This window comes from Prunus dulcis, chromosome 7 (assembly GCF_902201215.1).
Source record: "Prunus dulcis chromosome 7, ALMONDv2, whole genome shotgun sequence".
NCBI lineage: Eukaryota > Viridiplantae > Streptophyta > Magnoliopsida > Rosales > Rosaceae > Prunus > Prunus dulcis.
Window position 1 is genome coordinate 7,292,138 of NC_047656.1, and position 122,159 is coordinate 7,414,296.

General features: G+C 38.7%; 8 protein-coding genes and 1 pseudogene across 20 annotated transcripts; 6 read left to right on the forward strand and 3 right to left on the reverse strand.

Annotated features, from left to right (window-relative positions):
- Nucleotides 1-2,106: 2,106 nt before the first annotated feature.
- LOC117636167 (peptide chain release factor PrfB3, chloroplastic) lies at nt 2,107-7,190 on the forward strand. 2 transcript variants are annotated; one of them, XM_034370656.1, is made up of 7 exons: nt 2,374-2,481; nt 3,586-3,642; nt 3,802-4,019; nt 4,212-4,409; nt 5,214-5,423; nt 6,530-6,707; nt 6,891-7,190. In XM_034370656.1, exons 3-7 carry the CDS (start codon nt 3,852-3,854, stop codon nt 7,163-7,165), a joined length of 1,029 nt encoding a protein of 342 aa, XP_034226547.1. In that variant the 5' UTR covers nt 2,374-2,481; nt 3,586-3,642; nt 3,802-3,851; the 3' UTR covers nt 7,166-7,190. The 2 variants fall into 2 exon arrangements, with proteins under 2 accessions (XP_034226546.1, XP_034226547.1); XM_034370655.1 differs by lacking the exon at nt 3,586-3,642 and having other exon boundaries at nt 2,107-2,481.
- Nucleotides 7,191-10,554: 3,364 nt separating this feature from the next.
- Nucleotides 10,555-19,980, forward strand: LOC117634805 (folylpolyglutamate synthase). 9 transcript variants are annotated; one of them, XM_034369031.1, is made up of 16 exons: nt 10,555-10,653; nt 11,307-11,469; nt 11,757-11,968; nt 12,159-12,224; nt 12,665-12,774; nt 12,972-13,032; nt 13,744-13,827; nt 14,387-14,443; nt 14,637-14,697; nt 14,971-15,017; nt 15,166-15,243; nt 16,089-16,586; nt 16,771-16,849; nt 17,782-17,937; nt 18,921-19,123; nt 19,513-19,980. In XM_034369031.1, exons 1-16 carry the CDS (start codon nt 10,633-10,635, stop codon nt 19,570-19,572), a joined length of 1,956 nt encoding a protein of 651 aa, XP_034224922.1. In that variant the 5' UTR covers nt 10,555-10,632; the 3' UTR covers nt 19,573-19,980. The 9 variants fall into 9 exon arrangements, with proteins under 9 accessions (XP_034224922.1, XP_034224926.1, XP_034224923.1 ...); XM_034369035.1 differs by lacking the exon at nt 18,921-19,123; XM_034369032.1 differs by lacking the exon at nt 13,744-13,827.
- Nucleotides 19,981-41,803: 21,823 nt separating this feature from the next.
- On the forward strand, nt 41,804-47,601 carry LOC117636018 (glycosyltransferase-like At3g57200). The gene is made up of 11 exons (XM_034370443.1): nt 41,804-42,421; nt 42,782-42,931; nt 43,070-43,122; nt 44,034-44,142; nt 44,234-44,368; nt 44,967-45,011; nt 45,385-45,572; nt 45,842-45,983; nt 46,316-46,362; nt 46,656-46,743; nt 46,869-47,601. Exons 1-11 carry the CDS (start codon nt 42,044-42,046, stop codon nt 47,169-47,171), a joined length of 1,638 nt encoding a protein of 545 aa, XP_034226334.1. The 5' UTR covers nt 41,804-42,043; the 3' UTR covers nt 47,172-47,601.
- Nucleotides 47,602-60,746: 13,145 nt separating this feature from the next.
- On the forward strand, nt 60,747-67,462 carry LOC117635173 (DNA-(apurinic or apyrimidinic site) lyase, chloroplastic). Of its 4 annotated transcripts, none has more exons than XM_034369518.1 (12): nt 60,747-60,832; nt 62,036-62,228; nt 62,348-62,448; nt 62,641-62,720; nt 62,862-63,110; nt 63,220-63,527; nt 64,155-64,265; nt 64,793-64,930; nt 65,011-65,058; nt 65,534-65,614; nt 66,626-66,785; nt 67,067-67,462. In XM_034369518.1, the coding sequence occupies exons 1-12, from the start codon at nt 60,762-60,764 to the stop codon at nt 67,186-67,188; spliced, it is 1,662 nt and encodes a 553-aa protein (XP_034225409.1). In that variant the 5' UTR covers nt 60,747-60,761; the 3' UTR covers nt 67,189-67,462. The 4 variants fall into 4 exon arrangements, with proteins under 4 accessions (XP_034225409.1, XP_034225410.1, XP_034225412.1 ...); XM_034369519.1 differs by having other exon boundaries at nt 60,747-60,820; XM_034369521.1 differs by lacking the exon at nt 60,747-60,832 and adding an exon at nt 61,818-61,911 and having other exon boundaries at nt 62,044-62,228.
- A 5,111-nt stretch (nt 67,463-72,573) lies between these two features.
- LOC117635292 lies at nt 72,574-75,398 on the forward strand. The gene is made up of 4 exons (XM_034369636.1): nt 72,574-73,139; nt 73,304-73,433; nt 73,548-74,398; nt 74,714-75,398. The coding sequence occupies exons 1-4, from the start codon at nt 72,574-72,576 to the stop codon at nt 75,396-75,398; spliced, it is 2,232 nt and encodes a 743-aa protein (XP_034225527.1).
- A 7,627-nt stretch (nt 75,399-83,025) lies between these two features.
- Nucleotides 83,026-89,291, forward strand: LOC117633767 (UDP-N-acetylglucosamine--dolichyl-phosphate N-acetylglucosaminephosphotransferase). The gene is made up of 11 exons (XM_034367527.1): nt 83,026-83,450; nt 84,222-84,309; nt 85,590-85,681; nt 85,796-85,914; nt 85,994-86,109; nt 86,191-86,318; nt 86,413-86,499; nt 87,663-87,723; nt 87,846-87,886; nt 87,979-88,099; nt 88,795-89,291. Exons 1-11 carry the CDS (start codon nt 83,092-83,094, stop codon nt 88,852-88,854), a joined length of 1,272 nt encoding a protein of 423 aa, XP_034223418.1. The 5' UTR covers nt 83,026-83,091; the 3' UTR covers nt 88,855-89,291.
- Nucleotides 89,292-89,379: 88 nt separating this feature from the next.
- Nucleotides 89,380-90,352, reverse strand: LOC117633768 (annotated as a pseudogene).
- A 629-nt stretch (nt 90,353-90,981) lies between these two features.
- On the reverse strand, nt 90,982-95,026 carry LOC117633766 (U4/U6 small nuclear ribonucleoprotein PRP4-like protein). The gene is made up of 5 exons (XM_034367526.1): nt 93,960-95,026; nt 93,199-93,652; nt 92,904-93,101; nt 92,706-92,787; nt 90,982-91,536 (listed from the first exon to the last, which is right to left on the reverse strand). Exons 1-5 carry the CDS (start codon nt 94,718-94,720, stop codon nt 91,442-91,444), a joined length of 1,590 nt encoding a protein of 529 aa, XP_034223417.1. The 5' UTR covers nt 94,721-95,026; the 3' UTR covers nt 90,982-91,441.
- Nucleotides 95,027-96,139: 1,113 nt separating this feature from the next.
- LOC117636113 lies at nt 96,140-99,303 on the reverse strand. The gene is made up of 2 exons (XM_034370576.1): nt 98,867-99,303; nt 96,140-97,302 (listed from the first exon to the last, which is right to left on the reverse strand). The coding sequence occupies exons 1-2, from the start codon at nt 98,952-98,954 to the stop codon at nt 96,545-96,547; spliced, it is 846 nt and encodes a 281-aa protein (XP_034226467.1). The 5' UTR covers nt 98,955-99,303; the 3' UTR covers nt 96,140-96,544.
- Nucleotides 99,304-122,159: the final 22,856 nt, after the last annotated feature.

Consider the following 122,159-nt stretch of genomic DNA (forward strand, 5'->3'; position numbering starts at 1 on the left):
GCATCATCAATTCGTGATCCCACAATTCTCATGTGCATGCGCATGCATAATTTATGAGCATCTTAGTGGTTTAGGGTACTAATCCCTCTTCAAGGGCTTCCATTATCACTTATAGGACAAACATCTCTTTTAAGATGAATATTTTAGAAACTGTGGATCATAACCTCCTATAGACCATTATTTTCAGTAGGGCTGATTTTTCAAATAATCTCCATTTCTTGGGAGTTAAGTTTTTAGAACCTATAAATTTGTCATGCTTTAGGTATGCAATATATCAGTTATTGATAGTTACTTATTGTCATGTTCATGGATTGTGATACAAGAAAAACAATCCATGCTAGCATATGTATAACTTATATATGCATTATCTTAATGAGACAAAAGTGGATTGATTCAGCTCTTTTCACGATGTTCTTCAGGAACTGCCATATCTCCCCTTAACGGCGGGAAAATTGTCTAATCAATGGGACAATCCTTAAAACATGCAGTAAAGTGCAGGCACAACCAAAACCAACTTAGATTTTGAATTTGAATTGATAATTCATCGCGTACATTATGTTTGTGCAATAAGCACATAAACATCCAAAAATACATAAATGTAGTTGAATGCCAGTAATGAAATGTACGAGGGGATTGTTGTTCGTTGGAAATATGCCACAACCGAACTAATAATGTAATATATAAAATGGCATGGGCTTCAACTACTTTAATGATTGTGTAATACAACATACAAAAGAAAGTATGAAGTTTATCCAATAAACGTCTCTAGCTGACAATATTGGGGATAATGCAAAAACATTTATTTAGAATCAAAGAACTTTAGATTCTGATTCGATAAAGGAACTTCAGGTCCTATTTTAGTTATATGATGAGGATCGAGGAACTTCAGGCTCTGATCTCTTCTAAAAAACATGCTTAATAAACAAACTAATTAATTAATGTATGATTAGATATGAGAAACATGTCAAGTGTGAAAAGAAAAAAAAAATGTAGCTGTATGAAAGAAGAAAAGAAAAAATGTCAATAAATTATTCCTTATACATTATGCATATTCGTTTTTGTTTTCAAATAGCTACAGTAAACATTTATGCAAGTATATTAGGCGTATGCATGCATTACAATTGTTTTGAGGATATGAATGCATGTTATTACGCTCGGATAAAATGTATACTAATTAACTATGTTTATGCATACCAAATAACTATGTGGTTATTATGGTTATCAGACCAAGATATCAAAAGAAAATTAAAAAAAAATAAAAGAATCATAAGCATCATGAAGTCATGCGGGTGAGTACATGAAAACTCTAAATCACGTGATGACTATAGTTTAGATAGAAAAAGAAAATTCATATAAAGAAATAATATAAAGAGCAACATCGTGTTGATAATGTTTTATAAAACTAGGGGGAATTGTAGAGAGCAATAAGAGAAAGAGAAAGACAGAGAATTTGTTCTATGAACTTGTATATCATTCAGCTTTAATATCTACTATTTATAGGCTTCGGAATAGACAAACATTCATCACCCATTATTGGTAGGTTACAAACACATAATTACAACCCATAAATGTACTAAATACAATCCTTAGTGCATAGGTTATAATGATATTATAATGTGTTTTATGGTTAGTATGATGAGTGATATTATGGTGGTCATCCATAATTAGTAGATTTATAACAATATTCGAAAGTCAAGTGCTTTTTTATTTTTATTTTTATTTTTTTATACAAGTGATATTGAGGAAATTAAACTTAAAAAAACCTATGGTGTAATGATAAATGCTCTTAACCATTTGAGCTACAAAATACAATTCTTACTTTCGAAGTTTAAGTTTTTATATGAAGTCGAATGGCCAAATTTCCCTCATTGTCGATGCCGTAAAACATACATCATTGTACATAAACAATGCTACAGACATTAACTTATTACATTAATATATTGATATTAAGAGATGTTGAAATTTTTTATTTGTTGTAAATAAATAAAGTCTCAAGTAAGACCAAGAAAAAAGAAAATAAAGAAGAAATGTGGACATGACAACTGACGTCAGCTAGGATCCCTAGAATTAGTAACATACACTCACTCTGCTGGGAGATATAAACATGAGTAACGGTCCAGAGGATAAGACCCGAGAGAGAGAGAGAGAGAGAGAGAGAGAGAGAGAGAAATGAGAGCTGAGCTGAGTTCCATACGTGGATGTCCAGTGCCCACCAGTCTCAGCTGCTCTTTCATCCCAAACTTTCATTTCTCTACTTTCTAAAAACAGAGTTTGTTTAATTGCTCTTGTTTCCTCTTTTATTTCTAATTATGAGAAGCATGGCCGCAGAATTCGCATTTGTCAGAAATGGTAGCACCGCCACTACCACTACCGCTGCCGCTGCCTTGTTCAGCTCAAATTGGAAAGCTTCCGAAAGAAAGAGTCATCAGTCTCTACACACTTCTTTCATGGATGACAAGAACAGGGTCTACAAACAACTGGGTCTGCTCTCTCTCTCTCTCTCTCTCTCTCTCTCTCTCTCTCTCCATATATATACTTTGTATGTCTATGTATCTGTTACAATTATGTCACTTTTGGTAAAGTTACTGGTGCCATGTTCTGTATTGGGCCTACCCAATTGAAACTTAAACAATTTTGTGCTGAAATAACTTTGTATTTATTGGAATCTATTGCAATATTTAAATTCTGGAAATGGGTATGTGTATGGTTTAAATGTGATAGGGGGCAAGTTCAGGCTGAAGTACAGTCTGTTTGAGCATTTTCAAGTTTATGTCTTGGTCTTAAGTGAAGTACTATAAGGTTTTGAATCGCTGTGTATCTTTTGTAATTCTTTGAACTCTTGTGTTTAAGAAGCTTGGACTATGCTTGGAAGGTAAATGTGTCAATGCCCAGAAACAAAGGGCATGAAAAACTCTACTTCATCAAATGAGCTATGATAAGGGCATGAAATATTCTATAGAAGATCAATTAGAGCTGAACTGAATCAAATGGAAGGTTTAATAAGTATTTATCAAAAACTTATGCTAGGACCAGTGGGGCTTCTAGCTCTAGTAGTACAACACTTATCTCCTACACCCACAACAAGGGCTTGACCCCGAACCAAAGCAAGATGTTAGGACCTGTCCTTGGGGGAAAAGGAAACGGAATGTTAAGGAAGGAGATTCACAAAGGTTTTGTTTATTCCTTTATCATTCTCCTTTAATTTCTCAGCTACATAATGTTTTTTTTTTTTGTGGGTAAAGAAGGGCTCTTGTTGCATCACATGTTTGATGCTTAAACTTTGTGATAAGAGATGGTTGTTGTTTAGAGGGTGAATAAGGGTCAGTGATGCCAATGTCCTGGCTCTATGTCATATCTCCACATAAATGTTGGATGGCTGATGAGGTTGCAATACAATCTCATTGAGTGTGAGTTTATTTTATTCTGGCTGCAGAAGTTTCAGCACTTAACTTATGCCGCAAAAAAAAAGCTGAAGGTTTGGTATATGAATCCGATAGTGTCGTGCTGAAATTTATGCACTAGGTGTTCAGTTTTAAAATCTGTAAATGGAATACCATATTAAATCCATTCGCTTTTCGCTTGTAGTTGTGGGACATACAAAACCCTTCAGCTGTGACTGATGGGAAGAAGGATGAAACTCATGTATGTTTTCGTTTCACAAAAAAAGCTGAATTAATTCTGTTTTGGCAAACCAGTGAACTGATCAGGAATTAATAATTATTTATGCTCCAGAGTATGAATCACTGCTACATTGTTTGATTATTACATTGGATCCAAAATGACAGTCTGAATCTTGTTTAGGATTATTTTCTTTGAGAAAGAAGATTGAAGATACAGTTCTCCGAGCTGAGATGTTGGCCCCATTGGCATTGAAACTTGAAGAAGCAAGAAGAAATAAGCAGGAACAACAGATACGTGACTATAACCTTTGGGATGACACAGCTAAGTCCAGTGAGATTCTTGCCAAGTTAGCTGACAGTGCCAAAGTGGTTGATGCTCTTAAAGACTTGACATATAAGGTGACACCTTAAAATACATGGTGTATTTAAGTTATCAACTGGTTTTCCATTATTCATTATTGAGATGTACGTAGACACAAGGCTACATTGCACTTCATGTGGTACCTGCAGTATCTTAGATAATATTTCTACCTTCCTCAGATGAATATGAGGATCTGGCATTTATGACTACATCTGCTTATCGCTCTGCAGGCTGAAGAAGCAAAGCTGATAACGCAGTTAGCGGAGATAGATGCTATACATTATGGGCTTTTTAGGCAAGCATATGTTGCATCTCTAGATGTAAGCAAGCTTTTGGATCAGTATGAGATGTCCAAGCTTCTCAAGGGACCATATGACATGGAGGGAGCATGTCTAGTTATCAAAGCTGGAGGTGAAGGCTACCCTGAGGTTTGATAATCTACCTTTGCTCTTGGTACTATGGGATTGCATATGGTTGAAACTGTTAGTGTATGTTAACTTAAATTTTTCATGTTACTAGAATGCAGTAGGCAGAACGGAAACAGGAGCTTGATACGCCAGAAACCTTAAGGATCTGGTATAATGAGAAAAAGACAGAAAAAGAAAAAAGAAAAAAAAGAAGAAGAGTTTTGACAATTGCTTACCTACGAGTTTGAATGCTCTACGGTGCTATATCTAAACACAGTGTTTTTCTACCCTGTACTCTCCTTAAAACTTTAATAAGTTATCGATTTCTTGAAAACAGTGAAACAGGGAATATGGGATGTTCCTTTTCCAAATCAACTGAGTAAGTGTTTCCAAATGTAATTGTACCGAATGTGGGCAATTCAATGTTTGTCACATTTTGCTCGAGTAATGGGGGACTGAAGTTCCTAATCTGAACCAGGTTGCACCTGAGAACAGAAAGCTTTAGCAACACAAATTGATTAAACGAAGCCTTGCTCACGTCTACATGTAAGAAACATAAAAGTGAGATTTTGAAGTGTGTATGGACTGATGAATTACTGAAAATGGAACTATTGGTCAAATTTATTTTTTATTTAGAGAAGACTCGTTTCTTTTCTAAATCTGTCAAATCGCCCAATCTTAGAAACAAGATTCCTCTGAGATTGACAGACTTACATGCAATCTATACTCTCTCTCTCTCTCTCTCTCTCTCTCTCCCCCCCCATCCTCTTATATATACACATTTCTATTTATCTGTGACTTGATTTTGGAATTTCTGTAATTCAGGTATGGGTAAAACAACTACTAAGCATGTATACCAAATGGGCCAAAAAGCTAGGTTATAAAGGGAGGGTCATTGAGAAGCGTCCTTCCACAAATGGTGGCATCAAGTCAGCAACTATTGAGTTTGAATTTGAGTTTGCTTATGGCTATCTTTCCGGAGAGACAGGTGTTCACAACATTATAAGTTCGCAAAATGGATCTGCCTTGCATTTGGTAAAACTTTCTTTCTGTTCTGACCGTAAACCCTGATCTCAGTATTGCAATCATTAAGTTTTTTACCACTATGGTACTCAAGTAAGTGCACTTTTAGTATATTCCTCCCAGGAGGCACAAAGTTAGAATTTAGTAAACAAAATAAATCCTGCAATATAGTCAATGCTAACCATATATCTAATGCTCATGCGCTTGGTTTACCTTGGTCAGTTCATTGTTGCATTATATTAGGTCGCACTGGGAACTGCAAACTAGAGACTTTATGACACAATAAACCACTTTTTCTCAACCTTACAGATTCAGTGCTGCAGACCTCTGGACAATACGTTGTTAGTTAGTAGTAGACTAGTAGTACAGACCAAATTAAGGGAAGGAACATTCTCTCAGTTGTTGAAAGAATATGCTTTGATCGACTTTAAGATAAAGTTTGTAGAAGCTTATGAATAATTTGGCAGACATCATCAGTTGAGGCTAACCTTGAATCCTTGATGTCCAAATCTAGAATTCAGCTTGAGGGCCTTCATCCTTTTCTGTCCCTGTCATTTGAGTACTTTTCTATCTACTAGCCTGTTTGAACAATTCAAAAGAAACACCAACACCAGCATCACTTTTAATTTAGAATTCAATGTGACATGACTATCTAAACCATTATACATATCTCTATTCACTTGTCTTATGACATGTAACGTGTAACTTAATCGTAAAATTGATAATTCTGTTGGTATACTATCTTTTCCAAAAGTTTTAACTTTTAGCTGTTAGGTGAAGAGGCACAACTTAGTTGTATTAGGCACTTAGCCCAATCAATATAGGACTACTGCTCAACACTCCTCATATCGAACCCCTCTTTTGAGTGGTCAGACATGATTACTGGTGGCCTCTTCTTTGAACGACCAGAGTGGTCCCTACTAAGGCTATCAGTATGTGGTGGCTTTGATACTATATTCAATTAGTATGTTACCTAAAAGTTAGGTGGAGAGTCAATTGGGTAAAAGATACCTAGCTCAACCACAACTAGTGATTAGCAATGTTCATTTCATTAGTTATATATCTCGTAAGAATCTGGACCAGTAATTTTACAGTTTGGAAATCTGAGTATCTTGCAGGCTAGCTCAGCAAGTGTGGATGTTTTTCCTTTGTTTCTTGGAAAAGCTCATGACCTACAAATTGATGAGGAGGATTTAGTCGTCACATTGCCATCAATGCTTGAAGAAGAGCAGGGCCAAACTGGACCTTCAGTTTCCGTCCAGCATATACCCACGAGCGTAACTGCGCAATCATCAGGTGCTTCGTGGTTTATTAGAAGCCCTTACATACTTTATAGCTTAAAATGAGCTCTTTATGATCTAATCATATTTCTAGATGACCAGTGACAACAACATTATTTGCATTTTGTACTTTAAAATCCATAATATATATATATATTTTCTCTTGCAAATCCTTTGTAAATATTATCATTATATGCAGGTGAGAGGAGCCACTTTGCAAATAAGATCAAGGCCATTAACCGGTTGAAAGGCAAGCTTCTCATCCTTGCACTGGAACAAGGAGTTACTAAGGTTAGTGATATCAAGAAAGATGACATTGTCAATCTGTGGCAGAAAGAGACTCGAACGTACATGTATCATCCACACAAACTAGTGAAGGATGTAAAAACCGGCATCCAACTGCCTGACCTAATGTCTGTTTTGAATGGAAATCTTGAACCTCTTATTGTTGCTCATATTAATTCAAGACAATAAAGTTACATGGTTTGGAGTTCTCTGACTTCTTTTTGTGCAATGATCAAACTGCTACCTTTTTGGGTTAAAAATTTCAACTTCATTCACATCTTGCTTATACCTATAAAAAAAATTACATATTGTTTTGTCATTGTATTAGTCTCCATAACCAACAAAGTAGTTGATTAGAACAATGTAATGAAAGTTTCTCATTTATGTTGTCAATTCATGTTCTCAGGATGCTTTATTTTTGGCTGAATCGAAGTTCTGAGAGCCTTTTAACATCACAAATTAACTAGCGTCCTCCTTTGAGTCTAGCTACCATGAGGCAGGGGTATCCTGTTAGTAGGCATGAGTGCAACCGTGCAAGCCCAACAGCCGATCAAATGATACAAAAATATACCAGTAAATCATAGGATTTATCTTTAAATGTTCCTTTGAAAACCCAATGGGTGGCAAGGAACCTCATACCCTTTATTTACAATCAATACTACTTAATTATCTGTATTTTTTGGTAAAATGGAGGGCCAAATTATTTGTACAAAAGCGTTGAAGTTGCTAATCAGTTAGTAAGTTAAAACGCTACCTCCACAATGTAATTTCATAATTCGAACTGTATAATTTTTAGAACCTCATTCAAACTTTATCCTAACAAACTTTTATTCAAATCAAAGATCATTTGCTTATTTACTGAAAATATGGTGCGTGTCTATTTATTTGGTCATTGTTACATAATTAAACGCTTTTCGATTTGAGTGAATTTTTGCAAGGATGATATCTCAATAATGACCTAAGAAGTAAACATTTCCGATTATAGGATAGATTGTGATGTGAGCTGAAATTAGGTTAGCGTCATACTAGCTTACTAACTAGGGTTACTATTTTATGTAAATGATTATTGTACTTAATTTATTTACTTGATATGAATTGTACTTAATTATACTGGTATGGACTCCAAAGGGTTTTTAATTACAATGATCCCTGATTTTTACCCAATTTTCATTATGGTCCTCAAATTTGGTTTTAAATTACAAGCGTCCTTCAATTGTGCATGTGGTAATTTGGTCATTCTGTCATATTCCATCAATATGATCGTCAATTTGAGGGAATAAAATCGTAAATTCATATACAAATCACCCATAAGACAACCTACTCGCCGTATGCTATTGCATTCCCTCCATAACCTGCCAACAATTTTGGTAAATTGGTATAGAGAGGGCAATTAGTGCTTCAATTGGAAGGAATTGTAACATGTTATGCAAGGGAATACAAAGGTTTGTTCGTGAATTGACGCTTCTATCTATCAAATTGACTGATACATTGACAAAAATTTGAAGGAATAACTAAATTGTTACCAGCGACACAATTGAAGGACGCTAGAAATTAAAAATCGAATTATCGTAGTTAATAACCTGTTGACTTTTGTTAGGAGACAAGTAAAAAATTAGTAATAAAAATTAGTTTAACGAAAACCAAACTTTTAGTAATTAGGATATGATATATTGATTATTTTACTTTTGGATTAGCTGAATTAGTTTTATATTTTTGTTTGTTTAGGAAAAAAAAACACACACACACAAACACGCACACATTTCTAAGATTTAAAAAAGCCTCTTGATGATTGAAAAACGCTCTCTACCTTGGGAGAAATTATACAATCTTAGCGGATATGTTCGCTGACTTAATTGAAATTCCTCTTATGTTCTCCTTTGTTTTTTCCTTTCTTTAAATTTAATTGAAATTACCCTTTGCCCCAATTACTTGGGTGCTTGTAGTGAAAAATAATGAATTTTGGTTTTTGTTTTTTGTTTTGAATAAAGGGGATTACTTTGAGGATCTTTGCTTCAGACAATGTCAGTCCATGGTGTTTTCTTATTGCTTGGGAGTTTTACACTAAACATGGTTAGATGGGTGTTTTAGGTTCAAACAATAGGTGATCGATTTTAAGTGGGATTTATTGAATAATAAACAACCTACAAATGTTTTTAATAGAAAAGTTGATATAAATTCAAATTCCCTGAGAAGTTAGGTTCAAATTTCGGATTTGGTGACTTTGATCCAAGTCTTTTGACTTTTGTGCCACATAGGATTACATTCCTTTTTAAATTTTTTTGATATAATATTTTGATATTTTTATTTTGAAAATCAATTTTTATTCCAATGTTGCCCCTTATGACTTGAATTGAGTAATAGTCATTATGTCATATTGCCTATTGCATTGCATAGGCACAGTCCCGATCTCTTGGACTACAAAGGGCTAAGAGATTTGTGGTCACTCACTGTTGGATGTAAATTCAACAGTTCACTTACTCTTGCACTCTTTTTAAGAAATTTTTTTGAACCGTTGGATTAATATATGTTTTTTCATATTTTCAACAACATGTAATAGTATTTTATGTACATTTTTTTGTAGGTTTTTTTTTATAGGTAACATACAATTTTATTTTGTCTATTTTTGTATTTAACTTATATGTAGTCTTCTAATTTATGTTCCTAACTTACAGATAACATGATTTATCACTAAGTTTTTTTCGTTGCTAATACTAACACTATTTACGTGTATGTTAGGTGCATAATTTAATATGAGTGCTTGTCTGATAGATTTGTATAATATGTGGGTCTTTAGTTTTTTATTGATTAAATTGTATTTTATCAATATATTAAGAATATTATCAAAGAAAGAATTCAAAATTTAAATTCTGGAATTCAATTACAAGGAAATAATGCATTAAATTTAAATTTTCAATATGTTTACCTTATTTACCTCAAGGGGTAAAATCGACACAATAAAAAAAATAATAAATATCAAAGGACCTACGTTGAAAACAAAAACGCGCGGACTAAATTCAATAACAACTAATCGTTTTGAACCTAGATCTAAGAAACCCAACTTTTAATAATTTTTTGGTGTTTAAGAAATTATAATTATCAATAGAAGAACAATACCCAGTGGATTGAATGGAAAAACAGCCGTTGCCATGGCTTCAGAGACAGAACCAAAGACGAAAACATATATTTGAGAAGTGAGAAGGAGGAAGGCTGCGGTATTTGGTAAAGTTTAGCCCGTACAATTTTCTGGCAGGGATGATGGATGACGTTAACGCCAATATCAAACGGACGTTTAGTTCTGTCTCGCCATAGTTGTAGTTATCCAGGTGCCGTCATCTCATTGGTCCATACTACCACCTGTCAAATGCCACGTGGTAGTACAGTACCACACCAAATGTCGTCTAGGGTCTCACGCGTGGCTCTCCTCCTACCCCTCGGCTAGCTAAATTTACTTTACAATAATTATGGGGTATGAATTATAATAAATCAAACCTGTGGGATTCGATTGTGATTAAACCAAAATTCATGGAGTGAAACTGAAATTCTCCCTATATAAATTGATAATAGATTGAACTCACAAACTCACAAACGCACAAACGCGAGGACGCAGACACATCACTCCATGAGAAGAGCGGCACTGAATCTCCAACTCAAGCACCATGCCTCCGCTTACTTCCTCTGTCAGTCTCTTTCTCTCTCTCTAAATGCAAACACATACAGAACGGTCATGTTCATGTTCATATGGAAACTTCTTTCTCTGCCTTTTTATGCTTTTGTGGAAGAAAAAGAAGCATAAATTTTGTAGAATAGGATAAGAACAAGGAGAATCTGTTATCTTCTTCTGTTCCGTAGCATAAATTTTCCTTCTAATCTTCTTGTGCCCATGTACCCCTGAAACATTCGTAGAGAAAGATTATGATGAAAGACTTTGGAGAGACATCTTTTCTTATGGGTGATGAATTGAATTGTTATTAATTTTTCAGAATCAGCACAAAAGGATAAGATTATTTGACTAGCTTTCTCTCATATGCATGTGTCAACCAATTTTTATTTTTAAAATAAAGTATATCGTTGTTTTTTTTGTTTTTACGCTGATGAAAATGAGGAAAACGAAAAAAACGAGAAATATATCCAGCTGAATTGGGTGTAGGTGACAATTGTGTGTCACCATGGCTTGGGTTAGATATGGGAAAATACTTTTCCTCACCCTGCCATTACAGACAGCCTAAAGTGTTCCATGATCTCAATTTTGTTATCAGAGCATGGCATTTAAAAAAAACTTAAAAAATAAAATAAAATCTTTTAGTAAACTTAAAAGTTATTGTGTTTGCAGGTTGATGCTCTCCCGATGAATGTCTATACAAACACCCTCCTGAAGTGTGAGAGATTTGAAGTTTCACACTTCCATGACCGAAGTGTTCGCTTGTTTACTAATAAAACATGGAGATCAAATAATGTGCCGGCTTTTAGAGGCACAAGTCATCTTAATAGACGTGGTAAGTTCATTTCCCTGCAAATGGATGTTCAGAGTTTCTCATGATAAATGTAATCTCTTATTGATGTTTTTGACAAGTTGCTTTGAAGCACTGTAATTTGGGGCCTCCTTAAGGAAATAAGATCATGTGAGATTATGCCAATCTATGGGTGAAATCTAGGACTTGGACTCTGTTGTTTTGTCATTCTTTAAAAAATTATCTACCTAGTTGTTTTAGAAGTCATCTTTGTGCATGGTGGAAGAGATTAACCATGAGTTTTTGAACTTTTTTCCTGGCTTAATTTTTAGGTTATAGATCTACAAAGATATCATCTCAAGTTATGGAACAAATGCAAAGCAATGTGTTTGTCAAAGAGTACTCAGAGGACTTACCTGTTACATCTTCATATGAATCGGCCATGGAAGCACTTTCCTCCTTGATTACACGTAAAAAACGTGGAGAGAGATCATCTGTAGGTGGTAAATATGGGAAGTTGGAAAGGATGTCGATATATCTCAAGGTAATGTACTGACACAGTACAATGAGACCAGCATGCTCTGAGTAGTTATTGTTGAAATTAAACTTACTTGATTGTGAATGTTGTGGTGACTATCTAGTTTGATTTGTACCTTTGTAGTAACATATATTGTTTTTTAAATTTTGATTTAGTGTTTGTAGATTGAAATGCAGAATGCTTGGTTTCGTTACAGATACTAGGCTTGGAGGAAAAGATAGGAGGACTCAAAATTATTCATGTGGCTGGAACAAAGGGCAAGGTGCTTTCCCTTTAAACTATAAACTCCATATCCTCTATAAATCAGACTAAAGCTTTCAAACGATTAACAACATCTTTTGAAATATCATTATGATATCCAACCCTAGTAGTGTCGATAAGGTCATAGCTGATAAGGTCCGTAAATAAGAACATGTTTTTTAACTTGTTAAATGAGATATTAACTGATCCAATGATTGAAAACATATTTTTATTAAAGTGTCTGATTAGATGTGTTACTTGACAAGGATTCAAAGTGTCTGAGATGATACAAATGGGAAAGATATTAGAAGTTTAGTATTCTTATTAATCTTACATTTGTCTAAGGGTTATTGCATGACACATAATAGTCAGAGAACACATTTCTGCAATCCCTCTCTCTCTCTCTCTCTCTCTCTCTCTCGCTCAATCTTTCTGTTTTTCTTTTGGGCTTTCACATTTAAGGGTTCAACATGCACATTCTGTGAGGCTATTTTGCGGGAGTGTGGTTTTCGAACGGGACTGTTCACTTCTCCTCACCTGATAGATGTGAGAGAAAGATTTCGGATCAATGGGTTAGTATTTTAACATAAAAATGAACTATATTGCTTATCTTTTGTTTGGATACGTTCGCCATCTCTCTCTCTCTCTCTCTCTCTCTCTCTCTCTCCCCATTGCCTGTAATAGGTAACTTATGTGTACAAAATTAATCTTACATTTGACTGTCAATATAACTTTCGGGTCTGAGCTTGACTTTAAATTGCATGTGTAGGTTGGACATAACTGAAGATAGATTTCTACTGTATTTTTGGAATTGCTGGAATCAACTGGAGGTATTACTCCCATATAAATATTAGAATTCCATCTCTGGAATACTTTTAAGATATAGTTGTTCCAAATTGTAAAAGTTCTTATTGAAATCTCATACCCCAGCATGATTCATGAGCACCTTCACGAACGGATGTATAGTTGTTCCATATTGTATGCAATTAATGATGATCACAAAATAATCATTGTTCCATATTGTAAAAGAGTTTCTATTCGAGTCTCATACCTCAAGCGGGTTCATCAGCACCATGCATGGCATTTCAGTAGTGCTCCTGTACCTGCTGTTAGATGTGGCATCAATTCGAATTGTACCGGTCATATTCATCAAAACTCAAGATGTTTTGGGCTTTCACTAGACTGAGAGCTTTGGTATGCATTATTTTTGCTTCAAATTCTTGGAGAAAAATCCCTATGTATATGTATTTGGACTTTTCAGTTTCAAGAGCATCAGAACAAATTCATAAAAGCTTAAAATTTATACGAATCATGGCTATCATATTCCAAATTGGGAAGACTTTAGAATCTTCAAGAGTACGTGTGAGCTTGATTTTTAAATTATGATTTAATAGGTTGCATGTGCATAAGATGGTCTTTAGTAATTTTGATTACTGCTTGATAACTTACCAAATAACAACTTATGGTACTGATGCTTTATCCGTGTTAAGCGCCCAAGTTGTAAAACACAGCTTTTTGATTGTTGAAGCTTGAATTTGCAGGAAAGGGTTACAGAGGACCTGCCAATGCCTCCACTATTTCAGTTCCTCACTTTATTAGCTCTCAAAATATTTGTTTGTGAACAGGTTAGTCATAGAACCTTAATTGCATATAAAGCTTCCCATTTTGGAATTACACAGATAGCTGCAGCAAGGAGTTCCTTTTGGTTTTTTGGTTACTCATCTATTTTTTCCCTTGTGTATTGTATGTATTTTTAATGATTCTCGCTACTGAAAACTGTTAGAGTCTGATGATTGGGTCATTTTATCCCTGCTTTCGTTTGGAATTTTCTGTTCTACTGTCAGTGTAGTCATCACTCTCCCAAATGTGACGTCAGGAAATGTTCTGAAGCCTGCTTATTAGCTAGTTCCCTAATCTCCTTACCATCCCTGCATTCCCTCCCTTATTGAGGTCTTCGAGCAGTGTTCCCATATGTCTATATTAGGACTTTTCTTGTTCTGTATCAATTAACTGGATTAGTGTGTTCTATGGTTAGCTTGATATGCACTGTTTCACTAACATAGTATTAAAGCCTATTCCCGGTGTTTGAATCTTGGAAACCCTATTTTTGGTATCTAAGTTTTGTTTTCCTTGGATTTTTTCTTTTTCCTGATGTATTTTGATTGAGAACAGTACTTTTGATAGGTTGACGTTGCTATTATTGAAGTTGGTCTTGGGGGAAGAAGAGATTCAACAAATGTGGTATGCTGTATGGAACTACATAAAATTCTTGAAGTCTATTCAAATTTCAAAACTGTTTTATTTTTCTTGTTGAAGCCTATGATTAGATTATAATAAAGTGAAACTTGAGCATTCTCTTAACTTTTTTGCTGAAAGAACTGTATATATGATAAACGATGGAAATACTTATTGATGTTAGTGGTAAATCGTGCAGATAAAAGAACCTATTGTTTGTGGCATTACATCTCTGGGGATGGACCACGTGGAGGCATTGGGTGAGTCTTTTTCACTCCTCAACTTCTTTTTTCATATTTTGTTTACTGAGAGTACAATTACCTTCGTACTTTTTTATTTTGGTGGTGAAACAATCATCTTCATACTTAACATAGGGAACATTTATAATTTTGCAATTATATGAATTCTATCCTGTTTCTGAGACTAGTTATCAGTAATCAGGTATTATTCTTTTGTATTTTCCTCCATTTTAGCATTATTGTGAGCGATGGGGATATTTGGATGCTAAATTAGGTAACTATAATATTATGCAGGAAATACCCTTGGGCAGATAGCTTCTCATAAGGCCGGAATATTCAAGGTATAAATCTCCCACACAAGCAATTCAAACTAGCATGGATATGCTTTCTTTGATTATGAGTTATTTATTGCATATTTCTGTTTTGATTATTCAAATTGGCAGTTTTCATATTTTCTGAATTGGGTTGATGTCTTCCCTGCTACTGAAGCCTCATATTCCTGCATTCGTGGTAGCTCAACTTTCTGAAGCAATGGATGTAATCCAGGAGGTGGCTCGTGGACTAGCGGTAAGTCATCTCTCCTAATTCCATTGTGTAGAGGTCATAATTTGAATGTATGCATAATACATATCACACACTTGCATGTGCACATATGTATACTTTTGTTCCCTGTCAATAGTTTTCTGGTCAAATTACTTCTTACCTTTTCCATGGGCCCTAAAAGAAATTTTTTTCTGTCATTGTGATCCACCATTTTCTTCTGATCATTGATGATTTACCTCCAAAAGCTTTTTGGCCTGGTTTTATGGGCAAGCACCACAATTATAGAATGAAGTTATGAGTTTTATTATATATATATATATATATATATTATTCCTTCTTTAGTTTTTTGCACATATTTTGGATAATGATCAGGAACAAATGCAGTATCTGAATTTTTTCGTCACTCTAGTTTTCATGTGATCAAGTATGATAGTCGACAGTAGACACTAAAGCTTTCATATGATCTCGTCAAGTGTTTTAATACATTGAAGTAAATAAATGATAATTGCATAAATGCAGTTCTTGATGGATATAAATGTTCTTGTTATCCTAAAATTGAGATGAAAAAAGGTCTTGACATGGTAAAAACCTGGGTATACAAATTTGGTAATGTTTGTTTTATTTTATTCAAAGATGACATGTTATGTGGTGTAGATGGAAGCCTGTATGTTAAACAAGCTTGTAGTAGACGTCAATTTGTTGGTAATCCTTCAGTGTTCAGCTAGGCCTAACCAAAATATCATTGTTCTGCTAGATATTTTTATAGGTTAATAACTGTAGGTTCATTACATACACGTTCCCAGACAGAAGAATTTATGGATTGTTAGCTGCATGTTCTTCGCCTTTTGATCTGTATTTACCAATTGCAGGTTCCGTTGGAAGTAGTGGCACCACTTGACTGTGAGAAGATGGATGGTTTAAAACTTAGCTTGTCTGGTGACCACCAGTTCATCAATGCTGGTCTTGCTGTTTCTCTTTCTAAATGTTGGCTTCAAAGAACGGGGAATTGGGAAAAACTTTTTGGAAAACAAGCTAACCTGGAAAGCAATTTACCAGGGGCATTTCGTAGAGGTCTTTCAACAGCACATCTTTCTGGGAGAGCTCAGATTGTTTATGATACTTCTCTGAAGTCTTGCAATTCATCAAAAGTGTCTGAAAGTTCTTGTGGAGATCTAATTTTCTACTTGGATGGAGCTCACAGTCCTGAGAGCATGGAGGTTTGTGGAAGATGGTTCTCTAGTGCAGTAAAGGGAAAACAGAAGGCATCATCTTGTTTTACGGTTGAAAACATGGTGCAGGTTTGGGGGAATGGTCAACTCCAATATGGAACAGAAAAAAGGGATAAGTCTTACAAAATATCAAAGCAGGTAAAACCAATACAGATTGCTATTTACTTTAAGTGATAGATGTCTTGAGATATCTATGGACAGCTCTTAGTGACCTGAATGTCTCAGTTAATGGCTTATCATATCAACTGAATGATTCTCATGTACAGTTCGTTTATGTCTGATATAATAATTGGTCCTTGTATGTAATCTTTATGCCTTGTAGATTCTTTTATTCAATTGCATGGAGGTTAGAGACCCTCAAGTATTGCTTCCAAAGCTTGTAAGCACGTGTGCTTCTTCAGGTATTGCTGATTCACATACAGTTAATTAGTCAATTCCACCTCTTTGTTTTCCTCATTTCTTAAAAACTACTTGTTTTCTTCAAGAAGCTTTGAGATATTGGTGTCAAATTTTATCTCTTCCTCTAAAAAGGGAAGGTTCTGTGAACTTGTGGGCGGGGAGTTGGGGATGGGGCAGCGGTAGCCAGCTATCTTTGTCAGCAGAAAAGAAAGATGCAATTGTCACTTTCCTTTTTAGACCTTATATGTGATATCAGTATTCTATAAAACCGTACTAACGTATAAGCTCAATGCAATACAACAAAAACTCATTGTTAGTATAAATTTGAGAATATATTGCCAGTATTCTCTACTACTAATTGTATGGCGTCAAGATTAGTTAGGTGGTCTGTTGAAACTTTGAGCATAGCATCCTGTAAATGTAGTTTGTCTTTTTCTTTTTTCGCTGCTATTTTTTTTCCTAAGGATATATATGTATTGCCCCCTTCCATTGAGGGATTATTTGAGGGATGCCTTTTAGGGTACCCTACGAATTTTTTTTCAACTATCCAAACCGTCTATTTTTCAAGTCTTCATTCATAGATCATCCTTAAAAAAAAAAATCATACATATTGAAAATCATTAAGGCATCTAATTGAGACCAACAGAATCAATGAACACAGTGCTTCAAGAAAGTACTTAAATTTCAATAATTTAATTGAATGGTCAAATGATATTGGATTCAAGTGATTTTTTTGTAGAGATGATATTTGAATGAATATCTACAAAATAGACGGTTTGGATTAGTGAAATACAATGCGGAGTGGGCCCTACAAGGGTGTCCCTCAAATAGGCTTATTTGAGGGATCCCTCAACGGAAGCTCTCTGTATATGTATATTTCTATGGTTATGAGAGTTGAAACTGTTGCCTCATGATTTGTCAAAATATTTCTCAGGTACTCATTTCTCAAAGGCCCTTTTTGTCCCAAGTATGTCAACTTATAACAGAGTTACTTCTGCTGCCTCAGTCATTCCTGCCGATAACTTTAGCAGGGACCTGTCTTGGCAGTTCAGCCTCCAGAGACACTGGGAGAAGATGATCCATGGGAAGGGTATATACTTTGGTTTCCTTGAAAGCTTCAATTGCATTTTAATTGGTTATTTTGCAGTGTTTGCTTATTTACACACCTGATAATAATGATAAGGTATATATGTATATATTACATGCACGTATGTATTTATGTTAGACACATGCAGGCACAGACACATTTTCCTGACCATTAATTTAAAAAATAAAATAAAATAGAAAGGTCAATCAAAACATTTCATGGCTCTTATGAGGCCCATGAAACTGAGATTATGGCAGTGGTGGAATGTTTGTGATTTGCACCTGATCTTGGTCTTTGAGAGGTGGTGTTGGAAATGGATGCTAAGGTTGAAATTGCAAGTATTACATCACTGTAATGAGTTTACTGGACCTGATGGTGTCTTGGTTGAGGAGGTTAAATATCTGCTTCACCAATTTCAGAAAGCTTTGTGTTGCTGGGAGCTTGCAGCTGCAACCATGTTGCTCACGCTCTGGCCCAGTTTGCTTTAAGTTGTAAGGATTTCGTTTCTTGGGTTGAAGATACTCCTCTTTGGCTGCATCCTCTTCTCTCCCATGATATCAACTAGGGTTTCCTTTTTAATGAAATGTTCATCCTGAAAAAAGAAAAAAGAAAAAAAAAAGAGTAGAAAGATCAACCAAACACATACAGTTGCCTGGGGGAAAAAAGACAGCCAACAAAGAAATCTGCGTAACTCATTAGTGGGGGTTAGGTTTAGTTTAATGCTGTCCGAAAATCAGCTCCTTTAAGCTGTCATCATTAGCAATCCTTCATCTGATCAGATAGTTTTTGTCAAAATAGTGGCTGTGGCCTTAAAACTGTGCTATGGGGTCCTGATGTTGGGTACCTAAGAGGTGACCCGAACCATCCTCTCTGACCAAATTGTCTATCAGTATTTTGTATGCGTTCAATTTATGCATGCAGTTGAGAGTGATGTTTTGATTATTTCTTGAACAACAATCTGTCCAACACAATGTTTTTGTGCTCAGATACAGAAGTCGATACTGTTATTGACACGGAACCAAAAATGGATGCTGCAAAATTTTTGCCTTACGAGTTTCTTTATGAGGATGCTTCTCATTGCAGTCCTGTTGAAAATCATTTTGCTTGTAGTGCAGTAATCCCTTCACTGCCATTGGCTATAGATTGGCTCAGGGATTGTGTAATAAGAAACCCTTCTGTTAGAATCCAGGTAAAATTACTGGCTACAAACTTGTTCTTTCATTGATTTTGGAAAGTTCTACTATTTAACTTCATATAGATATATCAGCAGACCATCCAATTAATTTAGAATTTAAAAAGATCTAAATAGTGATTCATGTATTTCAGTACTCCATTTATCTTGATGTGTGGTTTAAAGGTCGTTTATTGTCTTTTTGGCTGGTAATAACTACATGATTGCCATACAAGTTTACTTTAAACTTATATCATGATTTCCAGCGTATACCAATTGAAACCCCTGAAAATTTTGCCCTATATTATCTGATTTCAATTTTTTTCCTGTAAAATTATGTTTTTGGGGGAAAAGTCTGGATCTTTGTACACATTCATACGTCTAAAATGCTTATTGTGGATCTGCAGGTTCTTGTAACCGGGTCATTGCATTTGGTTGGAGATGTACTAAAGCTGTTGAAGAGATGATATGTATATAAATTAGGCTGCCAATACATCTCGACCAACACTTTCTTAAACTCGTTCATGTTGCTTTTTTCTCGCAATGTTGAAGGAACAAGGCTCATCAGGTCACTTCAAGCCTGGCTTAACTATTTTTCACTAACTTAGATTAATTGTTTGTATTATTCCGTCATGTTGTACCATAAAGAAAAGTGTTCCATCCTTCATTTTGCAATTCCTTTGTCAAGGAATGTCTTGTTTGGCAACGCCATAATGTATCGAACAGTATATGTTCTAATGCGGGCTTTATTATTTCGATCAGATTTTATAGTACTATGTTGTCTATTGGTTTGTACCCAAATAAGATCATACAAGTACAAACATATAGGTGGTACTATGTTTGATGCTAGATTGAATGTAATGTGTTTAATTTGATATAATTTTACTTTATTTTGATAATATAAATTAGCACAATTTTATATGGTTAGTTTGATCTCCGTCAGAAATGAGCTAGATTGTAGTTGTTTCCTTGTAAAAATGGAAGTATGGATGGTGAATCAGAAGAGAATAAGTAGATGTGGCATAATGAGGAGAAACAGTAACTTGAATTATCATGCTGTTTATTGTAACATCCCGTCACGGATTTTAACTTCATTTTTGGAGTTTTAGAAGGAATCATTAGGGGTTGTTTGGTACAGCGGACAGTTATGGATTGGACTAAATCTTGGGACTGTCATGGATCAATTCGGATTGGCTTAAGTTGGATTAAATAACGACCTACGTTTGGTGCTGCGTCGGACTAAGAAACTAAATTGTCCATTGTAAAAATAGTAAAGACTTATGTTTGGTGATGTATTGGACTAAAAAATAATTTTTTAAATATTTTTAAATTTAAATTTAATTAGAGAAGAGTCACTCTCTTTTGTTCTCTCTCCCTTCGAATCTCACGCCCACAACCCACTTTTTCTCCAATTTCTCCTTCTTTCTTCTCTTTTTTCCCTTTCTTTTTTCCCCCTTTTCTTCTTCCGAGTTCACTTTTCTCTCCCTCTATCTTTCTTTTCCTTTTTCCTCTTTTACTTCTTCCGTGCCATTTCCCTCATCTCTCTCTTTGTCTCTTTAGATATACTTGAGAAGGCATGAAAAGTAGAACAAGGTCACTAGAGCCCAACAAAAGCTTGGGACCAAAAACAGCTTGAGCCGCAAGATATAAAAGAAGGAGCAAACAAAGTTGGAAAGGTGGGAGGGATACATCAACAAAATCATCTTAATTTTCTTCCTTTTCTCTCTTCTTCTTCCTATCTCTCGCCTTTCTCTTGTTTTCTTCCCTTCGTTTCTTCGATTTTTTTTTCCTGCGTTTCTCTATTTTTCTCTAGTTTGGATCTACTAGGAATTGAGTTTTTGAGTTTATGGTTCCATCTTCATATGAAAAGAAAAGAAAAATATTTTTTTAAGGGGAGATTGCCACTGTGTGGTTCCATTGGGTTTGAATTGGCGGTGGTGGTTAGTCGAATTGGTGGTGGTTGATTTTCTCCCAGACAGTGCTGGTTTCAGCCTTGCTGTTTTGCAAGCTTGCTATTTTGCGAGCCATATTTCAGCATCGTTGTATTGGGCCAGCGAGTGAGGGTTTTTTTGGCACTGTTGGACTCTATAATCTCATTTTAGTTGTCCCCCCTTATTACCAAACATGGGTTTCAGATGTTATTTAACCTAATCCAATCTAGTGAGGCATACCAAACACAGCATGAGGGTTTTAAAGTGGTTTAGGGGCCACTTTTTGTTCGAGACTAGTTTTGAAAAAATTTCTTCACTCCATTGCATGGAAATTGTTCTCATGAGTCGTAGACACATATTACGAGTAAATCAAACTTTAACGAATGGTCAACAGAAATGTAGTAGCACAACCGTAATTTTCGTAACATAAGATTTTTTTTAAAAACTCATGGCAACTTTCTCTCTATTCACTTTTTCTTCTCATTCCTCTCTCCCCGATTCTCTCTCCTCTCTCACGAAAAAAAGGTGCACAACGCCTGAGGAAAATTCCCGATGCCGTCCGGTGGCGACAAACAACAAGGCCGACGAACCTTTTCCCCACCACCACTGCTCCGATTAGCCGCTGTAATCGCTGAATTTTTACACAACTGACGCCTCTCCTCCCTCAACATTTCCCCTAAGTTAGTCGACGTCGTTAGTGGCTGTCATCACCGCCGCGAGCCCAATAAGCTTTGGCCAAAACCTTTACGTGTTTGGCTATATTCAAGCCAATTCGGCCGAGGTACAAGAGTAAAAGTTGTTTCCCTTGAAGTGCTTGTGTGAGTGGTATATTGGGTTGCCGACTATTTGGACTTTTTCCGACGGCAAACTTCAAAAGCCTTAGCCTTTGACGACGCATGAGCACCCTAGTGGCGGCCCACTTTGCTTTGTAATTGCCCCTTCCTGAGTGGCCTTCATATGTTTGTGTGTACTTGTATTTAGTATACATGTGCCCGACCATGATTACCCTAGCCACCTACCTGATTTTTCTACACAGGTGGTTGGCCAGTTTTCTCCATCCCTGGTTACCTTCAGATGCTTGCATGCCCATATTTAGTATACAGGTGTCTGCCCAGTATTTTCCCATCCACTTGCCCAATTTGTCTACAGAGGTAGTTGGCCAGTTTCCTCCTTCCCCGGTTGACTTTAGATGTTTGCATGTACCTGTATTTAGTATATAGGTGTCTGGCTAGGATTTCCCTAGCCATCAACTCGATTTGTCTACATAGGTGGTTGGCCATTTTTCTCCTTCCTCAGTTGTCTTCAGATGTTTGCATGTACCTGTGTTTATTATATAGGTGTCTGACCAAGAGACTTGCATGTACTTGCAACAAGAATACTCTGTAGGTGTCTGGCCATGAATTATTTACATGTACCTGTGTTTAGTATACAGGTGTCCGGCTAGGATTTCGCCAGCCACCTGCCCGATTTGTTTACACAGGTGTTTGGCCTATTTCCCTCTTCCTCAGTTGCCTTTAGATGTTTGCATGTACCTATGTTTAATATACATGTGTTCGGCCAAGATTTCCCCAACCACCTGCCTAATCCTATATGGGTTGTGAAGTGCATAGTTTCCAAATAAGAGGTTGGGTGTTATGTATGTATGACACTGGTTTTTAAGAATATTATTGTTTTACTTTGAGCTCGTGTTCTACCTATTGAGTATTGCGACAGTTCTATTTTAACTTATATTGAGGTAAATGTTTTCTTGTGCTCAAGAATGTTTTAAATATTTTTCAGCCTATCGATTGATTAGAGGATTGGTTTGAGTTTAAAAAAGGTTTGCTTCTAATTTCATTTTCTATTATACTTAAGATAAAATCAAAGTTTCTATCTTTTGTTGGATACGAGATGTTGGGTTATTGTTTAAGAACTACATGTGGCTTGATCCCTTGAAAATTGTACGTTGGCAACCTAGAGTCAACCTAGGTTGAGCCATGAGGTTAGGCTTTTAGTAGTATGTTCAATTTTGTCAGAATGGATCTTGATAACTTATCTATATTGTTCTTGGGGTTTGAGACCCGATTCAGTTTGATGAGTGATTTATGCGTTATAAGGGGTTTTGATGCTCATTAAAACTTTTGTTAATTGGTGTGGTTTATGTATTGTGCTTGCTGAATGGTTGAGAGATTTAATTGTGTTTTCTTTACAAGTGTAATTTTGGGTTTAGAGCCAATTTCAGGGGAAACTCTGCTTGTTTTTTTTGGTAGAAGTCAATTCTAAGGTTGTTTTAGTATTAGAGCAAGGATATTTTAGTAATTTGGGCAGACACCTAGCATGTGTCTGACATGTACACAGTTTGTCACGGATTCCAAGGGGGGGTTGGGGGCGGTTCCTGTCATGTATGGTGTACCACATTAGTAGTTTAGGGTTAAAATGTTGGATATGATTTCAAATGTTTGTCTGTACCTGTGTTTAGTATACAGGTGTCCGGCCATGATTTCCCCAACCACCTGCTTTACTTTTCTACACAAGTGGTTGGCCAATTTCCCCTTCCCTAGTTGTCTTTAGATGTGTGCATGTACATGTGTTTAGTATACAGGTGTCTGCCCAGGATTTCTGCAACCACCTGCCTGATTTGTCTACCCAAGTGGTCAATAGTGGAGTTAGAAAATTCATCAAGGAGGGTCAACCTCAAAAAATAAAATCATCGCATAACAAGATAAATTTATCTAATAATACAATGTCTTTAGTAATAATAACTCATATGTCATTCTAATACATTCACAATCGTCCTCGACAAGTTTTCATATCTTGAAATCTTTCCAAAATCACTTCATTATCTATAATATCAAATGTATCTTTTTCAATATATATGATCAAGCTGTCATTCATCCATATATCTCCCATTCGGTTGCGCAGATCACTTTTCAATATATTGATATTAGAAAATGTTCTTTCCACAGAGGCAGTTGCAACTGGTAGGATTAGTGTCAGTGTCACGAGCAAGTAAACCAATAGGTATACCCTTTTTTTTTTCTTTTTTTTTGTCTTAGCCAACTTTTCTCCAAGATAACTAATTCCTTTCAACCCCGAAAATGCACTATTAGATTTCATATCAAATATGTAAGTCTCAAGTTCATCCTCAAGTGCTAAGATATCATTCTCTGAAAAGTCCTTTAGATAAAATTGAGCAAGGCAAATCAATTTTTGTTTGTTAAAAGCAGAGAATGAATCAAGTGGACTTAAACATGCCATACAAAAAAGCAACTCAGTATTAGTCTCTGTATTAATTCTTGGAATTGCATATCTATGACATCATAAAATAAATCGACTTGATAGTAATGCAAATTTGTGAGTTTTGGAGCTCTGCGTCGTGACCGGCCTGAAGGTAGATAAATATCATCCATGTTAGGAACATCAATATAATATTTTTCACAAAAAACAACAATTTGATTGAGTAAAGAATCCCATCCACTATCTCTCATCTCTTGTAATTGTTGTTTACTGAGTGTAACAAAGTTCATGGCGTTTACAATATCTTGATCTCTCCTTTGTAATGCTTGTCATAACCGATGAGTAATTCCCAACAAATTTTTCCTAAGATGTAGACTGAATGGAAAATCAAATGATTCCAGCCAATCTAATAACTTGGTTGCCTCATGTTTTTGATCGATTTTCAATGCATTCACCATAAGTTCCTCAAGCAATTTAATTATAGATGGAAATAAATTGATGATACTTATCAAAGTACCATAATGAGAGCTCCATCTTGTTTCACCCGCTCGTTTAACAGTGATTTCTTGATTTAAGCCCCTCCCACTTGAAACTCTCCACTATCAAGTGCTTCAATGACCTTGCTAGCTTGTTTCTCTCGAAGAAAATCACGATGTTTAGAGGAGCCTCCAACAACATTCACCAAATTAGAAACCAAAGTGAAAAGATCATCGATTTTGATACAATTCTTTGCTAGAGACACAAGAGCTAATTGAAGTTGATGAGAAAAACAATGAACATAATAAGCACACTCATTTTCCTTCAAAATATAAGTTTTAAGACCACTGAATTCTCCCTGCATATTACCGACACCATCATAGCCTCAGCCATGCAACTTAGATATGTTCAATTTATTTCTCGAAAAGAAATTATCAATTGCCTTCTTAAGTGACAAAGTAGCTGACAGGACCCGATCCCAATTCCACTTTGGAATTCGAACCAAGCCTTGTACGTGTCCGACACCTGGCAACTGTCGGGCACAAATGACAATTTTACCCTTCCTGCTACAGTTACTCTTAAAAAAAATTTTTGGACTCCTACCGAAAATTCGGCAGAGTCTCCCCTGTATTTTGACCAAACCCAAATTCTTCCACCTGTTAAACAAGCAAATAACTTTTCACCAACTGCCAGATTACATCCAAACAACCATTCACCAGTTCAGGTTTCTCACTAAAATTAGATATCAGAGCATTTTCTAAAGTTTACAGGGTTTCAAGGACTTTTTCCACAAAACTCTACATTACTTGGTGGCGCGGAAGCTAGGAATGGCCCGGTGGTGGATCATGCGCACTTCTAAGGCCTGGGGGCGAAAAACAAGTTAAAAAATGTGAGTGGACCAAACATAAGGTTCTTGAAAACAGTTTACAATCATAATAACCCCCATGGTAAAAATAACTTGGTAAGTAAAGCTAGAGTTCAACTGTGTTTAATATAAGGTATTCATCTAAATATATATATATATACATATATAATCGTATGTATTTAAATTCGTAAAACTGAACAATTATATGGAGATATAAAACATGCACGAATAATGAGAAAACTGATATAAAATGATTGAAATCAATAGCTGCATAAAAGTGCTCAAATTCCTTTAAAACTACCACCTAATTATACCCTTGTTAATCCGTCAATTCCCCTGGCAGGTCTCGGGTAACACGCAGTCTATCCGAGCCGTAAACTGGCAGGATACAGGAGACTATGGTCAGCCTGATCCGCCGGCAGGTCTCGATGACACCAAGTCAACTCAAGCCGCTCTGGCAAGATACAGGAGACCGTAGTCAGCCTGATCCGCAATCCTGGCAGGTCTCGGGGACACGAAGTCAGCCGAGCCGCAAATCCTGGCAGGTCTCGGAACACCAAGTCTGCCGAGCCGCAAATCCTGGCACTCACGGTCCGAGCGTCCCCGAAACTCGTGAGGCAAAGTCAAGTGCATTGACATAAACTGAAATCGGACTGGATGTCCGTAGACATCGGTCCAACTGTGGGTAATCACCAAAGAAAATGGGTACGAGGTGGTTTTAAAATAAATTCCTTTAGAAAAATCTGATTAATGACTGAAATCTCAAATTATGCTGCTATCTCATCTGATTCAAACATCAAACTCTATTTCTATAACATTATTTGCATGTGTAAGTAAGCAGCACAGAATTAGAGAACTATTACTGTACTAATCATGCTCAAAAACATAATAAAACTTATTCAAGATCAAATAATGAAATTTATTCAGATAAACTCATTTATAAAAACTTATTGATATAAAATCAATATGAAATAATTTATGTAAACTTATTTATATAAATAATTTATATAACTCATTTATATAAAATTATTCATGAAAGAAAGTTCACTCACTGCTGGTCCGAGCTAGCTGGACCTCTTGAAGGTCTCTCCTCCTGTGGTTCTGTCGGGCCTCTGGTGCTTGATTACCAATAAAGATTAAATTAATAAAACTGCTCGATAAAAAAATTAAATTAAACACCCTGCCCCCGGCTCCTAGAAATGTGTGCACTCATTTTAAAGTCAATCCTAGGCCCACTTTAGCCTTTCAAACAATTAGAACAGTCTTGAAAGTCCCGAAGTTTTACTGAGCGATAAACTGCCAGACCGGCCGATCCGGGACCCCGTGAGGTCCACGATCTCCTATGGCCAATCTGGGCTTCTCTAAAGGTTTCTCATGGAGAAAGAACCATGTTCTGCGAATTTGGTCCGAAACGGACGGTCGGATTAGCCAAAATCGCGTTATCGCTTAAACTTCAAACCCTAGCCCCAGGGTTCGCGATTTCGGAGTATCCGGGACTCCGATTCGCAATCCGTCGAATCCTACACGATCCTGAAATCATGTAGTACGACATATCCAAAATTAAGTGCGATCCAACGACTCGACGACACTGCACCCAAGGATCGCGCAATATGGAAAATCCGTTCAGGGCTCAAACGGACTCCAAATCAAGATCCGCGAAATCCTACGTGCTCGTGACAACACGAGGATCTCAAAACTGCACAGATTCACTTCACCACCCTCACCCACACACCGCCACACGCGGGGGCAAATTGGGTGTCCAAAGCGATTACGGGCATACCCCGAAAAGTGGCCGGAAATGGCCGATCACCGCGGCCGAAGTTCGGCCGATTTTCAAGTTGAAAATCGAGTGTTCTAGAGCCAAAATCGATCAAAACCCATACATCCATTAGTTAGAACACGAAAAATAGCTGAGAAACCATACCTTACTAGATCGATTTGGTGGAGAATTGAGGGATAACGAAGAGCTGAAAGTTCGAACTGAAAATCGGCAGAAAATAGCAGATTTCGGCGAGCTCCGGCCACTGCAAGGGTGGCGACGGCTCGGGGAAGGACGGCGGGTGAGTGGCGGTTCTTTTGGTACCAACGGCGGAGATCGGCTCAGCCTGTGGTGGCCGGGGTGACGTCTAGAGCGAGCGGAGGTCGGGCGGCTGGCGCGATCGGGAGGAGAGAGAGAGAGGAGAGAAAAATGAGGAGAGAGAAGGGAGGAAGAGATAAAAATCTGACTTTTTTCCAAATTACCGTTTTGCCCTTCGCGGTATTTTGACCGTATTTTCCTCGTTACAACTCCGATTCGAGTCTACTCCGTGTCTACGGACTCGTTTCGCCGTGCTCTACGAGGCGACCCAAGCGGAATTGCCAAATTCTTTCTCGATCGAAAAGTCAACTTTTTTCTTATTAAATAATGCGAGGGCAAAATCGTCTTTTTGCTAGAATAAAGAAATCCTAATTTTTAGATATTTTGTTACTTTTTTAGATATTTTATTTTGGGTTATTACAGCAGCAGTATCATTAACATGCTCAACACCAACAAATCGCTCAATTACATGTCCCTTGCATACATATCGCAATACAATGGCCATATGTTCTTTTCTAGATATGTCACAAGACTCGTCAATAAGAATTGAAAATAATGAGTTACCAACACCGCTAATAATTTTATTTAACGTTTCAATTGCGGCAACATTCACAATATCCTTTTGTATATCAGGTGATGTTAACTTAAGATTTGCAGGAGCATTTTTCAATACAACTTTCTTCACTTCCTCATTTCTATTAGAATACCAGTGCAAAAGTTCAAGAAAGTTACCCTTATTATTTGAATCATCAGATTCATCATGACCACGAAATGCAATCACTTGTCGTAGAAGATACGAATATAGTCAATTGACGCATTTAACCGAATACGATAATCACTTCGAACTTGATGTGACTGTTTGAAAAAGAAGTCTCAACATGTTGCCTCTCATTTAATAGAGCTTCACACATTCGCCTGGCATGGTTGTGCGCACTATTAGTGCCTCCAACATGAATTTTTAGCTTTTCTTTCTTCTTCTAATTTTTAAACCCTTCACCCACAAAGGAATCACCACCAGCTTGTTCTCCATTATTTGGTTTCAAGAGATAACAATATGGACAATATGCAACATTTTTCTCAATACTATACTCCAACCAACTAGCATATTCATCAAACCAAGCAGGGGTAAACCTTTGAATTGTATTACTAAAATTCGTTTGAGGAAAATTGTGTTTTTTAGGTTGGCAAGGACCTCTTTGTAAATAAGCTCTGCGAACCTGATCTTGGAGACTAGGATTGTAATCCAAAATTCGAGTTCGTAGCCTAGGATCTGAAGGAAGATCAGGCAGATTGATTTCCTCACATTGACGTTTTGTAGTAGTATGATTTAATGCATTTGTTCTTAGATGAGGTGACAATTGATCTATCGCTTTTCTTTTAAAATATTTCTCCATAACTGTTTTAAAAGTAAATTTCAGAAATCAAATGATAAAGATATCATATAAAGATTATTGTTCTTGATTTGAGATAATAAATAAATAACTAATTAACAGACCACAAATACAAAAAACTATAACAAATAAAAATAAAAATTGCACCCAAAAAAATTACACTATTAAGGTTAAAGACTTACTGGGTTAATCGTCACAATTTAGTGAAACAAAGTTGAATTCTTGTATTGAATTAACTTTAGAGTCAGAGAGAAAAAAAGAATTGAATGATTGATGCAAACGAAGACTTGAAATAGAATAGGTTTAATTTAAGCAGTGCAAAGTTGAAATAGAATAGATATAATTTAAGCAATGGAAAAGGTTGCCTGCTTTAGCTTTTAGGTTAGTAGTTCTTTAATCAAGAAGTTTTAAATAAATAAATAAAAAATAAAATAAAATAAAAAAGTAAAGCTGAGAAGGGTCATATTTTAATAATAATTTATATACAAAAGGTAAATAGTAATGAATGCAGGATTATTTATGGAATTTCATGAGGGTCAGCTGACCCTTGTGGGCCTTCATTGGCTCCGCCTTTACAAGTGGTTGGCCAGTTTCATCCTTTCTCGATTGCATTCAGATGTTTGCATGTACTTGTGTTTTGTATTCATGTGTCTGGCTAGTGGAATTGCATGTACCTGCATCGAGCATATTCTGTAGGAGTTCAGCAATGAATGGTTTGCATGTATCTGTCTTTAGTATACAAGTGCCTGGCCAGGATTTCCACAGCCACCTGCCCAATTTGTCTACACAGGTGATTGGCTAGTTTCCCTCTTCACCGGTTGCCTTCAGATGTTTGCATGTACTTGTCCTTAATATACAAGTGCCTGGCCAGGATTTCCAAAGCCACTTGCCCGATTTATCTACACAGATTGTTAGCCAGATTCCCCTTCACCGTCCAGGATGTCCCTAGCTACTTGTTAGATTTTTCTACACAAATATTTGCTTGTACTTGTGTTTAATATACGGTTTTCCAGCCATGATTTCCCTAGCAATTTGCCCAAGTTGTCTATGTTGGCGTGACTTGTGGATATTGACTTACTTTCCTTACACACCAAGAATTCCTATTATAATTGTAATTGATTTACTTTAATTCTTGATTTCCTACTGCAAATAGATTTAGGAATTTATTATTTACTTGCCCATTCAGGTTTCGTTGTATTATAAATATGACCTCCTACAAGGAGAAGAATACATAGAAAATTCCCACAAACAAATATTCTCTCATAGTTTTCATATTTTAGCATGGTATCAGAGCCAGGTTCGATCTAGGGACCTGTGCTTGTGTTCTTCTTGAAATTTAAGTGCTCTTCTCCCCCCTTGAGAGGGGGGGAGGGGGAGTGAAAGGGATATGTTTATTGACCTATCCCAATTACCTTGACATATTTCCATGAAGATGTTGCTTATTTCTTGACTCCGACGACCCCTTCTCTTCAAGGGGAGAGGAGGATTGAAGAGAAGTTGTGTCTGAGTGAATTAGCTAAAGTTTATATGGAAGAATTTATTGTTGCCATTGTCTCTACTGCCGTGCTCACAGGGTTTCTGTGTTCTGCCTTACCTACAGCCGTGCTCACAGGGTTTCTGTGTTCTGCCTTATCTACAGCCGTGCTCACAGGGTTTCTGTGTTTTGCTATGTGCCCTATTTTTTAGGGTTTGCTCTTGTGTTTCCGCTGTGAACTTTGTTTTAGTTTGTCACTTGTTTCACTCGTGGTTGATTAAAAGATCTTCTCTACAATTGGTGCTTCTCAAGTATGGTGTCCTGTGACTCGCTTGTCAAGTTGGGCCTGCGAAATATCTTTGCCCAACTTGAGGGGGAGTGTTGGCGAGTCCTTATTTCATAAGAATTTTGGTTCTTACCAATTATATTTTGTCCTATTGTAATAGATATTATTTTATTTAGTGTTATGGGGGTTGATGATTTTTTCAACCCTCATGGAGGTAGCACCACCGACTCATTCTCTCATTCTCCACCAACCATCATTGAGTTGAGTGCCCAGATGGCTCCGCTCCTACAGATGCAGACTTTGACCCCAAACCGATCCAGAATCAGGATCCTCTTTTGACGACCCCGACCCCGACCCCGACTATGACGACGACGACCCCGACCCCGACTCCGAAGACGACCCCGACCCCCACTCCGATGATGACCCCAACCCTGAATTTGTCTCTGATTCAGACCCTGATCCCGATTTCGACTCCGACTCCGGCCTCGACTCAGGCTCAGATTTCGATCCCAATTCCTACTCAACCTGTATCCTATGCATCTTCCGCTGCACAGATTATGACTTCTCGACTAACGACCCCGACACATGGACCATATTTCCTTTTGTGAAATCCGAGGATCAATTGGCGGATATTTTGACAAAGGCGATTTCCAGTAAAGCATTCCACAATTCACTAGATCAGTTGGGCATTGGCGATATCTATGCACCAACGTGAGGGGGAGTGTTGGCGTGACTTGTGGATATTGACTTACTTTCCTTACACACCAAGAATTCCTATTATAATTGTAATTGATTTACTTTAATTCCTGATTTCCTACTGCAAATAGATTTAGGAATTTATTATTTACTTGCCCATTCAGGTTTCGTTGTATTATAAATATGACCTCCTACAAGGAGAAGAATACATAGAAAATTCCCACAAACAAATATTCTCTCATATTTTTCATATTTTAGCAGTCTACACATGTGGATGACCAGTTTCCCCGTTTGCGGTTGCCTTCAGATGGTTGCCTATACCTGTGTTTGGTATAGAGTTGTTCGACCAAGATTTTCCCAGTCACCTTCCTGATTTTTCTAACAGATGGTTGACGAGTTCCCCTTTCCTCGGTTTCCTTTGTTTGTATGTACCTTTGTTTAGTATACACAAGTTCACCCCGAATTTCCCCATCCACCTGCCTGGTTTGTCTGCACATGTGGTTAGCCAGTTTTCCTTTCCCTGGTTGCCTTCAGATGTTTGCATGTACATGTGTTTAGTATATAGGTGTCTGACCATGAGAATTACATGTACCTGCATCGAGAAAACTTTGTAGGTGTCTGACCAAGAATGATGTCTTTCTTGGCAGGTGCTGGTAACATGGGTCTTACTAAATCAATGACCCACTGCATGAATGGCCACAAGATATTCTGCGAATGATACATTTCGGCAGGCAGGCTAGGAACTAGCTTGTATCGTTTGACGTACTCCGTGGAGTCGTGTCTAAAGGTAGGCCAGAAGTACCCTATGCTTAGAGCTTTTTGAGCGAGTGATATGCCCCCAGAATGGTTGCCGCACTCACCATCATGGATTTTGCAGAGCACTTCGAGAGTTTGTGAATACTTGATGTAGGTGAGATGAGGGCCGGAATATGACCTTCAAACAAGCTTGTTGTCTTTCATGTAGTATCTTGCAACTTTCTGCTTCATTTTTCTGGCTTCAGACTTTTCCATTGGTAAATTTTCATTTACCAAGTAGTCGATGATGGGTTCTTGCCAGCTGGAATCCTCATTGATCTACATTTGGTATGATGGCTCTACTTCTTCGATGCTTGGCTGATCAAGGTGCTCTACTGAAATTAAATGTCTGAATTGGATATCCAGTACTGATCCCAGACTTGCCAGTGCATTTGCATGTGTGTTTTCTACGCAAGGAATTTGTTGGATAGTGAAGATAAGGAATTTCTTCAAAAGCTTTTGGACTTTGTCTAGGTACTGGATCGTCCTTGGGTGCTTTGCCATGTACTCCTCTGACACTTGATTTGTGATTAGCTGGGAATTTGAGTAGATAGCTAACCTCTTGATCGACAGCTTCTTTGCCATGCTCAGGCCAGCCAGCAGTGCCTCTTACTTTGCTGCGTTTTTGAAGACCGAAAAATCCAGTGTGATGGCTTGCTCCAACAATGTTCTATTTAGGGTGATTATAATGACGCCTACTCCAGTTTTCTTGTGATTTGACGCTCTATCTACGCGCAACTGCCACATGTCTTTGGGCATGTCAGGATTGGCGGAGAAGGTCTCTTCTTCTGTTAAAATAACCGTATTATCTTTTTCGGCTAATGGAGTGAACTCTGCAACGAAATCTTTTAATTTTTAGGCTTTTATAGCAGTCTTCGATAGGTAAAGGAGGTCGTACTGACTTAATTCGATAGCCCACTTCATGAGTCATTGAGAAGCGTCGAGACTATGAAGAATCGATCCCAAAGAAAATTATGTCATGACGATGATTCGGTGAGCTTGGTAGCAGGGTCTTCACTTTCTTGTAGAAACTGCAAGTGACATGATAAGCCTCTCCAGTTTTGGATAGCGAGTCTTTGCATCGAGGACGACTTTTGACTCGTAGAACACTGGATGTCGTGCTCTCATCTATTCTCGGATGAGAGCTGAGCTAATTATTGAGTTGGACACCGATAAGTAGATGAACAAATCTTCACCTGGTACTGGTTTTGAGAGTATGAGAGGTGAAGTGAGGTAGGTCATCAAGTTTTTGAAATCTACTTCGCACTCTTCATCCCACTTGTCTCTCTGTCCTTTCTTCAAGGCTTGGAAGAACAGCCTGCACTTGTCGGTGAATCTTGAAAGGAATCAGTTGAGAGTGGCTGCTCTGCCCATTAGACTTTGTATCTCCTTCGTTGTGGCAAGCGACTTCACGTAGAGGATGCCTTGATTTGATTCGGATGTGCTTCGATGCCTCTTTGGGTGAGTAAGAAATCCAAAAATCGGCCATATGAGACTCCAATTGTGCACTTGCTCAGGTTCAACTTCATGTGGTCTGTTTGGAGCAGGCTGAATGCTTCGGCAAGATTCTTGATGTGATCTGCTCATCGGGTGGCTTTGACCAGCATTTCGTCTATGTAGAACTCCATGGTCTTGTCGATATGCTCCTTGAAAATCTTGTTCACATGCCTCTGGTATGTTGCTCTGCATTCTTCAGGCCAAAGGGCATGACTTTGTAGTAGTATGTGTCTGTTTCAATTATGAAAGAAGTCTTTGCTTTGATTGTAGCTGGAGTAAGCATCCATGAAGCTTAGTAGTTGATTGCCATAAGTTGAATCTACGAGTTGATCAATTTTTGGCAGGGGAAAGTTGTCTTTCGGGCATGCCTTGTTAAAGTCAGTGTAGTCCATGCACACTCTCCACTTGTTTTGGTCTTTCTTTGCCACTAGAACTGCATTGGCTAGCCACTCTAAGTAGTAGACTTCTTTAATGAAACCGACAACTAGGAGCTTGTCAGTTTCAATTTCGATGATGGCAACTCGCTAGGGAGCGAAGTTGCGTCTTTTCTGTGCTACTGGTCTGCCTAAGTTGACGTGAAGGCAATGGAAGATGATCTGTGGATCGATGCATCACATGTCAGATGGTGACAATGTGAACACGTCATTGTTATTTTGGAGGAATGCTGAAAGCTCCACATTCTCTTGTGGGCTTAGGCGTGAGCCGATCCGTGCTTTTCTCTATGGCTTATCAAGATCAAGGGGTACTGGTTCGACATCTTTTTTGGGTTTTCATCCTTTTTCGAGGGTGGCTTCCGTGCAGATTCCCTCGCCTTGTTCCTGACTTTTTAATTGCTATTGGGGAATAGCTATTCTATTTCCCTTATGGTATGCTCGACTGTTAGGAAAGGGATCTGCTTCCTCCGTTGCTTGTTTTGCTCCCTTCAGATCTGCTTGATTTATAGGGACGAACAATGCTTGCTTGCTTTTCTTCAGCCCTTGAGCTGAGCACTTTCTCACCATTTCTTAATTGTTGTTGATCTGGCCAACATCGTCCCTAGGGTTTGGGTAACAGATTTTCTAGTGCTTGGCGGACGTGATGGTGTTGATCTTGCCAATCCATGGTCTGCCCAGGATGCCATTATAGGGAGAGACTTCGTCAATGATCATGAATGTCTGAGCTCTAATCACTGGTGATGAGTAGACGTCGAGCTCTATCATTCCTATAATGATCGTTGTTGCTCAGTTAAAGCCGGTCAGCGACCTGGCTGACATGTTGATCTTGGCCTCCATTCCTATCTGCTGGACCACCAAAAGTTGTAGGATATTGGCTGTGCTGCCCTCGTCTACATGAACTCGGTCGATCATGGCTTGCGTAATCGGGATGCTTATGACAAAGGCGTCATCATGCAAGAACTCAAGTCTGCTAAAATCTTTCTTCTAGAAGCCGATCACAGGATCGTCTTCAATTAATGGGCAACTGGTTAAGATTTGGGATATGAAAATGGCCTGTTTAATCTTCCCATTCTTTTCCTTACAGTCTAGATTCTTCGAAGTCAGCCATGATCGTGTTAATCCTTATAACTTTATGCAGGGTCTCCTTGGCCGCATGGTGGTCCTCGATTTGCTGGATGACATTCTTTGCCACAAACTCCGTGTAGTGGCCCTCTCTTACAAGCCCTTACAGGTGCATCTTCCAAGATCGGTAGTTGGCTGTGTCATGCCTATGAGTTCTGTGGAAGGCACAATACTTGTTGGTACTTCTTTTGTTGAGATCTCCCTTCGAAGGTAGTTGTCTTCTCAGCCAGGGCTTATCCTTTACTTGGGCCAAGATTTGATGTATCAGGATAGTAAACTTTGTTAGCCTTTGTCTACTGATGCACCACATTGGGATGGTGTCTTGCACTTTCCTTCATAGTTCTTACTGTTGAGCTTATCACCTATTGGACTTGCCTCCTTAGGTGATGGGTCAGCTTGCTTAGCAGACTTCGTTATGACAATTCGATCGTCATCCCAGAGTCTGGTTGGGAGTGATTGTCAGCTTGCGATATAGGTCGTGCTGAACTGGTAAATCCTTCTTGAAGGCAGAGGATGTGAGTCGGTCATCACATCCTACAATGTTTGCCTTTTCTGAAGGACTCGTCTTGATGTAGTCTAGGAAGGACTTGTCTTCCTTCTTGTTCAGGTTGAACATAGACTTATTTCTTGATCTTTTGATAAGAAGTGTACTCATTGGTGAAGATGAAATCTAGCTCCTTGAAGCTGCTGATCGAATTGGATGACAGGGTATGGAACCAATCATGGACTACTCCCCATAAGATCATTGCAAATACCTTGCACATCAGCCCGTCATTGACCTTGTAGAGAATCATAATACTTTTGAAGTGCTTCATATAGCTCTCGGGATCGAAATCCCTTTTGAAGTGTGTGATAGAAGGCGTTGCGAATGGTTTTGGTGGAGCTGCCTGCTGGATCTCGGTGATGAATGGTGAGGAGTTCAATTAGTCCACCTCCTTGCGTAGAGCATCTTAGAAATCTCCTCTCATCTTTAAGTTTTGAAGTCAGTCATTCACGAGCTTCTCGACATCTTCTGCCCGCATGCCTTGCGGTTCACTTCGATGTCCTCCATGATTCGGGCACCGCTGGTTTACCTCTTCGTTGTCTCTGCGGAGCAGATCTCCTCGACTATCCTACCTGTGCGGCGTGTTGGTGGACTGTGCTTGATAAGGAACCTTCGTAGCTTGTCTTCTTGAGTTGGCTTCTTGAGATCGAGCAGGGGGCTTCTTTCTTCCTGTACTTCATAAGGGTGATCGTGAGGCTGATCTTCTTGGGAGTGTAGTCTCGTGGGAACCCTTCTTTGCTGGCCCAAGCAGACATGAACATTGGATCGTGAGCCCAACCTCTCGTGCACATTGACCCTCATGCTTAATCTTTATCAGAGACTCGATCTACTTTGAGCGAGGCTCGCGGATGCTTGTGACATGCTGACATGCTGAGCAGCACGCTCTTGTCTTTCACCTTGCTCATGCTCGACCTACATGGGACATCTCTAACTGCTTGGGGTGTGTTCATCCATCCTTCTCTCTTTGCCTTGCGGTCCAAGACTGGTTGAAGAGTTATCCAACCAAGTTGTTTTGGTTGTCTACTCTTTGAGCCAGCTGATCAATTCTAAGACTGAGGTCTACTTGACTTCGTGGATTAGGAAGAGAGAATTGTGTAGAGCCCAATTGCACACGGGCTAAGGTTTGTTGGAAGTGTACACGAGAGCGTACTTCGAGCGTGGAGGCAAATGATGGAATGGTTGTACTTGCTCTAAAATCGGACCTTGATTTGTGTCGGCAGTGGCATCGAGATGGTGCGCTTTAAATCCAGCCATGAAGCCATGTGGATATGGCTGGATTCGGCCGCCTAGTCTTGTGGCTATGAGCTGATCCAGATCAAGGAACTGTGAGGTAGAGCGGTTGTGTCAGCCGTGGAGATGTGTGTGCAGCAAGGTGGCCCTGGTCACGGGGCCGTGTAGCGGCACAGTAGTTCCAGCAGCAAAGCCTTACGGCTGCTAATCGTTTTCCGGCGATGCACGTTTGGTTTCTGCTCTCGTTGGATAGATCGAGTGGTGGGACTGCAACAATAGCTGGGGTTGTGGCGGCAATCACGGTGCCGGGGTGCTGGGTAACGGCCTTAGTTGCGGCATCATGGAAGCTTGGATTTGTCGCGGATTGAGTTGTCGTGGCGGTCTTACTCCTCGTGCACTTACTTCCAACCATGGTTGTTTGGATGGCTTTCGTTGAGCGAAGAAAAGGAAAAAACAAAGTCCCTTGATTTAAGAGCATGCGTTGAGTATGACTCGCACTCTTAATGTGTTAGTATTGTTTCTGTGATTGGCATTTTCTAGAGACCAAATAGACTAAGTATAGATGGTAAATTAGTTGTGATGGTGGTTGTCTAAATTCCAAGATATGCTCTGAAGGCTCATATGTCAACCGATGATCACTGAGGTAAATTCTTCATTCAATCATGCATTCTGATTGTGATATTTCAAGCATTATTTCAAACTCACAATTTGATTAACATTATGATTAAGAAGACTTTTTATTTTAAGGAAGATTAATTTATTTTATCAATTGCTTTACAGTATTGAACATTAAAAGTCTTCTTTGATTGGAAATCAATTAGTATGATTTTGGAAAATTAGTCTATTGATTAGGAACTAATTGATCTTGTTTCTAGTTTTGAAAACCATTATCAAAAGTAAGGCTTGGTTTCATTATTATTACAACTTTAACAACCAGAGTGTTTCTTGAGTTTTCATATACACAAAAGAAAGATGCAGTGCTTTGTTGTTCATAAGGATAAATCATCAAGAGTAAGATTATCTTGGTGATTTGTCCTTGCATTCATTTGCATAAGTTACAAGATTCTCATACTTCCGGTGAGTTTGGATCGATCGCGTCAAGAATCGGATTCAACATAAGGAGAGAAGGAGAAATCTTGCGAGAAGTTGAGTTACGAAGAAGTTGGTACATTGTCTAGAGTGTCTAGGACAAGTTTGTGTACTTCTTGTAATCATCGTTCTATAATGGATTTGCCTTAAACTATCAGGTCCCGTGGATTTTCCCCAGATGTGGGGTTTTACCACGTAAAATACTTTGTGTTTTTCTCTGCTTTTACGTTCTGAACTGTGCATGATTGATACTTCATATCAATCCCCTTGGTGTGTTTTATTTGTATTATCGTGATACTCCTAAAGTTGAAAATATCATAAAAATTATTAAAAGGGGGTCCCGCAATTATCATGATACTCAAAACACAGACTTTACGCTTTTGGTGTGTTAAGTCATCCTATAGGTATTCTCACAATGAAAGCCCCAAAATGTTTGTGCAAATTTCTCACTAGAGAATATTCGCGTGTAGAATCTTCACCCTTCGAGCTTCATTCTCTCTCTTCCTTGGTTCCTGCAAAACAAATAGGAGTAAAAGACCACACCCGAAAGGTGTTAGCCAAAGGCTTTTCGATGCCTAAGTTTGTTCAATTGGATCTTTGAGAAAAGATGCGGCAATAGCTAAATTGGAAGGAGTTTTCTCTCACGGGGAGAGCCGGGTGGCCGAAGCCATGTGTGGTGGCACTTAGCTGTGTGAAGAGAGTGGGAGAGAGAGAGAGAGAGATTGCATAGGGTTTTTAGAACTAGGTTTAGAATTACCTCTTGTGTTGAATGTGGTTATGTATTTATAGGGATCTAGCCTTCTAGGGTTTTTCACATAATAATTCCTATTTGGAATGTCACATCCAGGATCAACTCCGCCGTAGCACGATATTGTCCGCTTTGGGCCCCCCCTCTCTGGCCCTCACGGTTTTGTTTCTGGGAACTCACGAGCAACTTCTCAGTGGGTCACCCATCATGGGATTGCTCTAGCCCCCAACTCGCTTAACTTCGGAGTTCCTACGACTCCGAAGCCAGTGAGCTCCCAAAAGGCCTCGTGCTAGATGGATGTGGGTGTGCACATATAAGGCACATCACCCCTTCTCCATTGGTTGATGTGGGATCTTACAATCCACCCCCTTAAGGGCCCGACGTCCTCGTCGGCACACTCGCACCACATGGCAGAGTGGCTCTGATACCAAATTGTCACATCCATGATCAACTCCGCCGTAGCACGATATTGTCCGCTTTGGGCCCCCCTATCTGGCCCTCACGGTTTTGTTTCTGGGAACTGACGAGCAACTTCCCAGTGGGTCACCCATCATGGGATTGCTCTAGCCCCCAACTCGCTTAACTTCGGAGTTCCTACGACTCCGAAGCCAGTGAGCTCCCAAAAGGCCTCGTGCTAGATGGATGTGGGTGTGCACATATAAGGCACATCACCCCCTCTCCGTTGGTTGATGTGAGATCTTATATGGAAGGAATATATTCTTTCTATTGAATGGAGAGATTGAGTTAATTAGAGATTTCGATTGGAATTAAATCCCTAATTCATGATAATATCCCCAAAATAAGATAATATTCTAAATTGGTGATATTATCTTTAATTGGTGATTATATTTCCAAATAAAGATAATATCCCTATTTTTGGTCTCAATTAATTGACCAAATAAAAGGGTCCAATTAATGACCTTAGTGATATTTTTCTTTTCCCTGTGTCGTCTTCTTGGCCGGTGAAATATATGTTCCCACATGTTGAAAGTGTACTTATTTTAATGTGTATTTTTGTTGCTCGCTTGCAACTAAATTAATAAAGAATTGGATTTTTTTGAACTTTAATAAGTTAATATATATTGGCTAATATTTTAAACAAATTAGATATATAGGTTTGATGTTTTTTTCGCTCAAAACCCTCAATGGGCTATAGTGAATGTAGCCCTTAGTGTGGTTCCGCCAGTGTATGGAGGGTTTGATCATCAACATATTGTGATTGGTTCGTCAAATTCTCCATACATCTTTCACGAGTTTTATGTCATGAAGATGGACCTCCAACGTGAGTAAAAAATACACAATTATTTTCTCCATTAATATTTCCAATTATTGCAAGGGTTGTGTTTGAATCCTGTTTCCCCCAATATCGCTTGTATAAATAAACAATTCTTTTTAACTCTTTAACTAATCTATAACTTAAAAAAAAGTGTTGTTATTTCCAATCCTTTGTCCTATTACCTCACCCACCTTATCTTTCCACCCACCATGTAAATTTCAAAAAAAACACAATCATATCTTTCCACCTACCATTATTCCTGAAATACCTTTTAATTATTAATGGTTGGAAATTTGATCTTATGCTGGAAAGATGATTTGTTTTCTTAAAGAATGTTAATGCAAAACAGGATTTCGGTAGTATCAAGCTTGCAAACCCTGAAAGATTGAAAATTCCAAATGGCCAAAGATGAAAAGAAACTCAAACGCCAAATGGAACCCGCCGTAAAACCTTGCAGATTTCAAATGGACAACATGGCAGGACCCACACCCATAGCCTCTAAAGAATGATGGCGACTGTGAGGTGTTTCTGGCGAGCATGGGGGGTTGCAGCAGATGGGGTTGGGTGGGTTGGGGAGCTTTGGTTGATTTAATTTAATACTAACCTCATAAAGATGAGAATCTGTTTGAATTAATAATTAAAAAGTATTTTAGGAATAATGGTGGGTGAAAAAAAAGGATTGTATTTTTTCAAATTTATATAGTGGCTGGGAAGATAAGATGAGTGGATAAATATGACAGGAGGTGAAAATAGTAGCACTCTTAATAAGGTATGTTTATTTTTTTTGTTTTTTGGACTGAATTAATAAGATATTCACACACATTAGATATTTTGAAAGTTTTAATTGGTAAGGCTAACGTTGAGCTTTATCAAGTTGATTAATAAAGTATTCACTTACTTGAATATATTGTTGTGGGAGCATCAAATTCTTTAGATTCAACTATTTGATTGAGATATATGATGAAGTGAGTTAGTCGATAGTGCATTATTATCACTAATGTAACATTATAACCTTGCTAGGTTTTGATGTGACTTTATAACTTAACAATACGACATACAAAAATAGCAATTTAATTTGTAAAGATAAATTATACATGTACAAGACATTTAAACAATTAGCATACTATGAATAAATTCTTTCTAACCCTTGTAGTCTGAATCCTTTAAAAATTGCTTAACATCAGCAGAATAAGCTTCACTAATCAATCATTTTACATATATTGTTCAAATCGTCATTGATATTTTTGATTTTTGATTATTTATTTATACAGATATTCTTCGTCAAATAATAGTTTCTTAGATGAGTCTTGCAATTTCGAAATGGAAAATACTTTCGTCCTTATCATGTAAGTAAGAACTCTTATATTTTTGTCAATAACAGTGTGACATGTGTGCAGAAGTTTTTCTTTTTATGATTTTAATAAATTAGTTTCGTATATAAGGAAAACAGTATCTCGTTACAGGTAAGGAGGCAAACAGTATCCTTTCGAAATTCTTAAATCATACTGATTAAAATAAAAATATAAAAAGGAAACTTTTTTCACGTAAGGTTCGAAATTCATGAATCATACTGATTAAAAAAAAAGAAAAAGGAAAACTTTCTTCATGTAAGGAAAAAAAAAGGGGGAAAAATCTGAGGACGGCAATAACACCACCAACGACAAAACGTCTCTCGGTCCCTCTCTCCTTCAGGTTTCCAACTCCCATTTCCTTCGGTTACAATTCAAAACTCTCTCTCTATATATGCAACGACCACTGTCTTCATTCTCTTTGTCTGTCATCAACCTCTCATGGCGGGTCTCTACTCTTCTTCCAGACCCACCTCGGCTTCTTCTTCTTCTTCCTCGTCATCGTCGTCGTCGTCTGCATCATCTTCTTCCTTTCAGACCTTCGCTTCCCGCCTTCTCTTGCTCCTCACCGTCCTCCCTCTAACTCTCGCCGGCTTCGCCTTCGTTCTCCAATGGCGTGGCGGTCTCAATGACCCCATTACCCGATGGGCACCTGACCATCACGAGTTCCCTGGCATGGTCGACTTGGGTGGGCCCCCAGTCCAGGCTTCACATTCTTCGGGTTCCGACTGCGTCGATCTTCTGGGTCGGAGCCACTCGCCCTCCTTCCCCTACTATAAGGACTGGAAGTTCGATTACATGTCCGATCTGAGGCCCAAGGTCAGTGTGCTTTCTATTGTGTTCAATTTGATTGAATTTTTGTGGCTGTGATTTGTGGTTGATAGAATTGGATTGATGGTTTTTGGGATTTGATTTGAGTTTCTTCTAGTCTTTGGGGGTTGATTTTGTTTGGATCTTGGGATCTGGCATCTGGGTTGTGCTTATATAGGTCTCTTGTTGAGCTTGATTAGTGGTGATTGTCATATGAACTGGGGATCATTCATGGGGCATCATTAGATATTTGTTCTATTGTAGATTACTTTTTGGGTTTCTTTAGCATTTTTAAAGTCATTCTGATTAATAATGCATGTGACATCTTATGAACATCTTATGAACCGTCTGTAATCTTTTACATGTCAGATATGCATTCAAACAAGCACTTCCGCTGGTTTAGAGCAAACGTTGCCATGGATCTTTTATCATAAGGTTATTGGAGTTTCAACCTTTTTCCTTTTTGTGGAAGGCAAGGCTGCATCCCCTAATGTATCTAAAGTCTTTGAAAGCATTCCGGTGAGTTCAAGTTGCATGCTTCACTTAAAATTTTTGCTAGTGAACAACTTTTCAAAATCAAATAATGTATATACAAGTTTAATGCCCTTCTAGTTCTGGCTATCCAAGTTCTTATGGGACACAAAATTTGTATTACAGGGAGTGAAGGTTATATACAGGACAAGGGAATTGGAGGAGCAGCAGGCTAAAAGGTTGGTACCCTTTCATTTTAAATAGGTTATTTTATTTTCTCCAATTCGCCTCTTAAATGGGTAAGTGTGAGATAAAGAAGTTTACTTTCGATGTTAGTGTGCCAAATGTATTGAATGGATCCTTTCCCCAATTATCTGATGAAAAACTAAAGGAGTTATGATTGGTGAACCTTTGAATGTTGTAGATTTTAAATGTGCAAAATACATTTAAGTTCGAGAGTGTTAACTTGAAGGAGATGAATGTTGTTAAAGGAGAAAATAAAAAGAGATAGAGACATTGTTAAATAAAGTCATGAGCATAAAATAACGCTGTCCAGTAGTGGGCAAGAAGGCCACCTGCAAAACAAGACAAAAATAGAAGCTGTCCTGTCCTTTGGATACACTCAATTACACAACGAATCACCAACATATCTGTAAATGCAGTAGAGATTGAAGCCAACAGCGGCCAGAAACATTCTTTTCCACAACCAGTTTTTATTCAAAATTCTGGCATTTCATTCTAACCAAACCACCCAAAAAAAAAAAAGGCAACATAGAGGATTTCCACAAGAATTTTTCCTTTTATCCTTTACCGGGGGCACAATTTTTCTCAACAAATAACTGAACACAAGAACCCAGAATCACCCAATTCAGCCTTGCCACAGCAAAGAACTTATTCTACAATGAAACTGCATTTGGGCAATTGAGGAACAGATGATCGATATTCCCTTCTTCCTTGTTGAAGTGAAATTCAATCCCAGGTGTAGGCAGACCTTTGACATGGAAAAATACTAATTGAGATTCTTCATTTGTTGAATATTTGTAATGGACAAAGACAGTTTTGTTGTTCTATCCTTTTTCTTACTACTATTGATCTGATGGGTTATTCATACTTTTTGTTTTGTCTCTAAATTTATATGTGCGGTGCTCAGTCGGATTTGGAACGAGACATGGCTTTCAAGCTTCTTCTATAAACCGTGTAATTATGAGTTGTTTGTGAAGCAATCCCTTAACATGGAGATGGCTATTGTCATGGCAAGGGTATGTAATTTATCTTGCATTGCATAATTCATCACAATTGCTTGTTTGGTCATCTGGATAAAGTTGGTAATAGTTTCTTCTGCCATTGTAGGAGGCTGGCATGGATTGGATCATCCATCTTGATACCGATGAGTTAATATATCCAGCAGGCACTCAGGAGTACTCTTTGAGACAGTTGTTGTCCGATGTGCCTAGAAATGTTGATATGGTTGTCTTTCCAAATTATGTAAGTGATTGTTGAGATAGATTCTTTTCATGCATTAGATGCCATGTGAGGCCATAAAATATACAGTGAAGAGTGGCTGTCTTCCATTATTCAAACTCCGGTAGCATAAAAGGAAATGGCTCGGCTAAGTGGGATAGCCAAGCCAGAAAAAAAAAAAAAAAAGATTTAGAAGAATCTTCAATACAGTATTTTATCTTAGTTCTCTAGAGGAATGCTAATTCTGTAGTATTAGCTAGATTGCATCATTTTGTTTGATACAAAAGATAATCTACTTTAATCTAACGTAAACTATGGGAAGGGGGATTCGAACTTGGGTGCAAAGTGGGGAGCACATCTGCTCTAGCCAACTTGGCTAAGCCCATGCCTGCTAAGCTAGACCACGTCATTGAATGTGGATTTTAGTCTTGTTAATAATGAGGCATTTATATTGTCCTATTAAAAAATAATGATGCATTTATTTTGTCTTATCAAGAAGAATAATGATGCATTTATATTGATGTCAAGAAATTACCCCCACTCATTGCGTTTCAAATTTATCACTAATATTAATGTGAGAAAAAAGTTTCAGTTATGCTCACATATGCTTCTGTTTTCTCAGGAAAGTAGTGTAGAGCAAGATGATATCAAGGACCCTTTCAGTGAGGTATAATTTCTTCCATTTCATTCTTCCAATGCTTTCTGTCTAAGTTTTGTAATACCAGGTAGAACTGATAGTTTGTGAAGGTCAGGAACATGGTCTCCATGGCTTTTTTTCTTCTCTCCTTTAAAAAATATATATATTTTCATGCCCTGAAAAAAATTGATTTGTGTTCAGTCATAGATTGTTTTTGGTAATTTTGGAGCAGCATGATTTCTCAAAAATGAAACAACACAAATAAAAAATTTGCCAAATGCACGACCAGGGAAGCTGCTAAGTTTATTTTGTATGCTATTAAAATCATTACATTTCTTGCTTTAATAAAACAACACAAAAAATTTCCATCCACTAATATCGTTTATTGTTTATGGTGTTGTAGGTGTCAATGTTCAAAAAGAACTATGACCATCTTCCAAAGGATGTATATTTTGGAAATTATAAAGAAGCAACCCGGGGTAATCCAAACTATTTTCTAACATATGGAAATGGGAAATCAGCTGCTCGAATTCAAGATCACCTTCGCCCTAACGGTGCACACAGATGGCACAATTATATGAAGACACCAAAGTATGGCCATTCTATCTAAATTTTTTTTATCAACTTTCTAAACATGTACCTATATAATAGTTCTGTCCATCTTTTTATAATTGACTAGTCATTGCAACCTTTTCTCAATTTAAAGGACAATGTCCTTTCTTTTAATATAATAGCTCTTTCCTCGTATAGTTGATTACTGGTGTTCTGTTTATCTACAAAATGTTAAGGTTTCTAAATTATGGTCAAATATGGCAAGTTTATATAAACACTTACTTCTTTATCCTTGTAATGTTTTATAGTGAGATCAAATTGGATGAGGCTGCTGTTCTGCATTATACATATCCAAAATTTTCAGATTTGACCTCTAGACGTGATCGGTGTGGTTGCAAACCTACCAAGGAGGACGTTAAGAGATGCTTCATGTTGGAATTTGATAGAGCTGTGAGTTCTTATCCCTGTGTCATCGTTTGTATTTTACTTTTAACCCCCCCCCCCCTTCAGCTGGAAATCATGTCAGTCTTATTTTCTTAGGCTCCTTATGTTTTATTCTGATTTGTTCCCTTGACATATTAGCAGCTATTTTAGTCTTGATATATGTTTGTCATGTTTGTAAATTTGTTAGGATCATTAATTTTGTGGTATATTTTGAAGATTTGTTGGAGATGTCCCGGAACTGTTCTTTTCTGTATATAGGTTTTTCAGTGTCAATTTCTGTATGTATTAGTGCAGTTGTCCCTGCTTGCTTACACTTCTTTCCCCTTTATCTTTGACAGGCATTCATAATTGCTTCAACTGCAACAGAGGAGGAAATGCTTAGCTGGTAATAGTTTATGAAAATTACCAAAAGATTTCACTATACTAGATTTTAATAGAGCTTGTGTGGCATCACTTGTCATGTGACAGTGCGGAAACATTTAGGCACTAAATGACATGAATCATTTCATTGTGGGTTTTCTAGTTTTTGATTAGTAACAGTTGTCATTTAGCCTCCTACAAAGAAAAGTATTTCTTCAAACAAGAAATGGCCAAAACTCCTTGATAATCAGGTTTAAACAGGTCGCAAATTGAAATGTGTTAAGCTTTCTAATGGAGAACTCCCTTCTGTTGATTTAGGTACCGGGAACGCATTGTGTGGACTGACAAAGCGCTCAACTTAAAACTTTTGAGGAAGGGCATCTTGACTCGAATTTTTGCACCGATGGTTAGTTCCATAGCCTGCTTTGTTTTTTCTTTCTTGGTTTAAATAATACGGTAACTAATTTTGTATGCCGGTATTGTAGTTGTGAGCTTATAATCCTCAAGCCTATTGATTTCTTTCTGGTGCAGGTCATCATACAAGGTTTGAGGGAATCGGGTGTTTTCAGCTCCGTAATTGCATCAGCTGCACAAACAACTTTATCAAAAGATCAGTTCCTGACATCTGTGGAAAGTAGCAACTCCTCTAGGGAATCCACATCAGGAGCAATTACTTCAAGAAAGATGGGTAAAATAATAGATTCTCAAGCAACTGCCAGAAGGGTCTTGGGATTCACAGACGATGCTTCTCACCCCTCGGCAATTCCACCGTTATCTCCTCCTGGCTTGGATAATTTTCCAATTGAAACACAATTGTTTTCCGAATCACAATGACCCAGGCCTCGTCGAAATCCAGCTTCCTGTGTGAACAAGCGTTGAGAAATGAAATTTTTGTAGAAGAGAAAAGTTGAGGGAGTGAGAGAAACAGGTTTGGCTGTTGAGATGAGGTGTTTCAGTTTCTCAGTTTCGAGGGGTTCTTCCCGATCATTACCCAAGCGCTGATGTACATTACATTACAGGCTTAGATTAGAGATTTTGCAGAGTTTTGAGGTTAGAGGGGATTTCGATTGCAGGTTCTTAATTTTCTTACATGGTAGCTCTATGCGGAACCCGTCTGATTTTGCCTGCGGCTGTAATCCATTATTCTTGGCCCCTCATATTTATTTGTTCATACACATTGGATGGGGTTAACAATAGGCATAATAATACTGATAGTGTCATTTCCTATACAGAGATGTTTTATCTCAAGGTTATTTGCGGTTTAGTACTCTGTGGTTACATCTTTAAGACATGTTAATCTTTATCTTCTCAATTTTTACAATAACATACTCCGGTATTTTAAATTTGTTACAACTTCGCTTTTTTAAATTTTAAATTGATTAAATTTTGAATAAATATTCAAAAATCAACTACAAAATAAGAAAATAAATATATAAAAATAATGGTTAATCCTGTAGTTACACCCTTAAGACATGTTAGTTCTTATCTTTTCAATTTTTACAATAACATACTCTGGCCTTTTAAATTTGTTATAATATAATTCTACCATTAGATTTCCATCAGATTTCTCTCTTAGTTGTCTGCGTGGCACTACGGGCTCTACATGTGTTTTCCTTTTTAAAAATTTGAATATGAATAAAATATTAAAAAACAGAAAATTAAAAATTAAAAATCTCTTTCTCTCTCTCTTGGCACCTCATTTCCTTTTGTTTCGTGGTTTTGCATTTTTCTCAGTTTCTTCTGAAAATCCATGGACCATGGACAACAATCAGCCAAAAAGTCCTCAGACCTTCAACAAAAGAAACTCCTTTTCACTCAAAAGTCCCCATGCACCATTAACAGCCCGGTCCACCCAACAGGACTCAAAACCCAGCTTAGAAGCCATCTTCATAAACTCAAGTTATTTACAGAAAAACCAAGAGGAGTAGGATTCATGAGGAAATCGTGAGGAAGGAAGGGGGAAGAAATCGGCTCCAGGGGAGGGGGGGGGAATAAATCTGGGAAGAGAAGAAATCAGGGCTGGGTTTAGGTTCGTGGGGCTGTGGTCGCGGGTTGGGGTGGAGGGTGGGTTGGAGCTTGTAGGTGGTGGTCATGGGGATGAAGAAATCAGAGAGAGAGAGAGAGAGAGAGAGAGAGAGAGAGAGAGAGAGAGAGAGATTTAAAAGAAGAAAAAAAATGTGGGATCCATAATGCCACATAGGTAACTAACAAAGAGATCTGACGAAAACCTAATTGTGGCATCACGCTGTAACAAATTTAAAATGCCGGGGTATGTCATTGTAAAAATTGAAAAGATAGGGACTAAGATGTCTTAAGAGTGTAACAACAATGTATTAAATTGTAATTAACCCTAAAAATAAAACCCATTATCTTTCTCTTTCTCTATCTTCCTCTTGTGCGCTGTCCCTCTCCCTTGGGGTTCTGCAGGTTGAGGATTGGAAGGGGGGTGGTGGTGGTGGAGGGTTGGTGGGTGGGTGGGGAGAAGAAATATGGGGGAGAGGAAGGGGAGGAGGTCTGGGTGGTTGCGGGTTGTGGTTCTTGGGGGTGTTGGGTTTGTGGGTGAAAAAACAGAGGGGGATGGGGAATGGGTGGAAATAAAATATCTAAAAAGTAAGGATAATATCTTCTGGCCCTCACATTTTTAATAGAGAAAAGTAAGGGGGGTGAATGGAAATCTGGGAATTTTGAAGAAACTTCTAGGGCGGGAAAGTGTTCGTGGAGGCTTAGACCGCGGTTTGGTGCAGTTTTGTGAGTGTCGTGCATAGGTTGGTCATTTGTAGGTGTGTGGTCATGCTGGGATGAATGAAGTCTTCGACGGATTACGATCGGAGTTTCGGATACTCCGAAATCGCGAACCCTGGGGCTAGGGTTTGGATTTTAAGCGATAACGTGATTTTGGCTAATATGACCGTCCGTTTCGGACCAAAGAGAACATGGTTCCTCCTCTGTAAGGAACCTTAAAGATTGGCCATCGAAATCGTGGACCCAAATCTGGCAGTTTATCGCTTAGTAAGGCTTCGGGTCTCTTAAGATAACTATAAAAATCAACTTAAACATTGAGCGCACGTATTTCTAACCAGGGTATTTAGTTTAAATTCTTTTTATTCAGCAGTTTATTGATTTACTAGTTATGGATAATCGCACCAAAGGTCCGGTTGAAGCCGGGAAAGGGTCAAATTAGCTCGGACCATCTTGAGTGGACTTTCTTTCATAAATGATTTTATCTAAATGAGTTATATAAATGATTTATATAACTGAACTTAAATTTCATAAATAAATAAAGGAGTTTATCTGAATAAGTTTTATTATGTTTCCGAGGATTAGTATAGTTCCATATGCGCTGCTTACTTACAAAAGAGTTTAGAAAAAGAAGGCTTATGGCAGATGAAATAGAAGCACTGAGAAGATCAGATTTTTCTAAAGGAATTTATTTTAAAAACCTCGTAATTTTCTTTGGTGATTACCCACAGTTGGAATGTCTATTAGTCCGAAGTTTATGTCAATGCAATTACCTCACGAGTTTCGGGGACGCTCGGACCGTGAGTGCCAGGATTTGCGGCTCGGCGGACTTGGTGTCCCGAGACCTGCCAGGATTGCGGCTCGGCTGACTCTGTGTCCCCGAGACTTGCCAGGATTGCGGATCAGGCTGACTACGGTCCCCTGCATCCTGCCAGAGCGACTCGAGCTGACTTAGTGTCATCGAGGAATCTGCCGGCGGGACAGGCTGATCATAATCCCCTGATTTCGCCAGTTTGCGGCTCGGGTAGACTGCGTGGCGCCCGAGACCTGCCAGGGGAATTGACGGACATGACAGGGGTACAAATAGGTGGTAATTTCAGAGGATTTGAGTTTTCTTTTATTCAAGTATGACTTTCAGTTATTTTATATTAGTTTCTTAATATTCGTGCATTTATATCCTTACATATTGGTTCAGTTATACAAGCACAGTCATCAGTAGGTTTTTACATGCTTATTTGAATACTCTATATTGAAATATAGACAAACCCTCGATTTAGATCTATTCTTATTTCTTTAGGGGGTTATTATGTTTATAAAAATTGTTTTCAAGAACATTGTTTTTATCCACTCACATTTTCAACCTATTTTTCGCCCCCAGGCCGTAGAAGTACGCGGGATCCACCACCGGGCCATTCATAGCTTCCGCGCCTCAAAGTCAGGTAGAGTGTTGTAGAAAATCCTTACAACCCTGAAAAATTTAGAAAATACTCTAATATCTAGTTGAAACTGAGAAACTAGAATTGAGATTGGTTACTTGAGATATTCTGGCAGTTGGTGTGAATTTATTGATTGTTTAACAGGTGGAAAATTTTGGGATTGGTCAAAATACAGGGGAGACTCTGCCGAAATTTCGGCAGAAGTCTAAGGGAAATCTGAAAAGAATTTGAGACGATAAGGGTAAAAAGGTCTTTTATGCCCGACATTTCGCCAGATGTCGGATACGCACAGGATTCAACTCGGATTCCAAAGCGGAAATTGGGTCGGGTCCTGTCAATGGGAGATGAAATCAAGAGGGTAGATCTGAATGTCAACCAAGGATGAAAATATCGGCAATATATATATATATATATATTATCGGGCCTTCAATTTACGGATATTTCTGAGGATATATCGATGTCGTTTTAGGTACCGGTGAAAATCAACAAAAAAGATAGATATTGGCTTTAAAACAAGGAATTTTGAAGTGAAACTTTCATAGATATTAAGCACATTATCAATGAATGTATTGAAGAAACAAAATTCAAAATATAATAAGTATAAGATATGCATATGATGAAATGTAGGTGTATATAATGCGGGATGAAAATCTTGAAAATAAATACAATTAGACTTAAACACAACAAAGACAACATTATTCAAACCGGTAACCCGGTCAAACCGCCCAAACCAAACCGATGAGTTGGGTTGGTTTGGTTTTTTTTCAATTTTTTTTAATCATCGGTTTGAACCTAAACCAAACCGAAATATATGGTTCGGTGTACGGTTTGCAATATTCAAAACCACGGTTTAACCAAACCAAACTGAAGATATTAAAAAATATTATATATATAATATTATTATAAGAAATATATATATATATATATAATATAATACATAGTTTCAATCTTTTCTTTTTCTTCTCTCTCAATCTCTCCGTTTGTCTTGCCTTCATTAGTCCCTCTCTCTCTATTTTTTTTTTTCTCATTCTTATATCAGTCTTCACTCCCTCTCCCCGTCTCCTTCTTCTTTTTTCATTCTTCTTCTTCTTCTTCTTCTTCTCCATCTCTCTCTCTCTCTCTCTCTCTCTCTCTCTCTCTCTCAGAAAGCCAAAAAACAAACCAAACCACCAAGTCCGGTTAACCGAAGTGGTCGGTTTTCATCAATTATGGTTTGGTTTCGATTTTCAAAATAGCCAAATCGAAGCCTACGGTTCGGTGTTCGGGTTGAGGCCAAACATAACAAACTGAAGGCAAATTTCTAGGTTATTTGTCTGGTATCGAAAAATATTGGTAAATATCGAGGATATTGGGGATATATTGCCGATAAGGAGGAAGAAATAGGCTTACCCCCTGTACTTGTATCGACACCAAAAAAAAGGGATATATCGGCTGATATTTTCATCCTTGATGTCAACAAAACCATATTCATCATCATTGTAATACTCAAAATTCAAACCAAAAAAAGGAGATCTGGTATTAGCTTTTCATATACCAGATCTGGTGCTATACTTCTCTCTCTCTCTCTCTCTCTCTCTCTCTCTCTCTCTCTCTCTCTCTCTCTCTCTCACCATAACTCCAATCTCCCCCAACCAACCAACAACTGTTGCCCAAACTCGATATTTATTCAACCCACCCAGCTTATCTATCTAGATACGACAAGCCTAAAACTCCAAATCCATCGAGGAGTTCACAGCCCAACCACAATAAAAGATCCAACTACCACCGAAACCCAAGGTCATGTGGCACTCTTCGTCGCCAAGTTCTTTGGCCGTTGCAACGCCGACACAGTAGCTTGTCAAGTCTAGATCCGAGAAAGAGAAAGATAGAGAGATATTATGATAGAGGCGGCGACTGGATTCAACGAAGGAGGGGGGTTAGGCTTTGGGGTGGGGGTGTCTTGATAAGTTTTGGAAATTTTTGCAGATGTTTGTGTTTCTTTGGTTGAGTAAAAATGTTTGAAAAAAAAACATTTTTTGTTGGCAAATATTGTTAGATTGTTCGGAGCAAGGTTTACAATATCGATGGTTTCGAAAATATCGGTAATTTAAAATTACGGAAATTTCAATGGAAATATCGGGATATTATCAATATCGATAAAAATTGAATAAGAACCACAGAAATTGTAAGAAAAACTTGGAATTTTTTCTAGAAACTTTGGGGGATGTTTATTTAGTCAATTATCTATTACTTTATCGCAAAAAATTTAGAAGGAAATGCATTGCATGATGGGTTTAACTGATTTAAGTTGATTATATAGCGAGCCGACAAATACTGCGAGTGTAGAAAATATGTAGTAATTAATGAAAGAAGATTAAACACATCATAATAATTTATTTATAATGATTTTCTACAATATTTTACAATTTATACATTACATGGTAAGATACATGAGTGACTAAGTACCATATAGAAATGTTCAAATTTGAGTTATTTACACTACCACCTCATAAGGTTTTCGGTTTTATCACAAAACTCCTTGAGGTTTTAGAAATTACAAGAACACTCTCTGAGGTTTTAAATTGTTTTCACGAAACTCTTTTATCCAAAGATTTATGATTTTATACAAAAAAAATTCTCCAAATGGCAAAGTTGGTCTTCAAGATTAGATTGCATATACTTCATTGAGTAAATTTTGACATTTGCATAAGTTTTTTTTTTTTGGGCTAATGTCAAAACACCCTCTTGGGGTTTGGGGTCATTCTCAATTTGGACCCCGGTGTTTCAATATCATCAATTTACACCCCCAATGTTCTAAGATTCGATAAATTTACAAATTATGTTACTTTGAGCGTTTAGTCTTCTATTACATGGATGACGTGGCAAATGAGGGACCCACTTTTGTGTTGATGTGTCAATAAAAATTATAAAAAAATCCTTAAAATAATAAAACATAAATTTTTTTAAAACATAACTAAAACCCACCCAAAAAAAACTCTCTCTCCCCTAGCCACACCCTACAGATTCGCCACTGACCCACCCCAACAGTCCCTTCTCGACCTTGACCCAAGCCCCACAGATACGCCCTTCCCCAACCCACTCTCTCCTTCTCACCTTCTCTTCCTCAACAGTCAAGAATGAAGATCTAGTTAAACCCCAAAACACAAAATGGAATACAAGTAACAAACATACATACCCAAGTAATTCACTCAAAATTTTCCACAAGAAATAAAAAAGGAAACCTTTACAACCACTATAGAATTGATCTAATCACACACCTACAAAACTGACCTAGCCACTAGCAACATATCAAACATGTTCTGCAAATGAAATTTCCATAGCCAATAACTGAGGTTGGTTGAAGCCTTTACTTCTTATATCTATACAAATGACTATATAAGTCAACCAATTCCAACCCAAAAAGACAAATAAGATGTGATCTGTTGGTACCGTAACTGACAGAGCAACTAGCTAGGTTAGATTATCCACGTGTCATGCCTTGAGAGGTCGTCACCTTAGCCAAAGAAGCATTACCACAAGTCATAACTCTAAGCAAAGCAAGAGGAGTCTCATATCGGAAAACTACAAGAGATGGAGACTCCCCCTCACCTATAAAAGAAGACTACTCTCCCTTGATAAAGGGACTCTCTCTTCTGGATCCCATCTCTGGGCTGGGCTTCTCACTTGTTATCTTTATATTTGGGTATAATCCTCTTGTACAAATATAAACAAACATTATCATAATGAGAACATCCTTCTCCGTGGACGTAGCCCATCATTCGAGTGAACCACGTATATATTGTCTTCTATATGTTTATCGCTTGCTCAAATCCTCACACACTTGGTGAAGGTCCTCATCTTCATCCATCATCCATAACACCTCATCACTAAGTTGGACTCAATCTTGGCCAAACCATTTTGAGCATCAATAGTTTGGCGACGTCTGTGGGAATCGACACAAGAAGCCTTTGTCGATTCTCCCTTATTCAGTGCCTTTCGGCATCCTTACCATCAACATCACTTAATTGTCCTTTGGCAATACCTGTGATGAGGCAACTATGAGTCACCAAAAGGCATCAAGATGCCGAAGACACTACTCTTGTCGAAACCTCCATCAGATAAGTGGCACATCCATTATTTTGACAAATTATTTAATATTGAAGGAACTTATTATTCTTGGGATCAAGAAAAGCCACGTGCATTATTTCTAAGAGATACAACACATTTTCTTATCTTATATTTTAGTATATTCGTAAGCATGCAATTCAATGATTGCATATATTATTCAAGTGGCTCAATCGGTGGCTTAGACTTCGTTCATTCTCATTTTAATACTATTTTGTCCTATTTGCCATATAGGAAAGTCTGGAGCAATTTAAATGGCCAAGCCAAACGGCATCCCATCCTCCAAACAGCACCATATGCTTCAGAAAGTTCACAACTCAGAGAACCATGCTTGCTATTACTCTTTCATGGGGCTACGGTTTGGAACTCTATACCAGTAATTTTTATCAAGCCACCCAATTCCTACCCCAAAATTGTCGACAGATATACAAATAACATCTCATGGCTGGCAAACCAAGGCCTGCCTAACAGCATCTCATGCATTGGGGACAACCAAAGATTGAAAGTGCCGCACAACACATCCAACCAAACCAAACAGCACCTAGCCACCAAATTGATCTACACACCCATGATATCTTCAACAAAGGAAAAAGATAGTATGCGAAAGACACCAAACTTGCCAAGGCAAACTTTAGGCTTCATGGCACCAACTTGCCGAAGCTACCACCATCAACTAGGACCCCCTTTTTAATTCTCAAATGGGAATTTACAATTCGATGACAAAATCTATTACCCTTCAGCATCTCTGAGACATGCCCATCTGGAGCAAACACAAAGAAGAATAGGGGAAGAACGTGACATGTCTCTCGGCACCTCTCATCGACTGAAAATAGATGTCATCTTTCACCTCTCGGTAAATCTCTCAAGACACCCATGGTGTCATACACGCTGAACGGCAAATTGATAATAGTTCTCAAAAGGCACCCAAGCCCACCAAACTGATTGCCAATGAGTAGGCCAACTATAGATTATGCGGACAGTCCCCATCCAACCTCCAAAAACCATCGGCAACACTCTTGCCGATCGGCAAGTGAACTACGGCACCTTCGAAAGCACCCAATTGATTTAGTAGGATTACGACGGAGCTTGAAGACATCTTCCCAGCCTATTCATACCAAAATTCTTAAAAGATCAAAACCATGAGCACCCACCGATCAAATCTGCCTCATTCGTGGGACCTCACGGTCCTCTCAACAGCCAAGTCCCCAAGCTCCTGAATCTGCCCAACATCCCCGCTTTTGAATCAGCCCTCACAGCTCGACTCCAAAGTAAACCCAACTAATCTTACCGAAACTAGGAAGATGACGCGACCACCATGAGTTGCCGAATTGCAACCACCGTGAGTTTCCAACTGTCATCTCAACAAAAAAATTTTGATCCACCTTTGCCGAATGGCAAGGGTTGTGTGGAACTGCGAGGGTACCTCTCTCTTTGCTGTTACAGGCCAAAGCTCAACTCTCCCTTACTGAGCACCAAGTCTCGATCCAAAGCTATGAGACGACACTCTCCTTCTAAAAATTCCCTAGCCACCATCGCAGACCCACGACCAAATTTCAAGGGGCCCAGCCCCCGGTTCCGACACCAAGCTCACAAAGACCTTGAGCCTTTGCCGATCGGTAAGGACCTTGCTGAAGCCGAGATTGTGCCAGCCCCTCCTCCAAAACTAGATCATGTCGAACCAAAACCTCGAGAAATCTCCAAGGCCACCCTTGCCGAATGGCAAGGGCCGTGTGAAATTGAATAGAGGCCCACGAAAATCACAGCTCCAGGTCAGCTTGCCGAGGACGTGTTGGCGCCGCAGCCTCCTTCCGAATACCGCTTACTGAAACAGTAGGAACCGTGAACGAAGGCCTTCTTCCTACAAACTACACCCACGTGAGCAACCTTCCTGCTAAATAGGTGAAAGGCCTTACATTTTTCTTTCCAATCCACCCTTGCCGATCGGCAGGGTCTGTGCTACGAACAAGGAGGAAACATACTGTTTGGTTCTTAGCCAAAACAACCTCTACCGGCAGCTCCAATAGCCCAGACCACTCTCTTGCTTAGCTGCCAAAGCCTTCACAGTTCTCTCGAGACCTAGCCAAAGACCTAGCCGCGATAAAACAAGTCAATAATTTTCTCGACCAAGCTTTGCCGATCGGTAGGGCACGTGCATAACAAAAACAAAAAACACCAAAAACAAGGCCCAAGCCCGAGGCTTTCAAACCTCTTACCGAACGGCACGGGTCATGCCGTGTATTCCTGGAGCTCACATGCCAACTTTTGCTCACCAAAGGTACTCAAGCTGCTTTAGAAATAAAAATATATATTATTATTATTATTATTATTATTCTTTCCTAAATAATAATAAATAAATAAAAATGCACACTTGCATTTTTTCCTTTAGCACCGTCGTGCATTTGGCAAACTCACTTTGCCTTTGGCACCCCTGTGCCTAAGCACATCGTCTTGCGACATGTAAGCTTTGTGTCACCTTCGGCACCCCCATGCCTGGCCATATTGTCTTGCGACATGCAAGCTTTGTGTCGTCTTTGGCACCACCGTGCCTAGCCACATCGCCTTTGGCACCCCCGCCCTTCGGCACCTTTGCATGACAAAAATTGGGACTTGAAAACCACTTGACTTTTTGTTGCAAGTTCCCTCCCTCCAATGTCCTTCTTACCCGGGGACTTGGGGGACTATAGGTAGTGCACTATACAGCTTGGAAGACGAACTGTGGTGTTGCTCAGCCAGTGCACTTAAAATTACAAGTCCCCAACCAAGAAGTACCTTCTTACTCGCGAACTTGGGGGACTACTGTTGGTACCGTAACTGACCGAGCAACTAGTTAGGCTAGATCATCCAAGTGTCAAGCCTTGAAAGGTCATCACCTTAGCCAAAGAAGCATTACCACAAGTCACAACTCTAAGCAAAGCAAGAGGAGTCCCACATCGGAAAACTACAAGAGATTGAGACTCCCTCTTACCTATAAAAGAAGACTACTCTCCCCTGATAAAGGGACTATCTCTTTTGGATCCCATCTCTGGGCTTGACTTCTCACTTGTTATCTTTATATTAGGGTCTAATCCCCTTGTACAAATGTAAACAAACATTATCATAATGAGAACATCTTTCTTCATGGATGTAGCCCATCATTCGGGTGAACCACGTATATCTTGTCTTCTATATGTTTATCGCTTGCTCAAATCCTCACACACTTGGTAAAGGTCCTCACCCTCATCCATCATCCATCACACATCATCACTAAGTTGGACTCAATCTTGGCAGAACCATTTTGAGCATCAACATGATCCATTCTTGTAGCATCCAATCCCATCACAACATACACAAAAACCCCACTTCGTCAATAGTCAAGAGTCTCTGCAACTCTTGAACCCATTCCCTCTTGCATCCTTATCAACCAAAGCCCACGCACCCAAACTCCTCTTTTTCTTCACCATCTTAGCAACTAACTCGAAAACTCCCCCTTTGGAGCACTTGTCTCAGCCAGGTCCAACTCTGCTACCGCAGCAAAGCCGGCAAGAAAGCTGAACTCTGGAAGACCAGGAAGTTGAAAAGCGGGTCTGGTCCTTATCTGGGTCCAATTTGCTTCTTCCACCGATGCCGCTTAAAAAGCTAGCGTCAGGTGGGTTGAAGTTGGATTTCGGGTTCAATATGTATAGCCAAATGATGAACAGTTGAATCGCGATTCTGGGGTTAACAATCAAGAGCCTCATGAATGTTGGGTTGTTGACAAAGAGAGGGGGGGAGGGAGGAAGAACATAGTGGGTCGGAGAATGTGGCTGGGAGAGAGAGAGAGAGCTGGGTTTTTTTTTTTTTTTTGGTTGGGTTTTTTAAGTTATGTTTTAAAAGTGTTAAATAATATATTGATGTTTTAATGATTTTTTTTTAATGATTTTTATTGACACATCAGCGCAAAAGTGGGTTCCTCATTTGCCATGTCATTCATTTAACAGAAGACTAGACTGTCTAAGTAATGGAATGTGTAAATTTATCGAATCATAAAACATTAGGTGTGTACCAAATTGAGAATGACCCTAAACACCAAAGGGGTGTTTTGAAGTTAGCCTTTTTTTTTCTCAATGTAATCATCAATTTTTGGACAAACAATCAACGAAAAGAGGTTTTGTGAAAATAAACTGAAACCTCAGGGGGGTGTTCGTAGGGCTCGTCAATGGGCTGGGCCGGATTTTTTTAGAAAATTCAAAGCCCAAGCCCGACCCATGGGCTGGGCTTGAGAAAGCCCATCGGGCTGGGCCGGGCCGGGCTAAACCCAACGAGCCGGGCCGAAACAGGCCTACTTCATTTGAAAAAATCATAAACTTAATAATAAGGGCTAAATTTGAGATTAAACTCACTTAATTCCAATATTTTTACCTCAAACCAAATTCATAAAACACCCAATAAAGTCACAGAACTTAATAAGATTTTCCACAAAAATAATAAAACCAAGTATTATTTTTGAGGTTATTACATAATTAGACCGTAATATGTTTTAAGAAATAATTTTAAAAAATAATAAGTATAAACAAAAATATTTTTTTTAAAGGATGGTATTATAAATATGCAAATGTTTGGTGATGTGTTCAAGAAAAGCATGATTATATTTGGTGGTACAATTATGTTTCATAATATGATTATATTTGGTGATATGATATGTTGTTCATCTTATTTATATATATAATTGTTGTCTTAATAATTGACACAAATTAATGTGCTAATCATCCAATTATAAACTAGGAATGAGTAAAGAAAAGTAAATGAAATGAAACAAATTATATATGTGATTTAAGTGATATAATCCTAAACCTATACTCTTATTTATACATAATTATATATGTATGCGGGCCTAAAGGGCTGGGCTTTTGTGGGTGGGCCGGGTCGGGCTTTCTTGGGCTTAACCGGGCTGGGTCTATGGGCCAGGCTGGGCTTCAGACACCCAAGCCTAGCCCAGCCCAAGGCGGCTCGGGCCACCTCAAAGCCCATAACAGGCCGGGCTGGGCTTTTTTTCGATGGGCTTGGTAGGCCCCCATCGGCCCATGAGCCCACGGGCCAAATGATGAGGCCTAGGTGTTCGTGTAATTTTTGAGACTTGAGGAGGTTTTGTGAAAACACAAGAAACCTCAAGGGGTTTTAGTGTAAATAACTCTTCAAAATTTTCATTACCTTCATCATATCGATATAATAGCAATATTTTGGCCAAATATATTGCTGAAGTGTGAAAGAAATTATCGACATCAATATTTTTTGATATTATCAATATTTATACGGTATTCGTATTGATACGTTCCAAAATATTCTTGAATAGAAAAAACGATAATATCATCGATATTTCATTGATATTATCGATATTTTAGATTATGATTGAGAGAGAGAGAGAGAGGTTGGCTAGAGCTTTGATGGGGGTGGGAGGTTGGGATGTGGGCGATGGACAGTGGTCAATGAGAAGAAATCGACCAGGAGGAAGGCGGGAGCTGGTTTGGATGAGTAGTTCCATGATTTTTTTATTTATCTTTTTCTTCAATTTTTTTATTATATGTTAATCAATATAAAATAAAAATAAAAATAAAAATATGGGACCCATAGTGCCAAGTAGGCAACAAATGACGAGATCTAACAGAAACTCTAACGGTGGAACCACATTGTAACAAATTTAAAAGATGGGGTATGCTATTATAAATATTGAAAAGGTAAGGATTAACACATCTTAAAGGTATAACCATAAGGTACTAAATTGTCATTAACCCTTATCTCAATGATGAAAATGATATTGTCATTGATGTTTTGCATTAGCCGCATTAACTTTTATATTCACCAAAGGAAAACTTTGATGTCATTTAGGGTTCTTAACTTCTTACCTCATCTATGTAGAATTATACAAACCTTAGCCGTTAAGAGAGAGGGAAAGAAAAAGAGAGAGAAACCTTCAGATCCGGGGGTTTTTCCCTGGATCCCGTTGAATCTTCGGTGTTCTCCGGCTTTAGGTGGATCTATGTCGATCTACTCTTCTTCTGGCAAATCTATTGTCCCAAATACGAGTTGGTTTTGGTAGTGCCTCTTCTTGCCAGGCTCCTCTTTGAGGTGTTGCGGCTTGGTCATGGTAGATTCACTATGCACTAGTGCATTGATGCCCTCGAGTAATTAGATGGTGCTCCCTTTGTCATGTTCCAAAGGAAGATCATGCGATTGGCTTTCCTTTTTCCGGTGTTGTTCTAGGTTTTATTTTTATTTTTATTTAGTTTGTTAGAGTTTTCTATGTTTGTTTTGTTTTATGATTCTAGAAACTTAATTGAGTTTGCTAAGTGTTCTTAGTCTATTTAGGAGAGTCATGCCGGTTAGCAGCTAGTTTTGGTTCTTAATGTCATTGAACTAGATTCAGAGAAATTATGACGGTTGAAAGGGGTTTTAGAAAAGTTAATTTCGAGAGTGATTCTCTCCAGATCGTGTTAGTTTTTCGGCTAGCTCAGGTCATTGGAGAAGTTTTACACATGACTGCCATATTGTTATTGGAATGCCTTCCTTTACAGTCTGTCCCTTATTCTCATTATTCTTGATATAGTAAAATTCTATCGCCTTTTGTCCAAAAAAAAAAAAAAAAACCTTCTTACCTCATCTTTCCCACTTTTAATATAATGTCACACGAGTTTACTGCACTCCTTGATAATCCAAGAGGATTACCTAAAGTCTCTGTAGCTTAATGTGCCACATAAAATTTCCACTTTTGGTATAATGTCAAAAACCACCTCTTGATAATGGCCTCAAAATCATATAAAAGTTTGAGCATCCATCTTTTGTACTGGCATGGGTTTCTTCCTTATGTAATACATGAGTATTGAAATTATTCAAAATTTCTTGATATTTATAAACACATTCAGAATGAAAAACAATTCATAAAGCTATACCTAAAACGTGAAAATTAATCTAGAATATCACCCGTCCCTTTACACACGAGTTCAATCCCTTTTCCCATATCTTGGAATAGTCTAGAATATCAAAAAAAAAAAATTTAAAAAAAAAATTTAAAAGTAATTTGTACTGCAATACCTAAAACTTAAGAATCAGATTTGCAAGAGGGGTTTTTTGTTTTGTTTTTTTGAACGGAGCCACAGAGGTTATACTTCTGATATCTTAACCGGCCGCACGTGTTTTCACTGCATTGGAGGGTCATATTTTTCATCCTCGTACCCGAAAAATGAAAAGAAACAAAACCAAAAAGGTGCAGTGCAGGACTCTCTATCCTCAGTTCCTCCTTCGTAGTAGTAGGCCATGAATCAAATTCAACCTCTGCAATTAGGGTTCAAAACATTTCTCAGTCTCACCCGGTTTTATATTTTAATTTGTTTTTTTAGGCTGTGTTTTACATACTTTCTGCGTTTCAATTTCATAGCTACAGTTGAAATGACTGACCAACATCGGTAGCTTTGCAGTAGCTCCAAGGAATTTGAGAACTGGAGCATTGGCTTCTCTTACTAGATTACGAGCAACTCAAGGAGTGCCTAGAAGACCTGTTTCCGCTAAAACAACAAAGCCCATGTTTGAGGAAAATAAAAAGGATAAGACATTCAAAGAATCAATGGGTACAAACCCAAGCCCTCATAAACCTATTGTCAAGGTTATATGTCATGCCTCTATGCTGATTTTTGTATTTTTGTATTTTTTGTTTTGTTCTTGTTTTTATGTTGGGTATGGGTAGTTTGCATTAGTTTGATGTCGATTGATTAAATCTTTTAGGATGATGGTGCTGAAAGCGATGTGGTTGAGATTGAGAGTTTTAAGAATGACCCTGCGAGAATCGAGGCAATGACAGTTCAACAACTCAGAACAACACTGAGGTAACATTCCAAGTGTCAATTCCTTCCTTGTGAGTCCAATAGGAATGTTCCCTCTATAAACGTAGTAATTTCCTTTTCTTTCTATGGATAGTGGAATAAGTTAACGATTAGATGGTGTTGATCAATATGGTGTCCTTGAGTTGTACATGTTAAATGTTCTACAATGATTTGGAACTTTAAATTGCCTGTCAGAAATGCTGGGGTTTCTGCCAAAGGCCGTAAATTTGAACTTGTGGCTGCCTTGAAGTGCTTTTTGGAAAAGAAGAAAGATGGTAATATCTATTATTCTCATGTACTTCTCTGAAGATGTAGCAAAAGAAGAAACTTTTTTATAAAATAATGATTCCAAACTCTTTCTTCCGTTTGCCTTATTCTCTGGGCTTGAATGGTTAGGAGTTCCTTTTCATTTTCAGGTGAAGGTTCCCTGGTAATAGAAGAACAAGTAGCCTCCACTTGTGTTGAAAATGCATCAGAGAAAACTGAGGCTGAAATATCATCTGATGGAGACCAAGTTCAGAATGTCCCTGTTTCGGAGGTTGGTGAACTTCAACGTTACAAGAGAAGGTTAAACCATTCGTCAGTTAAGAGTGAAACTGTGATAGGCTGTAGCAAGGTTGCAACGAAAAAGGAGAAGTTGTCAATTGAATCAGAAGACCTTTCAGGTTCTGTAAAATGATTCCACGAATCTTCTTAATTGAGTTTATTTCATATGTTTATCTGGGTTCAGTTCACTTAATGAAGAGGACTGGTGTATCGTTGTTATCCATCCAGTTCACAAGCTCTCGAGGACAAGAAAGAAAACATCTTCAGAAACTATTAATTTTGATGTCAAAACTGATGATAAAGTAGCTGAGCCATGGACAGTTCTTGCACATAAGAAACCTCAGAAAGATTGGATTCCTTATAATCCTAGAATCATGAAACTTCCACCGCTTGCTAAGGATACTAAATTTTTGAAGCTTATGTCTTGGAATGTCAATGGTTTAAGGGCATTATTGAAGTTAGAGGGATTCTCTGCTTTGCAGCTAGCCCAAAGGGAAGATTTTGATGTACTGTGTTTGCAGGAGACCAAACTGCAGGCAAGTATTTTAGTTCTTATTTTTGCTTCTTGAAGCTTAAACTCTTCTTTGATGATACTGTTGACACATCATTGTTTTGCAGTTACTTTTTTTTGTTTCAACATCATATATTGCTTTGTGATTGGTAAAGAATTGACTGACTCTTTGGCTTCTATACTAAGCCCTCTCACATGTTGAGCATTGGGCGACAATCCTGTTAAGAAATGTCATGAATTGCCTAATATTCTTTTTGTATTAACATTATGGGCCAATTTAAGGCTCAAAATTCATTTTCAGGTAGGTTCTCCTGTGAATAGGATTGGATTCTTGTGACTAGTAAAGTTCCAAATATTTATTCCATTAAAAATATTGAATTTTTTGGAACTGGAATATTCTTATTTGTGTCACGGGTAATTTTAAATTCTTTTTTCTAGTTGAGACAATCAAGCTAAACCTTATGAGTTATGGTGTTGTGCTTCGAGGACATTGGTGGTTAAAAAATCTGAATGGAGTCAGTCAGTTTTTCCTTCAATTATGTAAATGTGGTGTCCTTCTTAATGTGCTAATTTCTAGTGTTCATTACAAATATAGCTTTCTTATAGCATTTTTTGTGTTATGTATAATCACATTTATTAAGTTTGGGAACAGGAGAAGGATGTTGAAGATGTGAAAAGGTCTCTGATAGATGGGTATGAGAATAGCTTCTGGACATGTAGTGTTTCCAAGCTCGGTTATTCAGGAACTGCAATGATTTCAAGGGTATACTGTATTCTTTCTTCATGATGACAGTCAATTTCACGTCTTTACAACATGCATTTGATTACTTCTCTTTGTTGTGTATAATACTATCCATTTATGCGTCTTGCATAGCGTCGTGGCTGTCAGCCTAACTTTTATCGCATAATTGAGCTTTTAACAAAATGGAGATTCCTTTGTCTTTTATCACATACGTGAGCTTTTAAAACCAATACTGAACTTGAAACTTATGGGTCTAGTGATTAGCAGAATCTTGTTTCTAGGTTGTTTAAGAATTTTTTTTAAGGAAATGCGATTTTGAGAATAGAAATGTTTCTAAATGTATGCTATATTGCTCGAAATATAGACTGGCTATGTTTGCCTAAGAAATTTGCAAATGTTACTTTCGTTACTGGGATTTAAGAATGAAATGAATTTGATTAATTAAGTCCATTCTAAACTATCTTGGTGAAAAACAACCTTTTTTTTCTTCTTCTTTTATCTTGGTTATCTTATTAAACTGCTAGTCAATATTGGCTTTTGTCTGACAGATAAAGCCACTTTCAGTCAGATATGGCATTGGCATATCAGATCATGATAGTGAGGGGCGGATTATAACAGCAGAGTTTGATTCATTTTATCTGATAACTGGATATGTTCCTAATTCTGGAGATGGTTTGAGAAGACTGGTATTGACCTTGAGTCCTTTGCAGCCTAATTACATGGGGTAGTATTCTGCTTAGCTAACAACTCCATTTTATTTTTTTAGTCATACAGGATTAATGAATGGGATCCATCTCTCAGCAATTACATGAAAGTAAGTGTGGTTTTATTTGTTCTTTCTCAGAAAATCTTCTGCTAGCAGGGTTTTGTTTGTTTGTTGGACTTAATTCCTTTTTTCACAATGCCTTTATACAGGCAGAATTTATCGTTATTTATGTTGAATACATCTTACTTGAGTAGTGCGTGACCATCATATTAATATTAATATTCAAGTCAATACTCAGCACAACCAAATTCAATTTGAATATATTCAATTCTAAATTTAGAAAACTGATTTCTCTTCTGGCTGATTAGTGCATGCCTGTCATATCTCCTCAAATTTGAAGAATCCAAAATTGGTCTATACAGCATGTCTCGGTGCTTATAACCTTAAATAGTTTAATTGGGCACAAATACTGTTCGGTTGAATATTCATTTTCTTAAAATTTTATCTGCTTTTGAAAAAGCATAGTTATGAAAATTCTGTGGTAATTTCTTGATGCTTATGGGTGCTTTCATTGTTGATTCAGGAGCTGGAAAAGTCAAAACCTGTCATTTTAACAGGTGATCTGAATTGTGCTCATCAAGAGATAGATATTTATAACCCAGCTGTAAGTTTGCCTGATTTGTTGTCAAAGAACTTTTATGATTCCCTGATTGATCACTCAACCTTGAAAAACTATATACTCTTTGTAATATATCAACTCACAAAAATCTTTTAAAAATAACATAATGTACGATAATGCATTTGTTTAATGATTCTAAACGTTTTAAATTTTGTAAGACAATGAAATGTTAAGATGAGTCAAGATCTTTGATATTAATAATGGAAAAAGTGAAATCTTTAAAACCAACCTAATGAACCAAAATAAAGACCACCAAGCTTCACCCAACAAATTAATCACCAAAAAAATGTTTAACTTAGAATTCCATTATGTCCATTGCCAAATTTCTGGTTTCTATCTGCAGTAGAGAAAGTGTATTATTGAACTCGGCCAGTTTAGGATGCCTTTAGGCTTTAGTTAGATAAGTATCTCTTGTTTAGCACCTCAGCTTGAAATGAAATAATAACTGGTAGCACTTGAGATGGTGTTCCCCTAATTCCAACTTAAAAGAAAACGCAGTATACATATGCTTTTTGGGTGACTTTGTATGAATATGAAGGGACTCTAAAGAGGCAGGGACAATTGACATTGGTGTAAAGTTCAGCACTGCTGAATAACGTTTTGTAGGATTTGTTTTATAGGATTTGTTCTAATATTACACATAAGTTTTATCAAAGACAACCTATCAATCAAGAAGATTTGAGATTTTGGATTGATGTGAAATTTGACTATCATAATGAGCACACTTGAGCAGTAAGTTCAACGGCAAATAAAAATTAAACATCCTATTAGAGTTTTACGAGATGTAAAGGTAGCAATTTTTACAGTGGTGTCACTTCAAAACAAATCCTGTACTTTCGCCATATTCCCTCCAGATATTGACATTTTCTATGGAAAAAATTTAGGTGGTAAATTGAACATAAGTAGGGGAGTGCTATGCCTCTCCAGTCTCTCCAGTGGTTTGTCATATAATGCCAGTTTTATTTATGGGGTTGTTTTTTGTTGATACATCTACAGGGAAACAAAAGAAGTGCTGGGTTTACAGATGAAGAAAGGCAATCCTTTGGTTCAAACTTTTTATCCAGGGGATTTGTGGATACCTTTAGAAGGCAACACCCTGGTGTTGTTGGCTATACTTACTGGGGTTATCGACATGGTGGACGCAAATTTAATAGAGGTATTTCCCACTCCTATATTCATAGTTTTGATAATTCAGATTTGCCATTGCATTTGAAGTAGTTAATGGTATTATTTTAAAACATGTAGTTTTGTTCTGAGTGTTCTCTTCAACCAGACATTCTAAGTGTTCATGATTTGCATATTTTGTTCTGCAATTTTCTGTGTGAGGCCAAAATATTTATATTTTACGCTAGATTTTTTTCTTTGCTCGAAAGTTTGCTTTCTTTGTTATTATTATTTCTTCTAACAAAACTCTGATTTACTTGGATTTTGAACTAGGCTGGCGGCTTGACTACTTCCTTGTCTCAGAATCCATGGCTGACAAGGTTCATGACTCGTACATTCTGCCGGATATAACTGGCAGCGATCATTGTCCTATAGGCCTTGTACTTAAGCTGTAGGTATGGTAAAATCAAAACCAATTTTGTATGTCACCAAAAATAGGAGCGTGCAAGTGTTTTTTTTTTTTTTTGGTCGAAGAGCGTGCAAGTTTAGAGGTGGAAAGTTTGTAGTGCCTTCACCTGTAAGCTTTTTTTTTGTGTGTTCTAATATAATGACCAAGTTATTTGTGCTCAATTTGGGTCATCATTATATTATGTCTTCTTTATGAAGAAGCAATGATTTTAAGGCCCCACAATGGATTTATATATATGATAATTTGAATATCTTGGAGCTGTTGTCATGCCTTGGGAAATTTCATGCAGCCAGATGTTAAGTTCATATCTATCTAATATTAATTTATAGGTCTCCAATCCATCCTCCACCACGTATTTATGCATTTTTTTTGACAATATGATATTTTAAACCACTCTAATATACAGGAGGGAGAATCAAACTCAGATGCAACGGGACAGGCACAGCCTTGGCCAACTTGCCTAACATGTATCTATCGGTTATGTTGGTTGTATGTACTTCGCATTAACTAAAAGATATTTTACTACTCCAATAAGATATATGCTCAATATAAATAACAAAGAACTATCCTTAATTATAATTATATTACAAAAGATTCTCTCGTATTTTCAATTGGGGAGCATTTTTGCTTATCACTTTAAATTAAGATGTACCCTCACCACCCTTTTCATAAGATGACACATGTCCATGAGTTTAACTATAGTTAACTCTTTATTTTTTATTTATTTGATGACATTATTATAAGAGAGAAACAATGCTTTAATAAGATTTTTAATGAGATTTTCTATTTAAACCCCACACTTCTCTTAGTTCACCCCATGTTCTAAGTTCACCCCAATTTTTAATTTAAAATTTCACAATTTCTAAGAAAACCCCAGTATCTTCCCAAACTATCCTTAAATACACCCCAAGCTGAAAAAAAAAAGAAAAAAAAAGAAATTTTCTATTTAAACCCCACAAACTACCCTTAGAGGAGGAATGTATACAGCTTTGGGGAGATCATGCTGGAAATTTTAAGCAATGGCAGGTTGACAAATTTAGGAGCATGCATACACAACAAGTCAAGGGAAGTTGTTATGAGAGAAATTTACAATGAGAATGAAGTTGGTACAAACCTTCCGGTGCAAGAGGAGATAAAACTGGTACTTGAGCTTGCTACACTTTGCACTAGGAGTAGGCCATCTGATCGGCCATCAATGGAGAATACATTGAAGCTTTTATCAAAGTGGAAAAGCAACAAGAAAAATAACCCAACTATTGAAGCAGCAGTAGCAGGATTATGATTTTAGATGCATACTGAAATTCTAGAAGTGATAATAATATTACTGTTCCCAGCAGAAAAAAAAAACACAAACAAACCCAAAACTGAAATTTAATATTTTCTAGAGAAAGAGAAAAGCTTTATCAAAACATTAGGTATTAAAAAAACAAAACAAAACAAAACAAAAGCAATCAACAAAGGGAAGAGAATAAGATCATTACAGCCAAAGAATCAACAAGTCTTTCCATTAGCTCCCATGCAGATTTTAAAGAGGCATGCTCATCAATGTTCTACGTCTCTGGCAATACAATGTAGAAGAGTTTGTATTTTTCTAAAACTTAATATGAAGAGTGGTGGGGTGTGTGTATAAGATGTACTAGGTTAAGTATTAAGTTGGATGATCTTTTTTGTTTTTTTACACAATAATAAAACTTACAGCTTAATGATTTAAGTATTGGGTGAACAAAGAGAAGTGTGTGGTTTAAATAGAAAATCTCTTTTTAATTGCCATGCTTCGTTAACAAACCAAATTTATACACGTTCTTAAACAACTCATGGACGACCTATTGGTCCAACTAAAAATCAATCTTATTTATTTATTTATTTTTGGAATTTGGTATTTGGTGGAAGTATATACATAGGGGAAAAGGCAAGTGAGCAACAGAGAAGTATCCTTAGTTTTGTCATTCTCATAGTTCCTTCCCAGTACTGTATCTCCATGCATCCAAACTTACTGCTTCTCATTTGTTCTTAGTAAGTTTTATTCTTTGTTTTTCATCCGTCCTAGAAAAAAATAACTAAGAAAAAAATAAGTTTATATTTATATATAAATATATGGAGAGAGAAGCGATGGAAGGACTGCTAATTGTAAGAGAGTCTGTGATCCATGAAGGAGCTGCTGCTGATGCTGATTGCAATGGAGGGAACTCAGTCACCTTTGCTGTTGTTCTGAGTACTTTGGTGGCCCTCTGTGGTTCCTTCTCTTTTGGGTGTGCTGTATGTGACCAAATTCACATAAAAATTATCATTGGCACCTTCTTTTTTTTGTTTTTTGTTTTTGTTTTTGGTCTTTTGAGAAGAAAGTAACGAATGCAATATCACTTGTAATGCTCCTATCTTTTTACACCCGGTGACTTGAGCCCGGGCTTGTATTCGATTGCGTAGTTGAGTTATCCCCAAGGTAAGATCTGCGCACTTAGAACAGTATCACAACAAGAGTCAATTGGGGTTGATCCCAGTTGAGCCCTCTCCAATGGTTAAGTCAGAATTTAACTTAAGCTAGGGAGAGAAATGGAGATAGGGTTTTCATTAGTAGAATATTTATTACCTTTATCCAGGGATAGGTGAAGGGTATTTATAGGGGAGAGAAGGAGAGACCCAGATATTTTATGGGAGAGATCTTTTCTCCTCCCCCTAAGGTTGAATCATATTTAATGCTTTGTTTCTGATCACTGTACCTCTTGACGGGGATCAGGTGGCGAAGTGACAAGTCAACAAGGATGAGAGGTGTATTAAATGTTCGTTTCTATCACCAACCTATTTTCTCAAAGATCGAAGGGTAAGACGACACCTGTTTAAGGATGGGATGCGTATGAACCGACCATTCGTGCCTGCCAGGCTGTTACATTTAATGCATCTCTAGCTAGGGCATGGTGCTGCAGTGATCGGGTCGGTCCTTGAACACCCGATCACTAGTCTCATCCCGATCTGTCACAAAGGTTTCTTCTCTTTACGGTCTCATCCTGATCTGGGCTCATTATAGCATTCGCAAAGGTTTCTTCTCTTTACGGTCTCCACTTATGCATAGCGAATGCTTTGATGTTGAAATTTATGGTTTAGCTAAAAAATGGATGTTAGTTGTTTATACCTGGAATAAACGACCTATGACCTACGAACATGTGGACAGGGTCGTTATTGATTACGGATGACCTTCGGCATGGTGCCTACCGATCGGTTTCCTTTTTGTTCATTACTCTACCGGACACGTGTTATGCTCACAATCCGCTTCTACAGTCCCACATCGGAGATATGAGCATAGTGCACGCCTCCCAAGGCCTATATAAGACCACCCCTATCCTCAAAAGGGAGGGAGAGAAACCAACGGTACGCTACCGCTTGATCTGTCAACTAATATTACTAACACCGTACTTACTAAGGCATCGGAGAGCCTTCGGCCGGTACCACACCGGTACCCCAAGGTCTTACCGAACGTGTCATTTTGCAGGTACCTACCCTTCTGAAGTCAGACACCTGCCAAAGGCATAATATCACTAAGTTGGCAAAACACGTGTCGGAACCACTTTTTCGCATCAACAGTTTGGCGCTGTCTGTGGGAAACCAGAAAAATCATCAACCCACTATCCCCAAAAACACATGGGGACCACCTCAGTACCCGCGTTCCTATCGAAAGAAGGGGTACCGTTCGGAAGGCAGATCGGAGCTAGCCCAGCGCTACCCCCATGCACTCCCTTCGGAAACGCGCCCGCAACCCAAACAACCGCCGAAGCCGAGCTGGTAGTCCAAATCGCGTCTCTGCGAAAGGACATGGCGAGGCTTCATGAACACAACCACCTTCTTTCGTCCAAAGTGGACGAAACCCAGCAGCTGCTCCACCAGCAGCACACGCAGAACATCCAGACAACTCACTCTTCCCAGAGCTTGCAGACCCCCCGCAGGAAAAAGAAACACCAAAAGGTAGCGAGGGCAACGCCCGCACTTTCCAAACAGTTAGTAGTTCCGACACCCAAGGATCAACCACACATCCCAAAGAAGGTCTACTCCGATTGCCGACATCGGATTAACGATCGGGAGGCAGAGAGACGGAGGTCTCCGATCAGGATTAACGCTTGACTAAGGGACTCACGGATGAACGTCCTGGGAAGCAAGTCGCCTATTCGGAGAGTCAGAGGGCTAGACTCTGCAGAGGAATTGGAATCCGAGTACATCCCTTCCAGGACGCAAGTTTCCACCTACCGTTCGCCAACGCCTTCTCGGTACTCGGGGGTTAATTCATTAAGCCCACGACGACGCTCGGAAGATTATGGTTCCGAGGAAATCCCAAGCCGAGACCCTGTTGTCCGACTCCTTTTTCAGAAAGTCCAGAAAATGGAAAACGACAAAGCTCGTTCCCAAGAACCGGAATGGGGGAAGCTTCGGCCCGGACTATTCACCAGGCGCATCCGGCGTTCTCGGCAAGATAGGGAAGTGTAACAACTGCATATACCGTTCTATACCGGAACGGAGGACCCCTTAACACACCTTCACTCATTTCAGTCCGCTATTGGATGCAAGGGCCTGAGCGATGAAGGGCAGTGCCTGCTATTCCCGTCTTCCCTTACCGAGGCAGCCCTGAACTGGTTCTACCGATTAGAGCCTGAAACGGTAGATTCTTTTGACGAGCTGAAGCAAATTTTCCTCAATCACTTCATGATCCAAAAAGACCGTCTTTACTCTGCCGATGATTTGTACACGATTCGACAACGAGAGGACGAACCGTTGAGAGAATACGTGGCGCGCTTCAGCCACGAATACTCAAGGTGTCCCAAAACAGACGATAGGGCAGCCTACGGCGCCTTCAAGAGTGGCCTTGGGTCCTCGCATTTTCGATACCTAGTACACAGCAGCAACTGGCGCACGTACGACGAACTGATGAAGCAGGCAGCAGTCCACTCCAAAGCCGAATACTTCAACTAGAAACCCGGGGTTCCGGCACACCGAGAAGATACAGAACCAAGTGCATATCCGGCAAAGGCACCATCCTACGAAAGGGACGACCCATATTTGGCAGGTCATAAGAGAAAAGACAACCGTGCCGATCGAAGAGAACTCCCGAAGAAGGGAAAGGGGAGGTATGGTCGCAACGACAACCGGTCCTACGAAGATATGCCCGGCATCGCCCCAGAGGTCATCAGCCATAAACTCAGCATTTCCCCCGCTTATAAGCCCGTAAGGCAGAAGCGCCGTTCGTACGATGCCGAACGATACGAAGCCATGCGTACAGAGGTTGACAAACTTCAAACCATCGGCTTCATCAGGGAGGCTACGTATCCGGTGTGGCTGGCAAATTCGGTAATGGTACGAAAGGCTACAGGTGTGGCTGGCAAATTCGGTAATGGTACGAAAGGACAGCTTTCCGTTGGCACGGATAGACCAGCTTGTGGACGCTACTGCCGGCCACGAACTGCTAAGCTTCATGGACGCCTATTCCGGATACAATCAGATATTCATGCACCCTTCCGACAGTGAACATACCGCCTTCATAACAGACAAAAGGTTGTACTGTTATAATGTCATGCCGTTCGGCCTGAAGAACGCAGGGGCAACATATCAAAGGCTCGTCAACAGAATTTTCGCAAGATACATCGGCAACATCATGGAGGTTTACGTTGACGACATGTTGGTAAAAAGCAGAACTACCGAAGAACATCTGCACAATTTATCGATCATGTTCGGCATACTGAAAGACTACCGGATGAGACTGAACCCGATGAAATGCGCCTTCGGTGTATCTTCCGAAAAATTCCTCGGATTCATGATTAGTCACAGGGGGATCGAAGCGAATCCCGAAAAAATAAAAGCAATCATTGACATTGAGAGGCCAAAGACGACGAAGGACATTCAAAGCCTTACCGGACGCGTAGCCGCCTTGACCCGCTTCATATCAAAGGCTACCGACAAGTGTGTGCCGTTCTTTAAAGCCTTGAAAGGGGGCAAACAGAATATCATATGGACTGCCGAATGTGATAAGGCATTTCAAGACTTAAAGAACTACATGAGCAAAGCCCCCTGTTATCAAAACCACTGCCTGGGGAAATTCTCTCCCTATACCTTTCGGTATCTAGCACTGCTGTGAGTTCGGTATTGATACGAATACCGGAGAAGGCTGAGTTATCGATCTTCTATGTCAGTAAGGCACTCCAGAACGCAGAACTTCGATATCCCCCATTAGAACAGCTTGCCCTAGCTCTCATGGTCTCAGCCCAAAGACTCCGGCCATACTTTCAAGCGCACAGAATCAAGGTCTTGACTAACCAACCGCTCCGGCAAGTGCTCTAAAAACCAGAAATTTCTGGCCGATTAATCAAGTGGGCGATCGAACTCGGAGAATTCAACATACAGTTCATTTCGAGGCCCGCCAAAAAGGGTCAGGCTATTGCCGATTTCATCTCCGAGCCGGTAACGGAGATCGGATTACCGAATGAGCTAGACGCCGAACGCTTTGACCACTCAACTCTCGTATGGATTCTGCACGTCGATGGTTTGGCAAACCAACAAGGATGCGGAGCAGGCTTGGTGCTGACAACACCGGACGGACTCAAGATCGAGTACGCCCTCCGATTCGACTTTTTAACCTCCAACAATGAAGCGGAATATGAAGCTCTCCTGGCCGGCCTTCGGTTAGCCAAGAGCATGAATGCAAAACAAATCAGAATTCACAGCGACTCCCAGCTCATTGTGAACCAGGTAACGGCAGACTTCGCGGCCAAAGACGCCTCCATGCACGCCTACCTTTCGACTACCCATCAGCTGCTCCAAAGCTTCCGAGCCTACGAGATCAAGCAGATCCCCAGAAGCGAAAACAGCCATGCCGATGCTTTGGCACGCCTGGCTTCGGCAATCAACGACAAAATCGGAAGAAAGGTGCCGGTAGAGATTCTTGCCCAACCAAGCACTGTAGCCTCCGAAACGTGTGCCGTTCGGTACGAGGATACATGGATGTCTCCTATCTACTCGTACCTGACCAACGGCACCCTTCCTGAAGACAAGGCCCAGGCCCGAAAGCTTAGATACCGATCGGTAAGGTACACCGTCATCAACGATGTCCTTTATAAACGTGGCTACACCACTCCATATCTCAAGTGCCTTACGGCAGAACAAGGAGATTACGTCCTTTGGGAGATCCATAATGGTGTGTGCGGCGATCATTTCGGTTTCCGGTCACTTGCCCACAAAGTCTTTCGGCAGTGATACTTTTGGCCGACTATGCATCAGGAAGCTAATTCACTGGTGAAAAGGTGTGATAAATGCCAGCGTTTCGGTAATATACCGCATATCCCTGCCGAACCCCTGACACCGATCGTGAGTCCCTGGCCTTTCGCACAATGGGGACTAGACCTGATCGGTCCGATGCCGCAAGGAAAATAAGCAGTGGTCGCCGTCGACTACTTTACCAAGTGGGTAGAAGCCGAACCTCTGGCAACCATAACGGCAGCAAAGATGGAAGATTTCATCTGGACTCACATTTGTTGCAGGTTCGGTATCCCATATGCAATCATTACCGATAACGGCAGGCAGTTCGATTCGGAACTCTTCAGGCAATTTTACACCCGCCTGAAAATCAACTTGTTTTTCGCATCACCAACCCATCCCCAATCGAACGGTCAGGTCGAAGCAGTAAACAAAATCATCAAGAAACTACTGAAACGACAGCTGGACAAGGCCAAAGGAGCTTGGCCGGAGAAGCTTCCCGAAGCACTATGGGCCATTCGGACATCTTACCGAACGTCCACTGGAGAAACCCCTTTTTCCCTGACTTTCGGTTCGGAGGCTGTGGTGCCTGTGGAAATTGGCAAACCTTCCTACCAAACGAAAAACTTCGCACCGAAGCCGAATGAAGAAGCAATTTCTCTAAGCCTCGACCTACTTGAAGAGCACCGGGCACATGCCAACCTTCGGAATGAAGCCTACAAACAACGTGTCTCTCGGTATTGCGACTCTAGGGTCAGACACCGCTCATTCCGAATCGAAGACTGGGTCATGCGCAAGGTGTCCCTAGCAACCAAGGATGCCACGGAAGGAACTCTCGGACCTTCCTGGGAAGGACCATATGAGATCATCAGTATCCTTCGATCAGGAACCTACCGACTGAGAGACTCCAATGGCAAGACCCTCAGTCATCCTTGGAACGTGGAACATCTCAAATGCTATTTCAAGTAACCTAGCCCACGGCAGGACCAAGTTGTAATCGCTTATAATGTATTCGTCCTTCGGCAGAAATAAATGGAAAGTCCTCGGCACTATTACTTCGGAAACCCTTTCTATTACTCTATTAGCCCATGGCTACCTATAGTATCAAGTTAGCATTCTACGGCTTCTTTATTAGCCTACGACAATAAATGATGTTCCAAATTTTTACACTACAGATTCCATCGGAACTTGTATCAATTTTGAATTGTCCCTTTAACGTTTTAGTCCGATACGGAACCCTTCGGCGATAGAACGATGGGCAATTAAAACATGTGTTCAGAATACATAAAAGCTAAAACCAAAATTTGAGTTAAAGATGCCCTCGGCATCAATGTGTTCAGAATACATAAAACCAAAATTTATAAGTACAAAATAAAAATAAAAATGCGCTCAGGCTTCGTCTTTTTCGGCGGCCTCGGTCGAACCAGGTCCCTCAGCGTTATCCTCCCCCTCGTATACCTCAATCATTTCCTCTGTCATCCCTTCCGGTAGGGGGGAGGGTCGGCGATGAAGTTCAGGTTCAGCTTTTGCCCAGGGTTGTACCGTTTGAATGGATACAACAAGTCCGCCATCTCCGAGCCCACTTCCTTATCTAGAAGGACAGTGAACTCTTTCGAAGAGCGGTACCCCCGGATCGCTGACCGAACGGCACCCTCGATCTCCGCTGCCTTGGCCCGTTCAGATTCCTCCAAGGCCACTTGCACCGCCTCTTTGGCTGCCTCGGCATCCCTCACCGCCGCCAACATTGCCTCCAAGAGACCCTTCATCTCCTCCACCTTAGCCTCCGAAGCGACAGCCTGCTGTTCGGCAGCCTCTTTCTCCTTGTGCAGGTGGGCGTGGTCCTGAAGTGCCTTGCCCGCCTCGGCAACCTTGGCCCTGCCGTCCTCGTAGGCCTTCTTTGCATGCTCGGCAGCAGCGATGGCTCGCTTGACGCAAAGACACATGTCCATGGACGCCTGCATGGAAGAAAGAAGGTCAGGAAGATGCCCCAACTACAAAGAAAGGAGAAGAAGGAAGAAAGCATGTCTTACCGAGGCTTGAAGACGAAAGGCGCGTCCGGCCTGTTCCCTAAGAAGCTTCTTCGGCAGCTCGTCGATCTCCTGTAGCTCCATTTGAGAGCCGAGGATCATGTGATTGACGAACTGCACCGTCTTCGAGGGGCAGGCGATGGTGACGGCTTCGGTAGGTCCGTCCTCGTCCTCCACCGCAACAACGGCCCTAGGGACCTCCGATTGACGGCAGTGCTTGGAAGCCGGCGAGGCTTCCAGATCCACCATCACTGGCCGCTTCCCGGCAGCCTTGGAAGCAGCGACTTCGGTATCCGGTTGCCTCGGCACAAAGGCTTCATCGGCGCCGCGCCCCGAAACAGGCTCGGCGTCCAGCTGTCGTAGGCGCTCCTCGAGGGTCTGGTCCTCGGGATCCGCCGCCGCCTGCTGAGCGGAAGACGCCTCGGGCTGCTTCTTCTTTTTCTTGCCCTCCAGGCCCATCATGAGGCGCCTCCTGGAGGACTCGTTCATCTTCTTCACCTCGACAACCTTCCTAGCATCCGCCATTGGTCAAAGCCATTCGGTTAGTCGACAAACAAAAATAATACACGAAAACAAGGGAAGAAAGGAGGAGACATGCACTTACTCTCGACAGGGTCGACGAGGCCGGCTTTTACAAGGTTGTCGGTAAAGAGGAACCGAGGATAAACTCGCTCGGCAGCAGGCACTCTCAGCTTCACCCTATCAAGCTGCCGAATCTCGCTCTGCTTGGGGCTCGGCTGCTTCAGTTTACCTGTCAAATGTAAGAAAGATTAGTAAATACACAAGGGAAGGACCCTAAACCTAACAATCGGTATACCAGAAGCCTACCGACGATTTGAAAGGTCGTGGGAATCGGGAACCGGGGAGGTGTTCCCGACGGCGACTCCCAATCGTCGGAGAAAAGCACCTGTCGATTCCTCCATGACTTTTGAGAAGTCGGCACTGAGCTGATGCCGCTCGGAAGCCTTCACGCAGTTCGCCTGAACCCAACCGCCGTGATCGGTGCTCTTGGACTTGGTAATGCTGTATAAATACGAGAACTGCTCGTAAGAGGGCTCCTCCTCCTCGGCAATCCCGAACGCAGCGATTACCCCCATCAAGGCCACCCAGAAGTTGAGGTTGTACTGGCCAGGAGCGTACCTGATCTGGGCAAGGATTTTCTGCACGGCAGGTTGTAATGGCAACCGAACCCCTTGCAGAAGAACATCGGTGAAGAAGGCGACTTCAGCATTCTCCGGGTCGCTGAGGGACTCGGCGGGCCCAGGTATCCTCATCCTCACCGAGTCAGGGATGAGGTATTCGGCCCTAATCCTCTGCAACTCTCATTCGGTAATCTTGTTGGGCTCCAGATAGTCGACCCCGAACAGTCTTCTTGGGCACGCCCACCGGTATCCTGGGCTTCTCCCGATAGATAATCGTCACCCTCGATCGGGAAGGGCCGGCAACGCTCTCACCACGACCGGAGGTGGAGGCTTCCGGCTGATGCTCAAAAAGACCGGCGTGGGTACCGTCTTTATAGACCACGGCCAGGGGTAGCAGTTGTCTCGTCATAAGCCCCTTGCCGATGCCATGGGCAGGAAAGGAGTTCACCTCCTCTCCGAGTATCTCAACGTCGGTGTCTTCTCCACCCTCGGCATCGAGGCTCGCAGCCCCGCTGGTCGTGTCCCAGTCCAATGACTCCCCATCGAACGCGTTGGGCTCACTGCCGAACGGCGACTCGCTATCAGACATCTACAAAAAAAAGAAGAAAGGGAAGCTAAGGCCCGTGCCACAAACTACCCTACCGATGCCTGCATCACTACCTATGGCCACTAGACTACCGAAAGGAAATCCTACCTAACGTTCGGCTAGCCTATGCCGAGAAAAGACGTACAATTAAGTGAAGAAAGAGTATATTGGGGGGTACCGAACGGTATCTTACCTTGGGTAGTGCAAAATGAGCTGGGTGCCGATTGGAAACGTCGAAAATCGCCTTGTATACCGAAAACTGCGCCGAGAATCGCCTGGATTACCGTTAACTCTCTTCGGAAATCGCCCGCACAAAGCTCTTGCGTCAACTCTCAAATGCAAAGTGAGCCTTGCGTCCGGAGCGATCTCTATTTATAGGGAGAGAGCTGCAACGGTACACCTCGGGAGACTACACGGCTCATGAATGCGCCGTCAGGCGTGGCTTCGCTAGCCACGTGTCGCCCGGCGAATGGCGATGCTGACCGCATGCCAGGCACGGAAGGCGAAGCGTCTCAGCACGCCAGGCACGGAAGACGAAGCGTCTCTCTGCCCTCTCGCCTCTCAGCATCGACGACCCCTCAGGTCCCAGGGTAATCTCTTCCGAACGATGGCCCCCGAAAGGATCGACACAAGCATCCTCTCCTCCCCCCCAAACGAGCTCACCGAACGGCAGGGCACCTTCGAACTGCCATAGAGAACTAAATTCCCTTCCGAAGGACCTTCGGAAGAGAACTTGGGGGACTACTGTTTATACCCGGAATAAACGACCTATGACCTACGAACACGTGGACATGGTCGTTATTGATTACGGATGACCTTCGGCATGGTGCCTACCGATCGGTTTCCTTTTTGTTCATTACTCTACTGGACACGTGTCATGCTCACAATCCGCTTCTACAGTCCCACATCGGAGATATGAGCATAGTGCACGCCTCCCAAGGCCTGTATAAGACCACCCCTATCCTCAAAAGGGAGGGAGAGAAACCAACGGTACGCTACCGCTTGATCTGTCAACTAATATTACTAATACCGTACTTACTAAGGCATCGGAGAGCCTTCGGCCGGTACCACACCGGTACCCCAAGGTCTTACCGAACGTGTCCTTTTGCAGGTACCTACCCTTCTGAAGTCAGACACCTGCCGAAGGCATAATATCACTAAGTTGGCGAAACACGTGTCGGAACCACTTTTTCGCATCAACATTAGTTAAAGCCCCCAAATAGGGTCTTCTTCAGTCATTGTCTAAGAAACCTCATGGAAGCAACTTGTTATAGAATGTTTTATGTTATCTGCACCAAGACCCTTAGGATAGAACTTAATCTCCTGAGTAGATTTTGGTCTGTAGACTTACATGGCTGAATTCTCATTTTTGAAAAGAAGTCTAGAATATATAATGCATTGGAAAACAACATGGTAACAGTCTATAGTTTTTCTTTTCTTTTCTTGCTTCTTGATGTTGCATGCCTGCTTTTGGGTTTCTTCCCTTTCTGTGATTCAATCAGTAGTTGAGTTGAGTTCAATGCTTGATTTAGAATGTTTGGTGGCTGGATATCGGACGACCGTTGGTGGATGTCCATGAATCATTAATATTCTCTTACATTTTCATCATTTAACATAAGGAGGAGGGACACACAACACTATTTGAGGGGGCCTAGATTATGATTAATCCTGCCCCAGCTTAATCTAATGATCAAAGGTGAGACTGGACTAAAGTAGTCCAATCCCATGCTTTATCGTGCCCAACAAACAAGAAAAGAATTGCTTTTGGTGCACTATTTATCCAAAGCTTTTTGCACTCCGGTGTGGTGGAATTGCATTGCATTTAATTCAATGAATGCATTGAATTTAAGATGTGTGCATACACGTATATTTTACACCAAATTAGTAGATTCTACTCATTAAATTCAAGGATTCCTTTTTCTTTGGGTGGATCAAATTAATTACATTATATTTGATTTTTCATATAATTGAATTAATTACAGTTTTTTTATGTTAAAAATAAAATTTCTGCAACAAAATAAATATAAAAAGTAAGAGTAATGAATGAAAATAAAATGTTAAATGATATTAATTGATATGGTTGTCCATCTCATCTGCCACATAAGATGATCTAAAAAAATCCAAATTTGCAAAATTATAAATCCCAAAAATACACTATAATATAACCATAACCTATTTGTGATATCCATGAGTTTACTGACTTTACATATGCAACTAAAACATCAAGAAGTAGCAAGAGCAAAGTCAATAGTTGAACTAATTCAATTAAGCGTGACAAAATGATGCAACTCATTAGTCATGTGTCCCTAATGAGTTGCCTTACAAATTCCATTGGAGCACTTTTGAGTATCAAAGGATTTTCTGCAATTTATTCCCTCCATTCTTCTTCATCGATTCTACCATTTCTATCTGCTTCCGTGAACGATAATTGTCCATGACATGCACAAGAATGTATGATTGCCGAGACCAGAAATGGGGGGAAGAGCAATTATCAAGGAACAATGGAGCCAAATCCATACCTTGTCCACAATAATTTCAACGATATCATCTAAATAATTAGATAGGATTCATTCAAAAGAGCCAGCATCATCTCCTTACAAGTATTTTTAACATAGATGGGTTTCATGTGAGATAATCAATGTGCTTCATATCTCAGCTAAAAACAAAAATCATGAAGGATATCCATTCAGAAAATTGAACACTTCATACGATATTTATGCAGAAAATAGTGATAATCCATAGGCTAATGAATGATAAATGGATAACTCTGTTCAATCATAAAACCAGTAAGCTGTTATATTTTTAAGTACCTTGATTTTGAGATATATTTGTGCATAGAAACCAGTGCGCCCCAAATCATACAGTTCAAAAGCATCTGCCATTCAAATGTATCCATTTTAGCAATTGATACATGTAGTTGTGAACTAGCACCAAAACCAGCTTCCATTGACAGCTTGGAAGCATGTGACTGAATTGATTGCAAGCGTTGGGGTATACCACTAGCAACATATACAGGTATTTGTGAACCAGCACTAAAAGCAGTTTGATGGCAAAGATTATCAAAAGGAGCAGCGGTATTTTAGATCACCTGGAGAAGCATTTTTACCAGGCTCCAGGCCCTCATTGGCTGCCCAAGTAGTGTTTATACCACATCAGGCCGCTTCTCAGCCACTATTGGATTGAAAATGATTACTTCATCTTCCTCATCCCCTTCCATGGTTAACTCGGGCTTCAGATATGCAACTCCCAACTTCATGTGTTCTCTGCTTTATCATTTTCAGCATATTTACGAGTTTTAGAGTCCTCCCCATACAATCCTTTGTAGCGTGCAAGATATCTATTTTCAGAATCGTCAGAGAAATGCCCCAGAGGATTCAGTAACCAACATTTGCTAACATGATCTCCTTATGCCCACATGCCCAACTAGTAATATCTACATATAGAACCTGACTGAATCAAAAGGTACAAAGTAACACACACACACACACACAGAGACACATGAGAAAATAATCTGAAACCAAAGCCAGCCAGGAAATCATATTACAATGACTACAATCAATAGCGAACTTAAGTCATTAACTTAACTAAATATTACATCCAGAAAAACTATATTCAGGCTTAAATGCCAGTTTTTCAATTAAAAATGTATTAATATTTAAAAGTTACCTCACTAGACACTGTAATTCATGTCCTCAATACATCAAACTAATGTAATTTCACACAAGAAAAAAGACAAAAAAAAGAAAAGCAAACTGAAAATGTAAAATAAAAAGTACAAGTAACATAGGCAAAGTTCTTTGAAAGGGAAACCTAAGTTTGGAATTGGACCTCATTTTTTGATCTCGGCCCAGACCAAGTTTTCGTGCCGTGCCGAGCACGGTCCATAAATATTCATGCTCGTGCCGTGCCGTGCCGTGCTGAGTTGGCCCGTTCCGTTTGACATATCTATTTGCATGTCTTTGGTTTGAAAGTTGAGAGGTTTTTATCTTTTTTAAAAATTTTTGACTTTTCCAAAAATTAAAGTTTTTTTTGACTACACAAGGCGCCTAAAATCTCAAAGCCCTCTGTAGTAGGGGTGGACACGGTTCGGTTTGGACCGGTTTTTGCCTCAAATTAGAACCGATCCGGTACTATTCATGCAGTTTGGTTCGGTTCGGTTTTAATTAAAAAAATTCAAAAACTGTCCGGTTCGGTTTGAACCGATTTCGGTCCGGTTCCGGTTCCGGTTCGGTTTTGAACCGAATTATAAAAATTATTTTTTAAAATTGTTTTGTAATACAATTCTCAACTGAAATATTATTTTTTTACTTGAAACTTAACAAATTATTCAATTTCATATAAAAAATAAATATTAAAGTGAGAAAAGAGAGATATTTTGACATTGAACTTGGATAAATATTAAGTTTTTTTTAGTGACATTAAAAATATAGCATTAAATATAAATATATATTGAAATTATATATATTTTTAGTTTCACCGATTCGGTTCGGCCCGGTTCGGTTTTTGAAGACATGGAACCGGATCCGAAACCGGTCCAAACCGGTCCGGTTCGATTTTTGACCGGTTTTTGACTTTTTGGTCAACTCGATTTTTTTCCAGTTTGGTTCGGTGTAGTTCGGCTCGGATTTCCGGTTTGCCGGTTTGAGTGCCCACCCCTACTCTGTAGCATTATTGTATGACTGAGAAAATAGTTCTAGCCCAATTTTTCTGATGAGGTGGCAGAATTCTATTGGAGAAATGACGACAACGAGAAACGTAACTGGACAGTCTTGAGTCACGACTCGCCGGGTCAAAACGCAGAGTTTCAATAAAAGAAATAAAATAAGAAATTAAAGAGAAGAAGAGAAGACTACATTGCTCAGATCAGAGACACCAATATTGAGAGAGAGAGAGAGAGAGAGAGAGCCATGGCAGCTCGAAAGCGAGCTTCAAAAGACTCGTCCGCACAAACCAAACCAAACGATACCACCACACGACCCAAACCCCAAGAACCTCCATTAACAGACCCGCCAATTGCACCGCCAAAGTCAGGTGTAATTCTCAAGCTCACGCTCTTCTTCTCAGTCCCATACTTTTATCTCATCTTCTATCACTACAAGATCGAACATGAGCTTCGAAAATCGATTCTCATCAATGCGGCTCTCAGCCTTGCCGGGTTCTTTGTCACCGTTAAGATGATCCCCGTGGCTTCCAGATACGTTCTCAAGCGCAACCTCTTTGGTTATGACATTAACAAAAAGGGTACCCCGCAGGGCACTGTCAAAGTGTGAGTCTTTGTTCAAGATATATTAGTTATCTGTATAAAGTTTTTTTTTTTCCCATTGAAATTATGAGTTTGGTATGTGCTAGGATTGGTTTTTGATTGAATTGATGAACTGTGTATGTGTTACATTAAGGATTTGACTATGGTTATGAATCAGGCATGTTCAAGATTTGGTATTTTTTAAATCAAATTTATCAGCTTGGCATGTGTTATACTTTTTTTGGCTAACCAAATTTCTGTACTGGGCATTGTCTTTAGTTCTTATATACTATCCTGGCTGAATATTAAATGACTTACTCTGCTTCATGCATTGGAATTGTCCGTTTAATTATATAGCTGTGAGCTATGTCAAATTTAAGTTTATCCGTTTCCAATCTCTAAGGGCAGAACCTATGCTGCATGCTAAATTTGCAGCTCAATTGTTTCATCTCTGTTCCCGAGTCTTTGGAGCTCATTGTTTAGACTGTTGTTTATGGAAAGTTTGATGATTTGCAGCATCAATGATTATGGACAATTAAGGCACTGTGATTATCATCCATAGTTTTTTCTTTGGCTTTTCGTTTTGTATTCCCTAGAAATTGATTTTAGTGAGAAATCTTGCTTTCTATTTCAGAATGTTTGTTCTAGAAAATGCAAAATCCGAATACTATGAAGTGTACAATGGAGAAGATCCTCTTTTTTCTTTTCCAAAATATAAATAGTCTATTATATTAATCTGATGTTTCATACCCCCAACTTATCTTTTATAGTTAATGTTCCATTTGTGTTTTACAGGCCTGAGTCATTGGGTATTGTTGTTGGAATTGTTTTCTTGGTCTTGGGAATCTTATTCCAGTATTTCAACTTCACTGCAGATTCAAATGTAAGTTTGCTCTCTTTCATTGAATACAGGAACATAACTTTACTTCAATTTACAATTTCTGCAATTTATTGTTGCTCAGAGGTGAAACTATTAGCTTTTGGTGAAACATGAGAATTCCTGTTTGTTTGTTATCTGTTTGCCTACTTTTTAAATGTAGTTATTTACATAGTTAAAGGCATTAGGGAAGAAACTGTTCCCACCACTTGAGGGGTAGGGAGATCAAAATGCATAATAAGATCACAGCCAATCTCAATGAGCCATGGTGGTGCGGTGAGTATGCTTGCTGTAGTAGGGGTCCTTAGCTTAATGTGGTTTGTGATGATGGTAGGCTGGAGGGAATGGCACTGGTGGTGATTAAAGTCAACAACTAGAGCCTAAAAGTGCAAGACCCTCTGGTATTTAATATATCAATTGATAATGTTATGTTTCTTGACTATCTAAATCTTTTATTTGAAAGAAGAGTCTAAAAGAGGAAAGGAAATGTAGATTAAAGGTTTTCTGTAGCGATTTTTCTTATGTGAAAGAATATCTAAAAGAAGAACAATCGTGATAATTTATAAGAGACAAAAAGGATGAAGGGGCTGTTTTTCCTCTTTGTAATATGTATGGAAACTATTGTATAGTGTGGGAAAATTTAAATAGCGCATTAAGGAAAAAAGTAAAATTTAAAAGGAAAGTTAGCTTTTATTAAACAGTAAATACATGGGGACTTTTAATTTTTTTGGGCTCCTAAGCCATGGTGTTATGATCTTAGGGAAGAGCTGGCCCCACTGGTGATGATGTGGTCTGGAGAATACTGAATGGATTACAGTAGAGGATATGGTGGTGAGAACCGGTGTTCATTATTATTATTTTTTTGCAACTAATGTTGCTGAGGGCAGTGAATGCTACAACTTTTAATTTAGAGTTTTGTAGGATAAGCATAAAATAACCGTGCTTTGTATTCTTACTATGTAATGAGGACTGCTGGAATGAAAATAATGAACTAGAAGTGGCAAAATAAGAAAGGATAAACTAGAAGTACTGACATTGTGGAATTAGAGTTAGAATGAGTTGACAACTGATATGAGAGCTAAGATGGTTTTGAGGTGTGGATGAAGATTGATGATGGCACTAGTAGGAGTGGATGCAAGTTGAGCTGGAGAAACAACTCTTTGATTTTCTGACATGAACTTCAATCCTTTTTGCATAAGGCTTCTTCTACTGAATTTCATGTTTGTAAATTGTGGCCATATGTTTGGATGGTGGAAGACTAAAGTGTTAACATTTCAATCATGCAGTGGCTAGTCGAGTACAATGCAGCGTTAGCATCCATATGCTTTATGGTATTGCTTGGATTTGTAGATGATGTTCTTGATATACCTTGGAGGGTGTGAGTATCCAGTTATTTCTAGATATTTATACCAATTGCAAAATATTTTAGCTTCAAAATGGCTCTCCAAATTAACTGAGTTCCTATGCGTTTTCTTCTAATTTTGGGGAGCAGGAAACTACTACTGCCATCCTTTGCAGCTCTACCTCTGCTGATGGCCTATGCCGGACATACAACTATCATCATACCAAAGCCTCTTATTCCATATGTTGGGCTAGAGGTTTTGGATCTAGGTATGCTCATAAAAATAGTTGCATAGCTCTAAGAAAGTGAGAAATGAATTTGTATCTTATGTTCTTTTTATACATGTAGGGTGGATGTACAAGCTATACATGGGACTTTTGGCGGTTTTCTGTACAAACTCCATCAACATTCATGCTGGCTTGAATGGCCTTGAAGTTGGGCAGACAGTCGTCATTGCATCTGCTGTAAGTATAAAGACTTGTGAAACACTGGCCCTCCAGCTCTATTATAAAAATGACACATGCTACTGATCTACTGATCTGCAGATTTTAATACACAATATCATGCAAATTGGAGCATCTGCAGATTCTGAGTATAAGATGGCACATGCATTCTCTCTATATCTTGTCCAACCCTTATTAGCCACCTCATTGGCATTGTTCTCTTACAACTGGTGAGTTGCTTTCTGTATTATTTTACTGAGTTGCTTAGGTTTATGGTTCTCGTCTTTCATAAAATATTTACCATTTCCTTTCTCCTTATTTTAGGTATCCTTCTTCAGCTTTTGTTGGAGATACATACACATACTTTGCTGGGATGACGATGGCTGTAGCTGGGATTTTAGGCCATTTTAGGTGTGTTCTCCCTTATCTTTCAATTTCATTTTAATACTAATAATATGTGGGACCTTAATTTGCATATTTTAGTTATTGCTTGCAATTCTGTGCTAAGTTTTTGTTACATACATAATTTTCTAACTGGAATTCCCAATCTTGTTTTTGGTACCCTAGAAAATCCATGCCTTTCTTTATTCAGGAACCTAGTATTGCTTTCTATTCTTCAAGTCTATGCCATAGATGGAAACTTATAAGATTGTTAGTCGCTCTTGTTTCAATTTTTTTTTTTTTGGAATAGAAACATTGTATTAATAATCAAGAGGCTAAGATTGAAAAAAATCTGTATAAAAAACACAAAAAACACAAAACTTCAGTAAAATCATCTTAAGACTGCCATCATGTCTCTCATGATGGTAGAGTAGTGATAGTCCTTGAACTGCCCCGAAACCGAAGCCCAAAGGGATGCCCAAAATTTAATTCTGTCCCATAATTCCTCAACCCTTACTCCTATATGACCCTTCTTTGCCTTCCAGATTGAGATGAAAGGGGGGAAGACATCCCTGGTGGTAGAGAGAAGAAAAGACCTGAAAGACTTGCAGGAAAAAGAACCCTGCTCCTCAATCCCCCAAGATCTCCGATCCGATCTAGAACCGAATAATCTCACCTTCCCCAACTCTTGTTTCAATTGATTCTTTCTCTTTCTTTTTCCATTTCTTTTTCTTTTTCTTTTTTCGTTTTGCCAATACCTGGTTGTTTATGCTGTTGCTTAAGATATAATGTCACCCTCAATCACCCTTAAAAGCTGACATTCCCTGATGTTTCCTCTTACAAGAGAAATATGTTAAAGTGAACCTTGAGATGTACAACTGAACTGCAATTAGTGAGAAAAAATGTGGATCTCATCATGCTGACCTTTTAGTTAAACAAAAAATGAATGAAATGCTAGCATTGATTGAGGGGTCAAAGGTATAATTCTTCTGAGCTAACCCCACAAACAATCTGATTGCAATAAATTTCTTGCAATGAAATCTGAAGATCAACAATATATATACACCTTTGGGAATGACGCTGCTTCTTTCCTGACATATAACTTTCCATTATTGTCTACTATGCTTTTGTTAACATTCATATACATTACCTGATGGTTGACTCTTGTTTATCCTTTTGAATTTTGGTTTCAGTGAAACACTTCTGATTTTCTTTGTCCCTCAAGTATTGAACTTTCTCTTGTCACTGCCCCAGGTTTGATATAATCCTCTCTCTCTCTCTCTCTCTCTCTCTCTCTCTCTCTCTCTCTCTCTCATATATGACAGCTAAAATGCATGACATGTACGTCACCTCATCTTTTGTTACCTTCTTTTCAGCTTGCTGGCATTGTTCCATGTCCACGGCATCGTCTTCCTAAGTAATTTTGTGTGAATTCTAACTTATGATTAGGAACTGCTGGAGGCATCATAGAGAATGATCACTATAAATATCTTTCCTTTTACTTTTCAGGTTTGATCCTGGCACTGGACTGCTGACTGGGACAAATGATGGGACACTTGTAAACTTTTTTCTAAGACGATTTGGCAGGATGACGGAGAAGTCACTTTGCATCTATCTTCTAGTTTTCCAGGTTATTTATTCATGTTTTTTTCCCTATAACCTGCATGTTTATTGCATGTAATCTTGAGTCCACCTCCATCACCACAAGATATTTGTGTGGTATGCAAAAGCCTATGACCTGCATTCTTAGGCTAAATGGGGAAAGATCCAGCTGAACTTGTAAATACTTCCTGCACATATGAGTGTTATTGTTTCTCACCATTTGGACAATAAGTTGATACTGTTGGCATGATTATGCCATGTCAGTCATGCTCCAAACCTAGTAAGTATAAAACCAACCCAAGTAGATTGGTTACTAAAAAGTAAGAAGCCAGCAGCTTAAGGATCCATATATTTCACCCCAATTTTCTGAGATTAAGTCTTAGTTGATTGTTTTCTTTGGTACATTGGGTGGGATTGAATCCCATGAGATATTCCAATCCTAACCTCCTCAACTGAGCTATCCCCTGGGGTTTAAATCTTAGTTGATTGTTTTAGGCAAAATATATCCATCTATTAAGAATGGGTTTTAGTGTTTATGTCTCCAGGTGGAAACCTAGTGAACAGTTGGCATATTGTCAGAAAATATACGGCATTCTTTGGTGTTTTAGTTAAGATGCATGCTAAGGTGCATGCCGGACAATTTATTGATATTCTGTGATCATATTTGTGTTTTAGTTGTGTAATTTGTAAATGTTGCAATTGTTGAATGCCTACATGCAACAGGCCATTGCTTGCTGCTTCTGTTTCGTGCTGAGATTTTTCCTTGCTGGCTGGTACAAGTGATGCGGAAGGGGCGCAATACTTTTGGCTAATTTATTAACATTCATGGACTATCCACGCACATTTCCTTTCTGGTGGATGAAGCATGTTGTACTGTATTATTTCCCGTAAACGGGTCAAAGCCAGGGATGCTAGAGTACATCTTTTAGTTAAAATACAAATGCGTGATTTGAAGTTTTGACATCCTTAAGATGGTTCCAATTTATATTTGTTTATATTATTTTAAAGAAAGGATCTGATATGTGATAAATTTAGAGTTACGATTTGTATTTTGGCCCTTGAAGATGAGAAAAATTGGCCAGGTTTGAACTTGTCTTGGAATGCCAACCCATGGCTTAGGGTAATCAATCAGTAGGCAAGACTTCCAAATTATTAATGAATAATATTGTAAATTTTTTTTTTTTTTTGATGCGGGAATAATATTGTAATGTTTACCTACATTTACTGATTTACTGATATACAACTTTATGGCTTTCTATTTTTTGATAAAATCAACATTATGCTTAAATTGATTGACATTATGCTTCTATATATGAAATGACAAGTTGAAATGTGCAGCATTATGTCTTCTATTTGCGGAACACTCTGCTATGGGACAATACCACACTATGCTATGACACCAAATTTATTTTTGGTGCAATCAGTAGGCTTAAAAGAAACAGTATCTTTGTTAAGGTCATAGCCTATCAAGAAATTCGTTTGTGCCATGTTGCCGAAGACAGCGACACTTCGCTTAATAGGTCTGAAAGCAAAGCAGACAACGTCCATTCACAATCTTAAGAAGGTGTTCACTGCAGTCAACTTCACATTTGCACCAGTGAAATGTGCAGTATTTAACGGAGCTTTGATAGCACCGGATTTGGTCCGGCAGCAAGGACATAGGAAGCGATGAGGATCACTTGCACGTCTTGACCATATGGCCTTACTCATTGCCAATCCCAGCTTATTGTAAAAGTCTTGTGGTAGCAATGTCAACATAGTCCCGGAATCGTCTATAATATTGCCCTCTGCTGAAGCAAATGAGGAGCTCAGTGAACCGTTATATTGCAATCTCTTACGTCCCACACTCATTGCTTCCAGCCTCAGATAATAAAAAGATTTTCGGTCTCCTGAAGTAAGGGGGTAGAAACCACCATGGCACCAGAAACCACAGCTTCACTGCCAGAGCTCATTTTGCTTGAAGAGTTGAGTCCTGAAAAGGCCTGCACAAGGCAGTAGGAGAATTTCCCATCAACTGAAGAACTCATTTGAGAGATAAGAGACACCGATCCACGTGCGAGGCCGATCATGCCTGATCCATTCTTGTTGAAGAGGTCTTCATTGTCTTGTCCACAACCAAAGACCATTTTTGGGAGTGAAATTGGTTGGCCAGTAGTGGAGCCAAAAGTGACTCTTTCTGTGGCTAGAATTCCCTTGCTGTAGGATCCCTCTCCATAACACAAGAAACTGTGTAGTGACAAACTTCTTCTGCATTGGGAAGGGAAGAAGTTCCATTCACAGATTGACACTCGCTTGAGCTACGAGAAATTTCTGCATAAGTTTTGGAATTTTTCGGATCAAAGATCGGTGCTTTCTGCTTGTAACAGTTGGTGCAAGCAACCTCTATCTGCAACGCCTAAGAATTCCCAAGGAGGTGTACCTATTGATATTTTCATGGATACTCACCCATGTCTGATATTATTGTAGATTTAGGCATGTTTGAAGGGAATGAAGTTGTGCTCAATAAATTGACATGGTTAATGGAACGCTGCAAAGCATTTCTCACACGTTGTGACTGTTTCTGAAGGATTATAGAGAGGAGACATGGGAGAGTCACGGTGAATAAGCTCCACACTGAAGCCACCATTACGATCAGCTTGTATAAGAGAGAAAAGGAACAAATAAGTGGCAGATAACACGAGACCTATTGCCATGGAGAACAAAGGGTTTGTCGAAAGGGCTCCCATGGCTCTTTGAGAAGATTGTATGAAGTTCATGATCCCAAACTAATATAGGAGCGAAAACAAGATTATGATAAATGTAGGAAGAGAGTGAAATTTATGGCAAGAAAAGAAAAGAAAATCTTCCTTTAACTTAGATTTGAGGTGCTTCTCTGACTACTGTCCAGATTCTTATTAATTGCTTCTCTTCTTTGTCATCAACTCCTCATCTATTCTTTGCTTTCTTATCGATGATCCAAGTCTCATTTATTCAAGCTAATTTAAAACATAATCAAAAGACAAACAAAGAGGATATAAAAGGCTTTCCACTCAAAAGTTCAGCATTTAACATTACGTGACTAAACACTGTTCCACTGGCAGCACAGAGCCTCACAACTTTTAAAAAAAAAAAAAAAAAAAAAAAATTTGAATACCAATATCTACCAGTCAGCAAGGGTTCCTTCTAAAAGAGGCATTTTAGATGTCTTTCAGGTCGTTAGAGACATTATCTCATGTACCTTACGATGTTACAGCTAGAACCAACTTTCTGATTTTGAACTAGAACCAAGCCTTTAACCCTGGATGAACTGTCTCACTATAATCCATGTATTCCCAAGTAAGATCGACCAACACTTTCATCCTTTGTAATTTTCAGGAGAATTGAGGAGGTCCTAATCTACATCCATTGCCTGATCCTTCTCATTGGTACTGCTGGACCATAGTTTGATGGTTCGGTCATGTGATACAGTAGCAATTTGATGCCCATCTGCCATCATCAACAACATAAGCAATTAGATAACAAGTAGTCACTCCAAGAAATCCAAGCAGGTTAAGCACTTTTACTTTCAGAATTAATAGAAAACCACAAGCAAGACAAGAAAAACTTTTAAAAACTATTTATTCCAAGAAAAACCTAAGAAGGATAGAAAAGAAAAGAGTAAGGGAAATTACAACGGGGTCTATGGGACATAATTAGAAAGGCTAGGTGGCGCAGAGATATTCATATATTTTACACATAAAGGGGGAAATAGAGTATTCAGGGTTTTCCCCAAGGATACAACTACAAATTGCACCTAGTAGGGTTGAAGTAGAAATTCTTAAAACTCTGGGATTTCAAGTAATGTCTTCAAGAAGTGAAGCAAATATCTTGGTGAGTCAATACTGTTTGAAGTTATCATTCTTTGTATCAAAACAATGTAATCTAAGGGAGTTCATTTATATATTCTTCTCGTCAATGAAATATATAAAGAGATAATCAATCAAGACCAAGATGACAGCAATAAACCTGCTTCAAGGAAACAATTGAATCAACTACAGTTTCCTTTTTTTTTGGGTTTTGTAGAGAATGTGGTACCAACCTTCGAACCCAAGACCACTAGGAGTTAGTGCAAGCGCACTTAACCACAAGGGCAGGTAGAAGGCCAGTACTACAGTTTCTCACTTTATTCTGACAAAGGCTATACCCTTAAGTTAACCTGTAATACCGAGATCTAAGTTGGTGAAGTCAAAATATGATGACAAGAACATCGGATTGTACACAGAGAAAGCTGGTACAGTGGTTATCTGCACTTACTATATAAGGGAGGAAAAAATGTCTAGATTCTAAAAGTACAGTGTTAGGGAGGGGTGAAAAATTGTAAAAGGAGTGTATATATGTATATACATACATATTGAAAGGTGTGTACAATACATATCGTAACTAATTAATAAAAAATTTAAAAAGAGAAGTTTGGGCAGGATGGACGCAGCCCTGCATTCCCCCCCCCCCCCCCCCCAAAAAAAAAAAAAAAAAAAAATCATTTCTTATTATTCGTTGGACTATGCCTCTTGGTACAGACTATAGTCATACACCAAAAAGTCCATGCATACTTAAATGGGTGAAAACAGGACGTAATAATTAAAAGAATATGCACAACCGTTGATTAGGAAACTTACCTCCTGCAATATCCAAAGAAGTAACTTTTGCTTCGTGTCCAGAGAGCGTCCTGACAGGCTTAAAATCTCGGGCTGACCATATCTGGCAAAGATGAGATATTGCATAATCAAGATATGAACCAATAAAATGGTAATCAATATTAATAACTCCAAATTCACTCTCTATTTAGAAATCATGGTTCTCAAAAAGTAGTGTACCTTTGTTGTCAAATCATATGAAGCAGTTACTAAGAAATATCCCTCTTGAGGCTCAAATTTGACCTGTGATATGAGATTGGAATGTGCTGGAATGATGTATATGGATTTCTTTTTTCTTAAATCCCATATCCTGCAAGTGTTGTCTTCACCCCCACTGGCTAAATAATAGCCATTTGCTGAGAAACTGAGTGCTAGAACCTGAAAGATAACAGAATGTTAAAATAATTGAATGAAACGTGACAAATAATGAAAATTAATTGCATTAAAAATATAAAAGATAAAACTAGAGTCTCACTTTCTTGACATGGCCTTCCAAGGCAAGAATACTTCTACCCGTACGGAGGTCCCAAACACGAGCAAGTGCATCCAGTCCAGAAGATGCCACCAATGATCCATCAGGGTGGAATGCTATCCCGTAGACACTCCTACTGTGACCTTCTTGAAGAAGCAACTCTTCACTAGTTTCTACATCCCATAGCCTCCATGTCTTGTCAAAGCTAGTTGTACCTAAATATTTTCCTGATGGATGGAAGGCAATACGTGCAAGACGGTCCAAATGGCCCTTAAAGGTCACCAGCTGAGATCCTTCAGTGTTCCACAACTTTGCAGTCCTGTCAGCAGAAGCAGTTGCTATGAGGTTATGCACAGGAGAAAACTGAACATCAGTCAGGCGCTCTGTGTGTCCCTTCAAGGTGGCAAACTTCTTTGCTTCAGGCATGCTCCACAACTTGGCAACTCCACTTATAGCACTGAGAAAGGTAAAGCAACACAAGCAAATCAGTCCAACCTCTTCTACATACAATAAGTCTCACAAAATCTAAAGTACTAGCAAAGCAATAAATCTTGGCTAGCCATCCTAAAAATACCTAGTTAGCATAATAATATTAAAAGGTTGACTTATTTTTTTTCACTTATATTCATATGTTTACCTTACAACCCAAGATGGCTATAGTCATCAAAAATCAAATAGCAGGAAATAAACCATGAATTATCATATTTAGCAATTAACTAAATTTACAATTCAGACACCAAAAAAGAGAGGTAAAGAGACCATACCAAGTGGCAAGCAGTTTTCCATCATGTGAGAAAGAACAACCAGAAAGTGGCCTATCATCCCCAATCTCACTACAATCAAGTTCCAAACTTGATGCCTGCCTCAAAGCCCAGTCCAACTCTGCATCCATATCCTCATCTGGGTCATCCTTCTTCCTTCGAGCCCGTTCAAGCCGCGAAGCTGCCCTCTTAATGGAGTACTTTGCAATGTCAATTCTCGCATTCATCAAAGCTTTGGATCCTTCAGTGTAAAAAGGGTACTGAACCATTTGATCATCACCATCTTCCAATGCAGCAGAAGCGGCAGCCTCCTCCTCCTCATGAACTTTCAACAACTTCTCCAACTCGCCTTGCGAATCAAGCCTTGCCATGATCATCCTCAACCTGTCTCGCCTCTCCATCTCTCTTTCTCCAAAAAGAGTAATGGGTTCGCCGAGCCGCCGAAGACGAGCCCTCACAGCCATGTCGTTAGTGGGAACAGCAAGAGCAGAAGCACGGCGCTTCATCAACAGTTCTTGAATTGCTTTCTCCTGTCGCTCTCTCACCACTCTGCTCTCTTCCGATATTTCGTATTCGGCACCCGAAACGCCGGTGGCTCGGGGAGGGCCCGCCGAATCGGAATCAGAGTCGCTCGTACTCGCCCTCGCTTCACCATTTTGTGGCGCAGGCGGCCTCGGTACGGGAGGTCGAACTGGAGCAATTGGGACTGCTGCAACAGATGGCTCTGCTACAGTTGTTGAAGGTTTATCCTCCTCCATAGTCATGGCACTTTACTGAAAAACAAAACTACCTAGCGCAGTTTTCCCCCTTTTTCTCAGTGAGACATATAAACGAACAGTTTATGTGCAATGTGTGAACGAGACGGTACAGAAATTTCAGAAACCCTTTACCCTCCTCGAGCTTCGCTCTCTCCTCCTCCGTCCTCAACAGTCTTCAGATTTCACAAACCTTATTCTGGGACTTGGTTTGGGTTGGGGTTTTTTTGACAATGGACCTCTGGTGGATTCTTTAGTAATGGGTTCTTGCTAGAAAGAGGCCTGATACCTGCCCAAAAAGCCTTTCCTGATAAAGAAACCCTGTAAATGGGCTCAAGGCGATTTGGTAACCACCAATTTTCAAATTTTAATTATAATTAAATTATACTTGGTATTTTAGTACGACCAACTAGGTCTGGCATAGATCGGGATTTAGTCAATTACGAAACTTTTACGTGTCCACTTTTTTAAAATTTCTTTCCGGGTGGAACAAGCCAACATTGAGGTTAACCTAACATTGTGTTCAAAGTATTATATGGATGCATTTCCAATTACCCATGCTCATTTGCCATTGGAATTGAATCAACTACTCTTCGTAGTTCATCTGATTCCTAGTTTTGAAGGTGTTTGATTATGGATTTTACCATGGAACTCTCATTATTCTTTATTTTGTGTGTGTAAGTAGACACAGAAAAAGTGGAATTGAAATCATTCCAATACCCATGTGTCAGTAAACACTCAGAAAAAATAAATTGGAATAATTCTGATACCCATTAATTATTAAAAATAATAATTTAATTAAACCAAACCATCAACTCGATACGATAAGTATGCAAATTTTTCGAATCAAATGCCCACCCCCAACACCCCTATAGTACTGTAAGAAAGTGAGAGAACCATCAGTAGGGCTAAAATGTTTCCCCACCCAAAATGATGAATGAGGGAAGATGGCAGTCCCCAATTCTTTATAAATGAATATTGACCAAGTGACTATGTAGTCTGTTTATAATATGAATATATATTTTTTTGGTTACATTGGGAGGAAAGAAACCCCATTCGAACCTGGAGTGTCAATCAGGGGAAAAGGGGGAGGCGACCACTGTGCTACCTGCTCCCAACTTAAAATATGAATATTGATAGGCACTGATGTTCAATATGCCTTCCGACAAAGTATGAATAAAGGAAGGCATTGGAACAAGAGAACAAAGACAACGACAACTTCCAGAGAGCACATAAAACGTGTAAATAAAAACACTCATCAACCCATACGTCGCTATTCTCATCAAATTCCTTTTTCCCACTCCCACTAAAATCTTCCTAATTACAAGAAAATAAAAGAAAACTTTGGCTTTTTCGTGCTTTCTTTGTGTTTTTTTTTTTTTTTTTTTCTGTCAGCAAAGAATAAAAGAAAATTATGACTGAAGGCACTTAGAACAAGAGAAGTATTACATTTACTTACACTGCAGAGATTTCATGAGAAAGTATCACATTCTGGTCAGATTATACATTTTTTGTGGACAATCAACGAACATATCACCTAAGATATGCAGTGACCTAATTTCAGAGGCTACCTACAAAATCTCAGGCGAGTTCTCATCAACATATGACCAAAATGCAACACATACAAACTGAATTAATAGAATTTGCTGAACTTTTGCCCCAGTTCTTAGTACCACCTATTATATACCCTGCCCTATAAACAGCCCAATAAAACGAAAGAAAAAAGAAAAAGAAAAGAAAAAGCTACAATACGTACGGCATACTCTCACAAAACTGGTTTCTCCAAACTCCATTGCAGTCTTAAATTTGCTGACATCGCCAAGTTCCACTGCCTCAAGTCAGGTTTTCATAGCCAACATGAACCCTGTTGTTCCTTCTCCCTCCGTTCCTCCACCCTCGATCTTTCTGATAGTCATCGCCGTTAAATCTTGACGTCTTGTATCTTGAGTTGTACCAACTGCCACCCTCTTTCTTCCTGCTATTTGCATCCGACTTTCCCCACAAAGCTCCATCAGTTCGTCTATAATACATGTTGTTTGGACCACCAGTATTGTTCTTCCATTCACTAGCATTGTTCTCCCATCCTCCTACACCTGCTTTACTCTGAGCAGAAACAGGTTCCCAAGGATTTTCTTTATTATCTTCATTCCATCCACGATTCCAATTGTCAGGATTTTCTTTATTTTTGAATTCCTCTTCTTCATCACCCCATCCGGTGCACGAAAATGACTGATTTAAAAGGGGGGGATTGCCGAGAATAACAGCCTCTTCTTGGGCTTTATAATCGGAGGGTTTAGGTTCCCTTTCCAAATCCAAAACCAGTTCAGGATCAATGGTGGAGTTCCAATCAATATCATCGATATAAATGTCAGGATCCGGCAACAATATGCTACAGTGTAGACCATTAATCTCCGCCCAAAACCGGCTTTTTGCATTGTTGAATGCCTCTTCACCAGCAGAATCATTCCACTGAACGATGTTTTCATAGAGATACATATACTTCTTTGTTTCTATGAGTTTTCCCCATGGAACTGAGCCAACAATCGAACAGAATTTCTTTTCCCAGTGCGGCACACTGAACTGCCAACTATCTGGTAAGAGAAAACAAATAAAACTGTCAATTCAATCATCATAAAACTACAGAACATGATACATTTGGTTAACAAGTAAACAAAAATTCAAGAAAGAATCACAATTTCCTTGAAAGGGAAAAAGATGCAATGAATGATCACAGAGATGGAAATATGATGCAACCTGGGAAACAGATGCAATAAAGGATCACGGAGACGGAATATGATACAAACTCGAGAAGTAATGCTATAAATATACATAGAGGACAATCTGACAGAAAAACAACAAAGGAAATCTAACCAAAAAATTCAGGAAAACGACAAAGGAAATCTAACCGAAAAAGACAAATTTGTTTGCGATTTCATCAACGGCTAAACTAACCAAATCAGCAAGAAACTTATTTCCAAACAAAAAATGTCGTCACCCTTCTTTAAAACCAAACATACACTGTAACATTTACAGGAAAATCCAACAGAAAAACGACAATGGGAATCTAACCGAAAAGATAACTGTTGTGCTTTTTGCGATTTCAACAGCATTTTCACACTTTTTTTTTTTTTTTTTCCGGTGACAAAATTGAAAATCCATATCAAGTTAACATTAACAGCTAAACTAACCAAATCAGCCAGAACCTTATTTCCAAAACCAAACATGCCACTACAAGTCTGCAACCTAGCTTCAGCTAGAAATCGTGAATTTAACAAAAATGAAACAATACTCTGCAAATTAAAACTCTCGCAGTTCAAATATTAGAAGCTACACTTCCCAGGTACACAAGCAACTGAACACAGTAACAAAAATATATAAAGCCCTGCCAAAAACCATATTCGTTGCAATAAAATCTACACATATACAAATATCAACTAATTCGAACACCGCTCTGTTTTAGTGACAAAATCAAACAGGGTAATCATTCAAAACAAAGAACTTCTACCATCATAACAGCCTAGCTCACCTCATAGTGTAAAACTTCTATACAAAATGAAGCCTTCTTTACAGAACCACACATGCTCCAGCTCGGGAAAAGAAACTAAAAGGTTAACTACAGTTGGGCGAGGGATTTACCAAAACCAATACTGCTCCTCCTGATATGGAAAAAAGCAGAAAATTTTTCTTTGGGAAATCTTCAGCTGTCTGGTAGATTTTGAGAGCTTTTGAGACAAAATAAGATTTGTTTGTTAATTAACTTCTAAAACCTCAATCAATGATATATCTCCATTAGTCTCCGACTCAATTAAGATTGTTTTTTTCTTAATAAAAAAATTCTCCCCGTTGGTAAAACTTTTTGTCATGAAACTTTGTTCTGCAGAGACAAAAGAAGCCGGTAGATAAATATACAAAGCAAATAGAAAAATCAGGTAGAACCCCAATGCATAATTCCAAAAACAAACAAACTTCAACCCATTCAGCGGCTCAAGAAACAGAACAAAATTCATAAACAACACAAACAGAGAACCATAAGAAAATCAAAGAAGAACCCAATTTCCCAAACTAAAAACCCACCTCAAAGAAACAATCTTCAACAGACTTACAAACCAGTGTTCATGAAAAAACCTTCAAATTATAAATTATAAATATATATACCTTGTGGCGGCTTTCTGTTCTGTGGTTTAGTCCAGGGAATGTGCTGTTGAGAATAAATGTAACCTTGTTGCCCTCTCCAACTCCCCATGATTAAACACCAGCGCACGTCACTGAGTTCAAGCAGAAATTAAAATTAAAAAAATGAAAAATCAAGAACAAGAATTTGGAAATTCTGATGCCTTGAGCAGATGGGTATCTGAATTTGTTGCTGAGATAGCTCACAGATCGGATGAGAAGCTAGAGATAGGCGTGAGATTTTTGTGTTTGTGCCCCCGAGAATTAAAAGGGAAGCGAGGACCCTTTATTTATTTTTTTTTTCCTCTCTCTCTCTAGAATATCATGAAAGAAAGAAAGTAACTCCGAGGTTTTAGAACTGTTTTTGTTTCCTTAAAAAAGACCCTGGTTTTGGTCTGTTGTTTGCAGCCCTTGGTTTTGTAAACAATTACCAAATTCGTATAAATAGACAGAAAGAGCGTTTTTGATGACGATGGGGTGGGTGATTCGGTGGCGGTCTAAGAGGGTTTCACTGCCCCACACGTCTACAACATAGCTTTGGAAACTCATACTGCAAGTTTTGTGCGTTACAAGTCTTTCTTTTTTATTTTTTGTTTGGTTGGGTTGAAATTGTGCGTCGCAAGTTAGTGTAGTGACTTCATCAGTCGAAATTGTGGTGGGAAATGCCGGAAGTTATAAATTGGGATTTTATTTTGATTCCCAAATGGAAAATGATGATTGAAAAACAATTGAATTTCCAAAACTGATAATTTTTTCTCTTTGTAAATAAAGAATTCGATTTTGGTTTATATGATTTTTTTCGGAATTTTCTTTTCGCATAAAAAAAACCTTAAAGTTGATACCATGGCAAACCATGCACTACAACTCTTTTAGAATGTAAAGTCTTAACCGATGAAAAAAAAAAAAAACAGTCCCTCAAAATCCATCATATCATAGTGATTATTCTCAATAGAGGAACCAAAACCCCTTCTGCAATCTTTGAATAGTTGCCCAATGGATTCCAATGAAGAAGCACTTCTCGAACAAGTAGCTTTTTATGACACATAACCCAAAGAAAAATCTTCACCTCAGGTGGACTAGCAAGCTGCCAAATAAAATTCTACTTCCACTTCAAGGTATCCCCCTCAAACTTGTCATTGAAAGTGAGGTATTAAATGCATTGATCAGAACCACTACCAGAAAACCGAGCATGAGTACCGACAGTCAAATTCACAATATATTATTAGGCAAATTGATATCCCAAACAGAGTAATCCAAAAAATCACTCACATTCAACTAAAACATTTCCTGAAATAAATCAGTAAGAGCATAATGTCAACTAAACCTATTGTCAGTCCAAAAAGGATGTCATCAATCATTTCCAACTCTCCACTTAATGTCATTAGGGAGAATCTGAGCACCATAAAGAACACTGCTCCAAACACTAGAATTGCAAATATACTGAAGATCTTTAGCATTAATGACATCACACTGACGCGAGTATTTAACATTTTTTTCCTCAAACAAGAGTTTTCCCTGCCCTATTCTCTGCTTGAATTTAATCTAAAGATTTTTTTTTAAAAAAATTTGGTTTTCAAAATTATTATGTCATTATTTTTTGATACAATTAGTGCACCAAAATACTATTTGGTTAGTAATATATATATATATATATATATATTATCAAAGTAATTTACATGGACCTTCAGTTGAGGGACCCGAAATTGTATTTCAATAATCCGAACGTCCAAGTTTTATTTATTCATTCAAAGATCATCATCACAAAAAAATCTCTTGAATCCGAATCTATTTGACTAGTCAATTGAATATGATTGTTGTTTTAGTTTCTTGAAGCATGTTCATCGAATTTGTTAAGCACAATTAGATGACTTAATTATTTATGATTTTTTATTTTATTTGTTTTGCATGGATAATATATGAATGAAGACTTGAAAAATAGACGGTTCGGATCGTTCAAAAGAAATTCTTAGTGGACCCCAGTGGGTGTTCCTTAAATAAAATTAATTGAAGGATGTCTCACCCATCCATATCTAAGAACACCTTCCAAAGACCATCCTCACTATTCTCCTTCACTTCATCCCCACATAGTTTAACGGGATCAAACTTCAAAGCATCCACAACCAAGGTCAATTTCTTGTGATTCTTCAACTTTACATTCAATATCATGATTCTTGATCCTAGATCTGAATTATTATGAACCCATATTTGTGAAAACTTCAAAAAATAAATAAATTAAAGTTTGGTCTCTTTTGATTTTCCGGTTTGTACAATTGTTCTTTCTTATCTTTTACTCGTTACATGCTTTCCATTTCATGAATCTTAGTCTTGTGCTTATGTAACTATGTCATATTTTTTTAAAAAAAATTTATGAATAACATGTGAACAAATAGCACACTCGAGTGGGAAAAGAATAAACCCTTTGATTTTTACATGTGAACAAATTGGTACAGACTCTTAATCACCTTTACTATTTTACTGTAACCTCCACTTCTCCAAATAACTTCAAAATATTTTAGAAATATTTTTCCAACACTTCTACAAATTTAAAATAACCTATAAAAGAATCCAACTTAATTTCTAAAAATTCCAAAAATTTAAAAACTCATACTTTCATTATTTTAAGCCCCAAAAGTTTTCCTTTCTCACCAACTAAAAATACAAATTTTCCAGGTGTTCATACTCTACCCCCCTTAAAATAAATCTTGTCTTCGAGATTTACTTGACACCTTATCCACTAGAAAAGTGTAGGTTATCTTCTTCATGTGTCAAACTTTGGTTTACAAATCGTTTGTTGAACTCGATGACATTCTTACTATGTTGCATGAAGTGAAACATGTTAGTCTCGAAGTCACTTCATCTCATATACAAGTCGTCTAATAGTCAATCCTTGAAAGTATGAAGTCATCAACACAAACTTGATAAATGTTGTGTTAGATTCAGCTGCATCCTCAACTTGTGATACTCGCAAGTGGACAAGCTGCTCGGTAGTATATCATATGTAAGTGCAAGGTCGATCCCACGAGGATTGATGATAGATTGATTAAATTCAATTCCCTGCAGAAAACAGAAAACAGAAAACAAGAAAGAAAGAAAAGAACTAACTCAAGCAAATAAGTTAGCAAGTTCAATTCAGATTCACATATTGGTTCTAGCTAAAATATGATTAAGCCATGGTGTCTGGTCCTGACCCTGTATCCCTAATTCCTTAATTTGATCATTTGTTGTTGAACATAAATTAAGCATTAGAAATCCATTAAGCATAAAAGAATGTTTTAAACAACCAAGCATGTATCTAATACCTGTTGTCGAATGTCCATACATACTCTTTCTATTCATAGTTCAATTCGAATTAAGTCATATGGTGTCTACTCTTAATTCAAACCAAGATAGCTAATATACAAGTTTTAATGGTGATCAATCACTCAACACAAGCATATTAACTTATAAGCATAATGAATAAGAACAAGAACCGTAATTGAAACTTGGAAACTAATCAAACTTGAAAACTTAAAATAAGAAATTACATAATAATGAAAAATAAAGTACAACTAAGAAAAACATAAAGGAAAATTTAGCAAATGGGTTTTGTTACAACAATTGAGAATTGAAAGAAAAACTAAGAGAATTTGAGGGAGAGAAGGGAGATGAGCTCTAGAGAGATGTTTGAGAGCTTCCCCCTTGGGGTGTGTTTGTAAGCTTGGAGAACCTCACTATTTATAGGCTTAAGGGAAGTAAAAATCGGATTTGAGTATTGCCTCTACTTACAGCACTTACTTCACCAACTTTAACTAATTCCCCACCAAAAACAATTAGCTTATGCATATGTCATGCATGAAAATGCACTGCAGTCTTCTTGTAGGCATATTTTGGAAATATATGGACCTTCAAGCTATTTGTGACAGGACCCGATCCCAATACCACTTTGGAATTCGAGTCGAATCTTGTGCGTGTCCGACACCTGGCGAATGTCGGGCACAAATGACCTTTTTACCCTTCCTGATGCAACTACGAATAAAACTTTCCCTAGACTCCTGCCGAAAATTCGGCAGAGTCTCCCCTGTAATTTGTCCAAACCCAAAAGTTTCCACCTATTAAACAAGCAATTATATTCACACCAACCGCCAGAATAAATCAACAACTCAATCAACAGTTCAGATTTCCCACTAAAACTAGATATCGTAGCATTTTCTATAAATTTACAAAACTTTTAAGTACTTTACAACAAAATCCTACGTTGCTTGGTGGCGCGGGGACTAGGAGTGGCCCGGTGGTGAATTCCTGCGCACTTCTACAGCCTGGGAGCGAAAAACAATTTAAAAGTGTGAGTGGACAAAAATAATGTTCTTAAAACAATTTAGAACTATAGTAACCCCCGTTGTAAAAATAATTAGGTATGTAAATCTAAAATTCGACTGTATTCAAATACAAAGCATTTATATAGAACATAAATATGTATACGTATCTATGCAGATATAGAACATGCACGAATATCGAGAAAACTGGTATAAAATGACTGAAAGCAATAATTTCATAAGAGCACTGAAATTCCTTTAAAACTACCACCTAGATGTACCCCTGTAAATCCGTCAATTCCCCTGGCAGGTCTTGACGACACACAGTCCATCCGAGCCGCAAACTGGCAGGATTCATGGGACTATAGTCAGCCTGATCCGCCGGCAGGTCTCGATGACACACAGTCAACTCGAGCCGCTCTGATAGAATCCAGGGGACCGTAGTCAGCCTGATCCGCAATCCTGGCAGGTCTTGGGGACACAAAGTCAGCCGAGCCGCAAATCCTGGCAGGTCTCGGGACACCAAGTCAGCCGAGCCGCAAATCCTGGCACTCACGGTCCGAGCGTTCCATAAACTCGTGAGGCAATGTCAAGTGCACTGACAGAACTGAACATAGATTGGATGTCCGTAGACATCGGTCCATCTGAGGGTAATCACCATAACTGGGTACATGGTGGTTTAAAAATAAACTATTTAGTGAAGTCTGGAAAATATAACTGTAATCTAAAATTATGCTGCTATCTTATCTTATACAAGCCTCAAACTCTGCTTTCTATAACTTGTTAATATGTGCAACTAAGCAGCATAGAGATACAGAAATGTTACTGCACAAGTCATGCTCGGAAAACGTTCAACAAAACTTATTCAAGATCAAATATCAATTTATTCAGATAAACTCATTTATAAAAACTCATTTTATAAACTCATTTATATAAAATCATTTATGAAAGAAAGTCCACTCACTGCTGGTCAGAGCTAGCTGGACCTCTTGAAGGTCCCTCCTGGGGCTCAGCCTGGCCTCTGGTGCCTGATTAACCATGAATATTAAATTATTAAAACTGCTCAATAAAAATATTAAATTAAAAACCTTGACCCCTGGCTCCTAGAAATGCGTGCACTCATTTTTACGTCAATCCTATGCCCACTTTAGCATTTCAAACAATTAGAACGGTCTTAAAAGACCTGAAGATTTACTAAACGATAAACTGCCAGACCGGCCGATCCGGAACCCCGTGGGGTCCACGATCTCCGATGGCAGATCTGGGATTCTCTAGAGGTTCCTCACAGAGAAAGACCCAAGTCCTGCGAGTTTGGTCCGAAACGGACGGTCGGATTAGCCAAAATCGCGTTATCGCTTAAAATCCAAACCCCAGCCCCAGGGTTAGCGATTTCGGAGCATCTGGGACTCCGATTCACAATCCGTTGAGTCCTACACGATCCTGAAATAATGTAGAACGACATATCTGAATTTGGGTGCAATCCAATGGCTCGACGATACAGCACCCGTGAGACGCACAATATGAAAAATCCATTTGGGGCTCAAATGGACTCCAAATTGAGATCCGCGAAATCCTACGCGCTCGTGACAACACGAGGATCGCAAAAATACACAGAATTTCTACTGTACCCTCACCCACGCGCCGCCACACGTGCCGGCAGTTTGGGTGTCCAAAGCGATAACGGCTAGCCGGAAAAACTCAAAACCGAGACTCCAAACTCTTATCCTAGGTAAAACACCCCATTTGGAGCCACTTTTGTTCTTGGACATACCCCAAAAAGTGGCCAGAAACGGCCGATCACGGAGGCCGAAGTTTGGTCAATTTTCAATTCGAAAATCGAGTGCTCTACAGCTAAAATCGATCAAAACCCATCCAACCATCAGCTAGAGCACGAAAAATAGGTGAGAATCCATACCTTACTCGAACGATTTGGTTGAGAAACGAAGGAGAACAAGAGGCTTGAAAATCGGGTGAAAGCCGGCGGTTGTCCTCCAGTTTCCGGCGAGCTCCGGTCGTCTCGTGGGCGGAGACTGGTAGTGGCGTGACGGCGGCGGCGAGACGAAGCTGACAGTACCAGCGCCGTAGGTCGGCGTGCCCTGTGGTGGCCGCTGCGTTGGTCGGAAGGGGAAGGCTGGCGACGGCTCGCGCGGGAAGAGAGAGAGAAAGGAGAGAGAAAACTGAGGGGATGAGAGAGAAGGAAGGGATAAAAATCTGACTTTTTTTCCAAATTACCGTTTTGCCCTTCACGGTATTTTGATCGTATTTTCTTCGTTACAACTCCGATTCGAGTCTACTCTGTATCTACGGACTCGTTTCGTCGTACTCTACGCAACGGCGTAAGCGGAATTGCCAAATTCCTTCTCGGTCAAAAAGTCAACTTTTCCCAATTAAATATTGTGAGGGTAAAATCGTCTTTTTACTAGAATAAATTAATACTAATTTTAGGATATTTTGTTTTGGGTTATTACAATTTGTCTTATCTTTCCAACCATATGTAGCCCATCGGAAAGGCCTTCAAATGTCTTTTTTTGCATAATAACACAGATGCTTTTGAAATTCACCTTAAGCTGCCAAAAGTTTCATAACTTCTTCTAGAAGACTTAGAATCATGAACTGTAAAATGCTTCAGAAACTAGACTCCCACATATTTCCAATGGTATATGGCTCATTAGCTGATTCTTCATGAGCACTTACAGTCCAACCCGTGAAGTTGACTGATCTGCAGACACAGTTTTGAGCTAGCTTGACTCCAAAATGCATTAAATGAGTCTTAAAGCTTAATACATCGAAACAAACACAAAAGAGATTAAAAGCACAAGTTTAACTAAAAAACATAACAAAATCATAAGCTGGAAGGGTACAAAATTATATACAATTATGCACTGATCAATAAATTATCTCCTCGAAGATGCGTAAAACTTTTACTATCTCCAGTGATTCACGGTTGATCCTCGACGATCCAAATACTCTTAACTAATTCTAAGGTGACTTCTAGGCCTAAGACAAGTCGTGTCTCAACGTCTACTTACTATGACAATCAACGTTATAGTAATACGCCAAGAGTTGTACCTAATCATACACTTATGCATTTCCTTGTTCATCATTCACTTGGTTGGCGACTATGGCAAAACCTTTTCCTCTCGCTCAGCCTTGTGCTTGATATCCATGCCTCATCCCTCGTTCTCCTTGATTCCCATTGGTGACACTTGTTATACTTGTTAAAGACGAGCAACTGGGTTTGCATGTTCATGTCTTGGTTGTTTCGGCAATCTCGACATCACGACATCGCATAGGTCAAACCTTCTTGGGCACATCGCCTCAATGTGGCACACGCCACATCCAAAGCATGTAACTGGTTTTTGCTTTTTATGGGCTTGACCACTATCCCTGGAACCCTCGTAGACCTTTATTTTCAAATTCCTTCTTTTAAGATGCCTCCTTTGATCATTGATCTCCTAGATTCAACATTTCTCTATGCACTTGTTAAATAGTATTGCTCAAGTGCATAAGCAGACTCCACGATCTCTTCATACATTTTGGATCATTGGCCTACAATATATCTCTTAATTCCATCTTTCAGGCATTGTAGAAACTTTGTGGTCATTATCTTTCCATATAAAACCAAAGCTTTAGCAAATTAACTCAATTCAGTAAACTTAAACACATATTCCGCCACAAAGATATTCCCATGCTCAAGTTTAACACATTCTTTGTCTGTTGCATAACGCTAGGAGTGTAACGATCCTTGAGATCTAATAATGATCAAAGGAAGAATTCAAAAATAAAGGATGACCAGGATTCTAGTGGTAGTGGTCAAGCCCAGAAGAAGCAGAAGTCAGTTATGTGTTTTGGATGTGGCGAGGTGGGCCACATAAAGACTATGTGTCCAAGAATGTTTGACCTAGGCAAAGCAATAATGTGGAGACAACCCCAACAACTGAGACTTGAGAATGGAAACATGATTGCTCGTCCTTAACAAGCACAACAAGCACAACACATGCCATAGAGAGAAAACCGAAGACCAAGCATGAGACATATTTCATTGAAATCATTTGGCCTGCAAATGTTTCACCTTTTTTTTTCTTTTTCCTTTCTTACCCTATATTGGATTCCTATTAATCACACTTTCTCTAACCTCATTTAGAGAATCTGGTTTCGTGTCCAAGTGATTTTCCATGTTTGCAACCATTTTGTTTTTTTGTTTTTTTTTTGCCTTACTTCATTCCGATATTATTATTATTATTATTTTTTATTATTATTATTATTAAATGGAGAAGAACATGAATTGAATGTTGATTTCAATTCGAAGATAAGGGTAACTTGTATGGTAACATATCACCTTCACATTTTGTATTATGATTTATTCACATGGCATACCATATTAAATTCTTGTTGTAAATGTACATAGCCTTTTTTTTTTCCTTCTTCCAGTTGATATAGACCCTGATTTCTTGCATATTAATCATTCCTCTTTTTTTTTTGGTTGTTCATTCCTTTGATTGTGTACCTACAAATTATTTGATCATGCACCTACACATTTACCTATTATGTTTTATTGATAATAGGTACATTATATATATATATATATATATAAGAGGTACGTTGTTTTTATTGATAATGTCAATTCAGCTATTATCTCTTATTGATAATAATTTATATATTTTATTTTTGCTCGGGTCTGATCCCTTTGAAACTTCGGCCTAGCCCGAGCTAAAAAAATTCGGGATCTAAATAGTACAATAAATCAAATTTTAAGCTTGATTAAGTAACTTGTTGAGTTGGACCCTTGTCATCGGGTTTTACTTATAAAAATAGGGTTTTATTTATAGATAATAAGGTGATGGGTTATTAAAATAAATAAATAAATAAAAAGACCTATCAAGTTAAACCTCAAGAATCATTGTGAATCAATCATCCATCAGCAAATAAAGACATTTGACTTTTGGTTTCTTGCTAGAATCCTAGGCAGATATAAACTAGGAGAAACATGTTGAAACCAAATGATATATTATATACATGGTTCAAAACTTAAAAAAAAAATGACAAAAAATATTGCTTTTTTCAAATGTAGTGTAGACCCTTGATTTTTCAAACCCTGTTGGCTTATGTCATATAGATATTATAGATTCATTACTCTTTTTCTTACATCATCACACAATTGAAAGGTTAGTTGGACGCTCCAACTCCAAAAGGAGAAGTGTGAGAGGCATAGAGATGGAGGGACATCTGCAGAAATACAATTAAAAACGACTAGACCAAGGGAGGATTCTCATACAATAAGTTTTGGCTAAAATACAGAAGAAAACTTCAATATTGCTCATTGCATCACGTCATCAACATCAACCTGATAGAAAATAAGCACATTGTGGTTAAAATGTTGAGAAAACCAAACCAAATGGTGAATAAACAAATTTATAAAATAAGTTGGATCTAAACCTAAATCTTGATTCATTGTCTTGTAATGTAATCAACACAGAGATGTTTGTCATATTATTTGAATGGACCCAATCAAACTGATCAACATGTGTAGACCATGGGGAAGCCAGCCAACCAGCCAACATATGTGATGGGGTTGCAACCTTTTGTCTGGTAACTACAGGCTTTTATGCAACCCCTCAAATCTCTATATGCTAACTTCTCACACATGATCACAGCTAGGAGCTAGCTAGTACTATCTTGGACAATTAATTACAATGAGCATGCATGCATCATGCATGTGTGCGTGAGGGGTTGAAGTTAGCAAAAGTTGGATGGGTCTCCAAAGCACAGTGAAAGAAGGAAGTTGTTTATCATAATTATTGAAGATATGGAAAGATTCATAGCAATAAAGTTTATTTTGTTACATTGTTTAGATAGTCAACACTTTCAAGGATTAGCTCTAGGCGATTTGGTACACGAGAAAAAATAAATTTGAATACGTTTTACCTAAAGACAACTTCCTAGGACCATCATCGAGCAGAATAAGCGACTTAAATACAGGAGTTGATGCGAGAAATAGACAATCTTCAATATTTTGAGGCAGTTGAGACTTGAGTAATTCTCGTGTTGGCTTACCTAACAAAATAGGAGATGCACCTAATCCATAAATTAGAACTAACGGTAGAGCTCGAACTTTCACGAGGCAAAGTACGATAAACAAGATGTCACTATTGCGATTGAAGAGCTTGAACAAAACTTCATTAACACTTTTCACTTCCTCATATAATCCATCAACATAGCATTTAAAATGTACGAGTCGCACAATGAATTTTCTATTTAGTCATACGATAACAATATGACTATAGCTTGAAAACTGCCTTCTGAATATTTTGTCCGCTCTCTCCTTAAACTCATCATGTGTATATTCGGGATCACAATTGTATTAGAGAGAGAAAATTGAATAGAAAAGATGAATAGCAAAAGCATCATAATGATGAAAAAGCACCTATAAAACCGATTGGTATCCATTTCCTCTTATTCAACTATTAGACCAGACACATTAAATTTCTTTTCAGCATTGCTCAAAATTGATTACCATATTTCAATATTTATTCGGGCTTCTTCTGTTGCAAGATGGATCCCTAGTGTCCCATCTATTTCCATTGAATTTTCTATCTTTTTCTTAACATAAGTTAACATTTCGGTGCATTGAATGTCATTTCCCGTCATGGCTGCAAGTATGTTATAATCATTTATTCTAAATAATTTCTTTGCTTTTTCATTCAATATAAATGTTTTCCTTTCACTATATGTAGCCCTTATATCGACACAAACAAAGATTTTGTGATCACATATAACAACGAGGTTTGTTATGCCCCATCCCTTTTGTAAGAACTCAAAACAAAAATATCTAAAAAGAAAGAAAATATCTAAAAAGTAAGGAAAATATCTTTTAGCAAAAATGACCAAATTGCCCTCGCATATTTTAATGGGGGAAAATCAAAGATCCATTGCGTAGAGCGCGGCGAAATGAGTTCGTAGACACGGAGTAGACCCGAATCGGAGCCGTAACGAAGAAGTTATGGTCTAAAAACCACGAAGGGCAAAATGGTAATTTGGTCAAAAAGTCAGATTTTTATACCCCTCTCTCTCTCCCCCGTCACTTTCTCTCTCTTCCTCTCTCTCTCCTTCCGCGCGAACTGGGCAGTGCTCCCGTTCGACTTCCAGGCTGCGGCCCGGCCACCACAGGCCGAGCTGATCTCCGCCGTGGGTACCTACGGGTCCGCCTCCGTGTCGCCGTCACAACCTGACCAACCTCCACCCCAGGGCCGCCCTGAGCTGGCTGGAAAATCGTGTTTTCCGACGGAGGTTCGTTCGAAGCTACCGAACTTCCAGCTCGAAATTCTCCTTCGTTTCTCCACCAAATCGATCGAGTAAGGTATGGTTTCTCAGCTATTTTTCGTGTTCTAGCTGATGGGTATATGGGCTTCGATCAATTTTAGCTCTAAAGGGTTCGATTTTCGACTTGAAGTTTGGCCGAAACTTCGGCCGTTCGAAACTACTATTTCTGGTCACTTTTTGGGGGTTGTCCAAGAACAAAAGTGACTCCAAATGGGGTGTTTTACCTAGGGTAGGAGTTTGGAGTCTTGGGTTCGAGATTTTTCGGCCACCCGAAATCGCTTTGGACACCCAAAGCTGCCCGCGCGTGCTGGAGCACGTGGGCGAGGGTAGTGATGTAATTCTGTAAAGTTTTGTGACCCTCGTGTCGTCACGAGCATGTGGGTTTTCGCGGATCTCGATGCGGAGTCCGTTTGAGCCCCGAACGGATTTTTCATATAGCGCGATCCGTGGGTGCAGTGTCGTTAAAACGTCGGATCGCGCTGAATTTTGGATATGTCGGTCTACATGATGTCAGGATCGTGTAGGATTCGACGGATTGCGAATCGGAGTCCCGGATACTCCGGAATAGCGAACCCTGGGGCTAGGGTTTGGATTTTAAGCGATAACGCGATTTTGGCCAATCCGACCGCCCGATTTGGACCAAACTCGTAAAACATGGTTCACTTTCTGTAAGGAACCTTCAGAGAAGCCCAGATTGGGCATCGGAGGTCGTGGACCCACGGGGTCCCGGGTCGGCCGATCGGGCAGTGTATCGCTTAGCTGAGCATCGGACCTTTTGAAACTGGTCCAAGTGTCTGAAAAGGCTAGTGTGGGCTCAAGAGTAACTTGGATTTGAACGCACGTATTTTTAGGAGCCGGGGGCAGGGTGTTTAATTTAATTCTTTTTTCAGCGGTTTATTGATTTATTGTTCATGGATAATCAGGCATCAGAGGTCCAGCCGATCAGCAGGAGGAACCTTCAAAGGGCCAAATTAGCTCGGACCATCTGTGAGTGGACTTTCTTTCATTGATTATCTTATATAAATGAGTTATATAGAGGTTTCCATAAATAAGATTTTATAAGTGACTTTATACAAGGATTTTATCTTGATTTTATATAAATAAGTTTTTATAAATAAGTTATTATAAGCGAATCTTATTATTTGATCTTGAATAAGTATTTTGCAAATCTTTGAGCATGTTTTATACTGTTAAATATTTTGAGTTACATATATGATGAAAGTTATGTTTAGTAGCATACCTCGAGTTTTATATAACAGAATAGCAACAGCATCGAGACTACAGTCAATTTATCAGATTTCAGAAAGTTACCAGATTTTTAATTAGACCACCATGTACCCGTTTTTTTATGGTGATTACCCAGAGTCGGACCGATGTCTACGGACATCCAGTCTGATTATAGTTCAGTCAGTGCACTTGACTTTGCCTCACGAGTTTCGGGGACGCCCGGACCGTGAGTGCCAGGATTTGCGGCTCGGCAGACTTGGTGTCCCGAGACCTGCCAGGATTGCGGCTCGGCTGACTTTATGTCCCCGAGACCTGCCAGGATTGCGGATCAAGCTGACTACGGTCCCCTGCATCCTGCCAGAGCGACTCGAGTTGACTTGGTGTCATCGAGGAATCTGCCGGCGGGACAGGCTGATCATAGTCCCCTGATTTCGCCAGTTTGCGGCTCGGGTGGACTGTGTGGCGCCCGAGACCCGCCAGGGAATTGACGGATATGACAGGGGTACAAATAGGTGGTATTTTCAAAGGATTTTGAGTTTTCTTTTATTCAAGGATGACTTTCAGCGATTTTATATCGGCTTTTTAGTATTCACACAGTTATATCTCTATATCTTTATTCTGTTATACCAGTTCTTGATTCCTCCAGGCAGTGATATCTTTGTATATTTGATCGATTATGTAAGTTTATTCATCAGTATACTGATTCATGCTTATAGAATCTTTTATATTGAGATATAGTTAAATTTTCGATATATAAATATATATCCCTAGTTATTTCAAAAAGGGGGTATTATATTCTGGATTGTTTTTAAGAATTTCACTTTTTGTCCACTCACAGTTTAAAACTTGTTTTTCGCCCCCAGGTCATAGAAGTGCACATGATCCACCACCGGGCCACTCTTAGCCTCCGCGCTTCAAAGTCAGGTAGGGTTTGTAGAAAAATCCTTGAAAGCCCGTGAACTTTGAAAAATTGCTCTGATATCGAGATTTAGTGGAAAAACTGAAACTGGCAAATATTGGTTTATCCTATTCTGGCTGTTGGTGTGGATTTCTTGAATATTTAACAGGTGAAAATTTTGGGATTGGTCAAAATACAGGGGAGACTTTGCCGAATTTTCGGCAGAAGTCTAAGGGAATTTTAAAGATAAATTGAAGTAAGAAGGGTAAAAAGGTCATTTTTGCCCGACATTTGCCAGGTGTCGGACACGCACAGGACTTGGCTCGAATTCCAAAGTGGAAATTGGGTCGGGTCCTGTCACCTTTACCTATATAAAAAGTTGAATTTTATTGAGTATTAATGTCTTTCCTAAAGTGAACAATTTAAACAAGTAGAATGTGTTATAAAACTAAAAGAAATCTTAGAGAGAAGTGACATGGTAAAGAGAAAGCTTCACAACTCATTAATTTCTTGATTCCATCTATTTATAGGCTTACAAGATAGACATAAAATACCACATTTACAACATAGATATAAGTTACAAGAACTAACTACAAATATTTAGGGCATAGGTTACATAGACTTAAAAGAATGGAATGTTAAGAGGTATGGTGGTCATCAACCAACTAATGCATTTACATCACTCCCCCTTGGATGTCCACCATACAATGACATAATTTCCTCATTAAAACCTAGTTTGGAAACCCAATGATACAAAACCAAAGCGAAGGAAAAAAGAGTGCAACATTCTTCTAAATCATTGATATGGTGTTGAACATGCTTATTATGCATCATTAAACGTTTGTTAGGAAAAACATAGTGGAACAAAAACCTAGTCGAAGGAAAATAGTACATTGTGCAAATGTCCGAAGTAGTACATTGTGCAATTGTCAATATTGGAGCGGTAATACAATACATTTCTATTGTAAAACAAAATTAACTAATAATTCAACATAAATAAAATGAAATATAATAGAATAAAACAAATGAATTGGTATAAACGAGGAAATAACAAACTGCAAATAGAACATTGATCTTCAAGTAGAACATACCTAAGAACAATGTAAAAGGTGCTAGGGATCAAAGATTCATAAAGAAAAGATACAAATCACTGCTGAAAAAAAAAAACTCACTTGGAGGGAATCGACTTGAGTGAGGAGCGAAGTGGGTTGTTGCTGCTCGCTTGAATAGGAAGGAATCATATTTATGAGTATTAATTTATATATGAAGTATAATTGGTTAGGGTTAGATTTATGCTTATTTCAATGGTCCAGCTAGAGGTTTTTTTTTTCCTTAAAGTGCATATTTTTTTGGTCTAAAAGTCCAAAGGTTTTAGTCAGTCATTTAAAAAAAGGTGGAAAAAGAAGCGGCAATCGCCAAAAGCACAGTTAGATTTCCATATTCACGTCGGCGTACCTTATGGGCCATTGAAAGCTTCCACTGTTCAATGGTAAAAGCAAATGGAGGGAAAACAATCAATATATTGATGATTCTTATAAAATTAAACGAAATCATAAAGAGAATTGACATGGTACAGAGAAAACTTCTCAACTCGCTAATTTCTTGATTCCATATATTTATAAGCTTATAAGAATAGAGATTAAATACAACATTTACAACATAAATATAAATTACAAGCACTAAATACAAATATTTAGTGCATAGATTACATACACTTAAAAGAGTGACACGCTAAGAGGTATGGTGGTCATCCACCAACTAATGCATTTACAACATAATGAAGTATTTCAAAAGACATTAAAAAAAATTAATAATGCTAGGGATACCAAATTTATGCACCAAATTTGGATCCCAAATGATGTGACACATGCCAAGTCTAATTAAATCGCCAATGGTTGTCACCTATTTTAAAAAAATAAAATAAAGTCTCTGCATTTAATACTTTTAATTGGAAGAGAAAAGCAATTTTGCACCATTCTTTTCTCACACTCCCTTCTTCCATTTCAAGATCTCCAAATCGCCATAGAACCTACCTCCAAACACTAGCCGTGAGCACATATCAAATCCATTTTCCTTTTTTTTTTTTTTTTTTCCTAGTATCCTCTCCATAGTGAAATTCATTGGGTTGCTTTTAATTTTCTAAACTTTGATTTACAATATAGGATTTGGTTCATTAAGGAGATATAATATATGTTATATATATATATTAAAGCTTTAATATGATTCTAAGTATGATTTTTGAGTTTAAGAAAACTTATATAATTTGATTTTTTTTTTTTTTAAAGTTTGGCAGTGTATTTATGTAGAACTTATTATATGTTGTGATTTTTCATTGTTGATGGAACAAAGTCAAATATAGGTGGTGATGAGATATATTGTTTACGATGGTAATTTTTGTTAATTAGCATTGCATTTTAAAGTTTTTTTTTAAATTATTAAATGAAATACTCTAAAGATGTCACTATGTTATTAGTTTAGCATGAATGATATAGAATATGCCACATCATTAGTTTGGTGCACACATTTGGTGTCCCTAACAGCACCCCAAAAATAATTACCAAAAAAGAAAAGAAAAAAAGATGATATGTATAAGGTTGTTCATAAAAGAAATAAGGGAAAATAAGATAGCAAAAAATGTTATACAACATTACCAAGATATACAAAATTAAAGAATCATTCAACTAAGCATACATTCCCCCTCATGATATAAATATCTTTATTGTATTTTTGTCAAAGATATAAGTATATATCATAGAAGAAAAGAAAACAGTATATCTTTATAAGTAGTGATAATGTCATAAACTTCAACTTATTGTTGGTTTTCTCCAAGTATGCCTATTTTGAAACTAAGTAATGCAATTTTTGGTTGATCATAGAATATGCCTCAGCCATTCTCATGTTCCACTATATATGTTAATAAGTGTATTCGATGGAACAAATAGTATATTGCAAAACACAAGTTCAAGCTGACTACAAATATGTGCAGTTTCTTACACACGTGTGATTCAGTTTTGTTACAAATCAAGGTGCAACAAATAAAGAAAGAAAACTTGCTATGATCTGTTGTAGAAAGTAAAAAGATAGTCCCCACGTTTAAAAAAACAAAAAAGAAGAAAGAATGACGTCTATGAGTGGACACAAGGGCACTATTTCTTCGCCACGTGAACAAGAATGATGTCTACGAGCGGCCCAGTCTTGCAAGTCTAATCTTTCAGCTCTCCATGTGCCTTGGTTGGGGTTATAGCATCTCATGCAAGTTGACATCTTTATCTTCCAAATATTTTTTTTGGCATTTTTATCTTACAAAGATTTCATCTACAAAGTTCTCCATCATGTTCTTCGTACTCAATCTTTACCCACATCATCTTTATCTACCAAAGATTTCGTTTGTGATTCATGTTATTGTAATAAAATCCATAAAGGCGTTTCTACTCTTCATAGTTGCATAATTCTTGAATTAATTTATACTAGGGTTTGGGGTCCTGCTCATATCACTTCCTTTGATGACTTCCAATATTATATTATCTTTGTTGACCATTTCACTAAATACATATGGCTTTATCCTCTCAAGAAGAAATCTGATGTGTTTTCTGTGTCCACCAAGTCAAGTCAGTAATTGAAAAATTCTTCAACACACCTTTTGTCATCTTATACTCTTATGGTGGCGGCAAATTTATTCGACTGAAATATTTTCTTGAATCCAATGGCATCTAACATCTCACTAGGGGTAGGCATCGAGACAGGAAAACTAGAAATCGAGTCGAATCAAATTGGAAAAAATCGTAAACTTAGTTGACAAAAAAATCAAAAAACCAAACCTGACGAGGCTCACCTCAACATAATGGATATGCTGGCATCACGATCGTCATGTTGTTGAGACTAGGCTCACTCTCTTGCACAAAGCTTCTTACATTTTTTACCTACTAGATTGTTGCTTTTCAAACCGCAATCTATCTCGTTAATCTTTTCCTCACACCTATTCTCTAATATACTTCTCCATTTGAATCCTTGTTTCACCAATCACTGAATTACACTAAATTTCATACCTTTGGTTGCCTATACTACCCATGCTTACGTCCTTATTCTATCTACAAACTCAAACCTCGCTCTCGCTCATGTATTTTTCTAGGTTATTCCATATTCCAAACTGCGTATCGCGACCTTTATCCTTCCACCTCCAAAATATTTCTCTCCCGCCATGTTCAATTTGTCAAACACATCTTTTCCTATATCTCCATTTTTCCCATTCCCTCAGTCTCTTCTCAACACTTAGTATGCTTGTGGTCTTACTCTTGTTATTTTTGAACCCCTCCACTTGACAATCTCGTCACTCTCTTTAAACACCCGCTCTGTTATGCATGACATTGATACCTCTAATATTGACACCAACCAAGTGAACGCTAACACCATTGTTGTTACTGGTCCCTCGTCAGATCTGCCATGTTTCCAGACTCAAGCGGCTATGTGAGATTCTTCTTCTTGTCACTCCACTCCCATCATGTCTCTCATTACACCACCTTCCCCGTTCCCTCCACCACCTCCAGTTTGTAGACATAATATGGTCTCACTATCAAAAAATAATATTTTCAAACCCAAACAATTTAAGTATGTCTCCATCAATCCTCTAATTTCTCCTATTGAACTCACATGTCTTAAGCCATTTGTGATCTAAATTGGAGAGCTACAATGTTTGACGAAATTATTACTCTTATTCAAAATAGGACTTGGGATTTGGTCTCTTGTCACCCTAATCAAAATGTTGTGGGGGGAGGGGGTAAATGGGTGTTTCGGTTGAAAAGCAATCCAAATGGACCTTTTTCCCACTACAAAGCCTTCCTTGTTGTCAAACGGTTTCATCAACGACCCAGAGTTGATTATTATGATACTTTTAGCCCTATTGTTAAGTCTATTACCATTCAACTTGTACTATATATTACCCTAATTTAGGGATGAGTTGTTTGCCAATTGGATATCAACAATGCTTTCTTACATGAAACTCTTGCTGAGAAAGTATTTTTGCACCAACCACCTATATTCATTGATGATGCAAAACCCTCCCATGTTTGTCGTCTTCTTAAGGCCATTTATGGTCTCAAGCAAGCACCATATGCTTGGTATAAAGAATTTAAAACGTTCCTTCTCTCATAAGGGTTTAAGCACTCTAAGTACAATATCTTTTATTATTTATTTACAATGCTACTAACATTACAATATTTTTTTTTATGTGTATGTGGATGATCTTATTGTCGTAAGTAATAGCTCTTCCTTGATTGCCAAGTTCGTTCAAGCAATGTCCAGTAAGTTGTCCATCAAACATTTGGGTCCCTTCATCAGTTTCTCGGTGTCGAGGTTGTTTATACCAAATCATGCATGTTTTAGACACAACATAAGTACATCGGGACCTCCTTGACTGAACCAACATGTTAGGTGCTAAGGAGACTCATGCACCCATGTCAACTTGTCAAAGCCTTAGCCTTGCTGATGGATCCTCTCCCACTGATGGCACTCTTTATCGTGAAGTCATTGATGCCTTATAATACCTATATTACATGACATCTCATTCTCAAATAAACTATAGAAGTTCATGCCTTGCCCATCCTAACTGCATTGAGGTATGCTATCAAACACCTGTTGTGCTACCTCAAAAACACTTTGCACTATAGTCTATATCTTCAGTGTCATCAACCATTACATCTTCATACATTCTCTAATGCAAGTTGGGCGAGCAATCGTTATTATAGAACCTCCACTATTGTTGTTGAACTTTCTTGGGTGTCCACTCTTCTTTATGAGCTTGGTATCTCTTCCCCTATGTTGTCCACCATCTACTGTGACAACATGTGGGCTACCTATCTTCGTGTAAATCATTTGGTTGATTTTTCAATTAAAAAAATATAAGTGTCACTTTCCTTCTCATGTGGACCTTCTCCATTTTCTTCACGACATGTGTTACTTTCCTTACACTTAACACAATGTCATCAATGCATCCCACAAACAATTTTTTTTCTTCTTCCAAGTCTTATCCTTATTAAATTTATTGATTATTTTTTTACAACTTTTTTACCACCTTATTAAAAAAATGTCTTTAATGTCAAAGATTGTCTTATAGATTAACACCTGTAGTTCAAGTTTATCCATACTGTGAAGTTCTGTCCAAATGTTTGTTAGATTTCTCATGTGACATTCTACGTGTATTAAACAAAGGGGAATGCTAGCAACCTTTTGTCTAACCTTCTCCATTTTCTTCACGACATGTGTCACTTTCCTTACACTTAAAACAATGTCATTAATGTATCCCATAAGCTAATTTTTGTTTTCCAAGTCTTATCCTTATTAAATATATATATATATATATATTTTACACCTTTATTTACAACCTTATTTTAAAAAAATAAGAAAAAATGCCCTTTTTATTATTTGTTTTTTCAAAGAGAAATTTTGTTTTCCACAACAAAAATGATGTCACCTCCATGATAACAAATTTACATGACAATAAGATATGTTGTAGCAATTATTTTCAGATATTTAAATGTTAAGATAAGCCCAAAAAAAAAAAACCACAACAATAAAAGATAAATATCAATAATACCAAAATCCATTGAAAAATAAAAATACATTTTTAAAATAGAAAGTGATAGAATATTTTATTAGCAACAACAGATTCACAGTAATTTTCACAATAGTTAATTAAAAAACTAGTTGTTATATAAAAAAATTAAACTAGTTTATTAGCAACGTCTATTTTCTCTAGAAAAATAAAGGGACATTTTTTTATAAATTTTTTTTTTTTAAAAAAAACCTAACGTTTAGAGTAAAAAGGCGGTAGGAAAATGTGACATTTTTTTTCTTTCTCTAAATTTAAAATTGGATTTTTTAAAAAGGTGGTAAGAAAGTTTGAAAAAGACTATCCTTTTAAAAAAAAAAGGTCAATATATTTAATATGGGTAAATTTGGAAAACAAAAGTTAGCTTGTGTGATGCATTAATTGTAATAACCCAAACCAAAATATCTAAAAATTAGGATTTCTTTATTATATCCAAAAGACGATTTTGCCCTCGCATATTTTAATAGGGGAAAAATTGACTTTTTGATCGAGAAAGAATTTGGCAATTCTGCTTGCGCCGTTGCGTAGAGCACGGCGAAACGAGTCCGTACACACGAAGTTGACTCGAATCGGAGTTGTAATGAAGAAGATACGATCAAAATACCGCGAAGGGCAAAATGCTAATTTAGTCAAAAGTCAGATTTTTATCTCTTTTCTCCTTCTCTCTCCTCATTTTTCTCTCCCCTCTCTCTCTCTCCTCCCGATTCGCCCCAGCCCGCGACCTCTCCTCCTTCTCACCGTCTCCCCGGCCGCCACAGGTGGAGCCGATCTCCGCCGTTGGTACCAAACGAACCACCACTCGACCGCCGTCATTTCCTGACCCGTCGCCGACGTTGCCGTGGCCGAAGCTCGCCGGAATCTGCCATTTTTGCCGGTTTCCCAGTTTGAGCTTTGAGCTCCTCGTTCTCCCTCAATTCTCCACCAAATTGATCGAGTAAGGTATGGTTTCTCAGCTATTTTTCGTGTTCTAGCTGATGGATGTATGGGTTTCGATCGATTTTAGCTCTAGAACGTTCGATTTTTGATTTCAAAATTGGCCGAAACTTTGGCCGTCGTGATCGGCCATTTTCGGTCACTTTTTGGGGTATGTCCAAGAACAAAAGTGACTCCAAATGGGGTGTTTTACCTAGGATAGGAGTTTGGAGTCTTGGTTCCGAGATTTTCCGGCAACCCAAAATCGCTTTGGACACCCAAATCTGCCCGCGCGTGTGGCGCCGCATGGGCGAGGGTGGTGAGGTGACTCTATGTAGTTTTGCGATCCTCGTGTCGTCACGAGCGCGTAGGATTTCACGGATATCGATTCGGAGTCCGTTTGAGCCCCGAACGGATTTTCCATATCGCGCAATCCTTGGGTGCAGTGTCGTCGAATAGTTGGATTGCACTCAATTTGGATATGTCGGTCTACATGATTTCAGGATCGTGTAGGATTCGACGGATTGTGAATCGGAGTCCCGGATACTCCGAAATCGCGAACCCTGGGGCTAGGGTTTGGATTTTAAGCGATAATGTGGTTTTGGCCAATCCGACTGTCCGTTTCGGACCAAACTCGCGGAACATGGTTCATTCTCTATGAGAAACCTTCAGAGAAGCTCAAATTGGCCATCGGAGACCGTGGACCCATGGGGTCCCTGGGCAGCTTATCGCTTAATGAGGCTTCGGGTCTCTTAAGGTCGTTCTAACTGTCTAAAAAGCTATAGTGGGCATAGGAGTAAATTTAAATTGAGCACACGTATTTCTAGGAGCCGGGGGCAGGGTGTTTAATTTAAATTCTTTTTATTCAGCAGATTATTAATTTAATATTCATGGTTAATCAGGCACCAGAGGTCCGATCGACCCACATGAGGGACCTTCGAAGGGTCCAGCTAGCTCGGACCAGCTGTGAGTGGACTTTCTTTCATAAAGGCTTTTATATAAATAAGTTATATAGATGATTTCTATAAATAAGATTTCATAAGTGATTTTATATTAATTTTATACAAATAAGTTTTTATAAATGAGTTTATCTGAATAAATTTCAGTATCTGATCTTGAATAAGTGTTATTACATATTTTTCGAGTATGAAATGTAGTGTAAAACATCTTTATCTTTATATTACTCAGTTGAGTAGTAGACTTGAGATTTACCAGATTACAGGGACTTATCAGGTTTTTCTAGAATAGTTGTTTAAAACCACCGTGTAACCGCCATTTTATTTGGTGATTACCCTTAGACAGACCGATGTCTACGGACATCCTGTCTGTTTATAGTTCAGCCAGTGCACTTGACTTTGCCTCACGAGTTTCGAGGACGCTCGGACCGTGAGTGCCAGAATTTGCGGCTCGGCTAACTCTGTGTCCCCGAGACCTGCCAGGATTGCGGATCAGGCTGACTACGGTCCCTGTATCTTGCCAGAGCGGCTCGAGTCGACTTGGTGTCATCGAGACCTGTCGGCGGATCAGACTGATCATAGTCCCCTGATTTCGCCAGTTTGCTGCTCGGGTAGACTGCGTGACTCCCGAGACCTGCAAGGGGAATTGACGGATATGACAGGGGTACAAATAGGTGGTAGTTTTAAAGGATTTTGAGCTTTCTTTTATCCAATTATGACTTTCAGTTATTTTATACCAGTTTCTTTGATATTCGCGCATTTATATCTTTATATATTGGTTCGGTTATACGAGTATATTCATCAGTATGTTTTTACATGCTTATTTGAATACCTTGTATTGAAATATAGACAAACCATCGATTTATATCCTTACTTATTTTTAAATGGGGGTTATTATGGTTATAAATTGTTTTCAAGAACATTATTTTTGGCCACTCACATTTTCAACCTGTTTTTCGCCCCCAGGCCGTAGAAGTGCGCAGGATCCACCACCGGGCCATTCCTAGCTTCCGCGCCACCAAATCAGGTAGAGTTTTGTGGAAAAATCCTTGAAACCCTGTAAACTTTA

Excerpts from the sequence above, each read along its gene's own strand:
- LOC117636167 (XM_034370655.1), top strand. The coding sequence starts at position 2,310 with ATGAGAAGCATGGCCGCAGAATTCGCATTTGTCAGAAATGGTAGCACC. Across the intron at positions 4,020-4,211 it reads TTAAAGACTTGACATATAAG|GCTGAAGAAGCAAAGCTGAT; the intron begins GTGACACCTTAA and ends ATCGCTCTGCAG. Across the intron at positions 5,424-6,529 it reads ATGGATCTGCCTTGCATTTG|GCTAGCTCAGCAAGTGTGGA; the intron begins GTAAAACTTTCT and ends AGTATCTTGCAG.
- LOC117634805 (XM_034369031.1), top strand. The coding sequence starts at position 10,633 with ATGCCTCCGCTTACTTCCTCT. Across the intron at positions 12,225-12,664 it reads TGGCTGGAACAAAGGGCAAG|GGTTCAACATGCACATTCTG; the intron begins GTGCTTTCCCTT and ends TTCACATTTAAG. Across the intron at positions 15,244-16,088 it reads AGGTGGCTCGTGGACTAGCG|GTTCCGTTGGAAGTAGTGGC; the intron begins GTAAGTCATCTC and ends TACCAATTGCAG.
- LOC117636018 (XM_034370443.1), top strand. The coding sequence starts at position 42,044 with ATGGCGGGTCTCTACTCTTCTTCCAGACCCACCTCGGCTTCTTCTTCT. Across the intron at positions 45,012-45,384 it reads TCAAGGACCCTTTCAGTGAG|GTGTCAATGTTCAAAAAGAA; the intron begins GTATAATTTCTT and ends ATGGTGTTGTAG. Across the intron at positions 45,573-45,841 it reads AATTATATGAAGACACCAAA|TGAGATCAAATTGGATGAGG; the intron begins GTATGGCCATTC and ends AATGTTTTATAG.
- LOC117635173 (XM_034369518.1), top strand. The coding sequence starts at position 60,762 with ATGGTGCTCCCTTTGTCATGTTCCAAAGGAAGATCATGCGATTGGCTT. Across the intron at positions 60,833-62,035 it reads TTTTTCCGGTGTTGTTCTAG|CTTTGCAGTAGCTCCAAGGA; the intron begins GTTTTATTTTTA and ends CAACATCGGTAG. Across the intron at positions 65,059-65,533 it reads CTCTCAGCAATTACATGAAA|GAGCTGGAAAAGTCAAAACC; the intron begins GTAAGTGTGGTT and ends TTGTTGATTCAG.
- LOC117635292 (XM_034369636.1), top strand. The coding sequence starts at position 72,574 with ATGGTACGAAAGGACAGCTTTCCGTTGGCACGGATAGACCAGCTTGTG. Across the intron at positions 73,140-73,303 it reads ATATCAAAGGCTACCGACAA|CACTGCTGTGAGTTCGGTAT; the intron begins GTGTGTGCCGTT and ends TTCGGTATCTAG. Across the intron at positions 73,434-73,547 it reads AGCTTGCCCTAGCTCTCATG|TGGGCGATCGAACTCGGAGA; the intron begins GTCTCAGCCCAA and ends CGATTAATCAAG.
- LOC117633767 (XM_034367527.1), top strand. The coding sequence starts at position 83,092 with ATGGCAGCTCGAAAGCGAGCTTCAAAAGACTCGTCCGCACAAACCAAA. Across the intron at positions 83,451-84,221 it reads CCGCAGGGCACTGTCAAAGT|GCCTGAGTCATTGGGTATTG; the intron begins GTGAGTCTTTGT and ends TGTGTTTTACAG. Across the intron at positions 86,319-86,412 it reads GCATTGTTCTCTTACAACTG|GTATCCTTCTTCAGCTTTTG; the intron begins GTGAGTTGCTTT and ends TCCTTATTTTAG.
- LOC117633766 (XM_034367526.1), bottom strand. The coding sequence starts at position 94,720 with ATGACTATGGAGGAGGATAAACCTTCAACAACTGTAGCAGAGCCATCT. Across the intron at positions 93,653-93,959 it reads GGAAAACTGCTTGCCACTTG|TGCTATAAGTGGAGTTGCCA; the intron begins GTATGGTCTCTT and ends TACCTTTCTCAG. Across the intron at positions 93,102-93,198 it reads TGGAAGGCCATGTCAAGAAA|GTTCTAGCACTCAGTTTCTC; the intron begins GTGAGACTCTAG and ends GTTATCTTTCAG.
- LOC117636113 (XM_034370576.1), bottom strand. The coding sequence starts at position 98,954 with ATGGGGAGTTGGAGAGGGCAACAAGGTTACATTTATTCTCAACAGCAC. Across the intron at positions 97,303-98,866 it reads GAACAGAAAGCCGCCACAAG|ATAGTTGGCAGTTCAGTGTG; the intron begins GTATATATATTT and ends TTCTCTTACCAG.